Source organism: Myodes glareolus, chromosome 22 (genome assembly GCF_982192425.1).
Source record: "Myodes glareolus chromosome 22, mMyoGla1.1, whole genome shotgun sequence".
Lineage (NCBI taxonomy): Eukaryota > Metazoa > Chordata > Mammalia > Rodentia > Cricetidae > Myodes > Myodes glareolus.
This window is the reverse complement of record NC_142047.1, coordinates 9053070-9197248: the sequence shown is the minus strand read 5'-3', so window position 1 is coordinate 9197248 and position 144179 is coordinate 9053070. Positions and strand designations below refer to the sequence as shown.

The following is a 144179-nucleotide window of genomic DNA, read 5'->3' as shown; positions in this document are numbered from 1 at the left end:
TGATAACAGGAGTATGGATAGGAGGTTGATCACAGGGGTATGGACAGGAGGTTGATCACAGGAGTATGGACGGGAGGTTGATCACAGGGGTATGGACAGGAGGTTGATCACAGGGGTATGGACAGGAGATTGCCCAAGGAGTATGGCTGGGAGGTTGCCCACAGGAGCAGCATGACCTTAAGGAACTTCCTCACAGAGAAACCCATAGCATGGGTGCCAGCTCCCAGAAGCTGCAGCCCTGGATCTCTCTGCCAACAGCTGGAATAGAAGGACAGGTTCCCCCCTGGTCCAATACCTCCATCCCCCAAGAACTCCCAGGAGCCCTTTCCACTTCTCTGCCCTGGAGGGACCTCCTGAATCTTGTTGCTCTCAGCTCTCCCAGTACTTGAGAGATCTGTTTACTTCTTGAGTCTCCTGAGCCTCTCTCCTTCCTCCTTCCTGGAACGAATGACTATCAGAGAGTGCTGCTGTGCGCACTGTCCCATCCAAAGGCCAGGTAGCTGGGTGTTATCGCCAGTTTTCCTCGATGGGTCTTCAGTAGTTGGACAACTATTAGAACAGTCTTGGGGATCAGCCTAAGCGGCTCCACCAGTTTGTCACTGCATTGGGTTTAGCAAATTCTTAATCTTTCCATTACTTTTCATGAGTCTCATCGTCCTCATTTGGGGTTTTGCGGTGTTCATAAAACTTGATTTCAAAATCCACAAAGCTTTATAACAGAATTTTAACCGCTAGGATTCAGCAGTTTAGCACACAAACAGAGGCTCCAAACAGAGTCTAAGTTAGTAATATGTTTCGACTCCATGTGCCACGTGTCACAGATAGTGCCCCGGTCAGCGTGCTGCTGGGCTTTTGACGAGAGTCTATCCCAGCCCTCTAGAACCCCATTGCTGGGGACCTTAATTTACTTTCAGAGAGATCAGAAAGGCATGCCACCCCTCTGTTTCGAATTCAGTCTCACCCTGCCCCCAAGGGGAACCAAAAGAGGAACACACAGCCTTGGTGGGGCGGAGGTGGCCAGTGAGTACACGCACAGCCGTAAACATGACCTCCAGACAGCACTGTGCGCTGCACACACCTCACCTCGGCCTCTGCTCCTGCCTTGGTCATTGCACCGCGAGCAGTTGGCATCCGTCACAGACAAGACGCCTGCCATTTTCCTGACTTACACCAATAGCTGCCATGCATCGATGTCTTCTTGTGTGCCAAGAGCTGAGGTACTGTAAGAGCCCAAGAGAAGTTTCGTCCCTTGCCTAAGGTGCACACAGCTAGGAAGTCCAGCTGGGACTGGACACGACCTCCCTCAAGAACCTAGATGTCCTGTAGCACGATCAATAAAAACCCAGAGACAGAAATTGGGCTTTAACCTGAAGGTCAGAAAAGCAAAACAGCCAACCACTGGCTCTTAACTCTACCTCAGTCTGAAATGACGACGCTGCCTTCAGGAATCTCAGAATGCGGCTGTGTAAGAGAGCTGTCTCCTCCCATCTTATATTCCTCTCTAGTGCTGGGATAAAAGGTGTGCACCACTACTGCCCAGTTTATATGGCAAACTAGTGTGGCTACTGGGATTAAAGGTGTGTGTTACCACTGCCTGGACTGTAAGACTGACCAGTGGGGCTGTTTTACTCTCTGAACTTCAGGCAAGATTCATTTATTAAAATACAAATGAAATATCACTACAATGTCCTAATATTTGTACAGTTCTTTCTGTCTTAATTTCTCTTTGCCTCTGACCCTTTAAAATAAAAGTAATAATAGTACTTTATTTGTAAGGATATTGTGGGGATTAAAAGAAGCAATAAAATGTTTGGCCGAGTATGGTATGTAGTGAAATCCCAGGACTCAGAAGGTGGAGGCAGAAGAATCAGAAGGTCAAAGTCATCTTCAGCTTCACACCTAGTCTGAAGTCAGTCTAGGATCCAAGGAGACTCCACTGCTGTAAATAGCTGATAATTTACAGGAAGTCACTGTAGAAAGTGACCGAACCAGGGCTCCCAACAGGAGACCTGCCCGTTAAATCTTCACCGACACCATTCTCTCTGCCAGGCTGAGCCATGGCAGGCACCGCAGACACCACACAGAATCTCTCTAGCCCAGAATTAACACTCAGAGAACAACCCTTTCAATCCTCTCCATCACTAAGGGACAAAGCCAGGCACAGAAATATCTGTATCTTTAACGTAGTGTCCAACTTGGGAAAGAGAGGCATGACTCAACTCTACCCGTTCTTCCTTTCCCAATCCTACACACAGGATAAAATGTACAGTACGTGAAATTGCAGGCACATTTTTAAAGTAACTTCATATCATTGTCCCCGTCTTCCTTCCTCCTTGCCAGCTTGCTCCATCCCAAAGCCCTCTGGATGAAAGGTGACCCTAGTTAATCACACCACATCATCTGCCTGTGTCAAGCACAGGGTTTCATTTTCACATATAGCCAGACACACTAGGCACATGGCACATTTCCTTGTGCAAAGTCAACATTTGCTGGAAGCTGAGTTGCCCAGTTCCGGTTTTCTAGTTTCAGTTCTGAAGAAAGCTGGCAATCCCCTGTTGTGTCTTGAGACATACTGTTCCTTCTCCTTGATAGCTCTGCCAGTGTACACATCGTAAACGACACCCGACTTTGTCCTCTGCTCTTGGAACCATCCTTACAATCATAAGAAAACCCCTTTGGCCTTAGTTTGGATCACAAACCAAACCTTAGCTATATGTCCTGTCTCAAGATATTTAAATTGATCACACTTGGAAAGCCCTTTAGCTGTGTGAGGTAACACAGTCACAGGTCCTGACACCAAAGACTACAGCATCCATGTGAATCTAATGCTCCACTCCTTGATGGCCATCCTTGATGGTCAACCCCTCTTGTCCTTCCCCTTGCCCATTTCAACAGGCTGATAAGGCATAAACCCACACAAGAGTCTGTTCTTCCTCACTGTGGTTGCTAGCAATGCACACACTTCCCACACAGACATACCTTTCCTCCTGGCTCAAGCATCAGCTGGCTCCTCGGCCCTTTACATTCACCTTTAGAAGTCTGATTTCCAAGTCCCATCTCATAACATACCTGACACTTGCCACATCACCAGAATCCTGTGTTCTTTCTCCTTTAAAATCCCATCATATTCTACTTCTCTTGAAATCAATACTTATATATCATATAGTATGTATATATGGCACATGAATAAACCATATGCTGTATCTGTATTTATGCAGCAAACATGTATGTGTGCTTGATGCCTATACATTACCCATAGTGTTTTGATAGGTCTCTACTGCATTTTGAGTTTTTTCATATAGGGCTAGAGTGTAGATCATTGGTAGAGCATTTGTCTAGCATGTGAGACCCTGGGCTCCATTTCCATCACTGCAAAAAATATGTATGCTCTTTTTATTTACAATGTAAGTTTGGTATTACTGTCCAAGTTTAGATACAAAGAAACAAAATCTGAGTTTAAGCTAACACTCTCAAAATCATAGTCTTGATACAAATATTCATTTTCGATTATGACTCTCTGGTTTCTACCCATTGGTCAGTTGGTTTTAAGCCTCTCTGATGAAACTGACATCACAGGCTGTGTCTTCTCTGTATGCCAATTATGCTCGATGATCAATAAATAGTTCTTGAATTCTAAACCGGAGTTCTCCCTCCATGTTTTTGTGCTGTGACCCACTATGCCTACCTGAACGGAGAATGCACCCATCCTCCTGAGCAGTGGGTATGTCCTCTTTTCTTGCTAAATTCGTTCCAACGTGAATTATCACCTCTTTGAAACAGAATCACAGTGTTAGAAATGGGAGAGATCATAATTAGTGATTTGAAGACGCGGCATTGCTGGAAGAAGTGGTAGGTCTGGAGAGTTTACAGCCTCTCCGTATCCAGTTTGCCCTCTCGGCTGCATGTTTACGTTTTCAGACGTGAGCGCTTAGCCTCTGGCTCCTGCTGCTGGGCCTGCTACCGTGCCTACCCCTATGAAGGACTCTTACCCTTCTGGAACTGTAGGTCCAAATAAATCCTTTCTTCCTTAAGATGCGTGGTGATTGTGTTTGTCTATAACAAATAAAGCTTGCCTGGGGATCAGAGCGTGGAACCAGCCACTAGCTAGCCGTAGAGGCCAGGCAGTGGTGGCGCACACCTTTAATCCCAGCACTTGGAAGGCAGAGGCAGATGGGTCGCTGTGCATTCCAGGCCACCCTGGACTACATGAAATCGATCCAGTCTAAAAAAGAACCAGAGTCAGGCAGTGGTAGCTCACACCTTTAATCCCAGCATGAGGGAGGTGGAGACAGGAGTGATATGGCTGGGCAGAGAGAGGAATATAAGGCGGGAGGAGACAGGAGCTCAGAGTACCAATTCTGAGAATTAGTGGAGACAGGATCTTGCCCACTTTGGTCTGAGGGTTCAGAAGAGGTAAAAGGTCTCTAGTGGCTGCTCCTTTACTTCTCTGATCTTTCAACTTTCACCCAATATCTGACTCTGGGTTTTTATTATTAAGACCAACTGGAATTCATGCTACATCTGACGGTATTTTATCAGGACAGCAGAGAGGTAGCTAACGCATCCCAGTAAAGTTAGCTGTTTTCTGTACCAATCGGAGAAAATGGGAAAATCAGCTGAACAGGCCTACAATGTAACATGAAAGGCTGGCTTGTTTGGGTTTTTGTCCTGCCCAGTACCCCCAGCTGTTTAGTCCCAGAGAAAAATCACACTGAGATCTCTATAAGTTATAATGCTGATTGGCCCTTTAGGTCAGGCTTCTTACTGGCTAACTCTCACATCTTGATTAACCCATTTTTCTGATCTATTTTAGCCATGTGACTCAGTACCTTTTTCAGTGGGGCAGCTCACATCCTGCTGCTTCGGTGATCTGGCCAGGAGAGGGAGGAATCAACTTCCTCCTCCCCAGAATTTTCCTGCTCTCCTTGCATCATTTCCACTTCCTGTCTGGTTTTCCCACCTACAACTCCTGCCTGGCCAATCAGCGTTTACTTAAAACATGATTGACAGAATACAGACAATTCTCCCGCACCACTTCCCCCTCTTTTTTTTTTTTAAAAAAAAAAAAAAAACAAAGGAAAATATTCATAGTCCATTTTTTGGGAATGTGGGCATAGTATTCCAGGCTACTTCCAGCTGGTTGGGGGCACTGATAATCTTATGGGGACCTAAAGAAAATTTAGAGTTATGATCAAGTCCTAATTGAAGTATCCTGTGAGTCTTGATCTTAGGCAGCAGTCTTGAAGCTGTTCTGGATGAAGAACTCAGACATCTGGGCCATCTGTTTCTACCAGAGATTGTTCAGGTGTTCTCCCTTGGCCAAAAATGATTTTTCTTAACTCTGAATAAATCCAGCCTCTCAGTTTCTGTGGAAACAAAAGCAAAATCTCTTCTCCAAAGTAACATACCTTTTGACTTCAATTTTGAAGCCAAGGTATTTTTAAAATACCTATCTTGGATTAATTCTGCAGCATTTATAAGCAAATATCTTTTAGCAGCTGTTGCTCCTTCCTCAGCATTTAAACAATTTAAAGAGAGCATAATAGCAAACAGTATCAAGATTCTCTGTGTATTTTCCATCTTTACGTGGCTTTATTTTAACCTTTATTTCTTTTATTTTTACTTTTAACTTTTGGCTTTTTGAGACAGGTTCTCTGCTTATCTTTGTCCTGGAACTCCCTCTGTAGATCAGGCTATCCTTGAACTCCCAGAGATCCATCTGTCTCTGCCTCCCCAGTGCTGGGATTAAAGGTGTGTACCACCACACCCAACTATTCTCTTTCTTTCTTTTTTATTTTAAGGCTTTAAACATTTTTTTTCAAGCCTGCATATATTTTTAACACACTGTAAGCCATTTAGAGGTTTTTTTACTCTTTAAATCTCTCTTTATTGTATATCTCTCTTTTTCTGACCACATGGGTCTTTAATTTGCTAAGGAATGTGGAGAAGACAACATTCAAAAGCTCCTATGGCGTTTCAAGGTCCTTACCAGGAAGCAAGCTGCAACAATGTTTCCATAGTCAGGAACGCCTGCTTGAAAGAGTCAGAGTTTTCCCTTGCCAGAAGGCCCAGAAAGCCAGCATTTTAAAACAGAGCAGCTTTTTTCCTGCTACGGCTGAAAACTGAAATGCTTTACTCTAGTCTTTCCCAAGCTTTCTCAGGCTTTCTGTGGATGCAGTTATCCACATGGGCGCCATTATGTAACATGAGGGGCCTACTTGTTTGTGTTTTCTGTGCCTCCCAGTACCCCACAGCTGTTTAGTCCCAGACAAAATCAATCACACAGGAGATCTCTATAAGTTATAATGCTGATTGGCCCATTAGATCAGGCTACTTATTAGCTAACTCTCACATCTTGATTAACCCATTTTTCTGATCTATGTTAGCCATGTGGCTCAGTACCTTTTTCAGTGGGGCAGTTCACATCCCACCACTACAAAATAAAGTTGTTAGTTAAATCAACCGAGGCAACTGATAAGAACTGATTTTATAGTTAGAAAGCCACTGAAAGTCAGCATACAGTGTGGCCCCTTTGATGAGCTAATTTAGCTCTGATGATTTAAATACAGAAACAAGAAGTCAGTTTGTCCAAATGCTTTAAGCTATCAGTCAACTCAATGAAAAACACCAGTTGACAGTTACTTATTGGGGACAATTTATTGGTAGAGTGGCAAAAATGAGTTTATCAGTTAAAATTGCTTGTCCATAATAAAATTCTGAAGTTTTTGAGAGTTGGGGAGATGGCTGACTGAGGAAAGTGTTTGTCTCGCAAGCGTGAAGACCCAAGTTCTGATCCCTGGCAGCCAAGTAAAATCTGGGGACATGGCGCATGCCTGCAGCCCAGGCTGAGGAGTTAAGACCCCTTGGGCTCCTGGGCCACCAGTCCAGACAAAGAGCTCCAGGTTCAGTGTGAGGCCGTGTTTTAAAAAAGGGAAAAGGCGGAGAAGAACTGAGGAAGACAACTGGTGCTGACCCCTGGCTTCCACGCGTGTGCACACGCATGCGTGCTACCCACCCCGTGAGCATGCATACATACATACATACCCCCACCACACACACACACACACACACACACACACACACACACACGTATTCACAAAACGTGTTTCAAAGAGACAGCCTCATTAAAAGAAAAGCTGCTAGCATGTTTTGCAGGGAATGTGGGCCACTAGCCCGTACATACTAAGCTTCACCAAAAGGTATGACATTGACTTCGCCTTGTTACAGGACCAGCTTTTGTGAAGTGCCAGCTTGCTCAAAAGAAGTCAGGCTGGAGGGAGCGGAGGCTATGGTTAAGATGTATTGTATAAAAGAAGAAAAAAATTAAAAATGAGAAATTAAAAGAAGCCAGGCTTCCCATTTCAATTACTCCTGGCCTCTGACTGCTCAGACTTCCTTATATTTGCCACCCTAACCCTTGACCTTTGTTGAGTTCATGGCTGATGAATCTTCTTGTTTAATTTTCTTTGTTTCGCTTTCCATTGCTTTGTTTTTTTAAGCACAAAGATCGCGATAGCATGACCTCTGTACTATTCAAATCTGTGGTATATTCTAGAACAAAACTAGATGCAACTGACTTAATTATAGAAGATCTGTCAGAATTGTCAGCATTCTGTCTCATTCTACGATCAAGTATGCCGGGGTGCCAGTTCCCATATTCTCAGAATCTCGTGGGCCCTGAAAACGTCTCACCACATGCAAATAGGCCTCATCAAGAGGCGAAAATCTAACTTACACAACTTGTGTAAGATTTTCAAATTTGCCCAGCTCAAATTCGACATTTAATGTGCTATTTCTGTATGATAGGCACTAATTCATGCTGCGCAATCAGAAGCTTCCCCGTGGAAGACCTCTGAGACATAGCACTCGTATGCACTTGCTGAGTTCCTCTAAACCAGTAGGCCAGGCACACGCTGGGTAGAGGAAAGGCCGTTCTCAGCTTTGTTTACTCAGCTGCGGATGCTCTCATAAAGCGCTGCTTAGTGGGACGCATGCCCCTGAAGCAGAGGCTGCCTGCCCTGCCATAAGGAGTCAGTCTGAGTGCAGGCATGACCTGGAACCTCGAGCTGGGTGTCTCCCCAGGTCTTCCCTGTCAGTCTGCCAGCCAACTAACCCGTGATCTTCAGAAGGACCAGGTTTCCAGAGTCCACGGCCTGCTGCCACAGTCAGCCTAGGTTACACTTGTCTGTTCTCTAGACTCAAAAATGGGCTTTTGGGAAAAAGAGAGGCCTAGTTTTTAGGTCAAAAGGCACCTTTGTGGGGAGCAACTTCCCATTTGTAGCTAGAGTTTGGATTTTTAAGTCTTGTTGGGAATTTGAACTTTGGGTCAAAACAGGAGCGGCTTTGTATGTAAAAACTGCACAGCTCAAATTCAACATCTAATGTGCTGTTTACATATGATGGCATCATCTAGTGTGCTGTTTACATATGATGGCACCAGTTTGTGCTATGCATTCATAAGCTTCCTCAGCCTCTCCTTCCAGACCAGTTTTTCCTGGGAACTACTTTAAGCGATTAAAACATTGTACTGCCTTAGCCCAACTGAGGAGGTTTAGGCAGTCAGTGGCTCCAGGGGTAGAGAGGGGGTTCTTCAGGGATGTGGCCCCTGCTCGGCTGTCCATGTGCCAGTGGGTGGTCTAAAACCATGCACATATAAGTGGCACTAATTAGACTCAGTGAGCTCAAAAGAGAGAGCATGAAATTGAGGGCAAAGTGGAGCCATCTGGGAGGAGTTGGAGGCCAGCCTGCAAGGTGGATATAGACAAAATATATTGTATTTATGTATAAAATTCTCAGCTGATGAATAACATTTATATTTAAACACACACATATAGAACACAGTAATTACAGGAGCATGCTGCAAATCTTTCCACATGTCCACATCCTTAAAAATCGCTGCAGTATACATTTTACTTACAAAACACAACATGGTAGAAATTTTAATTTGCTCCTCCCAGAAACAGACGAAAAGTTTCTGAAATCTGCACTTTGAGAAGAAGACTAAAGAGATTAAAGCCAAGGACACTAAACGCTGGGACGTAGCTCAAGCTCATTTACCAGCTCGGAATCAATTCTCACAGGCAGTCACTCTCTGTCAAGGCCTCCAGCAGAACAGTGCGCTCTCCTGTACCAGAGGCGTCATCTGGATTCTGTTGCACACCCAGCCGAAAAGGTGTAAGTTCCAGGGAGCAGGATGGGTCTCTGCTCCTGTATCCAGCCAAGGCCTGCTTCTAGATACAGGAAAGAATGAGGGAATGAGTGAATGAAGGGGTGGGAGAGTGAGTGAGTGGATGGTGGATAAATGAATGAATGAAGTGAGTGTGTAAGTGGATTGGGATGAATGGATAGGTGGGTGAATGGATGGATGAATGAGCAGGTAGATGAGTAGTAAATGAGTGAGTAATTGGATGTATGAATGAGTGGGTAGCTGTGTGGATGGATGGATGGATGGATGGATGGATGGATGGATGAAGGATGGACAAATGTGTTTACTCAAATCCTGGGGTGAGAATGCTTGGTTTTTCCTCCCTACCCTTTCTCCACTGCTCATATGGAGAAGTCTGCCTCTACTTTTATTTCCAGAAAGCAGCTAACAGTTAAACCGGCAGGCTCTGGCACCCCTAACTCCTAGAGAACAATAGTATGGTATGTAGCGAGTGCACTGGCAGTCTCAGAAGGTACTGCACTTGATGAGATGGACCAGACACATACTGAAAGGACGAGGTGAGACAACCACTGTTTCGGCGAATGCGGGCAATCCACGCATGTGTCAACCTTGCCTTTTTATTGGTCAGCTTTATGTATTTCACAGTTGACGCTCATGAGGAGAAGCCTCGTGCTTTATTTTGTTTTTTATTCATCTGTTTATGTTACATCCCAGGCACAGCCTGCCCCCATCCTCCCCCTTTCTCCCCCCAACCCCCTCCTCCTCAGTCTCCACCCAGGAACGGGCAGGTCTCAGCAAGAGACCTTGAGTATCAACAAGACCGTGGAGGGTCAAGCTGCAGTAAGACTAAGCAACTCCCCATGTACTAAGGCTAGACAAAGTGACCCAGTATGAGAAGCAGGGTCCCGAAAGCCTCTTGTTTTAGAAGTTGTGACCTGTGTCACGTCTAAGGCTTTAGCACACTTTCTATAACCCACCTTCTCTTGAAAGTGTATTTGTGTTCCAGTCTGCCTGACTCAACAGTGAAATGTATAGACACTCATTTTCTGTATAAATGTGTAAGATGAATTCTCAAAAGCAAATACCATGTTTAGATATTGTGTAAGTATTGGCAAATCCCTCATTCCTCCAATACTCAGAGACTCCAGTAAGCATTTAGTTGGTTGAGAGGCCACACCTCTCTACGATGTCACTATCAAAGACCTTTTGCAGACAACCTGCATATGCCTCATGCCACACACCCGAGAGGCATGCTCACCTGACAGAGGAATGATCCCCAATGACAGGTCACCAGAGAAGTCATCTCACTCCTTTCTTACACGGGACCTTGGGGTCCTCTGCTTCTGTTCTGCTGCTGTGGGAATTTGGACTCAACTCTCCAGATGTTTCTTAGTTTCTCCCTGGTCCAAGAGAAGAAAGACTGTGTTTTATTAAGCAGTCCACCAGCAAACATGCCTTTGATAAAACCTCAGAGGAGACCACATATTTAAGAAAAGGCCAGTGTCTTCATCTATATTTGGACCATGCTGGACCTCTTCATAGAAGGCTATCAGACTTTTTCATTATCTTAATACTCAATTTTTCTTACCCGCCAGTACTGATAACACAAAGTCTTTGGTCTTCTGAACACTAAGGACCTTAGCGTGTAAGTGTATATTTTTTCTAACAAAAGAGGAGTCACTGGATAGGTATCAACAGCCTGGATCAGTTCTCACCGATGATACCTAACATTTGAAGCTATTAGTTATTAGTGAATCCAGAGTATAAAGGCATAAGAGGATTTGAATGACACACAGTCTAGTCTCCCCAGCAATTCACAGGACTTTCTGAGATTTTGGTAACATACCGAAGTATTTCTACTCTTGCTAAAATTATCTTTTTAACTTGCTGTTGAATTAACACTTAAGATAAATATCACATGAGATCTCTTTCAGCAGATATGTTTCTGTTAGGTCTCAAACCCAAAAGAAATAGCTAACTTAGCTGCCTGCTTAATACATCGGAGTGGCCTCAGGTTCCCTCAGCAACCCTCAGTTTCTACCTGTTACAGGATATGGCTGCCATACCACGTCCCCCAACCTTGAATTCTCCAGCCCAGGGTCTGGGCTTCCTGATAAAATCTAGCTATTTTGGTTATCCCGCCCCTTTGGTCTGCCTTCTAACCTCCTGACCTCTTGGTTTGGCCCTCCCCTCCCCCCACAGGTGGCCCTACACAGGGTCATGCTCACTCTAGACTCTCCCAGGCATTCCTGCCTCTGCTATGCTCTCCCTTCTCTCTACAATAAACCTTCTCCTCCACCAGCCTAGGAGCAGCCGTGTCCTTCCTTTCTTGTTTCTTCTTTTCATTCAGTTTCTGCAGAAGGAAGCTCCACCCCCGTTGAGTCTGCTTGACAGTTGCAGAGGACAATTCCATAGATTTTGAGAAGAGACTGTAAAGTCCTTTGCATCGTCCCCTGATGTCCTTTTCCGTAGCAGTAAGGTGCCTGGGAGGCTGCCTGGCATTTTTGTTCATTATCATGAGTCTTTTTATGGTCTTACCCATACAAACATAAGAAAGCGGAGCCTAAGCGTGTCTCCCTTCTTCAGAACCCATAGACTCATCCATGCCCAGAACTGCAGTCTTGATCTTTAACTCTCTAGAAAAAGCGCCAGAAGTGTCCTTGGAACCAGATGCTAAGCTGTGCTACCTCAGAATGACAGCTGGCACAAGAAGGAAGCGTCTCTCTTCATCTCTCTCTCTGAAGATGCACAGGCAGCTATTGGGGAGGCTAGTCTTCAAAGTGGCAAGTGTTATCTCCAAGGGTCAATAATTTGTGTGGTATTTTGGGGACATTGCTTTCTCCTATACTTTTCTACCATGTACCCATGTAAACGTATTTTTATAATCTGAAAAATAAAACCAGTCTTAGAAGAAGCGTGATGTCCATCGAAAGTTAGAAAAAAATGTAATAAAAATGCTGAGTCATGTAAGACACTCAGCTCAAAAGACAGAAACACCAGGCTGCAGGGGATTAGGAGCCCAGGGCCTCTGTCTGGAATGGAGAGCATGTGATCTCTCTGGAAAGTCATTTGTCAGTATGAATCAGAAACATTGAAAAGGTGCACTCTGAAAGGCCTAGATGTGTGGTTTTTTGCTGTGCATACAAGAAAAGCAGTAAATATGCAAAGAGCTACATTTTAACATATTCATCTTATCTTTGCCTATAATATTGTAAAGTCATGACAGAGGAGGTAAACAAAAGAAAGTTATCTGGGATATCTAAAGAGAAAAAAAACCCCCCAAGAGGCCTGAATAATTTGAATGAGGTCATTATTAACTGTTGGCGGGGCTGTCCCAACACACTAGTGGGAAGCAGCCTGGACCTCTTGTTGGTTAGAGTTTCTAAGGGCAAGAAAAACCCTCAGCTGGGAGGTGCATAGGAGCGCAGCTCTGGAGGGCTGGGACAAGAAGACTGTGTACCTGTGTGCAGATGTGGGAGACAGCAGTTCACATAGGAACGCAGCACTGGAGGGCTGGGACAAGAAGGCTGTGTACCTGTGTGCAGATGTGGGAGACAGCAGTTCACATAGGAACGCAGCTCTGGAGGGCTGGGACAAGAAGGCTGGGTACCTGTGTGCAGATGTGGGAGACAGCAGTTCACGATCTGGCCGTTAACCTCTATCTCAGGGACCAGCTTCACTCAAGATAGTTTTAGCACTTGAAGTATTCTCAGGAATGCCTTCATTAGATGGCATAACTACACTTCAGCAGCCTGCTACAAAGGTACCGCAACGTCATATGATTAAACAATGTGGAATCAGTATGAACAATGATATGTGCATATGCACATATTTATACTTTAAAGTCTTGGAATATACTCACAAGAGTGCTACAGAATAAAGGTGAATTACAGAATTTTATGTAAAATATTTACTTAATTATTGGACAGGGCACTGTAGCCTAAACTGACCTTGAACATTCAACAACCCTCTGCCTTGGACTCTTGTCATTTCTGTTCGAAAAGAAAAACACCATGCACATTCATGTTTTCAATCTTTTCTTGTAACTTATCTGTATTTTCTAACTTTGTAGAATTAGCATGACTTGTTTGTGTGGTATAAAACTTAACATAAATGAAAACATTAATTAGAGGTGCATACTTTATAAAATAGTTCATGAGATGTACAGAAACACACACACACAACACACACACTCACTTATAATGCTGGGGACTGATTGTTTTGGGTACCAGTAAGATCTACATATGATCTGGAATAGTCTCAAGTGTTTCTAGTGTAGCCTTAAAAAAAAAAAAAACACCTGCTTAGTTGGGCATAGAGGCACATGCACTGGGGAGACAGAGGCAGGCAGATCTCTGGGTTAAAGCCAGCCTGGTCTACAGAGCGAGTTCCAGGCAGTCAGGGCTAGACAGAGAAACTCTGTCTCGAAAACAAAACAAAAAAGCAAGAACCTTTAAAATTCCTTTGTATTACTTAATAAAATGCCGTTTCTAAGAGATTACAGCCCTATCTGACTCCACCACCTCCATCTAGAACTGTGACCCAGAGGAGCATCTGATCCAGTGGAGCATCTGTTCTACTGGAGCATCTGATCCCCTGGAGCATCTGATTTCCTTATTTCCTTTAGTAAGCTTTTTCACTGAGACTTTGGGTGAAAAATCTGAGGGCCACAGTTTGTGGATACTGATTTCCAGGCTCTGTATGTGGCTCCCTCTTCAGTATTCTCTAGATTGAATGAAAAACGGGTGCTGTAAGGAAACGAAAATAACCACTCCGTGGGTGAAAACGGAAAAGTTTATTCCAAACTGCCAAGGCTGTCAGAGAGAAGCAGAGAAAGAGAAAAATCTCCTGGATTATAGGAGAAATGGGTAGCAGGGAGCAAGGCAGCCTGTGAGCTAAGGTGGGGGCCTGTGAGTAGGGACTGAGGAGCCAGAGACATGCTAATAACCCCACAGGCTTATGTTAATGAAGAGTTATGTGTCTCTTTGCCAGAGGTAGGCAGAATGATTCCTTTTAGCAAGTGGGAACTTTCTTCAAGCCCCGGAGGAAGTGCTGACTTTTGTCCAAACACCCAACTTTGGGAAAAGGAATTTTGGGGGGTGCCTGACATAGATAAGTGGGGTCTGCTCTGTATCAGGGGATGAAGAGGAGAATGTGTTTAAAGAAGTCTGATTCGGAGATGGACTGTCACGCTGACCGAGTCACTGGCACTCCAAGTGAACTGAATTTTCACTGAACGAGAAATCAGTGTGACTCCACACATTCCCTTTGTATGGAAAGGTGCGTTTCACGACTGCCAGCGATGAGGCGACCAGCATCCTCCCCCTCCTAGCTGTGGGATGAAAATATCTGTTTAGGTCCACAAGAGACATCTTCCAGGCTGGACATCCTCAAAAGGAAAGAAATACTGTAGGGAGAGTTTAGAGCCGGTGCTCTGAGTCTCAGGACAAACAAAAATGGAGCGGTCTTTGTCTTTGTCTTGCCATAGTCCTGCTAAGGATTGCCCAGCAATCTACCTGCACTCCTGGCCTCGGGGAGTTTCTCCAGCGACTGAGTTACATCTCATGCCTAAAGTTCCTTCAAAGACTTGAGAGCCTCCATTCACAGACCACGTTAGGGTCTGTAATCTTGTTGGAAATCTCTGAAAAGCAAGAAATCAAGAGTTTTGTTTCTTTCTTTTAAAAATGAGGTAGCTGGGAATTACGGGGATATACCAGAAGCAGTGTTTAGTGATTTTGTGTGGGTATTGTTCACTCTTTTTGTTTGTTTTGGTTTAGTTGTTGTTGTTGGGAGTGGGGTTCTTGTTCTTGTTTTGTTTGTATGAACAGGGTCTCACTATGTAGCCCTGGCTATCCTATTAGACCAGGCTGGCCTCCATGTCACTGGGATCCAAAGGCCTCCTGCGCACGGAATTAAGGCTAGCACCACCAGACCTGCTTTTGTTGGTGATTGTTCAGGGTATATTTTTAGTTAGTGTTTACTTGTTGACTTTTTAAAAGTTTATTTTCCTTTTTAGTTAAACATACCATAAAAATATTTGGAAGAGCTGAGATTCAAGAAGAATACAGGAGCTCTGTATTGAGCTTGTTCTTGGTATGATTTTTTTTTACAACATAACCAAGTTATCTCATTCCACAGAGAAAGTTAAACTATCGAATTTCCCCCTGCAAACTTGATTAGGATGTAGGTGGCTATATAAAACTTGTCATCTTCTTTTATAAAAATATATATCTGTGAATTAAAGTATTTTATTTCAAAAATCAATAAAAATAATATTTCTTTTTACAAAATTAGTTTAGGGAACACTAGATATTTTTCTCTCCCCTGAAACAGGGTTTCCAACTCTCCAGGTTGACATTGACTCAAGAGCTACATACCTTCTCCTCAACCTGCCTCAACCTCCCCTAAATCAGTGTGGTTATAGGTATGTGTCAATAGGCCCGGCGGTTCCGGCGGTGGCTTCTTTTTCTTCCATTTCCTCAATTTTTATAGGTATTGATAATTAAACAATGATTGACCGTAATTATCAAAAAGTCAACCCACTAAATATTAGAAGGAAATAAAATAAAATACATTTTTTATGCAGTACCAAAGTGCACTCAAGAGGAGACAGTAGTACTCCGAAGACAATTGCTAGTGGGGGTCGTAGAGATCTCTTATATTAACTCTGATTTACCTTGGTTGTGACGAACCAGTCTGCCTCCATCTTAGACCTAAAGGCCATCTTACAGTAAAGACAAACTAGGCTGTTCCTGTTCATGATTAAACCTCTGTTTCTCAAAGATTTGGGCTATGCCCTACCTGTAACCTTAACTACAAATGGTTCTGTACTGCCTGTTCCAGGAACGGTAATCACATCTTTGTTGCAAAAAGTTATTATAATCATCTTGCAGAACTACCTTTGTTTCAAAAGCTTGTTATGGCCGCCTTGCTGTGACTACCTTGTTACAACCACCTTGCAATCATGTCTTTGTTTCAGGAGGGACTAACTTGTTACCCTTACGTTCTGCTCCTGTAACTCCACCTATTTTGCTCACCGAATCCCCCATTTGGAAAGCCTCTACCCCTGAGCTATAAAAACCTTGTCTTCCTCACATCCAATACTGACCTCTTGAACCCGCCTTTAGGGGGAGACATTCCGTGTACATGAATGGAAAAGCTTGCTTTAATTAATTGCTTGCTTTAATTAATTTGGCCATAACTATGTGGCTCGATGGTGTTGCTCCTCACATCTTTGGGATCCACAGCTGTCCTCCACACACTGACCCAACCGTCTGTCACTATCCTCGCCTGTGACTCAGCTACGATCCGTCTTAGCATCTACACCACAACGACAGGTTAAGGCCATGAAAGTATGGATAGAGGACATACTTGGTTTATAAGAGAAATATGATAGGTAGGGTGTAGCGAAGGGAAAAATTTCAGGCTCTTAATGATTCAAGCTGGTTGTGTTATTTTGGACAGATTCTGGAAACCAGAGAAGCAGGAAGTACATCACAGGTCTTTAGGGACATGTCCTTGACCATGTCCTATCTAGTTCCTTGTGCTTCCTGATCAACCATAAAGTGAACATCAATCCTACACCATAGGCTTCTGCTGCCATGACAGATCCAGGTACATGGAGCCAAGCAACCTTGGACTGAAACCCCAGGCCCAAATAAACCATTTCTCTTCTAAGTCTTTGTGTCCATTATTTTGTAAGGCAAAAGTAGCCAGTAGTACATCAGGTGACCCCGGTTAAATCTCTGCTTTTCAGGGGCCGTAATTTCCTTGTGTATAAAATGAAGAATCCTATGTTGTAGTTTTCTTTCTGCTGCTGTGATAAACTTCCCAAAAGCCACTTGGGGAGGAAAGAGTTTGTTTCGGCTTACGCTTCTAGGAGGCAGTCATTGAGGGAAGGCAGGGCAGAACTCATGTAGGAACACAAACACAAACCATAGCTGCTTCCTGGTTTGGTCTTTGTTCATGCTAGGACAGTTTTCTTGTACAGTGCGGATCTACTGCCTGGGAATGTTCCCGCCCACAGTAAGCTAGGCCTTCCCATATCAGTCATTAACAGAGTCAATCTCTTAGAGATATGACCACAGGCCAGCCTAATCTGGGCAATTCTTCTGTTGAGTTTCCCTCTGTATGTTTTGGTTGATGATAAAAGCTAACCAGGACACTTAGTGTAACAGTAACCAGGGTTTCCTGGAGTCTTTTTCTCTCTAAATCCAGGAAACTAGTTGAATTTTAGAAATCCAATAGTTATGCAAATACATCTTTGTTGGCCATCTACAGACTCACACATGCTAAGTCTGGGAAAGCATTTGCTATCTGCTTTTAGAATACCTGTGGGATAAAGGCATTGCCTTCACACTCTTTCCCAACCATCAATGCTTGCTCTCTCTTTTTTTAAAAAAAAATTATTTATTTATTATGTATACAATATTCTGTATTCTGTATGCCTGCAGGCCAGAAGAGGGCACCAGACCTCATTACAGATGGTTGTGAGCCACCATGTGGTTGCCGGGAATTGGCAATGCTCTTAACCGCTGAGCCATCTCTCCAGCCCCCAATGCTTGCTCTCTTTAGTGATAAATAATTAACAAGAAAATATATCTGTATGGAATATTCCTTTACATTGTGTGAATGTATGTCACTGTGATTGGTTTAATAAAGAAACTGACTAGCCAATAACTGAACAGGATAAGTCTAGGCAGGAGAGCCAAACTGAGAATGCTGGGAAGGAGAAGGAGGAGTCACAAGCAGAAGCAGAGAGAAGCAAGATGGCCATGCCGTACTGCAAAAAAGTACCAAGCCATGTGGAAACAATAAAGGCTAATTTAAGTGTAAGAGTTAGCTAGTAATAAGCCTGAGCTATTGGCTGAGCATTTACAATTGATATTAAGCCTCTGTGTGGTTACTTGGGAGCCGCTCACAGGACAGAAACTTCTGCCTACATCTCTGCTCATTCTGCACTTCACGTGTCCCCTGAAGAAACTTCTTTCCTTCCTTCCATGAATATAGATGTCTCTATTTAAGGTTGTCTGCCCCAAGCGACTGTCATGGAAAGAAGTGATGTTTCATTCATTTTCTAGTTTCCAGGGCATCTCAGAATTCAAAAGCAGAATGAACGAGCAAGCAAATGAATGAATGGATGGATGGATGGATGGATGGACGGTACCACAGTTATACAACAGAGTGAGTTTGACGACTTTCATTCCTCCTTTAACCCTGTCTGTAAGGATGGTCCTGGCTGTAGATCTGTCTGTTCAGCCACTTAAAGCTGGAAGAAAAAAGTGGCTTCTGTGTCATGAATGAGCTGTGTTAATTGCAGAGCTGACACTGTGATGACTGGCCGATCCAGTTTTTCCAGATGCTCTAGCATCTTGGATCCACTGTTAGGAATCCTATATCCAACATCAAAGCCACTACAAAGGCTCAGATCTCCGTCACACTAGTCTTTTCTGTGCCAAGTGGCAACACATCTGGCTCTAGACAGGAGAAATCCCAGGGAGCCTGCGAGAGCTACCATCCTTCCAGGCCGGCAAGGAATAGGGGGCAATTTCAAACACACGGTCCTTAGGAAGGTGTTATCTTCAGTGGACAGCAGCGGGCTTATTCTGGGAGGAAGTAGCCCTTTACTACTGTCCAGTGAATTACCTCTGCTGCAACTGGAACTGAAGTCTTTACTGACCTCACACACTGGGAAGTGGTGGGGATGAAGAGCTAACAAGACTAGTTTCCTACATCCACATTCCCTTTGCCCCTGGGAGACCTCAGCATGAAGGATGAGTATATGATGAACTCATGGGGGATGAACAGGTACAAATAAGATATTGCCTAGGTGTCCATATTTCCAAGAGTGGGAACATCCCAAGAAGATGATGCAAAGAACTTACTGGGAAAAGAGAGGACCAGGAGAAAAATATACTACCATGGATTCCAGGGGTGGGGTAGGAACTGTCAAAGACAAGTTCCTGACCCCCACAAAGTCGCCTGGGTCAAACCTGGTATTGATCAGTAAAGAACTTGGTTATTCAGGGGTCCAGGCCCTAGTGTGTCGGATCTTCCATCTGTGGAGGAGAAGGAAAGTTTAGGGCAGTATAGACAGACATATCTTTGACCCTTATCTAAACATCTGTTGCCTGATAATCTCTGTATGTGAAGTGGAGACATGTTTGGACTTAAAAACATATAGGAAACTAAAGATATTCATTTTTCTCACAGAACCGATAGAAAAGTTAGGGCCTCCAAGGATCATTCCTAATTGAGATATATTTAGTTATTTCTTTGTTATAAAGCCACATTTTAATAAAGGTGCAAATAGCAGAATTATAACCATCCTGGGCAGAATGAAGGTAGTCTAAAGAGACACTTGTGCCCCTCCCCCTTAAATGATATACTTTTGAAATGATGGCTTCCAGGAAATTAGAATTCTCCCCAAAATCTCAAGCTGGAAGGAGCAGACTGAATTCGGTCTGGTACCAGCCAGAAAGGCACTTGTGCCCCAGGAATAGATTTCATACAGTTTAGTACGTAACTGCCTGCTTTCAGGACTCACAAAAGCAGAGAAAGAGATGACCATAAGGACCATGCCCTGACCAGAGACGCTTAGCTATGCATACTTCCTGTCGTTCATCTACACCTAAACCTCATGGCACATCAGGACCCTGAAGATGGACTGGGACATAGGAGGGCAAGCCAACAAACGACTTTGTTCCGGTTCCCAGTGTGGCCACATTGAGAAACCTTTCTCTCTTCATGGCCTCTTGTCTGTTTAATTGACCAACAGAGAATGGATGTCAGGTCTAGCTTGTTAGGGCCACCGAGGCCCAGGCTCTGAAGCTAACAAATCTGTTAAGCGCCTGGTACCAGCGATCACCACAAACTCCTTGTAGCTTCTCCATTTTAGCAAGTGCCCTTCTACTGCAAAGTCTATAAGCTATGCCTTATTTCTCCCAGGAAACTAGAAAGTAGCGTGTGTGTGTGTGTGTGTGTGTGTGTGTGTGTGTGTGTGTGTGTGTATTCATTCTGCTCAGGGTCCAATTTTGTTCTCCAAGCACTTTTTTTTCTTTTGCAAATTTGCTTTATTATTATTATTATTAATAATTTTGTGTTCTAATCTTCACAGAAGCAGAGACTTTTCTGTGCTTTGTCCAGTGTCTGCCCCAGGCCACAGGTGTAGTAGACGAGACATTCTGTTATGTGAATGAGAGGGTGACTGAGTGCGTGTATTGCACAAGAAAACAGTATTTTGCCAAGCGGCTAAAGAAAAGCTAAGCTAAATGTACACTTCGGGGCATGTAAAGGCTCGGTGTCAGGACATGTATTTGATCAAGATAAGGATTCTACAAATGATACCATTAAGGAGCTTTGTAAAGTCTTTGAAAATGTTAGTAACCGGTCAGATGGTGGTGGTGGTGTGTGCCTTTAATCCAAGCACTGGGCAGGGGAGGGGGGAGAAGTAGAGAAAGGCAGATCTCTGAGTTAGAGGCCAGCTTGGTCTACAGCAATTTCCAGGATAGCCAGGGCTACACAGAGAAACCCTGTTTCAAAAGCCAAAAACCAAAAAACCAAAAAAAAAAAAAAAAGAAGAAGAAGAAGAAGAAAAGAAAATGCTAGTTCCAGAAAGTGAAAATATATCTATAGAGTCACTTCAACGTACTGCAAGTCATATAAAAATATAAACACTGTTTGTCAATTTTATGGCTGAAAGTGCCAAATTATTGCCTAATGTTCAGGTCTATAACCCAACACCTTAGTTTCTCTGTAGGATGCAGAAATTGACGGTGGAAAGGACCTTTATTGTGGCTTAGCTATTTAGTTAAATAAGAGAGAAAGTGCAGACTTTCTCTCCACTGTGCCCATAGGAGAGCTTACATTTATAGGAAACCAAGAAACAGAGGACAAAAAATCAGTAGACTTAACTGTGAGACAGTTTAATTCATCTTCTCAGGGTAGAAAGACTTGACCCTATGTTGCCCCCACTGTCTCCATTCTCAGCAGTTATTGTATTTTAAAGATTCTACTTCTACAAAGCAACATATCTGTGTTAAATATGTTACACATCTTCAAAGGCCTGAAGGTCCAGTGTTTCCTAAAGAGACCTGAGGTGAGGAGTCAGGCAGACTGGAATACAGACCAACCAGCACACCCTTTTGTGCTTCCTGAGAGGTTGAACCAAGAGTGTCTGGATTTCAAGGCCATTCTGGATTACACACCAATAGATAGATATGTAAATAAACAAATGAATCAGGAAGAAGATCCATGTGGTTGGGCAAGAGAGCCTTGCATTCCTTTAGTACCCTCAGGGCTGGGAACCAAGACTTACAGGAATGGTTGGCATTGTGCTCACTGGGCTACCTGAAGGAGTCCTCAACACGAAGTCAGAAACATCGAAACCTATTTTAGTTCACCTGTGCTGTCCTAATGAAATACCTGAGCCTGGGCAATTTTAAAGGATGGACATTCATGTCTCCTGATTGTCAAGGCCAGTAAGTCTACAGCCACATGAGCCACACCTGCGGCAGGTTCTAGCCTGCTTCCTCCGAGGTTTGAGCTGATAGGCAGACTAACCCAACCTCTGCATGCTGCTTTCTTTGTAAGCCTCTTAACCCCATCCCTGAGGAGGGAACCTCTAATGGCCGCACAGATTAATGCTATCCCAGTGGCTGAATTTGGGGGTGGAAGGACATATTTAAACCATTACTACCCCAAATGTGTTTGAATGGTTTAGTTATTTGGAAAAAGGGAAGTTCCATGATTGGCCAACGTTAAGGCCCTTGCAGAGTCTGGTAAACTCCCATCATCTGAGAAGGGAAGCCTCTTTTGCTGAAAACATTCTCTGATCTCTTGGGTGAATCCGCTTAGTCGCATCAGGTATGCAAGCAGATGAGCCGAGACCACAAGGGATTCTGTGCATGCAAGGATGAAGGTGTCTGGCCTGTGTGTTTCTGGTTTAATTTCCTTAAAAAAAATCTGTCCATTAAGTTTGAATAAACATCTGAATTCTACCATACTATCTCCCCTCAAAATTCTTAATGCCCGATATAGGAACAGCTGTGGCAAGAATTAGTTGCTCTAAGCTTTTGGTCCGTTTCCAACCTCGATATAGCTCACGCCCTGTAGGTCAAAGAAAGAAGTGATGTAATGCATTTAGCAGGGCCACTTTAATTACAATGGAATGGAAGGGGAGGGGCCACCGGCGGTGACAAGTTTAGCGCGTGACTTGGTCCAAGGATGCAGGAAACAAAAACATTACCAACCATTGGCTGCGTCCACCTCGGACTCGGGTTTCTAGCGCCAGGTCTGGAACCTGGGAGCGCACGTTTCCGGGGCAGGGGTGGCGCTGTCCCGTCGATCGTCAACCTTGAATACACACGCTGCACGCAGGCTCTCGCGGGCGGACAGCGTCCTCCCCGCTGGGATGGGCGTGGGGCTCAGCGCTCCGCAGACGGTCCCCACCGGGCTCGCACGAAGCCACCCGCGGTCACCAGGGCTCGCAGCGAGTGAGTCGCGCTGTCGTCATTCATTCGCAGTGTCCGGAGCGTCCTTCCAGATCTCCGTCCCGACGCGCAGTATCCACGAGCGGTGATCTCGGACTCGGCAGCTGGAGACCACGGCGGCCTGGGGGCTCGGGTCCCCGCACCAGCTCGCCCTTGAACGCCGCCGCCCCCCGCGACCGAGCCCAGCCGCTTGCTCGCGCCGCCGTGGGCCGGGCCCGGCTTCGAGGCTGCGCGCCTGGCGAGTGCGGCGCCGCGGGGAGGATGCTACTTGCTCAATCCCGATCCCCGTCGTCGTCGTTCCCGGCCGCCCCCTGGGTCTTCGTCGCGGGCCGGGCGCCGCGGGCCGCCGCCTGCTGAAGGCCATCGCGGCCGCCGCACCCACGGCCCGGCGGGCGCGCGTGTGCCCGGGAGTGCGCGCCAGTGTGCGGGCCCCTTTGTGCGACTGCCCCCGGTCACCGGGACCATGTGGGTGAATCCGGAGGAGGTGCTGCTAGCCAACGCGCTGTGGATCACCGAGCGGGCCAACCCCTACTTCATTCTGCAACGGAGGAAGGGCCACGGGGGCGACGGGGGCGGCGGCGGCGGATTGGCGGGTAAGGATCGGGCACTGCGGGGAGGCTACGCCCGGGCCCCGGCTGCGGACACCCGGGGCCCCGCCCGATCCCCGGGGCTGGGCTCCCGCCTGCCCAGCCTGGGTGCCCGGAAGGCATATCGAGTGGTGATTTTTTTTTTTTTTCCAAACTAGGAAGAGAAATATCTCTTTCCTGACCCTGTCAGGAGATGGGTCTTTGCGTACTGGTGACTCATAAGTGGGTTAAGATGAGAATAGCAATGAGTGAATGTAGCATTATCATTGAAGAATCTAATGTCGTACTGCACCCCCCTTTAACATATTGCTGAATGTATTGAGAAGAGAGATGGAAGACGGTTCGTTTGGACTCAGCTGTCTTTATGGGCAATCACAGCAATCAGGTGTAAAATACCCTTCTGTTACCAGGGAAGCAATCTGGTAAGAGGCTGATGTGGTCATTTCCTATATTCATATGACCTATGAGGATGAATAAGGAAAATGGAATTCTTTTGTTACCTGAGATTGGACAGAAAACAAAGCAAGTTGTCTGCTTCTGGCCGTATGACTACATTTCAACGAGTTAGTTAGTTACTTCTTAAACTCCTTCAACAAGATGTTATCAAGGTAATTAGCAATCACTCATAGTCCTGGTATTTGCATATTAGAAAGATCTTGCTTTATCAACTAACTGGCTTGCCCGGGAGGTTACAGATAATACTGGACTCCTACTGGGCTAGAGATGCTGGAGCTTCCCTTCTTGTTGCTACAATTTTAGTAAATATTCTACTATCACTAAAAAGTTAGTGAAAGAAATAGGTGGCTGTCTAGGAAGGAGGCCACAGAAATGGGACAGACTGTTAAGACAATACAGTCCCCGAACCCGAGTGTTAGGTAAACTGCTCTTACAATGGCTGGCTGTGACCTAACAGCTCTTGTTAGCGTGTACACACAGCTGTGTGCTTATAAACTGCTTTTCTCCACGTTAAAATCCGTGTTTTCTGGGAGAACGTGCCTATGTCTGAAATATTTGGCTAGAGTGAGCAATGACTTGTAAGTAATCTTATGGTTTTTGCACTTTTTAAAAGCCATGTTAAAGAAAATCTGTAGTGTTTTAGACCATGTTATAAAAATTCTGACAGTGAACTGGACTTGGAATGTCCCAGGTCTTTTTGTAGAAGGTCTTGAACTGTACGTGTTAGTGTGGCACTTGCTTTATGATTTTGGGACGTGCCTAGATCACCTTCCTTTAAACCTAGGACAACGAAATGCTGACAAAGTGCTCCCTGTTGAATTGGACTTTCTGTATCGTGAAGCACTATCCATCTTTCCCAGTCATCTGCACTAGGGTATGGAAAATTAGGGTGGCGGGGGGGGGCTCTTCTTTTTCTATGTAGACTTTGTTATACTCTAGTATTTGGAATTCCAGTGGGAGTCTGGTGGGTATCTTATCTTTGTTTGTTTGCTTTTGTTTTTGAGACAGGGTTTCTCTGTAGCTTTGGAGCCTGTCCTGGAACTAGCTTTTGTAGACCAGGCTGGCCTCGAACTCAGAGATCCGCCTGCCTCTGCCTCCCGAGTGCTGGGATTAAAGGCGTGCACCACCACTGCCCAGCAGGTATCTCCTCTTGTCCACTTGGAATATGCCATTGATGACTTAGTCTACAAAGATAGAATTCTATCTTTTTAAGTTGAGAGCTTGCTGCTTTTGCAGACACTGTTTCTGGAGCAACTGAAATTGTCTTGGAGGGTACAGATATTCCTGCCAACAAAAGCTGGTGTCAACCAGGGGTGGTAGAATATTTGGTCTTACAAATTGGTATTCTCTCAAACGCAGCAGGAGCATCTTTGCAATAGTTGTAGTACGTCTCTAATGTAATAATGTGAGTTCATTCATTAAATTGCTAAATCATTAACACGTGTTTACTGGCAACTGCCGAAGCTCCAGTGTCATGATGCTTGCAGCCTGGTGATGATACATGATCAGACAGTCACATTAATTCATTTAAAGTCACCGGTGTGTAAGGCCCCAGTCTAAACGCGGAGTCCAACTTCGATCAGATGAGGAGGGTTTATTGAGCACGTGTGACGGCAGAGCCTGGGCCGGTTATCTGAGTCAGTAAAGGCAGAGCAAGGGAGGCCTAAATGACACAAGGCAATGATTTGATTAGGGAAATTAATGCTGGAGCCAGGGAGGAGGCAATCCTGGAGGAAGCCTCCTCCTGCCATACAGACCACAGCAAGGAGGGTGGACATGCTCAGGTTCCTCTCTCCCTGCCACCCAGCTTCTATCACTATAAAAATCCAGTGATGCCCAACAGAAGCCAGCGGCGCAGGGAGGCCTGGTGATGTGGTCCCTTGAGATCAGCCTCCCAGGGATGGAATGGGGGGAGGGGAGGGGCAGATTGAAAATGGCCACCATAGGCTTCATAAAGAGAGCCGTGCTATTGGTTAGTCTTGGCCGCCAGGGCTAGGGTGGCATTGGGGTAAAGGAAAAATCCCAAGTAAGCAGCCCTGAAAGACCTGAGAAAAGCTAAGAATCAGTGTGCGAAGACAGGAAGAGAGCCTGTGTTGTCATTTGTGGGAGATTTTCTAGACAGTCTTAGGACTTTTATACAATGAGCATTGAGACAGAAGGGTAACCTGTCCATTTTGAGCTAGCCGGGATGTTCTACAGGTGGTCCTCATGGTGACTGGTAAGAAGTTAGGGCTGGGGATGTAGCTCAGTGCTTGCCCAGTAGGCACCAAGTCCTGAGTTTGATCCCCAGTATCCCCATATAAAGCTGCCAGTGGCAGTGGTGTCTATAAAGAATTCAGAGTCAGGCTGTGCCGTGGCTTGGGAGGGGGAGGATGACAAAGCTCCTTGTTGCCCAGTCCGGAGCCTGGCTTGGCTTCCTAGGACCCACATGGGTGAAGGAGAGAACTGTCTCCTGGAAGTTGTCCTCTGACCTCCACATGGCACCACACACACACACACACACACACACAAACACACGCAAGTACAAATACACACACAAATACACAAGTACATACACACATGTGATGACGCAGGGCGGTCGGTAATGAAAAGTCCCCAGACTATCTTACAAAGGATACAGCTTTAATAAAAACAGAAGGGAAAACTTACACAGAATCTCATCCTTCTGGAACGCTGGATCCAAGCCAGGTCGAGAGGGAGAGAGAGGGCGGGGTCTTTCACCCGCCAGGTTTATAGGTAAACATTTGCCTCAGGGCAACACGCCCCACGAACAGAATGTGATTGGCTGAACTCCCCTATCACACATGAATATACACAGGATCACACACAAAAGTACACCCTGCACAAGTACACACATGTGCATACACGCACGCACACACACACACACACACACACACACACACACAAATGAGCCCAGCAAGTGCCTGCTTTTCCTGAGGACCTGAGGTCAGAATCCACGTTATACAGCTTACAACTGCCTGTAACCGCAGGTCTAGGGGATCCGATGGGTCTGACCTCCTAGGCACTCAAACACATGTGGCATTTATTTACCACAGATACACGTGCGCAAAACTAAAGATTTAAGTCTTTAAAACATAGTTCAGAAATCATCCTTGGTTACATAGGTTCAGTCTAGGCTCTAGAAACGCTTAAGAACAGGAAACAAAACAAAAACCACAGAAAGTTAAATAAATAATGAGCCAGAGAGATGGCTCAGAGGTTAAGAGCACTGCTCTGACTGCTCTTCCAGAGGTCCTGAGTTCAATTCCCAGCACCCGCGGCAGCTCACAACCATCTGTAATGGGACCTGATGCCCTCTTCTGTCCTGCTTCTGTCCAGGAGGACAGAACACTCATATATATATAGCTTTAAAATAAAATGGGCTAAAGTGGGAACATTTGCCAGTTTAAAAGAAAAAAGTTAGCTATTCTCCATTGAAGATACTATGCATAGTCATTGATGAAGATTTCTGTTGTATATAAATTTGAATTATTTATTTTAGCGCTTTCTTTTTTTTCCTTTGGGGTTTTCAAGACAGGGTCTCTGTGTGGCCCTGGCTGTCCTGGAACTCACTCTGTAGACCAGGCTGGCCTAGAACTCACGAGATCCACCTGCCTCTGCCTCTGTCTCCCAGGTGCTGGGAGTAAAGGCGCATACCACCACTGCCTGGCTATTTAAGCACTTTTAACTGAAAAATTTTAAGTAGAAAGAAAATTGAACAAGATGAGGTGCAGAATGCGAGAATTCACTACCAAGTGAGCACTTTGTAAACGAGGCCTCTGCACTCTGCTCTCCCCTCCCTATGCTAAAAACAGTTTCGTGCTAAACATGACCTTGCTTTCTCCTGCTTTCCAACAAAGAACACACCACTAAGCCATGGTATTTTGGTTCTCTGATGCTTTCATTTTTGCTTTTTTGAGAAAGGGATTCTTCTCTGTATTGCTTGGTGATATTCGTAAATACTGTTGATCGTGGCTCTGGCTGTATACTTTTGGTACTGTGCAAAAACCGTTTATGGATGTTCTGTGATTGATTCACCCACCGCTTATCTGTTGTGTCGCTGGTGAAACCTGGTTTTATGGGTGCTGGGTCTACAGCTTGTCGCTGTTTGGTGGTACCGGTGACCTGATGGAGGAGGGTTATCTGTCTATTGTGTTATTTTCATTGGTCAATAAAGAGACTGCCTTGGCCCCTTGATAGGACAGAAAATTAGGTAGGCGGAGTAAACAGAACAGAATGCTGGGAAGAGGGCTATGAGGCAGACGCCATGGAGCCAGCCACCAGGTCAGACATGCTAAATCTTTTCCGGTAAGCCACCACCTCGTGGTGCTACAGATTATTAGAAATGGGTTAATATCAAGATATGAGAGTTAGTCAGTAACTAACTCTCTAAGAGATAATGGGCCAGGCAGTGCTTAAATGAATATAACTTGTGTGTTATTATTTCTGGGACTAAGCTAGCCATGCGGGAGCCGGGTGAGGAGAAAAGCAGGCCTGCCCTGCAGCCCCTCACTACAGATGGCGCCAACGTGGATAACTGAATCCACAGAAAGCTTAAGAAAGTTTGGGAAAGAATAGAGTAAAGCATGTTTTCTTGGTGGCAGCAATTTCTCGGGTCTGTTCTGCTTGCTAGAGGCAAGCAATGCTCTCATTTAAGAGAGGCTTCCTGACTCAGCTTTAGCTGCAAAACTTTGTAGCTCATTAAGAGGTCCTGCTGCGAAACACTTAAATGGTATTGATGAAAAGCTGAACGCATGCTTTTCGGTTTTCAGTCGTAGCAGGAAAAAAGCTGCGCTGTTTTAAAATGCCGTCTTTCTGGGCCGTCCTGCCAGGGCAATTTCTGACTCTTTCAGGCAGGCAGTCCGACTGAGTGTGGTCTGTGAGCAGAATGCTGCAGCTTGCTTGCTAGCAAGGACCTTGAAACACCATAGAGTTGTGGCAGTGAACACAGCTCTGGCTGGTATCTCAGCCGTGAGGCTGGAAAGTTAAAAAATGAGCTGGATCTAGCCGTCAAAGCCACGGCTCTCCATATTGCTTAGTAAATTAAAGGCTTATGTAGTCAGAAAAAGAGAGATATACAGTAAAGAGAGATTCAAAGAGAAAGAAAACCTCTAACTGGTTTACACTGTGTTAAAAATATATGCAGGCTTAAGGTTAAAGTCATTAAAAATAAAAAAGAAAGAAAGGGAGAAATAGGGTGTGGTGGTACACACCTTTAATCCCAATGCCTGGGAGGCAGAGGCATATTGACCTCTGTGACTTCAAGGGGCAGAGGTAGATTGACCTCTGTGACCTCAAGGTGTGGTGGTACACGCCTTTAATCCCAGCACTGGGGAGGCAGAGACAGAAGGATCTCTGTGAGTTCAAGGACAGCCTGGTCTACAGAGTTATTCCAGGACAAAGATATACAGAGAACCTGTCTCAAAAAGTAAAAGTAAAAATAAAAGAAATAGAGGTTGAAATAAAGATGGAAAATAAACAGAGAATCTTGATACTGTATGCTATTATTCTCTCTTTGAATTGTTTGAATGCTGAGGAAGGAGCAACAGCTGCTAAAAGACTTTTGTTTATAAATGCTGCTGAACTAACCCAAGATAGATATGTTGAAAATACCTTGACTTCTGAATTTGGATCTAAGGATATGATACTTTGGAAAGCAGGTTCTTCTTTTGTTTTCACAGAGGATGAGACCCTGTGGATTGCTTCTATCCCAATATGGTATGATAGACCACGCCCTCCTGAAAGGTTTCTGTGAATACCCTCAAAAAATTACTTCAACTATCAACTGAGACAAAGCTAGCAAACAGGTTTACTGTGAAAGACCTGATTAACAGCGCCCCTATTCAGCAGGAAGAAGTTTGGAGAGAAATAACTACGTCCATATTCCCAGATATTGTTTATAAATGTTCTTTTACATTTAAAGGGGGATATGGGATAGATATGAATAATTTGCTTTGTTATGGATTTTAAGGTCAATTTTGTTATATGTGTATATATTTCTGATTTTGATTGTGTAGTTCATTTAAAAATGCAATGTATAATTAAAAATATAGGTTGTTAATGGATAATCATCGATAATAGTCAAGCTTGTAGTAATGTTAGACTGATTTTCTAGAAGTGCATAGATATATTTCAGATAGACATTCATATCTTTCAAAGACTACAGAACATGGCATTTAATGTTTTAATAACTTAGGACTTTTCATGACAATGAGACACGTCTGCTCCTGGCAGCACCAATCTACTTCAAGAGGAAGATGGGCATCAAAGAGGCTCCTTATGGAGTTGGTTAGCCATTTGGGCAAGAAACTGTTCTTGCCTGGACTGTTGTATAAACTGGACACAGAGAACCCACAGAGAGAGGACTGCTGAACTTGCCTAAAGGTGAGATGGTCTTTCGGGGTTCCTGATTCATGAAAGAGTCTGCGAGACATTCTGCAGGACACAGCAGATAGTGACTGAACTGTCTTTAAAAGTTCCTGCTTCATGAAAATATTTGCTGGATATTATGAGCCTGAAGGCCGAAAATGGATGACCCAACGATACAGAGAAACTTTGGGTGACTGTCCAGGCAGCGAGATGTCTCTGTCATTTCTAGAGTTTTGGAAGTTGTTTACTTCTTGTTTACTTATGTAATATTATATCCTTCTGGAGTCTTTGATGGAGTTGAAGAATGGATAGTCATAGTTATAGTTTTCCATTATTATGATAAAGATATAGTTATAAATATTGTGACTGTAATTCTTGCTTGATAACTGTTTTATGTAATTTTACTATGTTAAAATGAAAGCCTTTCTTTTTTGTTTAAACAGAAAAAGGGGAAATGATGGAGGAGGGTTATCTGTCTATTGTGTTATTTTCATTGGTCAATAAAGAGACTGCCTTGGCCCCTTGATAGGACAGAAAATTAGGTAGGCGGAGTAAACAGAACAGAATGCTGGGAAGAGGGCTATGAGGCAGACGCCATGGAGCCAGCCACCAGGTCAGACATGCTAAATCTTTTCCGGTAAGCCACCACCTCGTGGTGCTACAGATTATTAGAAATGGGTTAATATCAAGATATGAGAGTTAGTCAGTAACTAACTCTCTAAGAGATAATGGGCCAGGCAGTGCTTAAATGAATATAACTTGTGTGTTATTATTTCTGGGACTAAGCTAGCCGTGCGGGAGCCGGGTGAGGAGAAAAGCAGGCCTGCCCTGCAGCCCCTCACTACAGTGACCCACGTGCTTCCTCTGGGTTTATAGTAATACCGAGTGCTGGAGTTCACGTCTTTTCTAAGTGATGATGTTCTCACAGACGCATTGGACATTTCAAGATGCTTTGTGACGGGTGTGCATAATTTTTTATTTATGCTCTTTCCAGCTTGCTGTTTTGTCCTTTTCTTACTGACTTGTAGGAGGCTTTAAATTTTCTAGACATAAGGCCATTGCTAAAGTGTGATAGAATCTTCATTTTCTTTTTTGTTATTTTAGTTCCTTGACGAGAGTAGATTTTTCATTTTAACATCCAATTTCTTTGCGCATTAGCTTTTCCCTGTGCTGGGGCTTTAGTGTTGGCAACCTAGTCTTTCCTCCTTGAGGATATAAAGGTAATCATCTCTACTATCTTCCAGAAGACTTCCAACTTTATGCTTCGCTAGAATTTTTGCTTATCATGTCATGTGGAAGTCAAGTTTTACTTAAGAATTTTTTTTCTGGAGCTTGTGGACACGTTTAATTTAGCAGAAATTTCAGTGGGCTCTCACTGCCCCATGATCTGCTTTTATTATAATCAAGAGTCCAACTGTGCCTGGTCTCTCTGAGGCTTGTTGGTTGGTTCCCTGCTAGTATATTTTCCACCAACCCCACCGTACTTCCGTAAGAGTTTGTATTGAGCAGATCAAGTAGAACATGTCTCATATCTTGTTCTTTGTTCTTTAGAAATTTGTTGCCCATTCTTTGACTTTCACATTGATAATATTTTATAGTCAGTTTCTTAAGTTTTACCCAAGAAAACAATAGCAGCAACAAAGACTAAAGCTGATGGGATTTTGAGGAAGCTTCTATTGCATCTACATTTCAAGTCTTCCAAACCATGAAATTGGTATTCTCTATCTATTCAGAGTTGGTGAGATTTCTCGGAGGGTCCTGGAGAGGGCTCCGTGTGTAATTGCTTGCTGTGTAAGCACAAAGACCCGAGTTTGGACTCCCAGCACCCATGTGAAGATCTTGAGTTCTATTCCCCTTTAATCCCAGGACTGAGGAGGATCCCTGAGACCAACCTGTCAGCCAATATAGCCAATAGGTGAGCTCCAGCATCAGTAAGAGACCACGCCTCAAAACACTATGTTAGGAAAGCAATGTTGAAAAACACCTGAGCTTGACCTCTGGCCTGGATAGACATAGCTTTTGTGTAGAAGTTTTAATATCTTATTAGACTTATTCCTAGTTGGGAAATATTTTAATTCTGATGGATATCATGTCTTTAAAAAAATTCATTTTGTCATTTGTTTTGGACGGGGACCTAGAAATACTCAGTAGTTCTGTGACCTTATATCCAGAAGTAGTCAATTTGAAGGAATGGCAATTTATCTGAACAATCTTTTGTGTGTATACACAATCACAGCATCTGATAATGTTGAAAGTTTTGTTTTTTCAGTTTTTGTAATTCCCAGGCAGCTATGAATGGCACAGTGATTGTACACACCTGTATTCCATAGCTATATTTTTATTGACAGTATTCTGGTAGTTCATTCAAAATAGTTTTATTTTCCATTCTTATTTTATAGAATTCTCAAATTTCTTAGATGTGTAGTTCCTAATTTTCAGACATCCTGGACTTCGTTTTCATGAAGTAGGTATTTTAAGAATGGTAGTCCTACAGGATGCAATCCCATTGCTTTCCATATTCTGGGTCCCACATACTGCCCTCCCTGCAGCTGCTGGGAGCGTTCTGTGCATTAGCATGCTAGCTGCTGCTGGGAGCGCTCTGTGCATTAGCATGCTTGCTGCTGCATAGAACACTCCATTCATTAGCATGCTAGCTGGGAGCGCTCTGTGCTTTAGCATGCTATGGCTAGGAAAAACATTTTTTATTTGGTCACATTTAGTATCTTCGGTGATCAAGTATTTCACAACTTAACTCGACTTAAAATTGAGTTCTGGCCTGACAAGTTGGCACGTGCCTTGAATCCCAGAACTCAGGAGGCAGAGGGAGGCAGATCTCTGTTCATTTGAGGCCAGTCTGGTCTACAGAGCAAGTTCCAGGACAGCCAGGACTACACAGGGAAAGCCTGTCTCAAAAACCCAAAATAAATAAATAAATAAACAAACCTAAATTCTGTAATTACAGAGAGCTTGTTTGAGTACCCATCATAGTTACAGTTTTATCTATTCGCCTTCTTCCTCAGCCTTTTATGTTTGTGCCTTGAGGCCGTCTCAGTAGACAGATTTATACAGTCACGACTGGAACGTGTTCCTAGCAAGTTGAGTTCTTTGCTCATTCTGAAGAACTCACCCGTGTCTCCTGACTTGCTTGGCTCTTCATGATTACAGCTACAAGGGTTTCTTTGGTCAGTGGTGATATGTTCTCTTTTGAAACTTTACTTTCCTAAAATGTATTCTCATGTATGGAGGGAGTGGATGTGTGTGCACACGTGTGTGGAGTGTTGCACTTCCGGGGTCTTTCCATCCGGGCTCTGAGGGTTGCGTCAAGTAGATTGCATTGCAGTTCTTGGGCTTACAAAACAAGCATTATCAACCCTCAGAGCCTTCTATTAAAATTTCATTTAATTTTTTGAGATTTTGCTGTGTAACTCTGCTGGCTTGGTGTGGTTTCACCATACAGCGCAGGCTGACCGTGAACGTACGGCAGTCCTTCTGCATCAGCCTGCAGACTCCTGGGGTTGCAGGAATCGGCAGCAAGCACTGAACCTTTGCTTTGGCTTTTGTCATCTTGTGTGCTGAGCTCATCATCTCTCACCAGCAGCACACGCTGCTCCTGTCCAGTTCACTCTGAAGTCCTGGTCCCCAGTGCTTCTCCTGTCTGTGCACACGTGACTCGAGCTTAAGCATATTGTTGTATGTTTAAACTAAATGCTTTCTGGGTTTTTTTTTGATACCTATTCTGTGTTCTTTTTATTTATCTTCCCTGCCTTGAAGTGGGTTGTGAGAGATCTTTTTTTAATGTTATGTTTGCTGAAGGCTCTTTTAGCTAAAAGTTTTGGATGTGCTCCAGTATTCTTTTAGTGGAGAAACAGGGAAATTACAAAAGAATTTTTGACTTAGCAATGTATACTGTCTGTTTGTTTCTAGACAGGGTTTCTCTATGTTGCCTTGGCTGTCCTGGAACTAGCTCTTGTAAAGCAGGCCGGCCTCAAACTCACAGAGATCCGCCTGCCTCCGCCTCCTGAGTGCTGGGATTAAAGGCGTGTGCCACCAATGCCTGGCTTTGTTTTGTAACTTCAATAAAAATTTCCAGATTATCATTATCACCGTGTGTGTGTGTGTGTGTGTGTGTGTGTGTGTGTGTGTGTGTGTGTGTGTGTCTGCGCGCGTGTACGCATGCACACATGCACAGGGGAGGGGTGTGTCAGGATTGAGAGCACAGGCCACAGTGCATGTGTGGAGGTCAGAGGTCAGCTCTCCTTGCACTGTGTGGCATCTGGAGATTGAACTCAGGCTGCCAGGCTTGCATGACAAGTGCTTTTCCGCCCCGAGTGTCTCCATGGCCCTGTTTTTAACTCTTTACCAGGGATTTTGAACTTGAAATCCCCTACTCAGTCCTCAGTGCCAGGATGACGAGTCTGGACCACTGCATCTGACTTAATAGGCACTGTCATTTTTTCTTCTTTTAATCTTTTCATTTTTGATAATAAATATCTTAGAATACTTTAACTCTTTTGCCCCACCCTCAAATTGCTATAACACATTTTAATTTCTTAGTATATTTTCAACCTGAGTATACAATTTCTATCATTGAAAATTTTTTTTAGATTTATTTTATGAGTATAGGTGTTTTGTCTGCGTATGCGTATGTGCACCACACATGTGCCTGGTGCCAATGAGTCAGAAGAGGATTTAGTGTTCTTCTGCCTCTGATCTTTATTCCTGAACCTGAATGGAATGGGTCTTCCATTGCCCAAGAGTGTCCTTTCCTGCCGCTGGGAGCATGCTGCTGGGACAGTCTTAGTTTTCATGTGTGCGGACTTTTCAAGTGTGGTCTCGGTACTGTCCGTTGGCTTCTGAATCGGTTGCTTCTCTGGGAGAGCAGACTGTCCCTGGGAGCTTCTCATTTGTTGTCCTAGGTCATGTCGTCTCCACTTGCTCTTACGGCTTTTTCTTTGATTTTGGTTTTCTGTTTTTTCTTTCTTTGTTTGTTTGCTTTTTGGCTATAATCAAGATTGGTGGCCTCTTTCTTTCTTTCTTCTTCCTTCCTTCCTTCCTTCCTTCCTTCCTTCCTTCCTTCCTTCCTTCCTTTGTTTTAAGCTTCCATCTGGGGAGTGTCTTTAATCCTTACTGGGTTTTATAAATTTTCTATATACTCTCCCCACTCCACCCCCACCACTGCTCTGTGTGTGTGTGTGTGTGTGTCTGTGTGTCTGTGTGTGTGTGTGTGTGTGTGTGTGTGTGTGTGTGTCTTCCATGCTCTCCATCTCTCTTCCTGGCCTTCTTATACCACATACTGATTTCCATAAATTGTATTCATTTCCTTCTGATCTGTTCAGTTCATGTCTTCTCTTGCTGTATTTAATCTCCTCTTAAAGAGATTAGCCTAAGCTTATAACTTTTTTCCCAATTCTGAAAGTTCCGTTCGGCTTGTTTTTATAATTTCCATATACCACATTTCTCAGTCTTGGTTTATAATATTTCAGAGCATTATTCATATGATTCCATGGCGATGTGACACTTGGCTCATAAAAATATCATAATAAGTTAGTACTACTAACAAGGAGCATTTTGTGTCCCAAGCAGACCTCCTCTGTTTGGTCTGCTTTCTCTCACCTTTCTTGTTCTCAGCTTGGTCATTTATGTAAATCTGCCTTGAGACTTTGCTCTCAGAGTCAGCATGAACGAACGTGTGTACTCTGCCGAGGATTTGAATGGATTTTGACACTGCTTAGATTTGTGAACTCACCTAAGAAGTTAGTTAAGAGGCAAACAGCTGGAAGCTTCCCCTCAGACGTGTGAGGAATTTGTGAGGCTGACTGGCTTCCAGCCCCAGAACCCTGCACACCCCATCCAGGCTGGTTGCACAGAGAAGGGCCACTCCAAAGAGGTCAGGGGTCCTATGGATGTCTGTTGGAAGCTGTATGTACGTCGGCATCAGGGATTTGAGTAGTTTATCCTTTCGGCTGTGGTGGGTACCCACCTGAGCTGGAGGCTGAAGGCCAGGCATCGCCACAGCACAGAGCGTGCTGGAGGCAGAGCAGAAAAGTCCCAGGCGGTTCTTTGGCATCTTGTGTTCTCTGCATCTCTGGGCTCTGCCTGTCTTAGGTACTCTGTTCGAGGAACATATCTGAGTCCCTCCTGAAGTAGTTAGGGTCTTGTATCCCGTGGCAAAAAACCAGACCACTGACTCATAATCAGAAATAGAAACAGTTTATTCATAAAAAGAAAGCACTACCAAGAATGGGGATGGACTTTGAGGGAGCCCCAAAAACGCTGACCAGGAGGACTCCAGTCCTGTATAGCGTGTTCACATAGCATCTGCTCCCACATTCCCTTAGCCGGCTTTTCCGGCGCAAGCTTCTAATGTATCAGGAAGCCCAGAGCGGGAAGAGCTTTCTCTGCAGGCTGGTTTGGGCTTGCACCATTGGTTTCCCAGAGCTTTCCAGTCTTCCTCTGCTATGCCTCTCTTCAGATGTTCATCTTGGTGTAACTTTCCCCACTCTTTCTCTACCACGCTTTCAGAGTAGGCAGCTTGCTGCCCCTGCTGTGGCCAGTGTGCCTTGCCAAGTTTCACTTCCTTAGGAGTTTAGATTTTGTTTGTTTGTCTGCCATGCAACTAACCAGCCTTTTAGCAACTGCTTTGAAGAGTCTCGCGAAGATTATAAGGAAACATAGAAGTATCTCTGGCCATGTGGCCCAGCTGTATGTACGCAGCTGGGTGTGCTTGCCAGCGATGAGGTCAGGATGGGGCAGAGAGCCACCCACCTGTGCTTATTGTGAACCTACTCAAAACAGCCAAGAGAATCAGCAGACCAGATAAGAAATCATGGTTCATAGACACAATCGAATATTACTTAGAGAAGAGTGAAGTCCTGTCGTTTGCAGGAGAACAAATCAAGTTGTAGGTCGTTGTGAGGTACAGAAAGGCAGGTACTGCGAGCTTTCTCTCGTCCATCACGTGTGGAAATCGGAAATATAATTAATGACAAAAAGATGACCTGAAAGTAGTAGAGGGACAGCTAGGGACAGTAAGGGGACCAGGCAGCCCGAAGGCGGGGGAAGCATGGGGAGGATGGTGGGAAGATGGGTTCAACCCATGTGCAGCCCAGACGTCTAGGCACGCGTTAGCAGAACACATTGATGTGCACAGTTGATATGAATTAGGCTTAGCAATGCATTTGCAAAGAGAGCCTTTATGGCTGCCAGCCCACTGCCCGCCCCCCCTGGCCTGGGTTCTCAGGTAGATACTGCGGAGGAGCTGCCATAATCACTCATGCTAGTGTGCGACTGAAGAGCTCTCGCCTGGGTGGGGGTGAGGGGCAGAGACAGGGGCGGAGAAAGAAAGAGAGCGCACACACATTCTCAACTCGTCCTGTTCAGGTAAATGGCTTTCTGTGGGACCTAGGCAGCTTCAAGGCTATGTCGGGTGTAGGTTTTGCAGGGAAGATGATTTTGAAGCAACGACTTCATTGTTTTTCATGACCCGCTCCTTTCTCACGTCTCCCCTCCTTTCCTTCCTTCTCTATTCTCACCATCTTCCTTCTGCGCGTGTTTTAACAGCTGTGCCCTAAACAGTCCTCGGCCGTTCCTTCTCTCCGTCCATTCCTCACCTCTCTTCTTTCCTCTCCTGTTCACACCAAAGATTCCCTCTGACATTGATGACTAGGGAGAGGACTGGGAGGTGGACAGGAGCTCAGATATCTTGCAGTCTCCCTCCTCCACCACACGCGCGCGCGCACACACACACACACACACATGCGCACATGCCCTGTATAGTTAGGTTACCAAAACCTGAGATTTTCAAACCTCCCTAGTGTTGACACAGGGGCTCTGGAAAGTCCTTAGCCTGCTTCCCTGGCCTTCTCCTCACCCCCACCCTTGCCCTTCAGGCATGTGTTCTGCAGACAGCTCAGTCACTTTCTACAAAGGCCTGACGTGGCTCCAGCCTCTAGCTTGCTTTACACGGCATTCAGTTTTGCCTTAGGTTATTTACACATCTTTTCAGTAAGCATTCAATTGCTGGGTTTGTGAGCACTTCTGCTAGAGGCCCAGTGGGTTCCTCTGCTTTCTTGATCAGTTGCGTCAGGGCACAGTGCACGGGAACAGGACCCCCTATGATGATAGAGCACAGGGGTGCCAGCTTATAGGAAGGAGAGACTCTCGGGCTGCCTCAAACGAGAGGAATAAGTCAACAGTATCCCAGGGAGGCAGGGCCTGGTTTTCCAATGTCATTACATGTGGATACAGAGTTCCAGTCACCGAGCCTTGTTCCCCTCTGTTATGGTTCTTCATGCATAGCGTGCTGGTACATCCCCTACCTGTGCTGTGATCTTTATATTCCAGTGAGGTCATGGCTAGCCCAGTGTCTTGGTGAACGTCTTTGTGTGTGCACTGTGGAGGGAGGGCTAACCCTGTTTTACAGCAAGCTGAGTTCATGTAATGTCATAGTATATTTGCAGAGAAGCTGACTGACTTCAAAGCCATTGTTAGATTAATCTTCTGCTGAGACCATGACTTGGTCTGTTTTACCCCTTTCTCTTTGCCTTCTTTCGTGTCCTCTCTCCCAGCGGGCTTGGTGACCACATAGCTTTTGAAGAAAGCTTTGGGCTGTTTTATGTTTCTTTGCCTCCGTCCTGTGTGACCCGGTTTCTTTGAAGCCGCAATAATTCTCCGAGCCACAAGGCCCTCCGAAATTCCCACTGCAGACTGTGACGAGAAGCTTCCATCTGGGTGAAATGGACTCTTTTGATTTGGGAGCAAGGAGCACAAAGTCAGGTGGCTAGTGCTTGGAGTGAGGCCAGCCTGGGAAATGTAAACCGGAACATACTTGCTTTCTCGGTCTCATTATTCTGAGACTTGCTGGGCAGGTGTTTGCTTGACTGAAGGTCAAATACGTCGTTAAGGACTGAATCTGTTTACACTTCAGCCCTTAAAGGTGAACCCTGCTTATCTGGTTTTTTTCCCCCCACCCCCACCGCTAGATTCTGTGATGATGAATGACAATCAAACCTAAGTCCAGGCTTGTTCTGAACTCTTTCTTTTTACCTTCATTGCAATTGATAAATGTAACAGATGAGTGTGTGTACATGTGCGGGTGCATGCGTGTGTGTGTGTGCCTGTGTGCCACTGTGCACATGTGGCAATTGGAGACAACTTGAAGGAAGTCTGTTCTCTCCTTCCACCACGTAGAACCTGGGATTGAACTCATGCTGGCAGGCTTGCAGCCAGTGCCTTTTCCCACTGAGCCTCACCGGGTCCTGGGCTCTTGATCTTCCAGCCTCAAGATCCTTCCACCTCCTAGTAAAAGAAAGTGCATGAATTTCAATAATGAGAATGCATTTTTGAACCTCTACTAATTTATTAGCTAAGGTGATCTCTAGTAAAAAAAAAAATCGAGGAGACTTAGACTTACATGGGGGCTCTGTGACTGAAATATAAAGGGAAGAAAATTGTGAGTTCAATGTTAACACATTGACCTGTCAACTGCTGCAACGGAAAATGTAGGCCGATAGTTTCCAGAAGCATCTCTGTAATAAAACGTCACATCTAAACTGTGTAAAGTGACTCTTGGCACACTGCTGTAGCTGTCTTCTGTCGCTAGCACATGATTGTATCGTGATTTTCTGACTGCGTTAGCAGCTGTCACGAGAGAAGCTTAGTGGCAGAGGATGTAACATTTGTAGGAGTGCTGTGATCCAGGCTTTCCATAGATTCACTAATTCTTTGGTTTGGTTTATTTTTGGTTTGGTTTATTTATTTGTTTGGCTGGCTTGGTTTTCTTCAAGACAGGGTTTCTCTGTACTGTAGAACTCTCCAGACCAGACTGACTCCCAGACACAGAGATCCACCTGTCTCTGCCTCCCGAGTGCTGGGATTAGAGGCCTGCGCCACCACCACCCGGCTCACCGATTTCATTTTTGTAACAATCCAGGAGGTTTGATATGCCTTCTTTGATCAGTAAGGAAGCTAAGTGCTTGGAGAAAGCACTCTTCCCTGAGGAAACCCTGCTGGTATCAGGCACTCGTTGGATTTGTGTTTAGTTTTGACTGAGATTAGAAGGAAGAGACTAAACAGGGGAAAAGGAGTGGGGAAGGGAGCCTGGGAACAAAAGTAAGGGACAGCTCAAGCCTCAGAAAGGGAGCCTGGAGTATGCAAATTAGGAGGCAGGGTAAGTGAGACTGTGCTTTCTCCCTTGTTGCTGTCATTGCCCAGCAACTGTCAGGATTAAGTGTCTGAGTTTGGTGGCTAGGTGAGGCAGCCTTTGGTTCAAGCCCACATTCCCCACTTAAACTTTCTGGAGGTCCGTCCTCTGGAGAAAGATGGCAAACCTCTTTTACAAGTCTGAGCTTGGGACCAGACCACCTCCAGCTTCTCAAGTAGGGCCGGGATGTAACCTGTCACCTTAGGAAGACAAGCCACACACTTGCTGACCTTTCCCTTTACAGGGGCCCTTAGCTGGTCGCCTGGGCTCCTTCCCATCTCTGCTCCCCAGCTAAGCCCAGTTTCTCTTCTTTCTTCAGCCAACTGGACACCAAATCCGCGGCATCTCCATTGGGTCCTGCTGTCTTGTTTTTATAAAGTAGTAAATCTACAGAGCATTTCTTTCAGAGTCCTGTGGCCCGGCCATTGTCATCCCGGCTGCAGAGTGACTGCCTGCATGGCTTCTCCATGACACTGTCACAGTTTCAGGACCCTGGTCTGCATGCTTCATGGACATACTTATAGTGGCTTATGAGCTATTCCCTTTGTTAGTGCCAGGAAAAACTTCGACTGAAGGTTCTGGAGAGATGGCTCAGCCGTTAAAATCACTTGCTGTGCTTGTAGACTCAAGTTCAGCTCCTAGCTCCCACATCAGGTGGCTCGAAACCTCCTCTAACTCCACCTCCAAGGGATCCGACATCTCCTTCTGGCCTCCAGGAGCACCTGCACACATGTGCACACATATGCTCACACACATACACACTCACACAATTTAAAACAGATTTAAAAAACAAAGAACCTTTGGTGACCAACACATCTCACACCCTCATTTGTGTGTCATTTCAGGTTGCCACAGGACTGTGTGCAATCCCATGTTTTTAGCTGTAGTACACTTGAGCATGTGTGTAGGACCATATGCAATCCCATGTTTTAGCTTATCATGTGTGTAGGACTGTATGCAATCCTGTGTTTTAACTGCAGTACACTTAAGCATGTGTGCAAGACTACGCATTCCCATGTTTTTGCTGTAGTACACTTGAGCATGTGTGTAGGACCGTATGCAATCCCGTGTTTTAGCTGTGGTACACTTGAACATGTGTATGGGACTGTATGCAGTCCCATGTTTTAGCTGTGGTACACTTGAACATGTGTGCTCGTCAAGGCTCCCTGCAGGTCTTTACTGCTCTTGTGTTCATGGTCCACTTTCATTGCAGTATTGAGGACTGACTTTTACAAGGTCCTTGGGGGCTGCCTTTTTACCCCTTACTCTTTTGAACTAGATCTTTGTTTGAGAGGTGCCACAATGCTTACACCGAGTGGGAGAGGATATTTTCCGCTGACCTCTGGGTGCACACAGGTACATGCATCCACGTACATGCCTGCATCCACGTACATGCTTGCTCATATAGCAGCACTCCGCACACACACAGGAACATGCATTCACATACATGCTTGTCCATACAGCAGCACCCACCCCCACCCCCACAGGCATATGTATCCACATACATGCCTGCCCATACAGCAGTATCACACACAAACACACACACACACACACACACACACACTCACATGCACATGCTTAGGAAAGTAGACAGTCTCTTAGAGGACACTCATCTTTGAAAGGACCCCGGGAGCAAAAGCACCAGTCATGTCGGAGCTGGTGTCGGAATCCCGCGTTCTCACACAAGCTTCTTTCTCATTGTCGCTTCTTCTGTTTCCACATCCCACCTCCTTCCATCTTCTCTCCCCCATATTTCACAAACAGGAAACAGCAGCCATCAGCTCTGTGGCCACGTGGAGCCAGTGTGATCCCTGTGCAAATGAAGTGACCTTGCTTATCAATGCAGATCCTCATTAGGTTCAGAAGGAAGGGAAAGGCCAGGAGAGAGCAGTGGTTATGGTAACATCTGGGATGGTAGATAGCCTGGCCTTTGTTCTTAATCTCCATGAAGCAGAATGATTGTTGTGTCTGTCTCTGTAGAGAGGATAAGGCATGATTTTTATGTTACACGTAGAACTAGACAGCAGGCACGGGCAGTTCCATGCATCTCAACATACCGTGTTCCTTTAGATTCTGAGTACCCTGTCAGGCAGGGAGTGGCGAGAAGGCCATTAGCTGCTCTTAGCTGGAGGCCCTTTTTCTAGCGTGTGTTGAAGTGCTGGGCTTCAGGGAAACGAGTGTGTACACACAGGCAGTAAGAATCTAATGCTGCTTAGTTTCATGGCGTTAGGTAGTTTCTGAAATGAATGGGTATCAATTTAGTTCAGCCTTCCCCAGAAAATATCTCCAGTAGAGATTTTTCTGGAAAGACTTTTTTTTTTTTTTTTTTTTTTTTTGCTGACAGGTTTGGTCTTGACAACAGATAATAAGTAAAGGGAGCATCCGAACCTGGGCGTTATTAACTCCTGGCTTTAAAACGCAAGCCATTGTTTGAAGGAGTACAAGTGGGGAGGGGTGCAATGTGAAGTCAGCTTTCTAGAATGTTAAATGCCTAGGATACTTTCTTCATCGTGCAGACAAACTTCAACCCCCAGGTACCTTGAATGACCGCACGGGCTTTACCTGTCCCACCTTAGGTAAATGTGTAGCTCTGACTGCAGAAGCATGTTTTTCCATCATGAACACTGCTTTTAGTCTAAGGCAATGAGTGAAAGCTGACATGCGACGCCATTGTCGGGGAGCCTGAGGGCTGTGTCCGATGGGGGTGGCTGTCATTCCCACCAGCAAGGGTGCGGTGCCACCACGATGCACGCAATCATCCTTTACAGCGTGCTTCTGGCCTTGAGACCCTAACTGACGGTGCTGCACCAAACCCTGATTTTTATTTCCGCTAATTAAGGACTTAATGAGAACAGAGCAGACTTTATTTAGGGCTGGAGGAGCAGGGCCGACTCGACAGTAGGTGTCCTAATTGGGAAAGGTGTCCTGATTTCTCAAAAGTCTTACAGCAGGCTGAGATACCTCAGTGTCCACTCAGGGACAATGTAGCTTCCAATACAAGCATATCTGCCGTGGTACGAGGATAGTGTCTGTTAGTGTCTGGCTTCCTCTCCCAAGAAAGCCTGTGACAGGCCTTTGATAAGGATGGCATCTGCCCGTGGAGAGTCGCATCCTGGAAGCCAGCTGCAAAGTCTGAGGTCTGCTCTGCCCGTTCTAACCCCATGCCCCTCTAATAACCCAAAGCCCATTACATCACATTCAATATTTATGTACTTGCCAGCAATCTGCCGGAGCTACGTTTTCTGCTGGCATTGCCTCAAGGGACAGCGGTCTGGGGATTATGGCTCTAGAGTCGCAACCTGAGCAAGTCTGGGCTTAGAGAAAGGCATTCTTACTCAACTGTACCACCAGGAAGTACAGACTCCCAAGAGGCCCTGCGGGTAGATTTCACCGCCGCCCGCCTTTAGTCCAGGTAGCATTACGGACGGATGTACACAGTGCTCAGCGCTCTGGCGCTGCTTAGTGCTAGAGGAGGAACCCACTTCTCACTCCCCTGTTGGTACGATCCGAGGCGATTGTTTCCCAGCTCCATCTCGTCTGCGTCTGTAAAATGACAAATAGGGCCTATACCTTGGAGCTACTTAAATTTGCCAATGCAAAATCCTCCAGTCTCCTCACTGTGAGTTAAGGAGAATGAGCAGGGGGAGGGGAAGCAAAGTCCCGGCCCCTCCCAGCTCTCAGATGTTCCTTTGTGGTGTCCCTGTGTTAGCAGATCCCCTGGAGGGTCCTGTTCCCCATGGAAGGACTGTTTCAGGGTGGTATAGGGAAAAGAGGATTTGGGAGAAATCTGGCTTTGAGACCAGACTCCACTAGCTCCAGCTGTTTGCCACAGTAGAGGGTGAAAAAAGTCATTCTCTGTTCTTTGGGGTTTTTATGATGACTGCCCCCCATCAGTCATGAATCCGAGTACTCAGCAGGACTCCAGAGGGATTTCGTATTTGGGGTATATGTGTTCTCTTCACTCTGCAGGCACACCGGATTTTAGCCCGAGTGTTCATTCACAGGAGAGATAGCAGCTTGCAGAACATTTGCCCCTTGTGAGTCAGTCATTTTAGTGGTTTCAGAACGCTTCTATTTTCATAGTAAATAATCAGACGTTTCTGGGTTTTGGCTGAGATTCCCCACAACAGTTTGTAATAGTAATGTCATGTTTTAATGGTATCAGCAACTTGCTGGGGCGTTCTGTGCCTCTCATTTGATCAGCACGGCTATCCCAAGTTTGTAACTGTCCATCCCTGGGTGGTACAGGATGGGCCCAAGCCTGTGCCTCCTCAGTTAGTGCGTGCTGAAGGCGGTGGGTCTACAAGCCTAGGCAGTCTGCCCAGATTCTGCTTTTCCCTGTGGATTTACAGAACCACGAAGGTAGTGTGAAGGGCTCCATGATCACCCAAAGAGACAGGCATCACTTGAGTTCATCAATGACAAGTGAGTACTATTGGAATGGTGGCTTAGACTACAGATTCCAAGCATGGCTTAAGTGGACCCCAGCTTTCCCATTCATAGAAAGGTCCATTGGCACTGGTCGTGTTTGGAGCAGGGGGAGCTGTCACTCAAATCTGTTCCCGATGGTGTTTGGACATCCCCATGCTTGGTTTGTGCACTGTGGCTTTGGTGGATACAGATATATGTCCTTTTCTTGGCGTCTCGCTGTGCATTGCCACCAGACTCATTATTTGTCAGGCTGCCTTTGCAAGTTTGAAATGGTATCTGATTTGTCCTGCTTGAACAGGGATGGCTTTTTCTCGACCAGGTACCGCTGACCTCAAGAGTCCCGTCTACACACATTAGGCTGTGTATGACAGAGGACTCAGTTGTCAGTGTAGACAACTGAGAAACAGCCACTCAGGATGGCTCCGTGGCTTAGTGGAGTGAGTGGTTGTCAGTCAGCCTTCCTGATGCTGTGCCCTTGAGCACAGATCCTCAAGTTGTGGGGACCCCAACCATGAAGTTATTTTCATTGCTACTTCACAACTGTAATCTTGCTACTGTTATGAATCATAATGTAAATATTTTGGAAACAGAGGTTTGCTAACTACTGGTTTAGTATCAAACAAAAGCTTTTCAGTGCCTTGTGTGAGGGGAGGACAGTGTGGGGAGGACAGTGAGGGGAGGACAGCAGGGGAGGACAGTGAGGGGAGGACAGCAGGGGGAGGACAGTGAGGGGAAGAACAGTGAGGATAGTGGGGGGAGGGAGGAGAGCAGGGGGAGGACAGCAGGGGGGAGGACAGTGAGGGGAAGGAAGACAGCGGGGGTGGGGGACAGTGAGGGAAGGACCTGGGCCAAAGCTCTCTGAAATTATGGGGAGACAAAGTAGGTTGAAGGCTTGTCCCTAATTCCCCGAGGTGCTCCCCAAAGGCTCGTGTACAGAAGGCTTCTCTCCCAGCCTGTGGAGCTAAGGAGCTATTTTAGATGCTTTAAAAAAGTGAGACCGACTGTGCTCCCGTGAAAGCCCCTCTTGCTTTCATAAATAATTCAAATTAATATCATTGGTTCACACAGAGGGAGACAGAAAACAAAACCAACAGCAACAAAAGACAGACAGAAAAGTGGAAGGATTGTTTGGGAAGAGGGTCAGCAGGTGAAGGCAAGAGACGTGAGCAAATGGTAAATATGACCCAAGTACACATAATTAATGTGTTGATAAAGACCTTTAGAAAAGAAGTAGGGCCTAGTGGAAGGTCATTGAAGGCACGCCCTTGAAAGGACGTCCTGGGACTTGGTACAAGTGCTCATGCGCTCTCTCTCTCTCTCTCTCTCTCTCTCTCTCTCTCTCTCTCTCGCCTGCCCCCCCCATGCCTTTCTCTCCTCTCCTGCCCATGTGAAGGAAGTGTTTTCCATTCCCCACACATCCTACCTTGATGGGCTATGTCAGCTCAGGTCCAAAGGCAGCCAGGCTGAGCAAACACAGACTGAAGCATCTACAGCTGTGATCCCAAATGAATCTTTCCTCTGTGTGAGCTGATTTTTCCAGATATTTTGTCAGAGATGGAAAACTGACTATCAACCACGTGGGTTAAACCTTTTTACTGCCTAACTAGCTGGACTCCAGATGCTGGTCCGGCACCTCTAACATGTCCTGATACTTTCAGTCTTGGGCCCACGGGGACCACCGCGAAGTGTCTGGCAGACTGGTCATGATGTCCTTCAAAGCAAGAGTGCTTGTCAGACCCAAGGGGAATTCTGCAGAGGGAGACAGTCCCCTTGCATCATTGTTTTTATTCTGTTTTGAAAACCAAGAGGAAGGAGCATCCTGTTGAGGAGATGGACTCTCTAGCACAGCCACGCTAGCTACCACAGCCACGCTAGCTACCACAGCCACGCTAGCTACCACAGCCACGCTAGCTACCACAGCCACGCTAGCTACCACAGCCACGCTAGCTACCACACACTCTTTCCCACACTGTCTTCCTGAGAATGTCCCATTCTCAAGTCCAGTGAGCTGATTTTAGTCTGTTGTTAGGGGGAGTTTTAAGTGGCAATTGTCAGAGAGATTCAACAGTTAATGGCAATTATGTAGCCATGGTGATGAAGTTCACACCCAAGCCGGAAGACTTGAGGATGGGAAAGGAACTGAATCGCTTTCCAGAAGGGTCTCCCATGTGCCCCAGAAACACCAAAAATGTTTTACAATCCATGTAATTTTCGTAAGAAGAAGTACATCTTTTCTCAAATATCTGTTGGAAATGAATTTATTTGTATCACCCCACTCCCATTTAAAGCTTATATAATTCCTGCACAGCCAGAGCGTTGCTCGAACTGGGGAGGATGGTGTTTCTTCATTCTGTTGGACTGTGACCAACATTCTTGTCTGATGTTGAGCCCCGATGTTGAGCCCCGTCTCTAAAGAATGTGTGTGAACTCTGCAGCCGGTGACCTTTACTGCACACACACCCTTGGCCAGAACACTGTTTACAGTGCTGCGTTCCTGCTAACTTCAGGCAAGTGGGCACTCCTTGCTCCAGTTTTTGCCTTGGCGATCGGCCAGGTAATCAGAATAACTTTCTGTGTTATACATCCAAGTGCTTTACAATAAAAAATGCGTAAAACAGCTGTGTGTGGAAGCCACACTTTAGAAAAGCTTGTATTATTTTTAGTTACACACACACACACACACACACACACACGCACACACACACACAGTTTGGGTATGTTCACACGAGGGCAGAGGCATCACTTTCCTGGACTTGGCATTAATCCATGGCTTTGAGTCACCTAATGTGGTGCTGGGAACTGAACTCAGGTCCTCTGCATGAGCAGTCGCTGCTCTTAGTCACTGACTGAGCCATATCCCCAGCCAGAAACTGAATTCTTATTTTCCAAGGAGACTAATGTTTTGCTGTTGCTTTTATCTTTTTTTGCTAATGATTGACACTCCGGGGTTTTTGTGGGCTAGGCGAGTGCTTTGTTACTGATACAAACACTGAACCTGACCCCCTTTTAAGTTGTTTCTCATTTAACTTTTTATTGTGACAAGGTCTAACCTTATGTCCTAGGTTGTCCCTGAGTTCTCCATTTTACCTCTGCAGCCTCCCCACGTGCTGGGACTATAGAGGTGGACCACCATACTTAGCTTAGACAAGGGGCTTTTAAAAATTATTTTCTATGGAGAAAGATTTTAATTAGGAAAAGGTAATCTTGCTTCAGTGCAATTAAAGAGTGGCATTGGAGACAAAGGGGACAAGTCCTCGGATAGAACCGGCCGCCTCAAATTACTTCAATAGGTACTAATGTTTCATTTTGACCAGCTCATCACTCATTCATTTGTTCGGCTGTTCATGTACTCATTCATCCATAGACAGATGTTGGGTGCTTATCACATGTATTCTCTGAGGATCCAAAATTATACGCCTCTTCTGTGCTGGAGAGACTCGGTTCAACACATTTGTGCAGATGTTAGATGCTGGAAGCAGTTTCTTGGGTTTCATTAAGCCTTAGAGAGAAAGGCTTTGACGTGCACATTGAATATATGTGCGCGTGGAAAGATTGTCACTTGTTCCAAATGGGGATGATGTCATCACAGAGTGTCTGCAGACCCTCCCAGTCCTAGGTAGTTTGAGACCGTCTTAGAAAAGGATTTGAGTGAGGAGCAGGCACAGGAATACTGCCTGCCCCCGTCCCCTCCCGCTATGTGCCCTGTGAAGATGAAGGTCAGCTCAGGAGCCCAAGTGTCTGAGTGCTCAGGGTTGAAAATCAGGTCCATGATAAAAGTTTCCTTTGGGGCAGTAAATGGAGGCTCTCATGTGCGTCCTCTTAAACCAGCGTACGGAGGACCATGGTCCTTTGTCACCAGTGGTTTACACACAGGTCAGTCTCAAGGCCTCCCAGTAATTTGTTTCTTCAGGGTATTTGTGTTGTATGTGTGTGTGATGTGTGCATGCGTGTGTGGGTGTGTACACTTGTGGACCTTGGAAACTGACATCAGTGTCTTCCTCTACCACGCTACACCATATATTACTCACATACGTGAATATGTGTGTATATGTGTAAGACTCTGCACTTTCCAATGGATACCCACGCCCAACCCAGGCTGCGTGCTTCCTGAACTCGGGCCCACGAGAAGGGGCGATTGTCCTGAGGGTTGAAAAAAGAGACACACACAAAAGAAACCTTTGCTCATTCACAAGAGTAAATGGCCACTTTATTAAACTCAAGTCAGGTATTTATACCAGTGGGCTAGAAGAATCGAAAATGCAAGGCCTCCTCCCATCCAGGAGCAGGATGAGAAGATTAAAGCTTCCCGGCCCCTTGGGCAGGGTCAGCTAGGGGAGGCAGGCTATCGGCCCACTGCTAAGACCTTGAATACAAGTGGAATCACCATAACAAAGAGAACCAGGTTCTAGCTAGGTTATCCCCTCAAGCCAGAGCTAGTGCAGAGTCTCCAGGAAGCCGGAGGTCACACGGCCCTACGAATCGCCAGGAGAGAAGGGAAGAAACTTTGGTAGCTACATATATGTTTTTAATAGATTTGAATGGGACTGTGTGTGGTGAACATGCATGGGCTGTGCACGTGTCCATGTTCATGTATGCGCACACAGAGTCAAGAGGAGGGCATCTCATTCTGCTCTGTCACTCTCTGGCTTATTCTGTTGAGACAGGGTCTCTAAGTGAAGTTGGAACTGGGCTGGTGGCCCCAGTGACTCTCCCGTGTCTACCCTAGTTGCCCTAAGGCAGCAGTCCCCAACCTGTGGGCTGTGAACCCTTGTGGGGGTCGCATAGCAGATATCCTGCCTATCAAGTATTTACATTACGATTCATAAAAGTAGCAACATTACAGTTATGAAGTAGTAACAAAATACTTTTCTGGTTGGAGGTCACCATTACATGAGGCATTGTATTAATGGGTCACAGCATCAGGAAGGCTGAGAACCACTGCTCTAGAATCATTTAGGAGAAAGCCTCCAGGCATTTCTTAGGGGTTTCTAGGTTTGGTTAGCTGAATAGCGGTGCAAGGTGACCAGCTGCCTCCAGCACTTGCCACCACGCCATCCGACATCTCCTGCAGGTTGCTGATGAGGCCACCACTGGAAGATGGCAGCAGCCTACTCCGCACCTCAGCACTGCGGCCTGGGCATACTGTCCTTGCTTCTGCAGCACAGCATGCGGGGGTGTGGGGTCGGGGGCTAACGCTGGATGAGTGACTTCTTTCTGCTGGTTCCCACACTACCTACAGACCAGCTCTACCCTCAGTCTTAGTTGGTTTCCTTTTCTTGGCTGTCCCGAGGCCAGCGTGCTTTCAGAGAAGGAGGGTAGGAACTACAGACCTTGAATTAGCGCAGCCTGTGTGGTCCCATTTCACTAAGAGATTCTTTGGGTTTTTGCGACTTTAATATGTTGTATTTATTCAGAAAGTTTTACCCTCTCAGCAATGGAGAAAGGGCACTTTGCACTCTAAACTGTACTTTTGTGACCTTGTACACTCAAATTTTCTTATTAAAGTAATTCTAAGAGTCTACCCAGTTTGAAAGGAAGCTGTGACCACGATTGGGAAATGAAAAAAGAAAATATGTCAGTTCTGTTGGGGACGTTGTCTCTTTTTAAACTCTCGGGGACAATGGCAGTTCAGTAATCCATGGCGAGGCCAGGGTGATGAGAGGCTGTGGGTGAGAGAGTGCGCAGTGCTCAGATAATTACTAGGAGTATTGGTGTTTATAAGTCATAACCTGCAGACACAGTGAGATTTTTGTCATCAGGAACCACTCTGGTGATATACCAAAGATGCTATAATTGCATAGCCTGAGAAAAGACTTCCAACAAGTAGGTTGAAAGTCATCAAAGGAAGAGAGATGAGTGAGAAAAATAAGAGGGGGTTATAAAGTACTGCATTGTTATAGTTTATTGTATATAGCTCTGTATTATATATAGCTAATAAACTACTACATTGGTATTATAAACTCTGAAGAATAATGAGATACTGTAGTGGCATTTCAATTGTATTTTAATAAATAAAGCTTGCCTGGGAATCAGGAAAGTAAAACAGCCACACTGGCCAGCCTTACAGACCAGGCAGTGGTAACACACACCTTTATTCCCAGGAGCCACACTAGTTGCCATAGAAACTGGGCAGTGCATGCCTTTAATCCCAGTGGTGCACGCCTTTAATCCCAACCCTAGAGAGGATTATAAAACAGGAGGAAACAGATCTCAGACAATCTCAGGCTGAGATTCCTGGAGGCAGGATCGTCATTTTCAGACTGAGGTCGAGGTAAGAGCCTGTGGCTGGCTGCTTTGCTTCTTGGACCTTCAGGCTGAACCACAATTTCTCTCTCGGAGTTTTTATTAATCTTGCTTCAAGATATTACTCAATGATCACGGAGGACAATTGTGGTAGAAGCCAGTGTCCTGAAGAGGAAAGGAGCAAGGACAGACGGGCTTGTTCTTGAGTGACAGTTCAGAGGAAAAGGTGGTGGAAATCTTTCAGAGGAAAAGGAAGAAAAGCACAGTGCGGAGCAGTGAGGGACACTTTAGTAGCTCCTACAGGGCAGGGAAAAGGAAGAGCCACTTCCGAGGCTCTGTGAAGGTGAGATGCTCATGCTGGTTTCCGGGTGAGCTACTCCTTCCTGGGCCCGAGGACCAGCCAGGCACTGCCAGGCACTGACCCACACCCTTCCAGAATGCTCCTTCCTAGCTTCTCCGTGTCATTTCCCAGAGGTTCCTTGAACATCAGTCATTACTTCCAACGACAGAAAAACAGACTCCTGGCCTTGCAGAAACTCTAGAATATGGGAGGTGGTACGTTCTGGGCTGGGGATAGGAGAATGGACCCAGGAGATAGAAGGGAGGCCTTGGGTCTCATGAGGGTTGGAGACAGAGTCAGGAGACATGGGTTGTTGGGCAGATAGCAGAATAGGCATTCATGCCCTGGACCAGTTCTAGACACAAGTTCTAGACACAGTTCTAGAGCAAGATGATCCTGCTGTAAGACCACTAAAACCATGAGCACTCCTCAGAGAACCCTCACAAAAATGAATCCGTAGCCACATGCCAGAATTTTATACTGTGGGGCTTGGGATGCAAAGGAAGATTGCATCTATTAGATCTTTCCTTATAGCCTGGGTAGCTAAACCAGGGTTCGAGACAGCCTAACCAAAACCCCAGGTAGCTCAGTGTATTTTCTGTTGCATGACAATGGATAATTTATAACGACTATGGGTTCAGAGTTAGGACAAGTGTCCCCGAAATTTCACTTATTGAAGGTTTGGTCCCAGGGTAGCCCTCTTGGGAAATTGTGAAACCTCTACCAAGAGGTGAATCTTGGCGGGTGGTCTTGGGTCAGTGGGATGTACTCTTGCAAGGGACTCTGGGAACTTTTTCTTCTCTGACAATGAGATGAGCAATTTGCTTTGTCATGTGCCTCCTGTGTCTGTCACCTGGCACCCCAACCAGAGGCCAAAAGCAGCGAGTTTGCCCAGTTTTTTTTTTTAATATTTTTTATGGTTTATTTAACTTTATTTTATGTGCATTGGTGTGAAGGTGTCAGATTCCCTGCAACTGGATCTTCAGACAGTTGTGAGCTGCCATGTGGGTGCTGGGAATTGAACCCGGGTCCTCTGGAAGAGCAGTCAGTGCTCTTAACCACTGCGCCATCTCTCCAGTCCCCGAGTCTGCCCAGTTTTGAACTACAATCTCTGCGACCCAAGATACACCTTTTCACGTATGAGCTGGTATCTCATTCGTTTCCAGGTGGATGTGGGAAGCTAACTCTGAGATTTATTACAACTCAGAGGCTGTGGTTTCAGAGGCTGGGAGGTGGAAGAGCATGACCCTCCCACCTGGTGAGGGTTTCTTGCTGCATCATAACAGGGCTGACGATAGTCATGTGGTAAGACAGACCAGGTGAGCTACCTCAGGTCTCTACCTCTTGTATTGACTCAGTAAACGGCCATTGCAGTGGCTGCAGTGTGCACGCGGTGTACACGCGGTGTGCGTGTTTCCTCCATCTTCCCTTCTCATCAGAGACAACAGTGGTGGAACATGTTTTCCATGGCCAGCAATGTATCATCTCCACGGATGTGCTGTTGCATGATGGGGATGGAATCTCGTGCCTCCTGTGTAGAAGCGCCACCCTTCCCCATCTCTTTCTGATGCTGTTAACTGTGATGACCGAGTCCTAGCTTCCAGAACACAACCTTCCAAGGTACTTTCTCATCTCACACCTTGTCCCTGTCATACTTAGCTTCAGCTGTCAGTGTCACACACCTGCCAGGAGGGAACCTTGGTGGAGGACTTGCCTTCAGCAGATTAGCCTGTGGACATGTTCACAGAACATTTTCTTGATTGCTCATTGTCCACTTTTTGGTCAGCCTGTGCAGACCTTGTCTGCTGGACCTGGGATCTGAGGACCTGGAAGCATGGGGCGGACCACAGGCTACTGCGGCTGTCAGCCGTGCTTCAGGTCCAGTGTGCTTCACACAGAGGTGTAACAAAGAAAGCAGTCATCCGCGCGAGGTTATCTGAGTCCAGAAAAATATGATCAGAACATGTAAATAAACGTCAGTGAGCACAGGGTAAATATTAACAGAGCAGCCCTTTTCCAGAACCTTCTTAGGACAGACCGATTTAAACACAGTTGCCTGGCGCATACTATAGATTCTATCTGGGAGAACGCAAAAGCAAGGCGGAAGGCATATCCAGATTCAGGGTACACTGACCCGCTTAGGTTCTGTAGTTATGTTCTGACATCCAATAAGAATTATTAATGTGTCTTATAAATTGAACGTAAATGTTTGTCGCAGGAGGCATGAAATCATGTCTAAGAACAATCCAGGGAACAGAATGCACCTGAGGTAAAGGCCCTCTGCCTCTTCCTGGAGCCTGCCTCATAGGTCCCCACAGCACTGTTCCCATGGTCATTCTTCTGGCCAGGTTCCAACACTCACTAAGGTAGGAGGGCCCAGCCTCCGGTGATATGTCCCTGTGCAGGCGGCCTGGGATGGGAGTGGCCAGATGGGGGGATGGCAGTTGCCAGCCCTGGAAGGAAGCCAGCAATCTGCTCCTCCATGGCCTCTGCTTCAGGTCTTGCCTCAAGGTCCCTGCTTCAGGTTCCCTTGACAGTAGGCTGTAACCTGTAAGTCAAACAAGAGTTGCTTCCAGTCATGGTGTTCATAGCAGCCACAGAAAAGTCACTAGAACCCTTCTTTCTCCTTACTTTAAAATGAAATGCTAGTTTCACCACCAATAAAGATTATCTCCAGCAGTGGTTCTCAGTCTGTTGGCCATGGTCCATGGGGGTCAAGTGAGCCTTTTATAGGCGTCACCTGAGACCACTGGGAAATACAGATACATTGTGGTTCATAATGGTAACAAAATTACAGTTATGAAGTAGCAACGAAAATTTTAATTTTATGGCTGGGGGTCAGCACAACATGAGGAACTGTGTTAGAAGGTTGCAGCATTAGGAAGGTTGAGAACTACTGGTCTACAATTTATGAAACCCTTCCAAGTAGAATGTTAGCTCATCTGCCCACAGCCTGGGAGTTGGGGAGGGAAGATGGATTTCTCTGTCTAGCAACAGAAGCCTAAGGCCCAGGCTATATGACTTTCCAGAGCATCACCAGGAGTGAACAGAAAAATGAGACTTAACATCCTCTGAATTCTCTGCCCCTCTCGGGGCCTTAATAGTTACAGAGTACATTATTTCCCACAAGGAAACACAGTAATATAACCGTGTAAACATCTTTGGGTTGCTGGGTACTCTCCCAAATTTAAGATAAACAAGCTAGTTATTTAGGGCATTTCCCTAGTGATCTTCTTGGGAATTACTTCAATTTGTTTTTTTGGTAATTTTCTAGTTGTTTGGCTTGCTGATTGTGAAAGTGTTCAGTTATGATTGTTGACCCTTATTGTCTGAACCACCCTGAAGAATGCCAAGGAGGCTTGAGACCCCCGGATAGACCATAGGTGGAACTCTGATCCAGTTTCCTTGGGTTCAATAAAGGGGCAAGCAAGAAAGACAAGACAGCCTAAGACTTTTACAAAAAGGGAACTGTCTGCCCTTAGGCAAACTTTCCAGGAACTTGCACCATGTAAAGCAAAGATCAGGCAGGTGTCTTTGAGTCACTGCTTGATGCTCATGCTAAAGGAAGAAACACACTGGACTTAAGCATATACAAGCAAGGCACACATACAGGCTATTGTTGGGAAACCACATACGGCTGATTCTCTAGAGTTTGCCACATGCACCGAAGTTAAAGGTATAGAATAGCTTCTAGCGCAACAGAGACTCAACCGTTTCCATGTGCAGTAGAGTCGGCAACTCCTGCCTCACATTGCAGCACACCTCGGAAGCGAAAGACTTTCCGCACACCCCAAAGCTCCCCGACGCTGCCACGGAGGTTGAAGGGACGGGCATGGTTGTCAGTGTTTCCCAGGACAACAGTGGGCAGCTGTGGCGAAGGGACTTAGAAGATGAAGGGGTGGGTGGGCGTGGAGTACAGTGGCTTGCCTGTCTGGCCAGGGGACTCCTCAGGAGGACAGACACGTCTCTCCCAGTCACGTCATCTATGGCCACCATGAGCTTCCTGGTCTGTCCTCTGGATTTCCGAGGGGGAAGTCTGGAAGTGAGCAAGTGCTGGGGTACCATGCCTAACGTTCTTGCCCATGCTCAGTTGAAGGTGAATGATTATTGTGACCCCTCTATGTTTTAACCTGTTAGACATAGGTGAAATATTGTCACAAGGGCAAGGGATGCTATGTTTAAAGGACCAGGGATGGTAGCTCAGAGGCACTCCATTTGTGTAGTAGCTGAGAAATAAGCAGGCCCACACAGTTTGAAGAAGCACCTTGAATTCGGAACAAACCAAAAGCAACGTGTGGTGACAGGTGCCTGAAATCCCGGTCCCGAGAATGTGGAGAGTCCCAGGTCAGTGTGGGCCGCACAGGGAGACCGCTCTCAAAAAAGCAAAGCAAGACGGCAGCAAAGGAACCCATTTGGTTTGTGCTTCCCCCTTCATTTCTGTCTCTGCCACTCTCCTTTCGATACAAATGATGGGAAGTCGGGCTAGCGCTTCACCTGCACCCTCTGCATTGGGGGACATTTGTTGATCCTCTGGGGACATTTGTTGATCCTCTGCAGAGCCACAGCCTTTATTCAGGGTGCTGTAACCACCCGAGGAAGAACAGGCGCCCTTCTGCTTCTCCAGTGAGGACATTGGTTGAAAAACATTGGCATAGGAGGAACCCTTGCATACAATCGATGATGACGATGATGGTGATGTTTGGTGGGTTGGTTGGTTGGTTGGTTGGTTGGTTTTCTGATTCAGGGTTGTGTGTGTGTGTGTGTGTGTGTGTGTGTGTGTGTGTGTGTGTGTGTGTGTGTATTTGTATCCTTGATTGTCCTGGAACTTGCAACTTGCTTTGTAGATCAGGCTAGCCTTGAACTCACAGAGATTCTCCTGCCTCTTTCTCCTGAGTACTGGGAATAAAGGCGTGCACCGCCATTGCCTGCCATACAATTAAAAATGCTTTATAGTATTCATTTTTCTATGATCCCATCTTTCATTGCATTGCTGTGTTCCATTAAACCCCAGAGTAGATTGAGACCAAGTGTTGAAAGCCCATCCTTGTCTAGACCCAGTATATGTGAAAACTCTTTAGATGAGCAAGGTGTGGTGTACAGCTGGCCCTCGCCGGCCATGGGCTGCGACCAACCACAGATGTCACATGGAAAATGTTGAGGGGAAGATAAACATGTACTAAACATGCCACACATTTCCTCTTAGAAACATTAGAATGTTGTAGGACATGTAGTACTGGACCGCATTCGGTGTTAGAAAATCCGATGTTTTAAAGCACTCTGTGGAAAGACGCTCACGGGTGAGATAGCAACATTGCACCGTGAGCACTGATGGCTTTTGGAATCCTTACTGTGTTCTAGTGTGTGTGTGTGTGTCTGTGTGTGTGTGTGTCTCTGTGTGTGTGTGTCTGTGTGTGTGTGTCTGTGTGTGTGTGTGTGTCTGTGTGTGTGTGTCTGTGTGTGTGTGTCTCTGTGTGTGTCTGTGTGTGTGTGTGTGTCTGTGTGTGTGTGTCTCTGTGTGTGTGTGTGTGTGTCTCTGTGTGTGTGTGTATGTGTGTGTCTGTGTGTCTGTGTGTGTGTCTGTGGACTTCCGTATGCAGTTTTCTCCATGAGATCAGTAAGCTTAGTGTTGAAGATGTAATTTGAGGTTTGCAAACAACTGAACAAGTCGTGCTTTATTACAATTTAAATTCCTCATTACTTCAAAATTCTCCATTCATAAGTAAAATAATAAGCCGGGTGGTGGTGGCATATGCCTTTAATCCCAGCGCTCGGGAGGCAAAGGCAGACGGATCTCTGTGAGTTCGAGGCCAGCCTGGTCTACAAGAGCTCGTTCCAGGACAGGCACCAAAGCTGCAGAGAAACCTTGTCTCAAAAAAACCAAAATAAGTAAATAAAATAATACAAAAAAAATCATTTCTCTCACCCTTCGTTTTCTCTCACCATTCCCCAGCTGGAGATAAATACAGTGGGGACAGCAGCGGCTGTCACAGCATTGCTGACAAATTGTGGTGTGTCCTTGTGGCAGGCTTACAGCAAGGAACACAGGCAGACGCCACTTCCCTGGAATCCAGCCCAGCACATCCCTGTCGCTGTTACCGGTGGCCCTGAGTTCTAGAAACTGTGGGTATCTTTCAGAATTACTTACACAGTGTTTCTAGGCCAAGCCTGGGCAACTTCTTAGGAAATCTCACTTGGGTCCATTGTGTTCCTTAAGGACAGCTACTCGTGGCAGGTTCCTTTCAGATACTGGAAAGTAGTGACTCCTTGTAAGATAGGGGTGCGGGCTGGTCACAGCACTGCACCTCTGCACGCTTTCTCGCTTGGCTTACCACATTTGTTGGTGCCGGGGTCTTCTTCCAGCTCCGTTCTCTGTGTTGAAACTCCACGTGGACCTTAGCGATTGCTGTCACTTAGCCATCACAAGCTGAGGTTTCTCTTTGAAGCTTCCCTTCACGTGGGGCCACCCGGAACTGGAATTTTCCTAGGAGGGAAGGCAGGAGCCGCGTGCTGAGGTCATACAAGACGCCTTCTCATCAAGGCAAGCTGCTGCCGTGTGTCTCCCCTGTAAGTAGCATGCTTAGTTCAACCTCACTTCCGCAGCTGTATTTTTCGTCTCTTTTAGAATGCTAAGCTGGAAGGCATATTATTAAATTGTGGTTAATGCCGAGCACCTTGAGCAACACTTGACCCATGTGAAAGGGGCAAGCACTCAAAAGGTCCAAGAAATCACAGGGGTCACCGGGGGTTTATTTAGTCTCTGGGTAGCACAAACAGAGACTCATTCAAGTTATCTTGAATCCAATTACCTGGGTTTGGTTGCTAGGATACCAGGACTGGAAGCCAGACCTGGAACACCAAAGCAACCAGAGGAGACAGCTGGCGGAAATGGCTATCTATTCTTGCTCTCTGGTTCCCCAGGATGCCATATGATCCCCTGATGGCTGGCATCTCTCCTCACTTCTGCTCCCTCTTACTGATGGCTGTCTTCCTCAGCATCCGCTTTCTGTCTTCAGCATCTGCATCTGTGTGACCTGCCTTGCTTGCTGCATTCCGTGTTCATGCAGAGCTTCCCACATTCACTTCTGGTAGCCGCGTGGCTTTTTCCCTCTGGCTTCTCAGCTCCATCCCTGAGGGGTATGTGATGGGTGCCTTTCCTCTTTACTCTAGGCTACTAGTCCTGTGTTTGTTCCAATGGTGTCCCGGTCTAAGGCAGGCTAAGGCAGCCTATTCTATATAATGTGACACGCTGCCTCTCCAGGTCCGTTCCCATACATTATTCTCAGGGCTTCCAGTCCTTAGGGTAGCCAGTGGCCCACATAGAGAATAGTAGGAGCCGATTTCATTGTCATCATTGATAAACTCTTACAGTGGGTTCTTCATTACAGTGCTTTGGTAGTCTAGATTATTCCTCTATTACCTTGTTAAAATGTACACATTTTATAATCACAAGTAAGAATATTTATGGCAATTCTAACAGTGTAACAATCTTCAAAATATAGCCAGAGAGATAACTTAGTGGGTTACCTCACAAATAAGCCATGAGGACCAAGTTAATCCCCAGCCCCCACATAGAAGTGCAGGTGTGGAAGTGTGTGTGTGTACCCAGCACAAGGAGGACAGGTGTAGAAGTGTACATGCATACCCAGCACGGGGACGAGAGCCCCCACAGGTGTGGAAGTGTGCACATACCCAGCACATGGAGGACAGGTGTGGAAGCGTGTGCACATACCCAGCATGGGGAGGAGAGACAGCAGGATCCTGGGCCTCACTGCACAGCCAGGCTTGTCTAAGTGGTGAACCCCATGCCAGGGAGAGACTCTGTCTCAGAGGAGGGGATAATGTCCTTGAGCATGACATCTGAGGTTGTCATGTCTTCCAGAAATATGCAAGCACATATGTGCATGCACACCCCAAATATTCACAGACATACAGATAAACATGTGCTTTGGGGGTGCAGAGATTACTCAGTTGGCAAAGTGAAGACTTGAGTTCATATCTCTAACACCACATAAAAAGCTGGGCAAATAAGTACATGTCTCTAACCTGTGCTGGGGAGACAGCAGGGGGATCCATGGGGCTCGCCATGCTGTCTAGCGGGAATTATGGACTCCAAACACAGTGGAGGACTCAGTCTCAAATAATGAGGTAGAGAGCGATGGAGGAAGACGCCAACAGCCACCTTCTAGATTCCATGTTTGAATGCATAGGCATGCACACAAGTGCACACACACAGGCACAGACACACATGCACACACGTGTATGCGTGCACACACAAGTGTACACACAGGGCCACACACAGTCACACAGTCATGTGCGTGCACACACAAGTGCACACAGGCACACACAGGCACACAGTCATGCGCGTGCACACACATACACACACATACGCGCACGTGGCTGGAAGACTTGTCTCTTCCGCCTCAGTGAAACACACAGTTTACTGTGCACCCACTAGACTCTTCCTAAGCTGACTAAGCACAGACAGGTCTCTTTTTGCTTATATATAGACGCCCAAAGACTGCACATTGAACGAGTAAACGGTGGTGGAAATGGTGCAATTCGCTTGACTCATTTAACTTTCATAGCTCCTAAGATTAGATGAAGTCACCAGGAAGTGCCAGCCCCTGTAACCGGGAAGCAGCACAGACAGGGCGGTGCAGATGGATATGCACTTTGAGCTGTGCACAACAGGGGAAGAGAAGAGAATTCTAGAATGCAAGGTCAACTCCTTTTCCACACAAGTGTGCTTTTAGGGTTGGTGTTTTCATGTTATGTAGTGCCTTGGGAAGGCTCTGACTGTGTAGCCAAGGATAACCTTGAACTTCCGATCCCCTCCTGCCCTCCCCCCCCCCCAAATGCTAGGATTACGGACAGGTGCTGTATACACTGCTGGATGCCCAGTTTATACGATGCTGGCACTGAATTCAGGGCTCCCTGGATGCTAGGCAAACACTCCACCCTCTGATGTCCATCCCCAGGTTCCTAGAGACGAGACTGCTAATGGGAGTCTACCAGCCAGGCTGTAGCAGTCATTATAAACACGGCAGGCATTTGTTTTCTTAATGGCATGACTGTTCTTTGAGTGACAGTGTAACCTGTATGGTTGGAAAATTTTTTTAATTATTGTTTTCTCATTATAAAGTAGTGAGTGAACATTTAGGAACTTTTTGTATTTATTTAATGTTTAGGTTGTGTGTGTGTGTGTGTGTCTTTGTGTCTCTGTGTGTACATGAGTGCAGTGTGTCTTTGTGTCTCTGTGTGTACATGAGTGCAGTTCCCTGTGGAGGGCAGAAGGAGGAATCGGATCCCCTAGAGTTAGAGTTACAGGCAGTTCTGAGCTGCCCAGTGTGGGTGCTGGGGACAGAACTTGGGTCCTCTGCCATCTCTCCAGCCCCTAAAAAAATCTTTGAAAGTTCAGATTCAAGAAAGCTTTAAAATTTTTATCTCACTCCCTAGTGTTAATATTTATATCACTTTTTGTAATCTTTCACTGATGCTTTTCAACATAAGTGATATTTTTTGACAAATTAGGTCATACAAAACAAATATTAGTTTTAGGCTCTTTTTTCTTTTTTCCATATAATACAGTAGGTTAATTTTCGCCATGCCATTAAACATTAAATGTCTGGAGAGATGATTTTAAATGTCTCAGTATTGATATATAGATATACTATGATGTATTTAGACATTATAGCTATCCTAGATGTGTGATTTCCAGTTCAGCACTATTCTGCTTTATCACATTTCATTATGCCTGTCACATTTCATATGTGGTGGTGCGCACATTTAATCCCAGCACTCAGAAGGCAGAGGCAGGTAGATATCTGAGTTCCAGGACAGCCAGAGCTAACACAGAAACCCTGTCTCCAATAACCAATAATAAGAATCATAATAGTAATAATAATGATAACATTTCATTGTGGAGGTTGCATTCTCTAGCAGATAGTCTCTGTCACATCTTCAGAGATGGACCTTCTATGGAATTAGGAGAAAGTTTGGAACAGTGGCTCTTATAAATGCCACCCCTGAGAGAACTGGGATCTGGGGAGCTTCACACATCCAGGAAGAGTTGGTCTCACCCTGTAAAGGGAGGGTGACCCTCAGCACCAGCACCAGAAGCTCCCCTCCTCCCTGTTTCAAAGCTGACCTTGGCTGGCCCAGGGGACCAGTTTCAGGTTTGTGGACTCCCTGTAAACAGATTAGAATCAGCACGCCTTCCTGCGGTGCAGCAGAAGCCTCTGTAAACTAAGGGAGGGCAGCTGTCCCCTCTTCTGCCAGCTCCTGCCTGTGGTGCCTTTTATCTGACTTCAACCATCAGCCCGTTGGTCTGCATTGGAGCAGAACGGATCGCAGACGAAAGGCAGAGGATGGCTAGTGTGTGGGATGGGAGCACCAGCTGGGGGCGGGGCTGCTCCTGGGTGAGCTGTCTGGCAGAGGCACCTGTAGGTTGTTTCAATGTCCTGATGGCGCCATCTTGAACTGTCTGGCAGAGGCACCTGTAGGTTGTTTCAATGTCCTGATGGCGCCATCTTGAACTGTCTGGGCAGAGGCACATGTAGGTTGTTTTAAAGTCCTTGAAAATTTTTCTAACAGAAGAGATCCACATTCTCCCTCCACCCCAGTTTGTGTCTGTGTGTGTGTGTCTCTGTGTGTCTTGGTGTGGCTCTTTCTGTGTGTGTGTGTTGTGTCTCTATGTGGTTCTCTGTGCATCTGTGTGTGTCTGTTTGTATGTGTCTGCACGTATGTGTGTTTGTGTGTGTGTGTGTGTCTGTGTGTGTGTTGCCAGGAGTTGATTTTCAGCATCTTCCTCCATGGCTCTCCCTCTAGTTTTTGAGACAAGGTCTCTCACTGTATTTGGAACTAGTCGCTTTGACTGGACTGGTCCTCTGGATCATTCCTTCTCTGCTTCCCCCAGCTCTGTCATTCCAGGCACTCGCTGGCTTTTTACACAGGTGCTCAGATCTGGAGGCCAGATACCTTACTGACGGCCATCTCCCTGCTTGCATCACCCACACCTGCTTATGGTTATATGCCGGGCCCCGCAGATGACAACAGCAGTCGGACACACCCAACTGTTTGACCATGTGACATTGTCACCTGTGAAGTTTGTGAAAGTGCAGGTGTGTTACAGCAAAAGAAAAAGAAAAATCAAATTATACTTAGGCAAGCTTAGGGTTTTATGTTGGGCCACTCCCAAAGCTATCCTCAGCTGCATTCAGGATGAGGGTTTGACAGGCCTCTCTAGTCTTGAGAGGGGTCAAACATCAGGTTTTGTACTAAGATGTATTTCCCTGATTCTGAAGAGAGCCACTGCCACAAAGCAAAGGCAAAAAGTCAACCCAGGTGCTCTCCCTTTATGCAAGAGAGTGAAGCGCGTGTGACTTTAAAAGGATGTCTTTCTGGGCAAACTGGGTCTTCAAGGTTCCTGGGAGCCTGGAGCCCAGCACACTAATTGGCTGTCTCCCAAAGGTTCCGCAGATAGATGGCTCTCTCTCAGAGGGCAGCCTCCTGCTCTGTTTGTTTAGTTAGGAGCCAGCCTGTGCTTTCTCTTACGAGGTAGGAGGCAGAAAAGCGTCAGCTGCCTTCTTTCCCACTGAGTGTTCGCTTGCTGTGTTCTTCCGAAAGCCCACATGTCACAGACTCTGAGACGCAGCCACCCAGAGCAGGTCTCCTCCAACTGCCTTGGCTGTGTCTTCTGCCTCTTTAAGCCTGCTTCCCTCTCTGAGAGATGAGGTAAGGGTCCCTGGGGATCACCTGATACACTAGGTCAGGTTCTCATCACTTTGCAAAACGTGCCCCATGGGAACCAATGCCAGTGGAAAAAAAAAATCCTCCTTTCTCCTCCATTCACGTATTCTTGCCTTCAGCTGAGAAATTGTGTTGGTTCTTGTTTTCGCTTGCATTGTGAGAACAGTGTATTTTCTCAAACTGAAGCTGTTACAGAACTGAAGGCGATTTCTGAAAACTATTCGTACGATTCTATTAAGCAGACTCCTGAGGAAATGATTGCCCTAGAATCTTTCTTTCCTCTGTTTAGTGCTATCTGTTTTGCTTATGATTATTGTAACTTTTAAGATCTAGCTCACTATGTGGTACTGCCACACTTGGCTAGGTTAATATTATTTGAAAGATGGGGTTTGAACTGTTTCTTACTGTTTTGCTTCCAGTTATGAATAGAAACTTGAGATTAAGCATCCAGAAATTTAGAGCAATTTCTCTGTTGACTTTTAACGATAAAACATGTTGCTTGTTTTTATGTACTCTTTTTACTGTTGCATTTTGTAAAAGTCTCCAGTAGAGTGGAAACTGTCTTAGGTTCGTTTCTATTACTGTGATAAAACACCATGGCCAAGACAACTTATAGACAACAGAGGCTACTGGGAACTGCCAGTATCAAAGGGTGAGTCTGTGACATCATAGCAAGGGTCATGGCAGTAGGCAGGCAGGCCTGGTCCTAGAACGGTGACTCTCACATCTTGAGATACAACCACAAGGCAGACAGAGCTAACTGGGAATGCTGTGGGCTTTTGAAACCTTAAAGCCTACCCGTAGTGACACACCTCCTCCGCAAGGGCACACCTCCCAATCCTTCCTTAAGAGTTCAACCAACTGGGGACCAAGTATTCAAACTTAAGAACCTGTAGGGCCACCACAGAAACTCAAAGTCACACACACACACACACTGCTCCCTAGCCACAGCCACGTTGGCAAGCGTTGGTATAGCTAACAGAGTCAGTAGTGTGTTTATGATGCCACTCACTAAATTCTGGAATACTTCTCTCCACTAAGAGCAGATTGGTCCGTGTGTGTGTGTGTGTGTGTGTGTGTGTGTGTGTGTGTGTGTGTGTACAACCACCTCTTTTCCTTAAGACCATCGTGTTAGAGCCACAGCTACGGCGATGCCAGGGGAAGCCGCTGTTGAAGTGAGAAGAGCTACAGAAGGCTCTTGTTCATGGACTTGTTGCTTTTCTCAGGAGATCCTGGAGGAGTGGGGCTATAGATGATATCTAAGACAATGAAACTCTTCAGACTTTCCTACACCGAAGGTGGAATCCTAGGCCTGAGGCTGGTTTTACACTTTCCCATAACCTTTGAATTCTTTCTTTATGGCCAGTAACGTCTATACTTGAGAATAACTCATATGCATGTAGGCTAAGGAACAGAGAAAACCACAGTGCCCCCATCTCTTGCCTCATCCACCCTGGTGACAAGCCTTCCTCTGAATCTCTCACCTCCACACAGAGGACAGCCATTGCCTGTGTTGGCCACCTTGGTCTACGGTGCCTTCATGTCACTCGTGGTGACTCTGTGAACCCTGGTGCATGCGTACTTAGGGGCTGTCGATGCTCACTGAGCAAGCCCAGCGCTCCTGGCGGCTGAACACTTCATCTTTGCCCAGGAAGCTGTGCTAGCAGTGTCTGTGTGCTGAGGACAAGCATGCCGACCGGTCAGCTAAAGTCCTCTGGGTACCAGCCGCTCACCACCAGACTAAGCTACAAAATTAGACAAGGAGGCTTGTCTTTTCTCTAAGAGTATCAGCTTTTGATCCAATTAATTATAGATAAATCTCAAATTAATGCTGAAGTTAGAAACATTGATTTCTTCAGATGCGTTTGAATACCCCCTTCTTGAAATGGAGCTTCTGGCCTTCCTGTGTCCCAGTCTTCTCTGACCGTGCAGTCCTTGGCTTTTTGGTTTTTAATTATTTAAGACATATTTGTTAAAGTCCATTCTACTGAACACTGGTGTGAAGATGAAGTTTGGAAGCCGCTCTTGGCTTCTGCTAATGCCCATCAAAAACCTTGATAGTTTTTGTATTTTGGATGCAAACCTGGCAGCCAGCGTCATGTTCTGAATGTGGTTTGGGAATTTCCAGCTGAGTGCTTGACCTTAGAGAGGTCACAACCTCATGGGAGAAAACAATATTCAAAGTTTTTTTTTTCATTTGTAGATAATTCCTGTAGTAGTGTAAGTGAAAGGTAGTTGGCAGAGCTCAGAAAAGAGAGTCATTAGTTACCAGGAGACTTGAGGATGGGTAATCCTGGGTGTGGACCTGGAAATAAAGTGGTACCCATAGCTGGGTAAGCCTTGTAGATAGGGAGAGGTACAGAAATACACCCGGAAGGAGAAAACAGATAAAAGAAAGGATGCTTCAGATCACATGACACGCTGTGCCACGCCTTAAAGACATAGAAACAAACCAGCAACACAGAAACCTTGCTGAAAGCAGAAGAACACTGACCTTGTGAGACATCGTCGGGAGCAGGCAGTCTTGGTTCAGCTTTCTGTGCTGTCCTGTGTCTGCTAAGACGTCCTGGACTGATTGTTTACATCTAGGGAGGGACAGCCAGAGTAAGGTGCAAGCTCCTGACCTCCAGAACCTCCCCTGTGCCCTCCACCTTTGCTAATGATGTAAAGATGTGTTACATCTGTTTGTGCTGTATTTGTTTAATTATGTAAAGATGTTTAGAATTTGTTTACCTTGCCTGCCTAAGGCACCTGATTGATCCAATAAAAAGCTGAATGGCCAGTGGCTAGTCAAGAGAGGGATAGGCAGGGCTGGTGGGCAAAGAGAATAAGTAGGAGGCCAAATCTAGACTTGAGAGAGAAGAGGAACAAAGAGAATGAGGGAGAAAGAGAGACTCCCAACCCAGGGCCAGAAGTCAGGCAGCCATCAGCCAGCCAGTCATAGGAAACAGCATGAAAGTAAGATAGACAGACAGACAGACAGAAAGAAAGAAAGGTAAAAAGCTAGGAGGCAAAAATGTAAATTAAAGTGAAACAGGTTAAGTTATAAAAGCTGGCAAGAAACAAGTCCAAGCTAAGGCTGAGCATTTGTAACTAAGGAGTCTCCGTGTCAAGACTTGGGAGCTGTGGCCCCAAAGAAACAGCTTGGTCCACCTGAGCATTTCAGCAAACATTAGCACAGGAGGGATGGCAGCTTACACGCTGTGGAAGAACAGGCTACCTACTTGGCCGCTGGATAACCAGGGAAATGCAAATTGAAACACACAGCATGAAGATACCATTTTCTTTACCCGTTGGTTTGGTTAAAAATAAATAAGTCTTGTAGAACTAGATGTTGGAGGTGTCTTGGGGAAACAGATGGTATCAGGCTCTTGGGTAGACTGCCCAGCACCTGTCATAGTAGCTCTGCGATGTCTAACGAGGGTTAGGGTTGCAATTACTCCAGTGCCCCACAAATCCATTCTAAAGAAATGTGCTCATGTGCTCGAGGATTTATTATCTAAGGGAGTAAATTTAAATGCCCTTTACTACAAAACTGAATGTAACAGCATGGTTATCTAGTGAAATATTGCATCTTTAAAGGAAATTAACTTTATTAGCAGATTTGCAAATCATTATACAAGTTAACTGTTAGCATTGTCTACCTTCCTTGTTATTGGTGCTTTGGCCTCGAATCACTACACAACCAAGGATGCCCTTGAACTTCTCATCCTTTTGTCTACACCTCCTGAGACCTGGGATTCAGATGTGTGGCACCATCCTGGTTTCTGCAGTTATGAGGAGGGAAGCTGGGGTCTTCTGGATGGCAGGCACACTTAGCAACTGAGCTACATCCCCAGCTTTAGGGTGACTAATTTTTTTTTATCATAGATATAAATTACAAAGCACATCAGAGTTAACACATGTGCCCAAGTACATACCCATGTGCCAAACAAAGTTATATAAGTCTGGAGAGAAAGCTAAGACTCTAGGACCACGAACGTTCCTTGCTGTGTGTGCTCCACCATCTTCTTTTGAAGACACAAACCTGCAGCAAATGGGAAAGAATCCCGAAAGCTCCTGGGATGGTTCACGTAGTTTCCAAGTTCTTAATACTTTGCTTCGGCTCTTCGTGCTCCATTGAACAGTAGTTTGCCACGCCTTCAGCCACTCTCTAAGGTGGGGGCTATTTTTCTTTCTGTGCCTGGAAGTAGTTCCCTAAAGAAAATGCATGGCCAGGACCCGAGCCAAGGTTGAGCCTACTCCCGTTCCCCCTGTCACAAACTCACCTCAGAAGAAAGAGATGAGGAGCTGGGGAAGCACCAGACCCTTTCCAGCTTTGTGTGAGGTCATCTGAGATCATCGACAAAGATGGTTGGATATCGTGACCTTCTTATGACACACACACACTCCCCTGGCACATCCCTGCCCGCTCCCCTGTGGAGGTATCTTCTGCACACTGTAGACCAGCCGCCATGCGCTAGTCCCAGCCATGCTCCAGATGCGGAGGGTGACCATGCGCTGCACCTGCTAGTCACCTCAACCGAGAGAAGGCTTTGGCGCATTGCTTTCCCATTGTTTTCTGAATCTCCTTGAAAACAGAACTTCTGCTTGGTAAGATGCTCCCGAGCTAAAGTAAAAGGAAGATCAGACAATAGTTATTTTGAGGGCCATAATTTGGTTTCCTTATCTTAGGCGATCAAAGATTGTTTAACACCAGAAATAGCTGACTGGGGCAGCTGTTCAAACAGTGCTTTGTGTGGGAGCTGAAGACCGTGCAGTGTTGTGACAGCTCCTCCAGAGTTCTGCAAGAACCCTTCTAAGAAAATCCCGATTCTTGCTTCTTTCCCTCTCTGTTCCTTTCCCGATCCCCTCTCTACCTCTTTCTCTCCACTCCCTGTCTCTTTTGTTCTTTTTATGTTCTGATCATCCATCTTTTAATAATCTCAGTGAACAAAGGGTGCATACAGGAGTCTTGACTTGTGTCAATCAAGATTGGGCAGCACTAGAATAATTTATTTAGACTTGAAAAATATAGCTATCCACCGGGCAGTGGTGGTGCACGCCTTTAATCCCAGCACTCGGGAGGCAGAGGCAGGCAGATCTCTGTGAGTTTGAGGCCAGCCTGGTCTACAAGAGCTAGTTTCAGGACAGGCTCCAAAGCTACAGAGAAACCCTGTCTTGAAAAAAAATATATATCCTATTTCTCTATCAAACACACGCTCAGGACTTACTGGCTTCCAATCAAAGTGCAGAACCTGTGGGCCCTGCAGAATCCATTTTTTCCTGGCTGCCAGGGAACTCACTGTGAGGAGGGAAAGAGGGGTGCAAGGCAAGATGTAGAGATATTTTCCAATAAATGCAGTGCCACGGTGGAACCACCACTGAGTCAAGTTAGAAAGAGGTATCATTAAATAATTAGGTCTGTCGTTCAAGGTGGTGAAGTCAGGAGCAGGCAGCAGTGCTCCAAGTGGGGTGGAAACCTGGTCAGGGTCGCAGCTGGAGAGACCCCTCAGCGGTTAACATAACACACTATGCTTGCAGAGGGCCTGGGTTCAGTCCCCGGCACCACCCACTTCAGTCCCCGGCACCACCCACATCAGGTGGCTCACAACCTCCTGTCACTCCAGCTCCAGGAGAGCTGACACTTTCTTCTGGCCTGTAGACACTTGTAGTCTCGCGCACACGCGCACACACACACACACATAATACAAATAATCTTTTTTAAAAATCTGGTCACTGGGCTGGAGAGATGGCTCAGCCATTAAAGGCTAGGCTCACAACCAAAACATCTGGTCACTGTGACCAGGGTGTGAAAAGGCCTGGGATTCTGGTTGCCACTGAAAGTATGTATTTATTGGCTTGAGTGGCCAATAGCACAGCTCGGTTTGCTATATTTTATTTGAATATATATTGCTTTGAATTTTCATGCAAAAAAGACTTAAACTTCTAACGTAATGTCATATCCGATATTATCCTGCTTATAAATATTTTGACAGGGACCCTATGATAAGAATTTGTACCCATGTATTTTTATGTTAACTATTTATTAGCTTTTGCCTAATTCCTAGTGGAAGCTGTGCAGCTGTGGACGCGGACTCAGATAAAGGAGCTGGTACCTCTGTCTCGAGCCCTCTCTCTCTGGGGTTGTACTTTAGGCAGCTTCATTTTCTGTATCTCTGATTGACACCTGGCCCCGTAACTAAACTTGTGATATTGGAGATGGATTTTGGTTGGTGCCGTTGGAGTGATCAAGATATATGGATTAAAAAAAGAAAAGATATGTGGATCAAGTTGGGCTTTTCCAGAAGCCTTCTTTTTGCATTACAGAGTGCAAAATTTTAGTGGCCCAACAAGGATGGACAAACTGAGTTTGGAAGGCAGAATCTTTGGGTCTGGGAATAAGAACTCCAGACCCAGGGCTGCCAGCGTGCACTGCCTTTGGCTTGCCCACAAGAGGATGTCTGTCTGTAATGATGGTCCGTGGGTATAGATCCTCATTAGGCACAGTGGCCGATCCTGGCCTCCAGCTCCCTAACCTCAGCCTCACGTCTACACGCCTGAGAACAGGCATGCTTGAGTTGCAGGAGGCTGGGCATTATCTCTTCGCTGGACTCAAGAAGGCCTTGTTGGCAGCACCAACAAGGTGTTAGAGATACAGCCAGACTCCCATGGATGTCTCCTTACTGTGTCCGTGACTTCGGGCTAGCCTGGAGGAGAGCCACCCTCAGCCAGCCTTGCTTTCTGTCTCTCCTGTTACTACAGTTTCCCCTCTGTGTGATGAAGATAACTAGAGGTCTTCAGAAAACGTGCATCACGATGACGTGGAAAAAATGCATTTGTCAGTGGTGGTGTGTGGAAACCTAACCCAAACCCTGCAGGGTCCATGGATTTTATTTTTATTTTTAAAGATTTTTATCATATTTTATCTAGTTCACAGAAAACTAATTTCCACTTTAGAAAAAGGTTGTGTTGTCGTTGTTGTTCTATGATATGGTCAGGTCAGCTGATGATCAGTGTGGTCTTACAAGGAGTCTAAACAGACGCTTTGTCCTTGGACGGTGACCAAGCACGAGCATAGGCCTTCCCTGCGGTCTACCTCACTTAGGCTTCTTGATTAATAATTCTAGTTCAGGAAGACAAGTGCTGTAGTTGTTGCTTTATAATTGAGGAAATCAGAGTCGTGTGCGGCGAAATGGCTTGCCCAGCTCCACCGACGTGGCTAGAACCCCTTCAGACCTGGCACTGAGCTTTCCAGAATGAGCCGACTGGCTCTCTCTAGCCCTCAGGCTGCCAGAGCCAAGCAGTGGTGGTCTGTGGGGGATTGTGTGTGCCAAGGTGCTGCTTTGGGATGGTCCGCAACAAAACCCAAGACACCGTGGGAAAGCATCACGTCAAGAGAGCCTAGTGAGTTTTCTGCAGAACACATAAGCTCTACCTTAACAGAACGACCTGGGAGGCTTACTGTGAACTCCCCTAAGCTTGGACCTTTCCAGGAGGCTGCTCAGTGTTGAAGCAAGTCAGAGCCAGACCCTCGTCTCCTCTCCCAGCACCAACCACCACCGTGTTCCCCGGTGCCACTCCCAGTAAACCTCCACTCTTACATAGAAATAGACTGTAAATGGACTCGCGGAATGTTCTAGGCAGGTTCCCATTGAACGCTGGGAAGGTTCTTGCTTGCTCTAAATAGCCTGTCGCCCCTACCTATGTCCTACTACCCGCTCCATCCTTAGAAGTTAACTAGAGATTTGACATTGCCCCCCTTTCCATAACTGAGAAAATAGTTTGAGAGGCAGAGGCAAGAGGGCAGCCTCAAGAGCAAGGCCAGTCTTGTTTTGAGTTTGGGTTTGAGACCAGTTGGGGATGTGTCTGGAGACCTTGTCAGAGACCGCCTTTCCACACACCATAGAAAATAAATAATTTTCTACAAACAAATACAGAATAAAAAGGTGTCATGCCCTAAGGTTATTTAACTGTCCTGCGACCTTAATTGCCCCTTCTGAGTCTAAGCCCTACTGTGTATCGGGTCCTGTGTAACTTTGGGCTAATTAAAGACTTTTAAAAAGTGGGACTTGCCTGAGCCAATGTGAGTCACTGTGGCGAAATAGCTGAGTAATTTAACTTATAGAACAAAAGGTTTATTTAGCCCTGGTTTAAACCCCATTTCTTTTTTGATAGACTGACAGTTCCAAGAGTACACCACAGAGAACTGCTTTCCTTACAGTCAGGGAACAAAGAGGAGGGGCAAGGGTCCCACAATCCTCTAAGAAACCCAACGACCTAGGGACCATCCACCAGGTTCCATCATCTCAAGGTTCCAGGACCCTCCCAGAGTGTTACCCTGGGGACCAAGCTTTTCACACACAGACCTGGGGTGGTGTTCATCCAAACCCTACAGCCTCTGCTCTTGACTAATTACCCATTCTCAGAAAATAGAGTAGCTGAGCACATTGCTAGCCTCTAGCGGATTTATGGCAGACACTTCCTCAAATGACAACAGGAATATTTTAAATTTGCTCAGTCAAGTATAACATCTGATTTATGAAACCTCACAGAATTTGTGGATATGGATCCCCAGCTGCCCATTCTTGTTATTTCAGAATAATATAGGAAATATTTGGTGTGTAATGAAAATGCTTGCTCGGGGTGAATAAAAGGACATTGGATGAAGATAGTTGAAAGGCTCTCACTTTGAAGGAGTCATCCCCACAACGACAGGTGGACTTAGAATTCTGAGAAGGGCCAGGAAGACAGTGTGTCTGTCCAGCACTGACTGGTCTCAAACCAGGTGGCCAGAACAGTGATTCCTTACAGACAACCTCCCAGCTTCTTCTTAAGGGAGCTTGTGTCTGGAAGACATGGCTTTTTGTGCCAATAGATGGCTAAGCCCCCTTATTACATGGCCACGCTTCTCCAGACGTGATCCATGTGAGTGGGTTTCCTGAGGTCCAGGTTGACTCTGTGTTGTTGTGAGATACTTGATTACACTGTGTAATGATATGTCACAATAAAAAGTAAATGACCAATAGCTAGGCAGGAGGTATAGGTGGGACTTGTGGACAGAGAGAACTCTGGGAAGAAGGGCAGGGTCACCGGTCACAAGGAGAGGGAGCAGGATGGGGAGTAGAGCAAAGGTAACCGAGTCATGTAAGAGAATGTAGATTTAAAAATATGGGGTCATTTAAGCTGCAGGAGCTAATCAGAAATAAGCCTAAGCTAAGGCTGAGCTGTCATAATTAATAAGTCTCCATGTGTTTTTCTGTGTGCTGGCAGCCCCAAAAGACAAGTCTGTCTACACTGTGTCAGATCATTGAAGATATATACCCTCAAAGTTAGCTTTGTACTACCACGAATGTATGGCCTGGCCCTCCACCTTACTGATGGATCATTCCAGAGGTCTGAGCGGGCTCCCATGACCTCTAGCTATAGTGACGATGTCACAGATGGCCAAGAACTACTACATGTGAGAATCCACCCAAAACCTGCCCACTCTGAAACCGCAGGTACCCTGGGGATTCTCAGACCCTCGGGTTTTGTCTTGGACATAGTAGAAAATTAGTAGTTTGAGCTGAGTTGTACTAAATTTTTCAACTCAAAAGAAAAGTTTGCAGATTAAAATACAGGTGGAACATCCTGACACACCAAATCAGATACTTATGCCTGGTTCCCCCGGCTTAGTCAGAGGTATCTTAGGCCGAGCTCACGCTGACGACTTGGGATTCTGGCATGGAAATCCTGACTTGTTTCCCCCGCTTCTCCACCTCCAGGTCTCCTGGTGGGTACCCTTGATGTAGTGTTGGACTCCAGCGCCCGGGTCGCACCGTACCGAATCCTGTACCAGACTCCGGATTCTCTCGTCTATTGGACCATCGCCTGTGGTGAGTCCCAGAGTTCTGGGATGCAGTGCTTGCAGCTCGGAAGGAGTGTGCTTGCTGAATGCAATCGCGTGAGTGTAGGGCAGTGAACCTCGGTCGATTCACCACCAAAGTGTTGTTGGCTGACTGTTGTAAAGTTTCTCGCTCTGTCTTGTGGGATCATGCAGCCTCCGTCTCGCGAGGCTCTGTAGAAGGAACCCATAGTCTGAAGGTCAGTTTACAAGGAAGCAGAGAAGAGTACAGCCCAGCTGGGTTTCAATTCCTCAGCCACAAGTTGCACACATCACGTCTACCTACACACCGGCTAGAACTTCTCAGATAGGCCTCGTTAACTGCAAGGGAAGCTGGGAAATGGAGAGGAACATGGGGCTACTAAGAAGGGCTTACCTGGGGATCCTTCACGGAACAGCCCCGGGGCTCCTGCAAGTGAAGTTTTTATCTCCTGCTGTTAGTATCTACAATGTCCTGTGCTTAGAACAGGAGCAAGCAACGCTGCTAGTGTTGACAGTCACAGAATGGTCAAGACATCAGCAGGCGCTGTTTACTTGTGGCCAGTTAAAAAAGCCAGAGTGACAGTTTACTGTTTTGTTTTATGATTTAATTTTGCCCCCTTTTAATTTTTTTCCCGTTAATAGACTCTATTTTTAAAACACATTTATGTCAATAGGCACATCGAACAGGTAGACCTCAAAGACTGTCCACCGCATCCGCCTCCCACCCGCGGTCTCACTGTTAGTAGCGTCTTCCTATCGCCAGTGAACCGGTATTGACAGACTAGGCAAAGGCCACCGCTTCTTCAGAATTCCCTAAGTCCCCCCAGTGTTTTCCTTTGTTTTCCGTTCTGAGGTCCCACCAGTAAGCCGTATTATCTTGTCCTAGCCTCTTAGGTTTGTCTTGGCTGTGGAAGTTTCCCAGGATACCTAGCTGGGGATGGCCTCGACAGGTTTTTTTCCTATTTATATTTTTAAAAGAATTTTTCTCATTTTATATTCCAATCTCTCTCTCTCTCCCCTCCCCACTTCCCCCACCTTTCACCCACCCCACCCCCATCCACTCCTCAGAGAGGGTAAGGCGTCCCATGGGGAGTCAACAAAGTCTGACACATCACCTTGAGGCAGGACCAAGATCCTCCCCCTCTGTATCTAGGCTGAACATGGTATCTCTGCTAAGAGAATGGGCTTCAAAAGTCAGTTCAAACACTAGGGATAAATCCTGGTCTCACTGCCAGTGGCCCCACAGACTGCCTAAGCCACACAACTGTCACCCACATTCAGAGGGCCTAATTTGGTCCTATGCAGGTTCCCCCTCTATCAGTCCAGAGTCAGTGAGCTCCCACTAGCTCAGGTCAGTTGTTTCTGTGGGTGTTCCCATCATGGTCTTGATCCCTTTGCTCGTATTATCGTTCTTCCCTCTCTTTGACTGGACTCTGGAAATTTGGCCCAGTGCTTAGCTGTGGATCTCTGCATCTGCTTCCATTGGTTGTTGGATGAAGGTCCTATGATGATAATTATCCATCTGACTACAGGGAAAGGCCAAAGGCCAGTTCAGGCACCCTCTCCACTATTGTTTAGCTGGGGTCATCCTTGTGGATTCCTGGGAATTTCCCAAGTGCCAGGTATCTTGCTAGCCCCATAATAGCTTCCTCAATCAAGATATCTTTTTCCTTGCTCTTCCTCTCTGTTCTTACCACATTTCAGCCATCCTGTTCCCTCAAGTTCTCCCTGCTTCCCTTCTCTCCTCCCTCACCTTCCCTCCCCACCGTGTTCCCAGTTTTCTCAGGAGGTCTTGTCTATTTCCTCTTTCCAGAGGGATCCATGTATGTCTTTCTTAGGATTCTCCTTGTTACCTAGCTTCTCTGTGGTCATGAATTATAGCCTGGTTATCCTTTGCTTTATGTCTAATATCCACTATGAGTGAGTACATACTGTGTGTGTCTTTCTGGTTCTAGGTTACCTCACTCAGGATGGTTTTTTATAGTTCTATCCATTTGTAGGCTAATTTCAAGATATCATTGTTTTTTGTTATGTTTTGTTTAATCGCTGAGTAGTACTCCATTGTGTAAATGTACCACATTTTCTTTTTATCTATTCTTCGGTTAAGGGCATCTAGGTTGTTTCCAGGTCCTGGCTATAACAAAAATTGCTGCTATGAGCATAGTCCTTGGGTATGATTAGGCATCATTTGGGTATGTGTCCAAGAGTGGTATTGCTGGATCTTGAGGTAGATTGATTCCGATTTTTTTGAGAAATAGTCATAATGATTTCCAAAATGGCTGTACAAGTTTGCACTTCCACCAGCAATGCAGGAGTGTTCCTCTTACTCCGCATTCTCTCCAGCATTACTTATCATTGGTGTTTTTGATCTTAGTCATTCTGACAGGTGTAAAATGGTATCTCAGAGTCATTTTGATTTGCATTTCCCTAATGGCTAAGGATTTGAACATTTCCTCAAGTGTCTTTCAGACATTTGAGATTCTTCTCTTGAGAATTCTGTTTAGATTTGTACTCCATTTTTAATTAGGTTATTTGATATTTTGATATCTAGTTTTTTGAGTTCTTTATATATTTTGGAGATCAGTCCTCTGTCTGATGTAGGGCTTACCATTCATGTTTGGCTACCATTTTGTCTTATTGTCTGTCTCCTTTGCCTTACAAAGGCTTCTCAGTTTCAGGAGGGCCCATTTATTTATTGTTTCCCTCAGTGTCTGTGCTACTGATAGTTGAAAGTGGTCTCCTATGCCCATGTGTTGAAGGCTACTTACCACTTTCTCTTCTATGAGGTTTAGTGTGGCTGGATTTATGTTGATGTCTTTCTTTGATTCATTTGGACTTGAGTTTTGTGCATGGTGATAGATATGGATCTATTTGCATTCTTCTACATGTTGACATCCAGTTTTGCCAGCACCATTGGTTGAAGATGCTTTCTTTTTTCTACTGTGTAATTTTAACTTCTTTGTCAAAAATCAAGCGTTGATAGGTGTATGGATTAATATAAGAGTCTTTGATTCAATCCCATTGGTCCACCTGTCTGTTTTTATGCCAATACCAAGCTGTTTTCAGTACTGTAGCTCTATGATAGAGCTTGATGTCAGGGATGGTGATGTCTCCAGAAGTTCCTTTATTGTACAGGATTATTTTGGTTATCCTGGATTTTTTGTTTTTCCATATGAAATTGAGTATTGTTCTTTTGTGGTCTGTGAAGAATTGTGTTGGAATTTTGATGGGGATTGCATTTAATCTGTAGATTGTTTTTGCTAAGATTGTCATTTTTTTATGTTGATCTTACCTATTTAAGAGCATTGGAGATCGTTCCATTTTCTGATGTCTTCTTCAATGTCTTTCTTCAAAGACTTAAAGGTCTTGTTATGCAGGTCTTCCACTTCTTTGGTTAGTGCTACTCCAAGATATTTTATGTTGTCTGTGGCTACTGTAAAGATTGATGTTTCTCTGATTTCTTTCTCAGCTCTTTTATCGTTTGGATATGGGGGGGGGGAGCTACTGTTTTTTTGGCGTTGATCTTGTATCCTGCCACATTACCGAAGGTGTTTATCAGCTGTAGGAGTTTTCTGGTAGAATACCTGGTATCACTTATCATACTATCATAGTATCAGCAATAGTGAAAGTCTGACTTCTTCCTTTCCGATTTGTATCCCCTTGGCCCACTTCTGTTGTCTTCTTGCTCTAACTAGGCCTTAACAGTTTTGAAGAATTGGGGGATTTCTCCTCTATTGGATTATTTATTTCTTATCTATTGGCTACTGGGGATTAACCCAGGGGCTTAATACCAACACATACTGCCGGAGACAGCAAAGCATAGCCCCCCTCCATGTGCGGTTCCAGAGGTGCAGGAAGCAATTCCCTCCAGGCAGCCCAGTGGTGGCTAAATGACCGTGTTACTTGAGGGCCAAGGAGAAAACACCTACGTGCCCGAGGACCGCTTCTATGGCGTCCGCATACGCATTTGGCAGTGTTACAGATGATTCTGGTTATAGCAATTCTACTAGTGTACTTGTTCTTCATGTTCTTTTTCTCCTTCCACACCAGGGGCTTCTGAAAAGATGGATGTGTTGTATGATAATCTGAGTCTTCCTGCTCTGATAGAGTGGGCAGGCATTGAAGTTGTATGGCAAGTTATGGGGGAAAACCTGACTGATGAAAGAAGTGAGGAAATTTGGGGAAAATGCAGAAATTGTTTTTTTTTAACCTGATTATAAAACTTGGCAAAAAGAATTATACTGAAACAGAAAGGAATTTGGCTATGATGAATAAAGTTTCTGAGGAACCTAGGGCTTTAGGGCTGACTGCCTATGGCCTTACAAAAATTGGAATCACGAGGAACAGCAATGGGAAGGGTAAGACAATGGAGTGAAACCCACTGAACTGTGCTTCCGTAAACTGCAAGTAGTTAGCCTCTGAGGTGAAAGCCTCCGAAGCTGTTTTATGATTAACTCAGCTAAGAATTAAGAATATAGTGACTGGCTTGGGGCTTGGGAACTGGGAAAATGTCATAATGATGATGTTTTGATTTCAAAGAATCTTTATACTTCTTGTAAACTGCTTTGCCCAGATAATGATTAACCTGTGGCAAGAAAAAAAGAATCATTTTCCTTGTGTAAATTTTACAATAGAAGGCTGAGGTTTGAAGCTCAGGGTAGAAGAAGAAGCTGCCCTGCAGCTGATAGCCTGACAGCTTGCATCAGAACCCTGTGTTCAGGTACTCACCTCACCTTCCAGACATCTGCTGAGGCTGGTCCCCGGCAACATAGCAGTCCTCCACCAGGAAGCTAGGGGACGTGTCTTGTGGGTTGTGCTGGTAGCTGGTTGGGAAAGCTGGAAAGCAGTCTAGAATGTTGTTAAAACTGACGCTGAAGCCTGAAGGGTGCACTCACAAACAGAAGGCAGGCCTGAGGAGATTCCTCCGTAGGTGAAAGGCTTATTAGGACCCGAAATTGACCCCCAGAATTCACATAAAAAGCTGGTGTGATGTGCACCCTTGCAGTGTCAGTACTCGGGATGGGAGGCAGGCAGGGCCTTGAGGATCACTTCCTTCTTGGCTGCTCAAGGTCAGTGAGGGACCCTGGTGGACAGTCCCTGAATAACAACACTTGAGGTGGTCCCCTGACTTTCACAGGCATGCACACCTATTTGTACGTGCATGTGTACTTCCATAAACATAAATATGTTCATACGTGTGTGTGCACATGCACATGTATGTGCATGTACACACACACAAAACTAAAACCTACAAAGGACAGTAAAGATCTCAGAGAGCCATTTTTAACCTTTGACTTTGTGAAAATGTGACACCCGGCCTCCTCATTTGCCTGCAGTGGTTCATTTCTTGCGTCCTGGATGCATCAGGGATCCTGTAGGGTCAGGAGTTCTCAGGGCTCTTGGATCTTGTACCATACCTCCTGTACATCATGGGAAGGTTCACCAGTAGGGCGAGGGGCTGGAGATTGAAACACACACACACACACACACACACACACTCACACACTCACAGAGAGAGAGAGAGAGAGAGAGAGAGAGAGAGAGAGAGAGAGAGATACATACAGGTCAACCTTGAAACAAGAATGCCCATCTTATTGTGTTCCAGGGCAGCTTATATAGGGTCTTCTTGACTAATGGCCACGTCCTAGCTCTCGGGATTTTTCAGTTGCAAGCCCACCAGAAACCACTCCCCTGCCATCGGGAACTCATGAGGGTCTCATACCCAGAGCAGCTACAAGCACAGGAAAGCAAATTGTTTACTTCGGCAGGCAAGGGGTCACAGAAAATTCAAGGTCTGAGGGTCTGCAGTCCCCAACAGGATCTCTTTACATCAGACCCAGTCAGGTCTCAGCACTGTGAGAGCCCTGGTCCTCCGACTTTCCTGTTTTCAGTAGCCCCGTTCTTGCTCATTGACTGATTTGAGTGTTCAATGGCTTCTGGGGCGTGGCCATCCCACAAAGTCGCTCTTCAGTAAACACGCATGTGGGGTGGAACTTAGATCCACAAAGCTGGGTTGTTTTTTAATTAACTGCTGAACCAAGATGAAGGAATGGCAGGCCATAGTTGCTGGTGGCATAATTTATACCCCCCAAAAGATGCACCTTCATTTTTCTATTAAGCAGTGCCTGTCACTGCTGCATGACCTCATTGTAGTGAACCCAGGATGCCTTCATATCTTATGTATATTGATTACCCATAGAGACAGCCCAGAATTTCCTTACAGAAGACTCCATGGAAGTGACAGCCATTACAGAGTCCCATCTACCCACTAATCACTCCTTCTAAATGATTTTCTCTATTCTAATTTGTGTTTGAAACCCGACTTCCTAACTGTAAAAACGGAAGCCCCGACCCCACAAGCATTTTCTCTGCTATGCTCACCTTTCTGCTTGTGATTTTAGTGTGGAACCGCAGAGTTGGTAATTGGTAGGAAAATATGTCAAAGGCTTTTAAATTTATGGGGTTTTCACGAATTTTTGTAAAAGAAGCTTCAAGAGAAAATTGGGTTCACTTCCTTGGAAAGTCATAAGCTACCAAAGCTTTGTCCTACACAGTGTTATAAGTTATCCACGAGAGTGAATGAAGAGAGCATTGACCGTCTCTGTCTGCCCTTCATGTCTCGACATGGACCACTATCTGTGGATCAGCAGAACTCTGATCTGTAAATCCTGGCCGTATGATTTGCCTTAGATCTGAGACACCAAAAACTAGGCAAGAGGAATTTTCTGGACCTGTGGATAAGCGTGGCTTCCCGCTAACATGGCAATCATGTGACCTGTAACAGTGTTAGCTGCATTGTTTGACGAACACCTCGCCTGGCACACAGCCCCGGACAGTGCCTTGGTTGGCTGCTCATTGATTCAGTCCAGCATTTCTTTGCCCACCCAGAACCTGATCAGGGTCTTTTCAGCCGTTGGCTTCAGAACTGATAGGCCCATCATCCGTCACCTTGTCAACCATCATATTTTAGGAGGGTAAGGAGGAGGTAGTGTTCCCATTCCCAGTTACAGCTGGTTATGTGGTGCTCAGCACTCTTTCTCACATCCCTGGGCTCTGTTCTGGCACCATGTAAGGGGCACCATGCTGGCCTCATGATTAGGCTTTATTTTAGTCAATAGCGGTGAGACCCAGAGAATAATTAAACATTGTGGATCCTTCTGCTCCTGCTATTTGCTACAGTAGACCAAAAAAAAAAAAAGTCAGCTTAATTTTTCCTTCCACACGAGATAGGCAATGTGGGAGTTGATAGGCATTTTTAGAATCATTGTCTCAGTCTGTGTAGTTCAAAGACTATTCTCATATGTGTGCATGTGCATGTGTGTATGAATTTTCATGTGTGTGCAGGTGCATGTGTGAGAGGATGTGTATACATGTGTAGGCATGAATGTGAGGGCCAGATGACAATGCAAATTGTTGTTGTTGTGGAATATTACTTTAATTATGTAAAGATGTGTTGCTTTTGTTTGCGCTGCATTTGTTTAGTTATGGAAAGATGTGTTGCTGTTTCACCTTGCCTGCCTAAGGCGTCTGATTGATCTAATAAAAAGCTTAATGATTGCTGGGCGGTGGTGGCGCACACCTTTAATCCCAGCACTCGGGAGGCAGAGACCGGTGGATCTCTGTGAGTTCAAGGCCAGCCTGGTCTACAGAGCTAGTTCCAGGACATCTCGAAAGCTACAGAGAAAGCCTGTCTTAAAAAATAAGACAAACAGACAAACAAAAAAGCTTAGTGGTCAGTAGCGAGGCTGTAGAGGGAGAGGTGGGTCTGGCAGTAACAGAATAAGTAGAAGGAGAGAAGAGAGAGAGGGGAGCAAGGGAGAAAGAGGGGGAGACACCCAGGGCCATCCAGTCAGGCGGCCACCAGACAGACAGACATGGAGTAGGACATACAGAATGAAAGAGAGGTAAAGGGCTCTGAGGTAAGATGTAGATGAAGAGAAACAGGATAAAATAAGTTTTAAAAAAAAGCTGGTGGAGGCTGCTCATTCATTTCCCGGCCGCCCAGACCCGAAATAATCACACAAAAACTGTATTATTTTAACACTGCTTGGCCTATTAGGTCATGCTTCTTATTGGTTAGCTCTTATATCATATATCTTATTGGTTAGCTCTTATATCTTAAACTAACCCATTTCTTTTAATCTGTGTATCACCTCGTGGTTTTGGCCTACCAATAAGGTTCCATTCTGCATCTGGCATTTGTCTCTTGCAGCGGCTACATGCCTTCTAACTGTCTTCACCTACTCTCTGCTCCTCTATCTGCTTGGAATTCCTGCCTTGCTCTATTCTGTGCTGCAATAGGCCCAAAGCAGCTCTTTATTAACCAATGACATTCATAACATACAGAGGGGAATCCCACATCAAAGAGCTAGTGGGAGAAGCATAGGATAAGGCCAAGCAGTCACAACTAATAATAAGTCTCCATGTTATGATTTGGGAGCCGGTTGGTGACCCCCCCCCCCGAAAAAAAAGCTACTACAGACCACAGCAACATTCAATTGAGGCTAGCTTACAGTTTCAGAGGTTTAGTCCATTTATCATGGGGGCAAACATGGCAGCATGCAGGCAGACATGGTACTGGAGAAGGAGCTGAAGGTTCTCCTTGATCCGAAGGCAGCAGCAGCAGCAGCAGAAGCAGCAGCAGCAGCAGCAGCAGGAGATTGTGATACTAGCCTTATCTTCAGCATAAGGACGACCCTAAAGCCTGCTTCCACAGTGATACACTTCCTTTAACAAGGTCACACCTCTTGGTAGTGTTGCTCCCTAAGGAGAAGGGTTCAAACATATGAGTCCATGGGGGGGTCATTCAAACCACCACAGGCGTCTTCGCTCTTTTATTTGATTAATTCTGAACATTGTGTATTTGAAGACTAAATCACCTCAGACTCATTCAGCCTGCTCCACGTCTGGAAACAGCACCCCGCTGTTTTTAACCTTTAGAAGATTTAGTGGACTTCGTGGTGCCGTTTGTTTGCTTGGTTTAATTTGCAGACAAACATTCTCTCTCAGTCTTTTCCCCTCCCCCCCCCAAAGAGGGAGAAAATTTCAGGGCAGCGCTGCAGTCTCAGGACCAAAGGCCAACACGGATTATTTGTCAATGCCACACAAGTGCTAACCACCAATCCCCGGGCCTCCCACCTCCGGTCACTCTCTGGATCTGTCTTGATATTCCTGTCTTCTAACTTCAAGCACACCCTATGGATTCGCAGGTGCCGTTTAGACCGGATGAGTTTTCAGACCCCAGTGGTTCAGTGTTTGCTGTCATCATCACACATAGCATTGAAAATTTGCCCAGGCGCATGTGTGAAACCTACAGATGCCAGTCTGTAAACCCTCTAAATGACAAGCTTCTCATTCTTCAGACAGCAGTAACCCAAAGGACATCAAGCTTGGGCCTGGCTGAGCAGAGCCCTCTGCCCTGCCTTTGGTTCCCTTTGTTTTTCCAGCTCAGTCCAGATGGATCCGCTTGTCTTTATGGCTGTTTCAGTACACAGGACCTTTCCAGAAACTCAACAGCCCAGCCCTTTCTTTTGCTTCTGAATTCAAACTCGTTTTTCCCCAAACCGGTCTAGGAATAGGACAGATCCAGTCCGTCATGGTGGTGGCAGAGCTGCCTGTCTGGTCTCTTCAGTGTAGGGCATGAGAGTGTCGTGAGCCTGTGTCAAGGTCTGAGGACAGCCTGTGGGAGTGGGCTCTCTCCTTTCACCTTGTGGATTTTAGGGATTGAATTCAGGTCATCAGGCTTGCCCAGAGTGTCTTTACCCATTAAGCCACCTCACACACTCACCCACATTACATTTTAAGACAGTCTTACTGTGTAGTCCCGACTAGCCTCAAACTCACAATGATCCTCCTGCCTGAGCCTCCTAAGTGTTGGGACTATAGGCATGTGCCGCCATGCTGGTCATCTGGCTTTCACCAGGGTGAGGCAATATGGGGGCATGGGTAGATGCTTGTCACATTAATGTGTGTGCACATACTATTCCTATGGTGGGAGTGGGTGTGGCGGAGACGCACATACATGGCTCTGTAGTTAAAGGCAACATTGAAAGTCATCCAAAGCTGCACAAAGTGAAGATACATCTGTTCTGCCATGAGTCTTAAACCTGATAGGTTTTTCTCAACCCATGATAACAAAGGAATGTAACATGGTGGGGGCTGCTTGTTTGTTGGGGTTTTCTGTCCTGCCCAGTTCCCACAGCTGTTTAGTCACAGAGAAAAATCACACACAGATCTCTGTAAGTTATAATGCTGATTGGCCCATTAGGTCAGGCTTCTTATTAGCTAACGCTCTCATCTTGATTAACCCATTTTTCTGATCTATGTTAGCCATTGTGGCTCAGTACCTTTTTCAGTGGGGCAGCTCACATCCTGCTGCTTCGGTGGCCTGGGCAGGAGTGCAAGGAATCAACTTCCTCCTCCCCAGAATTCTTCTGCTCTCCTTGTATCATTTCCACTTCCTGTCTAGTTTTCCCACCTACACCTCCTGCCTGGCCAATCAGCGTTTATTTAAAACATGATTGACAGAATAGAGACAATTCTCCCGTACCAAAGGAATACTGAGATTGAGTTGAGCCAATGGACTGGATCATGTAAGTGAAACAGGGAATCTAAATGTTGGTCTGAGGAGATAGTCTGGTCAATAAAATTCTTACTGTGCAAGTCTGATGACGTGAATTCAATCCCCAGTGTCCATGTGAAAAACTTAGGTGTAGTAGCATGTTCCTGTAACCCTGTGTCAGGAAGACAGTAGCGAGAGCCCCAGCCTAGCCTCACTGTTGAGTTCCATGATGCGTAGTAGTTACTGTCAGCTCGACAACTTGATGGATGTTAGGAGATGGGCCTCTAGGGAGGCTCATGTGGGACTCTTTTGATTATGCTAAGTGAGGTGGGAGGGCCCACTCACTATGGGTGGCACCATTCACTTGCTGAAATTCTGAACTGTGTAAATAGAGAAAGGGAACTGAGCCACGGACCTATGGCCCTGCATTCCTCTTCTTGTGTTGATGGGATGTAACCAGGTGCTTGAAGCTCCTGTGGCCTTGACCTCTCTGCCATGCTTCGCTGTGCCCTTGAACTGTGGACCACAATAAACCCTGTCTCCTTTAAGTTGTGTTTACCAGAGTACTTTATCACGGCGACAGGAAGAGAAACTAAGAAAGTTTCTTCCAGGCCAACAAGAGACCCTATCTCAAAAATAATGCAGATGACATCAGAGGAATGATGCCCAAGGCTGCCTTCCCACCTGCGCACACACACATGCACACACAGATCATAGTGTGATTTCATGTAATGGGCATAGTGTGCTAAGCCACCATTCAAGAAGCAGACCTCCATTGCCGAGCCACACCCAGCTTCTGGCACACTCCTGATGCAGTAAGACGATGTACATCAAAGACAGAAGCAGGCTGGGGTACGTGCGGGGTGGATAGGCAGAGGCTCGGCAATCCTGTGCATCTCTCCATGAGCCTCTTTTCGAAGGTTCAGTGAATCTGCCCATGCCAACAAGCACAGATGGAACTGCAGGATGATGGGCACTGGGTTGGCGCTCACTCTGCAAGGTGCCCTTGATAGCAGCAGCCTCTCACAGCCCGTAGGGTCAGTGACCTCAACAAAGGAGGGTCTGAGTTTCGGGTGAAAAATTCAGACACTTTGAAGAAATAACCAGAGTACAGAGAGGCCCAGAGTTTTGTTTTGATTTTTTTCATTTCCAATTATTATTTAAATTTTTTACTCTGAGGTGTTAAAAATTCTGTCAAACTCCTCAAATGGATTAGTTTCCTAAATATTCCAGATAATCATTATATTTTGCATTTGAAAGAATTCCATGTAGCACAAGCAATAGAAATATTGGGGTTCTACCTAAAAATTAGAAAAGCAAAGCAACCAGCCACTGGCTCTTATCGCTACCTCAAACTAAAATGGTGATCCTGCCTCCACGAATCCTCAGAATGAGATTGAGTATGAGACCTGTCTCCTCCCATCTTATATTCCTCTGTAGTGCTGGAATTAAAGGCGTGCACCACCAACACTCAGCCTCTATGGCTGACTAATGTGGGTGCTGGGATTAAAGGTATATGCAACCACTGCCTGGCCTATATGGCTGACTAGTGTGGCTGCTTTGCACTGACCTTCAGACAAGCTTTATTTATGAAAAACAGAAATAATATACCACATATTTCCCCTTTTTGTCTAAAATAAAAAAGAAGGCTATAACTAATATAAGAAAACTATATATAATAACTATATACAATATATACAAGCAATAAATACATTAACAATGTCTAGTGCATTTGACAAATTCAGAGAAAAATCCCATTGTCTATTCCATCTTGGTGAGTCCAAAGTCTTGTACCTAATTTACTTCCTATCATAACTTGCTTTCTGCATCTGATAAATAAGGAAAACTATAACTATCTAGTCTTCAACTCCCTCGGAGAACCAAGAAGGAAATAATATTAGCTAATTATTATTAATTAATTAAGCAGTAAGTATAAGCAAGCGACTTCCAAAAATTGTGAGAAATGGCAGAAACAGTTGACTTCCTGGATAGTCACCCAAAGTTTCTCTGCAATGTTGGGGCATCCATCTTCAGCCTATAGGCCTAGAATGTCTGACAGACTTTTCTATGAAGCAGGGTTTTTGAAGGACTGTCCTGCCTTGTCTGGGCAAGGTTTGGTGGTCACTTTCTCTTGTGTCCTGCTTTGCCCCATTAGGACAGCACACTGTCAGCAGGTGAGGCAGGACTAATTTCTTTCCAGCAGTTTACTTTTGCCACAAAGAAAGCAAACTCCATGTGGGGTTTCTTTGATGCCCATTATCTTCTCTGAGGAAGATTGGTGCTGCTAGGAGCCGACGTGTCTCATTGTCATAAAAGAAAAGAAAAAAAAGAAAAAGAGAACCGATGATATTAAGACACCTTAAATGCCATATTCTGTAGATCTCTGAAGTGTTTGAAGATGGCCCGCCTATTTAAAAAATAAATCTCTGTTTGACCTTGAAAACATATCTAATGTGCCTACAAGTTAGATTTTTAATAGTGACTATTTACTAACCTGAATTTTCTTATTATCCTAAATAGTTGGTAATAATAACTTTCAAGGATTAGAAATTTGAATTACAAAGTGAACTATATAGGTACAATACCTTGAACAAGATTAGACATATAAATACACACACACACACATATATATCTTATACCTTATGAAAAGCTATTAAAGAACCAATATAAAACCAAAGAAATATGAGATTAGTAGCAATAAAATAATCTTTAAATATTTGTTTTTCTTCTGTTCCATATCAGGTGGCTCTTCTGATTTTTGGATTTCACTTTAGTAAACATGCTTGGGTTTAGAGAAGGAGAGAGCCACACTCCAACTAAAGCCGGCTTTAATTTTTAATTAGACTGGGACTACAAAAAGACCATTTGCATTATATGTCTGTAGAGAACAGCAGAAACAAACATTTGGGAAGATTTATAAAATTTTATCCTGTTAGAAATGTTATATACCAATAGGCCAATTTACTCTTTTACTTGAGACACTTTTTTTTTTTTCTGGATGGATTTTTGTTGTTGTTCAGATGTCTCATTTGTTCAGTGTTCTTCAGATTCTTTAGCTGGGTACCTTTATTCTCCTGAAAAGACAGAAACAAAACCCTTCCCCAATCCTAATTTTGAGGAGATTCTCTTTTGGCAAGTTATATGTGGTCAAATTAGAAGCATTTGTTAGTTATATAGGTTAGTTTAGATTAAATGGCCATGGTTCTTAATGGACTATCATCTTGTCTAATTAAGAGGTGTCTTTTGCCCGTTTTCCGCTCTCCTTGGTAGAGAAGGTGCTGGACGCTCGTCGGTGTTTCGCAGTTCGTAGTCTTTGGACTCCGAGTGTGTGAGGACTTAAGATGCCGCGTGGAAGTCGAAGCCGCTCTTCCCGGGTGGCCCCTCCGGCCAGCCGGGCCCCTCAGATGAGTCCTGCTCCCCGACAGGCGCCTGCAGCTCATCCTCCAGCAACAGCGACTGCACCATCTGCAGTTGGCTCACCTGCTGCTGCACCCCGGCAGCCAGGCCTGATGGCCCAGATGGCGACCACTGCAGCCGGTGTGGCTGTGGGCTCTGCAGTGGGCCACACCCTGGGCCATGCCGTCACTGGGGCCTTCAGTGGAGGTGGCAATGCTGAGCCCGCGAGGCCTGACATCACTTACCAGGAGCCTCAGGGAGACCAGGTGCTGAACCAGCAGTCTTTTGAACCTTGCTCTCTTGAGATCAAACAGTTCCTTGAGTGTGCCCAGAACCAGAGTGACGTCAAGCTCTGCGAGGGCTTCAACGAGGTGCTGCGGCAGTGCAGAATTGCAAATGGTTTAATTTAATCAAGAAGTTCAAACTGAAGAAATTGAAGTGGGTCCCACATAATAGTGCACGTGTGGACCCTGAGTAAACCTCCTATTTCTAACGGCTCCATTGCTTCAGAGCAGCCACGAAGGAGTTCTAACTGTATAGATATTATTCCCTGAGGCTCATAGTGTTAGGGACTGGGCAAGCAATGGCCTCTTTGAACCAACTGTATTGTTTTTTTGTGAGTTAATGAAAATAAACTGTTTTATTCTGAAAAAAAAAAGAGGTGTCTTTTGTTCAAATAGAATATTTATCAATTTTGATGGTATCCATAGCTTTTCTTCTCCTGTAGAAACATAACATGTCCTGGTTCCCATTCTGAGGAAATGCATCTTTTTTTTCTTGTTTTGGTTTTTCAAGACAGGGTTTCTCTGTAGCTTAAGAGCCTATCCTGGAACTTCCTCTGTAGACCAGGTTGGTCTCGAACTTACAGAGATCCATCTGCCTCTGCCTCCTGAGTGCTGAATTAAAGGCTTGTGCCACCATCACCCAACAGTCAGTAAACCTTTAAAGTATATCAGATGATTTGATTCTGTAGTTTTTCTGCTATCCAATGTCTCTGTACAGCTGTTGTTTCTTTCTCAATAGCATTTAGAAAATACTAAGTTAATAAAGCATTATGCAATCTATTTCTGGGGATCTTTATCATTCCTTTCTGTTTGTTTAACATATCCTTTATAGTTCATTTGATCTTTTTATAACTGCCTGCCCTGTAGGATTATGTGGTATACCTGTAATATGTTTTATATTCTAATAATCAAAAAGCAGTTTCATATTACAAGAGACATATGCTGGACCATTGTCTGTCTTTATTTGTGCAGGTATACCCATGATGGTCATAAATTGTAGCAAATGTGTGATTACTGAATCAGCCTTTTCTGAACTCAAAGCAGTTGCCCATTGAAAACCTGAATAGGTATCAATAGTGTGGTGTACATATTTTAGTTTTCCAAATCCTACAAAATTGAACACATCCATCTTTCAGATTTCATTCCTTGGAGTACACTTTGGGTTGCTTCCTTCAAGTAGTTGTATTTGATTGTATAAAGAATAAGTAGGACATTTTTTATAATTTCCTTGACTTTTCATGTGATGAAAAAGGTTTTTTTCTAAACGTTTGTTTTAACATGATGTTTTTTATGGAATTCTGAGGCCTTCAGTACATTTCCAGTCAATACTTGATGGACTTCTGCCCTGCCTTATGCTAGAGGACCTGGCAGATCTGTACGGAATCGAATGTATTATGTATATGGGATGATGCCTATTCCTGATTATATCTTGTACCTGAATAAATAATGAAGTCAATTTTGTATCATCTGGTATAAATTCACCTATTTCAATATGCAGAAACAACTCTTTCTGCATATTGCGAATCAGTAACTATATTGAGAGGTTCTTTAAAATCCTTTAGTACCATGAGAATAACATATAATTCTGACTTTTGGACAGAATCATAAGGACTTTGATCTGCTTAGATTTTCTGATTTGTAACCTGCCTTTTCTTATTTATTTGCACCAATATAGAATGTAGAGGCTCCACTTATTGATGTGTCCTGTACAATGAGAGGAAGGATCAAGTTAGTTCTCTTTATAAGTTGAATTCTCTTGCTTTGGGGATAGTTGTTTTTAATCTCTCAAAAAAAATTTACTACAGGCTCTTTACCAGGATTCACTTTTACTTTTTTCCCATAATTTGTCAATTTCGTCATTATTAAAAGGTACCGTAGTAAAGGTACAATAGTTCCTGCTGAGACTATTCCTACTAATTGATGAAGTTTTCATTTTCTTCTTAGAATTAACGCAGAGACCTTTTCCACATAAGTTTTTAATTTTTTACTTGGTTTATGTAGATCCATTCTAAGATAATATCTTCCCTCTGCATTAAAATTTCTATAGGGGAATGTTTGGAGGGTAATGTGGCCAGAATGCAGACCACACAATCCACATGTGCTTTCCATAATTTCTCTTCTACCAAAGCCTATTCTCTCTCAGTTTCAGCAATAATTCCCTGGGTCTATTTAAGTCCTTGTCACCATCTGAGGTTTTGTTTAAATTAATCAGGTGCTCAGGACCTGTCCCAATAGTGTGTCACAGATGGGAAATGTCTCCTAGCAATCTTTGAAAGTCATTAAATGTCTGTAATCTATCTCTCCTAATTTGTACCTTTTGGTGTCTAAATTTTGTAAACCTATTTTATAACTTAAATAATTAATAGACTCTCCTCTTTGTGTTTTTTTTCCAGGAGAAATTTGTAATTGTCCAACAAGGCAAAATTTTCTTTGCTTCTTCAAACATTTTTTCTAAAGTATCTATATTGAATCAGATAACAAAATGTCATCCATGGAATGGTAAACTATAGCTTCAAGAAACTGCTTTTATATCATTTCCAATGGCTGACTTACAAAATATTGGCACAGGGTGGAGCTGTTTAACATTTCCTGTGGGAGACTCTTCCATTGATATTGTTTAACAGGCTGAGAATTATTATAAGTAGGGACTGTGAAGGCAAATTTTCTCTGCCTTTTTCTTGTAAACGTATAGTGAAGAAACAATCTTTTAAATCAGTACCTTTAAGAGGCCGTACTTTAGGTAATAAAGAATTCAAAGGAATACCAGACTACAGAGAGTCTATTGGCTGAATCATCTTAATAACAGCTCTGTTACCATTCTCCATTTCCAGATTTCCTTTTAACAACAAATACAGGAGAATTCCAAAGATTAGTTGATTCTTCAACATGGTGAGCATCTAATTGCTCCTGTACCAGCTGTTCTAAACCCTGCAGTTTTTCTATTGCTAAAGGTGATTGTGAAACCCATACAGGGTGGTCTGTCAGGCATTTTAAAGGTAGGGCTATTGGTGACTTTAAAATATCAGCAGCTGTTGGTGCCCTATTCTTATACAACCTGAATGATCAGTGACTGTCCTTTATAATATCTTGCAATATTTTCCCCAGAAACATTTGTTGATTTATGGTTTGTTTGTAAGATTAGGGAAATGTTAATCTGAGTATCCCTTTGTTGTAACAAATTAAGTCCCTAAAAATCTATTGTTATGTTATCCACATACGGTTTTAATATTCCTCTCTGTACTTTTGACCCTATACATTGACCCATTTCGTGCTCTGCTTTACCAAAGATAAAGTTCCAGTCCCTCAAAACAGAAAATTTACATCCTGAAGAGGCCAATTTGGATGCCAAGTTTCTGATGAAATTGTTACATCCACACCTGTGTCTACGAGACCTTCAATGACACTGCCATTTAGTCATTTGGTCTTTGTTCACTTTTAGGAGTTTGCCTACTACTAGTTTATGGTTTCTCCTGATTTTTTTGTTTTCTCTTCTATTGCTGTTCTATTATCCAGAGTAATATGGCTTCTTACTATAGGCGTTAGGTTTTTTAATTGATCTGGGAAGGAGTTTCCTCTATGATGGCAGGAAATGACTGAACTGACTTTGGCATAGGGGCCTATTAGAGGCCCCTCATGGAGTTTCCCAATGGCAAAGGATTACCTTGGATATTCCTCATTGACCTACATTCATTAGTCCATTGCCTGCTTTTGCCATACCTTCTGCATAATCCAGAAGGGAAGGGTGTTGTGAATGGATTATTCTTTGAAAAAACATTGTTTCTAGGAATGCCCTGTCTACAATCACTTTAGTGACCTTGTTTGCTGCAATTATTACAGTTGACATTTTGTCTTTTTTCCAACCTCTGGAAATCTCCTCTACTATCCATGCATCACCATGGTCCTGAGGTTCAATATTAATCGTGTCTCAAATCCATTCCTCCAAAGATGCTGGCCTTGTTTTTAGTGACCTAATTAACCTTTTTCATTAAGAAACAACATTTTCAAAAGCTAGAGATTCAATTATTATTTGTCTAATTTCTGGATTTGGTATCATTCTATTTACTGCTGAAGTCAATCTTTGTAAGAAATTTGTAAAGATTTCCTTTGGGCCCTGTATAACTTTAGTAAATGATTCAATTTTCTTTCATTTTCTCCAGTTCTGTCCCAAGCAATCAAAGCTGCTGTGCAGCATAAATCCAGGGTGCGGTCATCTTATACAGCTTGTCTTTTTATAGTAGCATAGTCTCCTTCTCCGAGAATTTGATCTTGGGAGATTTCCCTACCTCTAGCTTTAGTTTATTGTTCAGTAGTCTTAGCCTCTCTGAACCACATACTTTATTGTAATTTTGGACCTGGCTCTAGAACACCTCTAACCAATTCTAGCCAGGTAGATAGAGGTGGAGCTCCAAGTGCAGCTCCAGCCTGTCAGCCTCTGCCAGTGATATTTTAGTAAATTCATACCCCAAATGTTGGGTGCCAAATGTAACATGAGTAATAAAAACCCAGAGACCAGTAGTGGGGTTCAAACTGAAGATCAGAAAAGCAAAGCAGTCTGCCATTCCCTCTTACCTCTACCTCAAACCAAAGTGGCGATCCTGCTTCCATGAATCCTCAGAATGAGACTGAGAGTGAGACCCGTCTCTTCCCATTTTATATTCCTCTCTAGTGCTGGAATTAAAGGTGTGCACCACCGCTGCCCAGCTTTTAACTAACTAGTGTGTCTGCTGGGATTAAAGGTGTGTGTAACCACTGCCTGGCCTGTATGACTGACTAGTGTGGCTGCTTTGCACTGACCTTCAGACCAGCTTAATTTATCAAAAACACCAATAATAAATCACTGTAATTCTCCACTTTCTAAACTGTGTCTATAGACACTCTCCCTTGTACTATCCACAGGACTAGTCTGAGGGGGAGGAGGAGCCATTGTTCATGTGTTCATTTCTTTTAGAGATGGCTATTAAAAACTGTCTAAAGATAGCCAGCTCACTCATGCTAGCCAGATGGAGGGGCCAAGCTAACTTGAGTTCCAGGTATTGCCATAGCATTGTGTGGTACTGGCATCATGTTGCTCTTTCACATGCTTGCCCTGGCCCAGAGCCATGGAGAGTGTCTATTATGCAGATCTCTTCAGGGGCTCACACGACTGCTCTGATGAGAACCTATTTATTAACATTTGCAAGAGCATCCTTTTTGCAGTTTTATCTTTTTATTGACATCCTTGGGATTGAACCCAGGGCCATGCACGTGTTCACTGAGCACCCAAACCAGCCTCACTTAAGTATCCATTATCAGACATTTTAGTGTCTAGTCCACACGTGAGAGAACGTGAACTTGGGTTTCCTTTTTCTTTCTGTCTTCCCTCCAAGAGTGGTCCAGAGGTGCCAGGAGTGTGCCTGTCAATCTTAAAGATACTTTAGTTCAGAGACCAGAGATCTGAGTATTAATTGCAGGTAACACCCGTGTCTCTCACCCTTCTTCCTTTGTTGGGAGTCAGCTTGCGATAGCCAGACTTTCTAGTGACCAAGAAGGTAGAAAATGGGCATTCTTGAGATCTCAGTTAAAAGATGACTTGGGGATCTTAGGCAGCATCCAAAGAACCAATGGCACCAGAAGCTCGCTCCTCACCTCCGTGTGGAGACAGGAAGCTCTTGCAATTGTGATGGGTAACTGAGGGTAGTTTATCTCTACAACCTTCACCCTGTGGGATCATGATAAAGGGAGCTTATTCTAGCATTGCCTGACTTCATCTCAATGGTCATTCCGTTATACCCTGCGGGGTAGTTACATTACATATAATTACAGGGCTAGGATGGTTTAATTTGGAGGTTTCCAAGTGAGGTGACATGTGTTTCTTAGCAACTGGCAGAAATTGGTGACTTGGTTGGAAGCTGCATGGATGAGCTCATCTCTGCACTGCAAGGCAGCTGCACTGGGGAGGGGGCTACTGTCCTGTAGCTGCAGCTGCACTGGGGAGGGGGCTACTGTCCTCTAGCTGCAGCCGCACTGGGGAGGGGGCTGCTGTCCTGTAGCTGCAGCCGCACTGGGGAGGGGGCTACTGTCCTGTAGCTGCAGCCGCACTGAGGAGGGTGGCTGCTGTCCTAGCGAGGCTCTGCTCTCATCTCTTACTCCTAATGGAACAAGGCTCACATTTTCCCCATTATACTATCCCCATGGGCAGACCGCTGCTCACCCCTGCTGTAGCTTAGCACAGAAAGCTCACATCTTGACAAGATCTATGTCGCCCTGTAAACTGCACATTCGGGAAGGGGGAAGAGCAGAACTAAATTCCCAGCTCATACACCTTTGTGGTGTATGTGGCTTCGCCAACGGAACCATCTGGGTTTCTGGGATGACTCGTTCGCATAATCCTAGAACACAGTACTTGCTCTGGAGGGGGTCCTTGTGTTTGTTGTCTTGTGTGTCTCTTCTCTGGGGGGGGGGGGTGTTGAAGTCAGAACTCCAGGATGAACCTCTGCTTGGTTCTTAATATGTCACATCTGTCGCTGTCCCCTCTGCTTCCGTGCAGGTGGCTCCAGGAAGGAGGTGACCGAGCACTGGGAATGGCTTGAGCAGAATCTGTTGCAGACGCTCTCCATCTTCGAGAACGAGAATGACATCACCACGTTTGTAAGAGGAAAAATACAGGTAGTGGTAGCTTTTTCATTTTGCTTTCGCTGAATATTGTTGAAATATGTAGTATGTGTTATAAAATTCTCAAAGGATAAAAAAAATACTTTTAAACATACCAAAGCTCTTCAACTGTAAAAAATTCTAAACTTTACAGAAATATTGCAAAAATACGAGCTCTATGTGCCCCACCTGTGTGCCCTTTGCTCAGACTTGTCTCAACTTTCTCCTCCACTTAGTATTCTTAAGGCTAACTAACCTTTAGGAGGGACTTCTTCCTAAATCCTTCCGTGTGTGCTTTCCAATAGTGATATCTGGTGAAAACAAATGGCACCATTTACCAACGTGTATAAATGTATCATTTTTGCAGCACTTTAATACTTAGTGTATATTCTAATTTTTAAAAATTAGATTTATTTATGTGTACAAGTGTTTTGTGTACATGTATGTATGTGCACCGCGTATGTATTTAGTGCCCTCCAACATCAGAAAAGGGCATCAGAGCCCCTGGATTTACTGATGCTTGGGAGTTCTCGTGCGGGTGCCAAGAACCAAACCCAGTCCTCTGCGAGAGCAGTCAGTGCCCTTAGCTGCCGAGCATCTCCGCAGTCCCGTGTGTTCTAATCTGAACAAGGTTGGTTGTACCCTCGATGGCTGTGTGCTTCAGCCTCCAAGGGAACTGAATTCAGTTTGCATCTCTTCTGTCCCCTTTAGTCTGGAACATTTCCACAGCTGTTCCTTATGTCTTATGACATTAATGTTGTTCAATTGTGGTACTTCTGGTTTTTAGAAAAGGATATTTCACGTGCGGTCCTGTCAGATGTCTCTCCGTGATTGAATTCAATTCTGCCTTCCTGGAACAGCGTGCTACCTAAGCAATCTTGTGTCCTCCTTGGGCTGCCGTGTCCTGAGGCACATGATACTTATCTGCCACCTGCTGGTGTCATGAACCCATTCAAAGTGGTGTCCATTTTCCACTGTAGAATTCATACTTTTATGTTTACATATTTCTATAGGAAGATATTTTAAACCATAAATAACCCATTTTTTTTGTCAAAATTTCCCTGTTGGTGTAGTATCCACTAATGTTTTTTAAAAATCTGAATAGTTCTTCAGTGTAAAAATTTGCAAATGATGGTTTTATTAAATATGAAATTGGCACTGACAGACTATTATTAACTATAGGCGTTCTTTCAATATTATCATTTTCAAAGTTCTTTTTTTATTTCACAGTCCGATCTAGATCATAGACTTCCTTTTAGTCTCTTTGTTTGGAGTGTGTTATAATTAGTTCGGTCACTACCTGTGCTTTGATAGTTAGGTGCCGTCCAACATTTTGCAACTATAAATTCTGTTGCATTTAGAATTTCATGCATTTGTGCTTGCGTATGGTTGGGGCTGTCTGTACCTTTAGAGTGAACTTGCAGAAGTGGGATTGCCAGATTGAAGAGCAAATGTGTGTGCTGTTTTTGCAAAGTATTCTCAGTTCTCTCCAGGATGCCGTACCATTTTATATTCCCACTAGCACGTGTGCAAACACCTCCTTCCCCACAGTTTCTCCAACAGCGTGAATTCTTCAACTTTCCAACTTCTGCCAACTTTAAGGCAACTTTATACAACAGCTTGTCTTTGAACAAGCTTGGGTAGCGTTTCCTATGCTAAGGGCCACAGTCTGTGTCTATTTATACATGACTGCATGTATCTTTTGTTAATCTTTTACAGGATTTGGGGGTCTTATTTTCTTGAATGTTTTGTGTATGTGTATATGTATGTGTATGTGTATGTGTATGTGTATTGTATGTGTGTGTGTATGTATGTGTGTATGTATGTGTATTGTATATATATGTGTGTGTGTGTATGTATGTGTGTGTGTGAAGACCAGAGGATAGTCTGGGGTGTCTTTCCTCAAGTGCTACCCAGCTCTTCTTTTGTCTTTTAAACACAGACTCCCTCTCTGGCCTGGGACTTGCAAGGACACTGCTGTCTGGCTTGTGAACCCTAGGGACCCACCTGTCTGTCTCTGTCTCCACAGTGCTGGGATGCTCCACCATGCCCAGCTTTGGTTTACTGGAGTCTAGGTATTGATTTTAGGCTCTCATTCCTGCAAAGCAAGGACTTTATGCTGGGCTATGCTCCCAGCACTCTCCCTTTTTTAATTTCAGAAAGTCATTTTTCTGGAAAGGTCACTTGCCTTTTGTTGGTGATACACGTGTTGTAGCTTTGTCTCCTGCTTGTCATTTGTTGTCAGACTTTGCTCGTAACAATTTTTGCCACACAAAGTTGTAAGGTGACTTTTTGTGTATGAAGGATGCTCAAAATGATTAATTCATTCTGTTTTAGTATCTGGGTTTTCAGACATAGTTTAAAAACTTTTTTTTAGAGCCAAAATAAGGGGAATTCTAGTAAGTGGTCTGGCAGAATGCTGCTGTAAAATCCCATAGGAACAGTCAGTGCTCTCTTTCCTCTTTCTACATGACTTTTTCATGAGCACATAACAATTGAAACAGGAACGTTGGTGACAAATGGAACTCCATTGCCCTCTAGGATCTGATGTGTTTGAAGTGAGGAGCTGAATTCACAGTGGCTCATACTCAACTCTATAGAAAAAGTGCTTCTCATGCCCGGCCTTCCCTCAGAATGGAGGGACAATCTCCATTTAGAATTCCCTAACAGAGACTAAGAAAGGGGCGGGACTAACACATTGGGGAGGGCCAGATACCGAAAACTTAAGAGTGTGTGTGTGTGTGTGTGTGTGTGTGTGAAATAATTGAGAGTTATGTGGTGAAACTCAGACTCTATGCATAATGCATGTATGTGAGTATAGAAATCAGGAGAGCTTTTTAATTGTTTCACGTGTGAGGGGCTGGAGGAAAGAGAGGGAAGACACACAGACATCTGACAACATAGGTCACCAGGGCCCCTGTCACAATCCCGCCTCTGATGCTGCCATCTCTGTATAATGTAAAGTAAGATATTGAGGAAGAAGCAAGCTTCTGAGGGAAGGACAAATCATGTCAAGTAGCTTTTCTTCTCGTTACATTAAGTATGTCAGGTTTGCTTCCCCTGAAACCATTCCTGAGGAGGGAGGTCCCACCAATGCAGTCATGTGTGAGATAACTCATGCATGTACAAATGAGTGGCTTGCTGGCTCACAGACTGCCCAGTACTTAAGGGGACCAGCAGGTCTATTTGTCATGGGCTCTGACTAACTTTTGTAAATTGTAAATGCAATAGTTACCTAGACAGGCAACAAGAATTCAAGTGCCATGCATGGCATTTTGCGTGCTTACTTCTAGATGCTTCAACATGTTGATCACAGTGGTCATATTCTGTGTTGCTATGTTGCCTTGACTAGTATCTACTCTAGTCATTTAATTATAGTTGTTGGGGGTTTTTGGAATTTTTGTTTGTTTTTTGTTTTGTTTTCATTTTAGTTTTTTGAGACAGGGTTTTCCTGTGTGGCTGTCCTGGAACTCACTCTATAGACCAGGCTGGCTTCAAATTCAGAGAGATCCGCCTGCCTCTGCCTCCCAAGTGCTGGGATTAAAGACGTGTGCCACCACTGCCTAGCTAATTTTAGTTGTTTTAACCGAAAATAACTCTCCATAATTAACTTCACTTTGTCTTTCTAGAAGTTACTTTTGCTTCTAAATTAGCAGGGGATAAGAAGACAAATAAAGACACAGTCACTAGTTTACCTGACTATTGCCACAGATTCTATTTCTCCCACCTCCTTTAGGATAGAGGTTAACAGATAAAGTGATTAAAACATTGTAATAAACCAAAACTCTTTAATGGACTTTAAGTATAAGTTGTTGTGCCAGAATCCCCTGGGCTTGGCTTTCACTCTTACAACCTTTAAAGGCTTATTTTATTATTTTAATTATACGTGTGTACCTGTGTCTATGAGGGATCTGCACACAATAGCACAGGTGACTGCAGAGTTGGAGTTACAGCCATGGTGAGCCACCTAAGGTGTGTCCTGGGAACCAAACGTGGGTCCTCTAGAAGATCAAGCAGTACGTGCTCTTAACTGAGCCGTCTCTCCTGCCTATTGTTAAAATGGTTTTGAAATTTAATGTCCTCATGCTGCCCTCAATTGTAAAGCTAAACATTTTCTCATGTTTGCCAAGTTTGGGGTGGAGGGTTTCTGTTTGTTTGTTTGTTTGGTTTTTGTTTTTTGTTTTGTTTTTTCATGTGTTTGTTTTTTGTTTTGTTTTGTTTTGTTTGGGGACGGGGTCTCATTATGCAGTCCTGGTCTGTCTAGAACTTACTGTGTAGACCAGGCTGGTCTTGAACTCACCAAGCTCTCTCTGCCTCTGCCTCCCAAGTACTGAGATTAAAGCATACACCACAATGGCTAGCATCTGGTTTGCCAAGTTAATGTTACTCTTCAAGTACACCTTTACACAGTTAAATTTACATGAGGCATCCAGTGCGTTAGATACATTGAACTTCTGAGTTTATGCGCAGCTGTTGCCTAGAACCAGAGTGATTTCTTTTGGAATAAGTAGAACCCATAGAACTTAGAAGAAGAGACATTCCATCCTGCAGTCCATCAACCTGACCTTCTGGCTGAACATTCCCAGAAAAGCCATAAGGAGGGCTTGGGCATTCTGGACTCTGTCTTTTCTTAAAGGTGGGAAAGTTGGAGGAGGGGGCTATTGATTGATCTATTGATTGATCAATTGATGAATTACATTAGGCTCCAGAGTGTCTTGAGCTATCACTCCTGGGTTTTATACTTTCATCAATCTATTCATCCTTAAAAACATGTTTAAGTTTAAATGAGCATTGTAATTGGTATTTAGCAGTGTTTTTGTACCAAGACATACAGGGCCTTTCCTGTGGTCTGCTGTGTATCACTTAGTAGTAATCTTCTCCCTGTTCTGATTTCAGTAAGAGATCCGCCACAGAGCGGCAAATAGAAGCCCACTTGAGGTTTCCAGGCTGACTCTAGGCCGCTGCGGTTGCCTAGGAAATGCTGATGTTGCTTCCTGTTACTGGGTTCTCCTCCTCTTAGTTGTGTGTGCCTTCTTATTCACTTCTTCTTCCTTTCCTTCGTTCTTCCTTCCTTCCTCCTTTCTTTTTTATTTATTTCTTTGTTTCTTTCTTTCTTTCTTCTTTTTTTCTTTTTGCTTGGAAACAGTCTCACTCTGTAGCCCAGGTTGACCCAGAAGTTACTATGTAGCCCAGGCTGGCCTCGAAGTCATCAAGATCCTTTTGCTCTCTTCCCACACGGTGATCCAATGCCCTCACACCACCTCTGGTTGTCGGACGTTCCTCATGTAACTCTGTTGATGCCTGTTCATGCCTAGAATAACCTAGGTCCAACTCCTCGGCCTCCCTGGACCTCAGCACTCCTGTTCTCTCCGAGGGTTTGTAGCAGAACTAATTAGAGGAAAACAGTCTTATCTTAGATACTCTCCCAGGACAGGACGTTGCTATTTCGGATGCCAGCCGTATTGCTGCCCTGGGTGATGATGGGCGAGCCCACAACTGGAAACTTAGTTTCCTAAACATCTACACTGCGAAACAGTGTAGATTCCTCAATCCACAACTGAGATCGTACAGTAAACACAAAATACGGCTCCTAAAGATGTATTCTCACTTGGGAGCCCAACATATTCTCTTAAGACTATTGAACTGGATACCTTTTGATGTTAGGTAATGTAATGTTCAAGAGACTTTTGTTAGTGTTACAACTCATATTTAATGGCTGAGGAAAATATAAACAGAATCCAATGTAAATTGAAAGAGCATAGAACTGAGAATATTTAGAAGGAATTACATGTTGCTTAGTCTCCCAGCGGGGAGAGGGTGATGGGTGGGGGATAGTCTGGGAGCGAGCTTATGTTGCGGTTTCAGTTCAGGCTTTGGTAGGACTATTGCTGGTAAGTCTCTGTTTCAGAACATGGCTGTAAAAAAGCTTAGTGGGCTGAGAATCTTAATGGGAAGCCACTGTGATAATTCTGCCTTGTGCTGGGGGTCTAGGGGTGACTCTGAAGGTAGAATAGATTGAAGATGAGCCATGAAGTTGTGCTCATGTAGGGATTCTACTGTTTGCTCTTAGCTGTGTGTCCAAGACTTTCAGTCACATGAAAGGTGATGAGGATTTTTGGAAGACTGAGGCCTTCCCTTCTGCCCCCATGGCAGGCCACAAGGAAAAAGGTGTGGCAATGGACATGAAATTCAGGAAACCATTTCAGTGGAATCGCCAGTGCTTTGTGTGAGGGGAAAGAATCATAGCAAGAAGATTCACAGGGAGGTGGGAATTAATGAAAGCAGCCTTTGAGGGTTGGTGATGTGCCTGAAACAGTTACAGGGGACTCGGAGTGACAGAATCAGAGCTGAGAAGGTCAGAGTTATAGGGGACCTTGGGCCGGCTGGGGTGGAGCTCTCCCGGGGAACTATACAGACCCTGAACAACGAAGGAAAAGCTGGTGTTAATTGGATTCAACATGTACATGACCTAGTGTCTCTGGTGTGACAGAAGTGGTGAGCTACTTAGGTCATTGGTTATAAAAATTATGTAGTCAGAGTTGTTTTTTTTAATTAGTCTTCCTTATATTTTGCATGTGCAAGTATGTCCCATGCATCATATATGTGCCTGGTGCCTGTAGAGACCAGAAGAGGGAGCTGGATGCCCTGGAGCTTGAGTTAGCGACAGTTGTGAACCACCATGAAGGTGCTGGGAATTGGACCCCAGTCCTCTGAAATACAAATGCTCTTAACTGCTGAACCCTTGCTCCATTTTCTAAAAGTCAGCTTGTGTGTGTGTGCACATTTTTGAGTGCATGTGCACGGATGTACACATGTAGAGGTCAGAGGGCCATGTTAGGGTGTTCTTCTCAATTGTTCTCCACCTTATTTTATGGAACAATATCTTTCACAGACTCTGGAAGTCTCTGATTCAGCCAGACAGACTAACCCCAAAGTACCCAGGTCTCCCTGTGTTCCATCATCAGAGCTAGCATTAGAGAGACGGGCCTCCACAGCTGGTTTCCATGTAGGTTGCAGGCAGTCAAATTCAGGTCCTCATGCTTAAATGGCAACCACTTTACTAGCTGATCCAGGCAGCAATCCAGTCCCTCAAAATTTGTTTTAAGAGGATGTTTGTGGGGAATATCAAGGTTATACTAGAAGAATGAGAGCCCAATAGATAGCCTGAAGGCCAGGAGCTGTAGCTGCAACGATCTTATTGTAAGTGTTTACCCTGAAGGACTTGGCCATATCTGGGGAAATCCCAGGGTTTTCACAAGTTCACACAGATCCAGGTGACACTCTGGGCCCTGAATCCATGGCTGTTATCATTTGAAGTCCAGACTGTTTCAATGAGAGTGAGATCAGAGAAAATGAAGATAAAGTATGGACCAATTTTATGATTACAGTCAATCATGGAATCCAAGGGAGCCTTCTCTTCTAAAAAAATATTTTATTTTGTGTGTGTATATGTATATGCACGCTCACACACGTGTGTTGCCGTGTGTGCCGCAGTGCCCATGTGGCAGTTAAGAGGACAACTTTCAGGAGTGCCTCTCCTTCCGCCGTGTGGGTCTTGGGGATTGAACTCGGGTCATCGGATTTGATCAGCGCCTTTAGCCACTGAGCCCAAGGTAGCTTTCTTCTCTAAAGAGATGCACAGAAACAGTCTTCAGGGAGTTGCAGAGGATTCGGCTGGCAGCTAAACGACCTCTCAGGCGACCAGAATGATTCGGTAGCAGATTTAGATTAGCCCAATCGCTTGCTATGCAGACATTCTATCTCCTGCCCAGCCGTCAAAGAATCTTGTGTCTGACTTCCCTTCTTGTATTCATTTGTTTCCAGCCCTGATGACTCCTGAGGTGTGAGGTTTCCAGTCAGATGTCCATTAGTGATGCACAGTCAGTCCTTTCTCCCTTGGCCAAACAAATGGTGATTGCTTTTTATATAAAGGCAGATCTGACCTTTATGATAACCCTGTCATGATGCACTTAATAAAATTAAGCAGACAAGGCCTTTATATTTCCTTATTTTAAGATAAACAGCTTCATTCCTAGTGAACATAGGAAACAATGAGCACCAATGGATGGGTAGTAAGATCCTTGGAGAATCTTTTAGCTGCTTGTTAATTGGCTAAGTACGAAGACTCTTGAGAAGCTGAAACAGGAGGACCACAGTGACTGACTCCAAGGCCAGGCTGGACTGCATAATGAGTTCCAGACCAACCTGGAGCTAACAGGAAGCTTAGAATTCGATGGTTGCCTTGGAGGAGAGTTAATCTTTAAAACAAATCTGTTTTTAAACATGTTCTGCTCCCATCTCTTCAGCAGCCGTCATAATTCCACCCGTATGCTTTGTCCCCAACTAGGGCATCATTGCGGAATATAACAGAATCAACGATGTGAAGGAAGATGACGACACCGAGAAGTTTAAGGAGGCCATCGTGAAGTTCCACAGGCTGTTTGGGATGCCCGAAGAAGAGAAACTTGTCAACTACTACTCTTGCAGCTACTGGAAGGGGAAGGTCCCCCGGCAGGGCTGGATGTACCTCAGCATTAACCACCTGTGCTTCTCCTCCTTCCTCATGGGCAGGGAAGGTGAGTGGGTGCGCTTCAGTGGGAGCCTTTGGGAAGTCAGTCCACGGAGGCTTTCCCAGAACTCATAAACCAAGTCAGAATATCAAAAGCATGTATGTAGAGGTGAGTCAAGATCTTTTCCTGGCTACTTAATGAGCGAATTCAGTTATTTTCAATTCAACAACTGCAAACAAATTGCTTATTGAGCACTCGAGGGTCACCAAAGGTAGCGTTGGCATGACTTCAGTCTGTAATAATTCTGATCACAGAGTTTATGTGATACGCGTTATAACTAACAAATGAGGCTACAAACACAGGGCCGGGAGCTCAGAAGAGTTTGTAGGGAAGGTTGGGAGCAGGGCTGGGAGGTTACCCGATCTGGAAAGGCACTAAAGTAGTGTTGCCTGTGCTCAGCCAAGCTGGTGATCCGGTGGGTGGACATCACTCAGCTGGAGAAGAACGCCACGCTGCTTCTGCCAGACGGGATCAAAGTGAGCACGCGATCCAGTGAGCATTTCTTCTCCGTGTTCCTCAACATCAGCGAGACATTCAAGCTGATGGAGCAGCTTGCCAACATCGCCATGAGGCAGCTCTTGGACAATGAAGGATTTGAACAAGACCGGTCCCTGCCAAAACTCAAGAAGAAATCTCCCAAAAAAGTGTCCGCTCTGAAACGGTGGGTGAGAGGAACTGTAGAACTCAGGGATGGATGGAAAACCTTTCCATTCACGCAGGTTCTGAGTTCTGACCAGCTTCCAGCTTGTGAGCCCTTTCCTGAGCATAGGTACAATGGGGAAAGATGGCCTGAGCCACCCCTGGTCAGGGAAAGACTGCCTGAGCCACCCTGTGTCGGTGAGCTAGACAGGCAGGATGCGTTCCTCCAGCACGCAGTGGGATCTCTGCTGGCCTTAAGTACAGCGGGCCCAGGATGACCTCAAGTGACCTTTCATGGGGCTGCTCTTTGCTGGGTTCATGGGTTATAGACAGGTGCACATTTTGTGCAGAAGGATGGACACAAGGGGGCAGCCCAAGAGAGAAACACTAAAAGCAGCTGGTCAGAGGCCAGTACACAGGCAGAGAGGCTGCAGGGAAGCCTGTAAGGTTGTATGCAGAAGTTGAAAGTATCGGCTCTGGACACCCCAAGACCAAGTTCTCGGCACAAAGGGATTTTATTTTCTCCAGATGGACAGAGGACAGAGAATAAGAGACAAACACAGAAGCTAGAGGGTGAGGGAGAAGGGGAACGGAACTAGGGAGAAGGAGCAGGGTGTTTGTCTAAGGCAGGGGTCAGGATGGGTGGGAACAAAGGATTGGCTCAGGATAGAGAGGAAACAGACCTGGCACAGAGGGGAAAGGCAGTTTATAAAGGAACAAGGGAAACCCCGTCTTAAGATGAGGTGTTTAATTTTGATTGGGCATGTTAATTAGGCTTTTGACAGCTGGACCTTGGTAGTCAGCCTCAGGAATAAGAAAGTGTCCACAGAAGGGAGTAGACCTTGGTGGCTAGCTTTAGGAATATAATCTAATACTGTTATTGTTGTTGTTGTTTTAGCAAGGCAGAGGGAGTAGGAGAGAAGGGCAAGGCCTGTCAGAGACATGCTTGCTGTACTCGGGTCGACTAGAGTCCCTTAGAAGGAGTCAGGGAAGAGTGTGTCCAGGGCATAAGGAAGGGCAGTTTTGATTACGTTGCGTGGAGTTGCCTCCAGGACATCAGGATGGAGGTCATTCCTGTTAAGGTCCATGCAGGTAGAAAGAGTGGGAGCCTGAAAGGAGGTGGTTAAGATGTCTTCCACGTGGAGTTTGACATCCTAGTGCACAACAGATTTATTAATTATCTTAATGAATTATATAGATGGCAAAAGTCAAAGGCAATTAACAGAGGAAACATCAAAGGCCATTGACGGAGAAGGGATGGATTTTTTTTTTTTCAAGTTTGGAAAATCTTTGATGCCGTGTGACTTTTTCTACAGAGACAGGAACTAGTGCCCATTCATCCCAGATATGACATCAGTGACCGATAAGAGAAATGATTCACCCACATCTAGCTTAGGGGCCAGTGAGTTTATTGAGGTTGCCTCCAGGAGCCTAAGTTTGTCACTGAGAAGCCCACCTTGGCATGGCATCTACTCCTGGGGACACCTGTGTCACCTTCACTGTGGTGTGGCCGCTCAGCCTGATGGAGGGCCTTCTCCCAGCAGTTGGTAACACTCCTAAAGCCCTGGAAGGCCTGGTGGATGGTGTGTGTCTCTGCCGATCCTAGGCCTGGGAAGATCATGTCTTAGGAGTCCCCCTCCTCCCTCCAGGAGTGGGTGTTGCCAGGCAGGGGGTAGTGGCTGTACAACAGAACAGGCTGGATGCAGGGATCTGATGGGAATACTTCCTTGGTGAGAGTGGCTACCCTAGTTAAGCCCAAGGATACAGCTTAAGAAAACAGTCTTCAGTGAGATCTCTAGGAGGGAAGAGGATGCCGATGTGTGCCGCTCCAGAGCTGATGAGGACCGAGGTGATTTTACAGACAGCAGAGGGAGGTGGGGGACCCTTCTGCATTCCCCCCTCTTCGCTGTGGGAAGCCAGGTGCAAAACTAGGCCGTCTATAGGCACGGTGGGCTGGAAGCCTGAGGGGAGAGTTCTCAACAGGGGAAAGGGTGTCAGCAGAGGCCTCAGGTGAGATCTAGAACTTATTCCCAGGTCTCTTCTCACTGTCCTGTAGTTCAGGGTGGAGACTGACAGCCAGCAGACTCGCTTCGCTGTTCGTGATGTCACTAAGTCTGACGTCATTAGGTCTTTCAGGGCTATGCAGACAAACCCTGTCTCAAAAAAACAAAACAAAATCTTCAAAAATGACTCTGGATATAAAAAAAAGTCCAAAAACCTCTTTAGAAATTCTTGAGTTATTTAGAAAGAGAATGGGCTTCCTTGTTCTTACTTTGTCCAAGAATTTTTTTTTTTTTTGCCATTTACCTATGTTAACTGTAAAATGGCTGGCTGTAGTAAAATGAAGCTGTACTCTGAGATCGCCAGGTTGGAGTCCCACTAAGGTGCAGCTACGGATGGGACCAACAGGGCCATAGTGGGGAAGCACTGGTGCCTCTCTTTGTGACCAGAGCTGTAGTTATTGGTTTGCAGTGATCTGGATGCCAGGGCAAAGAGCGAGCGGTACCGTGCCCTTTTCCGGCTGCCCAAAGATGAAAAACTGGATGGCCACACCGACTGCACCCTCTGGACTCCCTTTAACAAGATGCACATTTTGGGTCAGATGTTTGTCTCCACAAACTACATCTGCTTCACCAGCAAGGAGGAAAACCTCTGCAGCCTCATCATTCCACTCCGTGAAGTAAGTGTCAAGTGGAAATCCGTATTTTAGGACGTCCATTTATAAGGTTGTTATCGGTTGTCTTCATCGTCTCTGTCTCCTTTGAGCAGAAGCTCACCCAGTCAGCTAAGCTGACTGCCAGTGATTGCGCTTGTCCCCAGCCCTGGTGCTGAGGCTAGCCAGGTGCAGCCATGTAGGCTGGTGTCATTCAAACTCCTCTCCTTACAGCGTATACATCGAGTGTTCTTATCCACACCATGCCATTGCTCCAGGGCCGCCGCCGCCTTCTTCTTCTTTTCTTCTTCTTCTTCTTCTTCTTCTTCTTCTTCTTCTTCTTCTTCTTCTTCTTCTTCTTCTTCTTCTTCTTCTTCTTCTTCTTCTTCTCCTTCTCCTTCTCCTTCTCCTTCTCCTTCTCCTTCTCCTTCTCCTTCTCCTTCTCCTTCTCCTTCTCCTTCTCCTCCTCCTCCTCCTCCTCCTCCTCCTCCTCCTCCCCCTCTTCCTTCCTCCTCCTCCTCCTCCTTCCTCCTCCCCCTTCTCCTCCTCCTCCTCCTTCTTCTTCCTCCTCCTCCTCCTTCTTCTTCTTCTTATTCCTCCTCCTCCTCCTTCCTCCTCCTCCTTCTTCTTATTCCTCCTCCTCCTACCTCCTCCTCCTCCTTCTTCTTCCTCCTCCTCCTCCTTCCTCCTCCCCCTTCTCCTCCTCCTCCTCCTTCTTCTTCCTCCTCCTCCTCCTCCTCCTTCTTCTTATTCCTCCTCCTCCTCCTTCCTCCTCCTCCTTCTTCTTATTCCTCCTCCTCCTTCCTCCTCCTCCTTTTTCTTCTTCTTCTTCCTCCTCCTCCTTCTTCTTCCTCCTCTTTCTCCTCCTCCTCCTTCTTCTTCCTCCTTCCTCCTCCTCCTCCTCCTCCTCCTCCTCCTTCTTCTTCTTCTCCTCCTCCTCCTCCTCCTCCTCCTCCTCCTCCTCCTCCTCTTCTTCTTCTCCTTCTCCTTCTCCTTCTCCTTCTCCTTTTCCTTCTCTTCTTCCTCCTCCTCCTCCTCCTTCTTCTTCTTCAAGATGTTGTTCAGTGCTTGCCCTCAGTGAGTGCTGACGATGCCTGTGATGGGCAGTGCAGAGCTGCCAGCCCTGTGTTTCCCAGTCAGTCACATTCTGGTCCTTCTCAGAAGCTAAGGTGAGCAGAGTTTTTAGATCCCCTGTGTGAAGAGTCCATGGTTCTCTTCCACTCTGATGTTCTTCTCTCTCTTTTTAAAGTGTTAGCTGAGTAATCAAATTTTCTTTTTTTCCTGTATTTTAAGAGTAATGCATTATTGTCATAGCAAATTTGCAAAAGTCAGATAATAAGAAGACAAAAATTCCCTCCTAGCACAGCTTTTCCTGTGCATTATTGTGTATATGTCAATAATTTAGACTTAAATGTGGGGGTTGTTTTTAGTTTTACTCATCTAACAGTGAGTATCCTTAAATTATTTCCCAAAGTCATTAAATAACTTTCTACAATGTAACTTTAATGACTATATATTATTGCATTAAATGTATGTACGTATTGTATTCACCTATTTATCTAGGGTTGTGCCCTTTCCCTTCTGCTGTTTTTCCCATCAAGTGTATAAATTTCCTTATGCTATAGATTACAAATTCCCTGAAGCCGGATTGGTCAATCACAAAGAACACAAACTACCAAACAGTTGACATATTCAGTTCACTTTGTCATAGGTTTAGCTAATCAATATTCAAACATATGTGGAGGCCAGGATAATTTACTGGGATCAACTACATTTACACTTAGTGATTCATATTTTTTCTTGCAAATTCACCTTGATTGGTAATTTTTTCACTTAGTTCTAAGCATAGTTTTCAATTATGTATGTGTGTGTGTTTGTGTGTGTATGTGTGTGGGATGTGTGTGTTTGTGTGTATGTGTGTGTGAGAGACGTGTATATATGTGTGTATGTGTGTGTGATGTGTGCGTATATATGTGTGTGTGATGTGTGCGTATATGTGTGTGTATATGTGTGTGATGTGTGTGTATATATGTGTGTATGTGTGTGTGATGTGTGTATATATGTGTGTGTGTTTGTGTGTATGTGTATGATATGTGTATATGTGTGTATGTACGTGTGTGTGTGAGAGACGTGTGTGTATATATGTGTGTATGTGTGTGTGATGTGTGCGTATATATGTGTGTATGTGTGTGTGATGTGTGCGTATATATGTGTGTATGTGTGTGTGATGTGTGTGTATATGTGTGTGTACGTGTGTATATGTGTGTGATGTGTGTGTATATATATGTGTATGTGTGTGATGTGTGTATATATGTGTGTATGTGTGTGCATTTGTGTATATGTGTGTATGTACATGTGTGTGTGTGTGTGTGTATGTGATGTGTGTACATGAAAGCCACAGCACAAGCGTGGAGCTCAGCAGACAATGCCGTGGCTCTGACTGTCTTCTAACTTTACATTGGCTCCGGGGTGGAACACGGGTCTCTAGGCTTGCAGCACAAATCCTTTATCTGTTGCGCCACCTTGCTGGCTCTTAGCATGATTTCCTTCATCAGATTCTGCCTGGACAAGGTATAGCAGTTACCCAGAGCGACAAGGGAAATGCACTTTGGAATCAAGAATGGGCGTCATTATCCAACGTGCAGATGAAGTTTAACTCTGCCCAGACTGCAGACCTCTGAATAGAGAAAATGCTAGCTTTAGATAGAAAGTTGGAGCTATGATGGACATGCTACTTCATGTTTGCCTTAAGATTTTTTTCCTTAATATGCTAAAAAAAATTTATTTTAGTACATTTGTGTTTGTTTGGGGTTGATGAAAACCCTGTTAAAAAACCATCAGCATTGGGCTTCGGAGACAGCTGTCAGTAAAGTGCTTGATGTTCAACCATAAAGATCTGAGTTTGCATCCTCAGGACCCATGTTTAAATTTAAGCATGGTGGTGTGCTCCTGTTGGTGGCAAAGGCTGAAGGATTCCTGGCGCTCTCTGGCCAGTCAACCTAGACGAATTGGTGAACTCCCAGATCAGTGAGCAACCCTGTCTCAAAAAGTAAGGTAGAAAAGTGATTGAGGGAGACATTCAGAGTTTTCTCAGTGCTCACAGAAAGCATGCAGAGACATGTGTCTTCGTTTCAAAGACAGATTTTTCTCTTTCCTCTTCTTCTGCTCTGTAGTAGACTTGAGTGAACACACAAGCACACACACACACAAACACACACACACACACACACACACACACAGAGTCTGCAGGTGTATGGGGCTTCAGTTGAGCTGTATATATAGTGTCTGCTCCAGAACAAGTCCTTGAAAGCGTTAGCTGCCAGGCCTTGGTATCTATGTGACGTACCCAGTGGACTGGTAGTGTTTTGAAAGCCATCCTAGCCTTTGCTTAATGAAAGGAGCCTGCATTGGAACCGCTTCCTCCCTCACTTATGAGGCCACAACTGTCTGTCTCCTTCGGCTCCATGAAATTTTAATGAAAAACGGGAATTTCTTTTCAGTTCTCAGCACCCTTGGCATCTGGGGCCAGTTATTGCTGCAGACTTGCAGCCCACAGGGTATCTGGCAGCGTCCCTGCCTGGGCAGCTGTCATTTCTCCAGCTGTGACAATCAAATACGCCTCTGGTCGCTGAAAAACAACCCCAAGTTTGGAGAAACCCAGAAAGATAGTTCTAGTTTCTGGTAGCGACTCCAGCTTGATTTGTACAAGGCATTGTGTTTCATTGGAGCAGAGTTGGAAGGATCGCCATTTGTCTAATGGTGGCACAAATGGCTCCTGCAGGGAGTTAGGACTTGGGCTCCTTTCCAGTTCTTCCCATGCAGTGACCCCCCCTTCCTGTTTCCTTAGGTAACCATTGTGGAGAAGGCTGACAGCTGCAGTGTGCTCCCCAGCCCCCTGTCCATCAGCACCAGGAACAGAATGACCTTCCTGTTCGCCAACTTGAAAGACAGGGACTTCCTGGTACAGAGGATCTCAGATTTCCTGCAGCAGACGACTTCTCGAATCTACTCCGACAGAGAGTTCTCGGGAAGCTGCAACAGTTCAGATGACGAGGTTGGTGGGAGCCACCCGAGCGTCCTGGGGTGCTCTTGTGCTCGGGCCTGGAGTGTGCACCTCCTTGTCAACTTGTTTGACTGTGAAATGTAACGGCTGTGCCAAGCCGCCAGCCCCAGTGCCCAGTGCAATATCTTAGCAAGATTGTTTTGGTATAAGGAATTAGTTTTCAGTCATAGATCTAACCCCCCCTTTATTTTTTGGTAATCAAGATTGAGCTGATGGCTTCACACATGCTAGGCGAGTATTCTGCTACAGAGCTATAACCCCAGCCTTCACCAAGTTCTCCAGGCTGGCCTTGACCATGCCATCCTCTAGCCTCAGCCTCAGCTGGGATTGCAGGCTTACACCTGCGGGCCCAGTTTAAGCCTCTTTGAGTTGGAGTTATCATGAAGTGATTTGACCTGGTTACAAGGAAAGTGACTCTTTTCTGTTTGGTAACTTCAGTGGGAAGGATACAGACGTCTCTAAGAAAAGTCAGACCTGAAATACAGCGTTGTTATGGTGCTGGTTCTGCGATGACATGCATGTTAGACTACCATCCAGGGAAGCAGTAGGAAGTTTTTGTTAGCTAACCCATGTTTAAAGATGGAAAGGTTGCATGTATCCTCCCTGTCCCTGCTGCCTGGCCACTTCTGTAGCATTTTTGAGATGCCAGAGAGTTTTCAGGGCTCTTGCTTCTTCTTCTTCTGTATCATGCTTCACAAAGAGACAAATCAAAGGAACAGATAACCAGTCACTTTTGTTGAAATAATACAAAGAGAATTCTTTGTTGTATTAGTTTGTTACTTGACAATAGTACTTGATTTCTCTGTAGATAATATAAATCTTGGAACATTTTTTTCCTTTTGTTTCTCTTATTGAGACAACATCTCACGTAGGTCAGGCTGTCTGCAACTTGCTGTGTAGCCGAAGATGACCTTTGATCCTGACTCCACCTCACACACACACACACACACACACACACACACGTGCCACCACACCCAGTTCATGCGTTACTGGGAGCAAATCCAGAGCACTGTGTACAGTGAGCACTCTCCCGCTGAGCTACATGCCCGGCCCTGGGAAGCCTATCTGAGCATTGAAATCCTGTTGTTTATAACTTTTGCCCAGTATAACTCCTTAAAACATATTGACATGTTGGCAACACCCCTGTCTCTTCACATAGCAAGAAGCATGCAGGAAAACGAATCCTGGCTTTTAATATCTGCACAGAACACAAAAGAAGTAAATTGTGCTTCCAGGCCCATCCACGAGTGCCCTTCTCCATTGACAGGTGTACTCTCGGCCCAGCAGCCTCGTTTCCTCCAGTCCCCAGAGAAGCACCAGCTCCGATGCCGATGGAGAGCGCACCTTTAACCTCAACGGCAACAGTGTCCCCACAGCCACACAGACCCTCATGACCATGTACCGGCGGCGATCTCCAGAAGAGTTCAACCCGAAACTGGTAGGTGCCTCTTGCTTTCTGCCAAAACTTGTTATATTAGAACAAAACCATAAAAACCTATTGCAAGGTTCATCTTAGGTAATTGTGCACATTTGCACATGCATGCATGCAGTGTACATGCATGTACACAGACCTCTGAAGCAGGAACTGTAGACAATTTCAAGACTGCTGGCTTTTGTGAATGCTGGGATCTGCATTCTGATTGCATACTCTTGACCACTGAGCCATCTCTCCAGCCCCCATGTAGATATCTTTAAAGTAATTAAACAAATTAATATCCATAGAAATGGCAAGAAATGTCTGTAGGAATATCTAACTTTTTTTTCATAAGCAGGTAAAACAATATTTATATAAATATGTCACCAGATAACAGAGTGCTTTACAGAAGCCTTGAACATTACAATACTGACATGACTACTTTTCTGTGTGTAAGCCAAACAACAAATAAGCACCTGCTTTCTCAACCCACACTTAAGAGTCACCAATTCACATGCACATAAAACCACAGGTACGATTAGCATTCTACTGGCCCGTTAAGTAGGACCCTGAGACTGAATGGAAAGCTTGGTGACAGAACAGGCTATGATCGATGGATAAAATAGTTCTACATTCTTGGGGTTCTGCTCAGAGTTGACTGTCCATTTCACAGAGATCTGTCCTTCCACGCTCTGATCTGTCATTTCGGTCGGTCCTCAGTTCTTCCCCTAAGAGCCTTCTGGGGCCTCAATCATACTCCATTATGTCTTTCAGGCCAAAGAGTTTTTGAAAGAACAAGCCTGGAAGATTCACTTTGCTGAGTATGGGCAGGGGATCTGCATGTACCGCACAGAGAAGACTCGGGAGCTGGTGCTGAAGGGGATCCCAGAGAGCATGCGCGGGGAGCTCTGGCTGCTACTCTCAGGTAAGGGAAGGCTTAGGGGCAGCGCTGCAGGGCACCTGTGGGGTTTCCTCCCAAGCTCCATCAGGCATCAAGTCCTTTGCGAAAAGAGCCTGTAGGCAGTTTTTACCTAGGGACGGCTGGTCAGCTCTGTCCTGCCAGCCAGCTCCCAGATAAGCACACAGAGACTTATTATTAATTATAAATATTTGGTCAATAGCTTGGGCTTGTTTTTAGCTAGCTCCTATAACTTCAATTAGCCCATTTCCATCCATCCATGTGCTGCCCGAGGCTCAGCTACATACTTCCCATCCTGCTCCTTCTGTGAGTCTCCTGAACGCCAAGACTCCGCCCTCCTTCTCGCTAGAAGCCATCTGCCCACCATCTCTTTATTAACCGATGAAACTAATACATATTTACGGTATATAAAAAGGGTGTTCCACAGCAAGAGCCCCAAATCAAAGCTGGACCTGGTTTCCTCCCCAGGTACTGAAGTCAGTTGTAGTAACTCTTCCTTCACAGGGTATCCAAGGCCAGCAGTTCCCCTTCTCCAATCCCGCCATTTCTCCTGTTTCTCCAGTGAGGCTGTTTAGCAGGAGGGAACAGAATCTGAAGTAGGAGTATAATGCTTTGTGAGTTGAAATGCCCCTCCCTCCTGGAGGTGTTACATCATTGAGAATATTCTAGGGGACTGTGTTGTGTGGGCTTTTCCTGGGGAGGTGTGGACATATGTCTGCTTACCCCAGCCAGGGCACCCATGGCTGACTAAAGAGTTCACTGAGGTCTAGTTAGTGAGCCAATGGGCTTAAACAGGCTTGTTTACCAGACACAGTGAGAGGGTAGCTACAGGAGCCTGGACCACTTCCTGTCATCTAAACCACTGAGAAGGTCTCCCAGAGATGATGACTGTCACTGATGCTATGCTTTGTCCTCAGAGCATGCTTTCCAAGACCCCCAGTCACTGTCAGCAAACACAGCAACATCCGAGCCTGTTTATACTACACATTTTCCTATACACACACATGCATGTTTATAATAAAGGCTAACTTATTAACTAGGCAAAGTAAGATATTAATATACAATAAGAAAGCAAAGCCATTGTAACAATAACATCCCACACTGAAAGTCATCTAAAATGGTGAACTAATTCCTGTGATTTTTTTTCTACTCAATATTTTTTTATTTTAATATTTTAGTCTTTTAGGATAAGCCACCACTATTTTCTGCCATCTGGAAACATCCAGTGAACCCCAGGAATCTTTGTACCCCAACACCAGAACATACCTTTGGTCATCACCCGTCTTTACTTCAATCATATATCAGTTGCCTTAGGTGATGAAGACAGGAAACGTCACACTCTATTGAGGTCCATGAAAACGTTTTTATTTGAACCTGGAGATGGCCTCATCCAATGATCATTTTTCAATCCTTTTACTTAAAAAAAAAATCATATTGAAACTTAAAGTTACTGGGCTTACAAGGAAACTTACAAACACTCGTGGGTCTTCCTAAAAGTAGATATAAATGATAAAATTGCCCCTCACGGGATATATCTCAGAAATAAGAGGATCAAATTCTAAAAATAAAATAAAATAAAGGTAAGATAGTTTTATCTATTTTGTGTAAACTTGGTTTGTTTGGTTCCCCCCCCCCCCCCCGCCATTTCCTTAAGTAGGCTAGACATAGGCTCTCATTTAGAAGCTAAACGTGAACTGGTCATGGTGGTAGATAGTTGTAGTCCTAAGACTAGGGAGGCTGAGGCAAGACAATCTCTTCAAGTCTGAGGCAGCCTGTGCTATCTAGCTAGTCCATCACCAACCTGGATTACTTGAAATTCCTGGTATTATTTCAGGAAAAGCAAAAGGAAGCTCAGGTTTGAGCACAGGGGGCTCTGATTACACATCAGAGAAGATCATTGTCGCGTCGAGTTCTCTTATCCAGCCTCTTCCTCCTCCGGTGTTTGGTGAACTGGTCACCTTGACAACCAAACTCAAAGCACTGACAGAGTACAGGGAAGGTTCGTTTCTCTCCTTCTCCTCAAAGTAGAACTTATTTTTAGCTACACTTTAGATTCAAATGAATTCACTATGACAGCAGTACACAGCAGCAGCACCTAGCCCACTGACAGAGACAGACATGAGTAGAGAGTTCTAGTTAGTGTTTTGATCAACGGGGGTGGGGGGCGGGGGTTGGGGTATATGTGACCAAAAGGTAGGATGTCTGCAGGTTACCCTTTGTTGAGTATATGTCCACACACTCATGAGTAGAGTTCGTGTGTGGAAGCCAGCATGCCCATAAGGGTCTTCCAGCTCCTGGCTGGGAAGCCCACATTGAGATCTATTGCCTGGCATGTCCCCAGGTTGTTGCATGAGGTCTGGGCTCTGGACCTACTGAACCCAAGCTCAGTCTGTCCCCAGGGAGAGCAGAGCCAATGTCAGGATGCTGCCAACCAGTCGGTCATTGTCAGGCACTAGGACAGGGCCGACCATTGGGACTCATGGTCAGCACAGACATTGTCACCATTCTCAAAAAATATCCCATGCCTTTGGTCAGTCATCCTTCATTTCCTTCAGCCAGAGGAAAGTGGTGGCTTCCTTCTCCGTCGCTGTAGATTGTCTTCTCTGGACATCTCAAGGGGATGAAGTCAGTGTTCGGTGAAGGCTGACTTCTACCTGGGACAGCATTTGCAGGGTTCCGGCATGACGCAGCCCACATCAACATCCCAGTCCTTGTTAAAGCCTGTGCTCGCGTCACACATTTATCATGTGGCAGACAGCTTAGGCTCTCCCTTGCGTTCCCTGAATGTCATTGCTGGGAGCGCTAACATGACTTTGGGATCCTTTTGTGTGCCCATGGGAGCAGAACTTCTGGCCCTCCTGAGGACAACCCTGGGAGGTTGGCCCGAGCAGCTGCATCTTCCCACATCCCCTCTGGTGATGCTGGAGGTTCAGCTTCTCCGCATCCCACTACACTACTGCCTTCTGTTAGCGCTCTCCTGGTGGCTGTGGAGTGCTTTCTAATTTGGGGCTTGGGTTTAAGGAAGGTTGGGCATTTATTTGTTTGTTTTTCTGTGTAGCTCGGCTGTCCTGGAACCCAAAGAGATCCACTTGCCTCTGCTTCCCGAGTGCTGGTATTAAAGACGTGTGCCACTACTACCCAGCTTGGGGAGGTTGTTTTTGTTGCTTTAGTTGTTTTTTAATTGAATATAATATTTTAATTCACTATTTTAATTCACTCTGAGTATTTCATACATGTAGATAATGTATTTTGGTCTTTTCACCCTTATTCTCCTCCAGCTCTTTCTGGACCTGCCGCTACTGGCTTTCTCCCAACTCCCAAATTCCTGTGTTCTTTCTCCTTCCTTTCTTCCTTCCTTCCTTCAGTCCTTCCTTCCTCCCTCCCTTCCTTCCTTCCTTTGTAAAACCAACTGAATCCCATTAATGTTGCCCGTGTGCATATGGGTGTATGGCCGTACACTGTGTGTAGTCAGCCTACCAGCTGCCACTCCCCTGAAGAAAGCTGACTCTTCCGTCCACAGCGGCCATCAGTTGTCAGCAGCACCTCAGCTAGGGGTGCAGCTTCAGGAGCTTCTGCCCCTTCCAGTCCAATAGACACCGGCTGACGGCAGTCTTTACCAATCTAAGGGTCTATCCACCCCCTGTTCTGTGTTGTCCCCTGAGCCTTGGGGACAGTTCCCATACCCCATTCAGAGCTGTGGTTTTGATGAATTTCCTCAATCAGTTATTGGCTGTTTATATGGTTTTTCTGTAAACATATCTACTGAGGTCCCTTGCCCAATTTTAATTTTGTAATATTTCAATTATTAAGTTATGAGAGTCTTTGAATTGGTTTTGGATACAAGCATCCGTTCCATCCCTGTCGCCTGTGTTTTTGCTGTCTGCATGCTTTGAAGCGCTGTTTCTCAGATTCCGAGGGAGTATGACCTTTCTTTTGTCACTGCACTTCGAAAGCATAAAACCTTAGACCAGTGGTTCTCAACCTGTGGGTCCCGACCCCTGGGGGGGTTGAACAACCCTTTCACGGGGATCACCCAAGACCATCCAAAACACAGAGATTTATATCACAATTCATAACAGTAGCAAAATTGCAGTTATGAGGTAGCAAAGAAAATAATTTTGTGGTTGGGGTCACCTCAGCGTGAGGAGCTGTACTAAAGGGTCACAGTGCGGGGAAGACTGAGAACCACGGGCTTGGACCTGTATTTCTAGTGAGACATGAGATTTAACTCACTGGTGCGTGTGAGTTGCCTTCTGTGTGGCAGAAGGAGTGACCTAACTCCCCTCCTCTCCATAGGAACCTTGTATTGTCCTGGTGTGATTTCTTAACAAGGCTCTGCTTCCCCGAATTGAGTTGTCCTAACTCCTCAGAAAGGGCAGCAAATATGGGGGTTTATGTCTAGATCGCAAGTTTTAAGCCATTGATTTATATATCTGCCTATGCCAGGATCGCACAGCCTCGATTCCCATAACTTTGTAGTAAGCTGTGAGGCAAAGGAATGTGAACCTCCAAAAACTGTTTTTCCTCTCAAGATCGTTTTGGCCAATAGGGTCACTTGCATTTCCAGAGAGTCTGGGGTCAGCTAATCAGTCTCCACAGCAAGGCCTCCTGTGGTTTGGATGGGTGCTGTGTTGGGTTGCAGGTGAGTGTGGTGTGGGCTCCCATCGTGGCAGCTCCAGTCTATGGCAGAGGGTCTCCTTCTGTTCAGATCTCTGTTCGTTTCTTTGAGCTGCTTGCATCTTGCAAAGTGTTAAGTCTGGCAGTTATTTCATTGCGCTTCTAAATATGTCCACCTTTGATCCTATCAGAAATGGAATCGCTTTCTTTCATTTGACAGTGAGTCATTGCTAGCATATATACATGGAGTTTATTTTTGTATATTTATCTTGAATCTTTAATATATTCATTTTCCCTACTTTGGTTTTTAATTCCATTAGCTAGTAACTAGTAATGGGCAGGTACTTCTCACATACTTGTTGCCTAATGATTAGTAATGGGTGGTTCCTTCTCACGTACTTGTTGCCTAGTGATTAGTAATGGGCGGTACCTTCTCACTTACTTATTACCCAGTGCTATGTCTCTTTTTGAATAGTGTCTGTCTGTTTGTCTGCTTTTGATGGGGCTTTTGTTGATTTGTTCATACTTTTTGCTTTTTTTGGCTATTGTTATATATGAATTTCCTGTATATTTAAAAAATTATTAATATCGGTATTATTTATGTTTTAGTATGCATCTGTGTGTATATTTGCCATTCGTGTAGATGTTCTGGAGACCAGTACAAGGCATTAAATCCCCTGGAGCAGGAGGTACAGGTACCTGTGAGGTGCCTGGCGTGGCTGTCAGGAACTGAACTCGGGTCCTCTTCGAGAGCAGCAGATGTTCTTAACTGCTGAGTTATCTCTCCAGCCCGCTTTGTTTATATTCTTTTGTTAGTATGTGTATTTGATGTGTGTGTGTGTGTGTGTGTGTCTGTGTGTGTGTGTGTGTGTGTGTGTGTGTGTGTATACCACAGCATACGTGTGGCAGTCAGAGAACAATGTATTTTGTGTTAATTCTCTTTCTGCTCTGGCTTCCAGAGATCAAACAACTCAGGAACCAGGCCTTACTGAGACACCCAAATTTCTTGTATAATTTTGTATTTTGGATAATTGCTCTTTATTGGATGCATGCTTTATTTGTGTTTTCTTCTGTCTTGTCTGTCTCCTTTGCACTCGGCCGATTGCTCTCTGATGAGCCAAGCTTTTGAGCTTACGTGGTCTCACCTGTTTCTACTTTTACTGCCTGTGGATATGGTTGATGTCATATCCAAAACCTGCTCTGTCAAGAAATGTCCTCCCTGTCTTCCTCTGGTGGCTTTTTGGCTTATGATCTGTGTGTGTTGATTGGGACCGTAGTGTGAGGCGAGGGTGCAGTCCATTCTTCTGCGTGTGGGAGCTCAGTTTGCCTGATGGTTATGTGAATCCACACTGATATTGTGCATACCCGGGGATTTTCTGTCTTCAAGAATGTTAACATGAATATCTCAAACCAGCAACTTTTGCCCCATTCTGCAACCCCCTGCCTACCATCCAAGGGTCCCCCTTCAGTAGTAGGGACCCATCGTTACTAGGAGGACCCTCAACCTTGCCCCTGCCTGCTGCCTTAGAAAGCCCTTACCTCTTCTGTGGCTTCCTTCTACACGACTGTCACCACTGCTGCGTGCTTTGCTAAGAAACAGGCCGGACAGGCGCTCCTGAGAGGCATTCCTCCTTCCCAGGTGAAATTTTAACAAATCTTCTCCTAAATTAAAAGCAAAGAGAGCAACTAAGAGTAAGAACTCAGCCTGGCTTTCCGTGTCAGCCCTCAGCATTCTGTGTGAGCTTGGAGTGCAGTGTTGTGGCCCTCTAGCTCCTGTGGGAAGGTGGAGTAGCCATGTTGCTGAGGGACTGAGAGGGAAGGAGGCACAGGCAAACGGCCAGTCTAGACGTCAGTGAGAACACCCTGCAAGGTGATTTTCTTTCTTTCGATGTCCTTTGATGGTTGGGAAAACAGAGTTTCAGCCAGCCCATGCTGTCTGTAGAGGGAAGAGTGGGATTTCAGCTTTTTTGATGTCCTGTTTGTTGTGTGCTTCCCAGGGGCCATCAACGAAAAGGCCACGCACCCCGGGTACTATGAGGACCTAGTGGAGAAGTCTATGGGAAAATACAATCTCGCCACCGAGGAGATTGAGAGAGACTTACACCGCTCCCTCCCAGAACACCCAGCCTTCCAGAACGAAATGGGCATCGCCGCTCTGAGGAGAGTGCTCACGGCTTATGCTTTCCGCAATCCCAACATAGGGTATTGCCAGGTAATTGCCATGAGCTTATGTCTGGGGAGGATTCGAGGTGTCCTCCAATCTTGATCCAACCTCAGTTCCTATGATCCTGACAGCAGAGCATTCAGATGAGACCTTGAGCCAGATCAACCAGCCAGGAGTTTAGAGTAAGCAAGGAAGCCAGAGCTGGCCCAGCCTTGCAGCAATGGCCCGGACCCCAGCAGGCAGAGGGCTTGCAATCCGCTTCTCCGGGTTCTCCCGCCATCTTTCCTCCCTCAGCGTGATCACTCTTAGCAAAGGGGCTGCTTTTTCTCAAAATACTGCTCCACACAGATTCCAGTCTGCTGTAAGGAGACATGTGGGGAGCCAAGGTACGCATATCGGGGACCCCAAAGCTGAAAAGCTTACGTGGGGAAACAGCAACAGCACTCTATACCTCGTCCCCTGGAGGCCTCTGAGCCGGCTGGGCTGCCCCACTATCAGCTGTTGGTCCTTCCCTCTGTCTGGGAGACTGCAAGCTGACCCACCCGCCATTCATCACGTCCAGTCCGTAGGGCCTCGTTGGTTAGTCCTCTGCAGAGCTAACCTCCTGCCTAACATTTGTTCCAACAAAGGAGACATTTCTTTTGTTTTGTTTGCCAGCAGATAATGGGCAGGAAGGCCCCCTCTGTGCTGATGGAGTCACTACAGCAGGGTGCCTCACCCTTGATGCTTTCGACATTGTGGGTGAGAGAGATGTAGGATAAACTCAAAGTGGTAGAATGGATATTTTAAAGTTTTTTGTTAATAATCTGCTTGGATGTAGGAGACATTCAATCACACAAAGTAGAATTTACTAAGGGGGTGCTGTTCCCTAATACCCCGAAGATAAACAGTATGCTAACCAGACCTTTAGAGATAAGCAAAATTCATGATGACACCAATATCTGTTCACCAGAGCTGGTCAGCCTTCAGGCCCTTCCACAAAGAACACGCCTCCAGCAGGCAGCTAGCTTGAGAGGGCAGCTCAGGGTCACAGCCACTGTTGAGTCCTGCCAGAAGGGCAGATGATCCTGGGCGAGCACTATTTTAAAAGAACGACCCTGGTGTACTTAAAAAAATAACAGTGACACTGGCTTTGCTGAGCCTCCATCTGCCCAATGGCCAGACTCGCAAGCCCCGCCTCTGTTTCAGTTGTTCCCAGTGTGACGGGAGCTGGGACCTGAAGGAGATTTAAGGTCAGAGTCTGTGTGAAATACATAGCCCTAAGGGGCATAGAAGTTAGTAAACTCCCATGGGGGCCAAGGCCATCTTGAGTGTTAACTCCAGTCCACCGTGCACATACGAGCTAGCGAAGTGCTTTTCCATCTTCTCCAAGTGCGCGGAGTGGTTTCTCAATGGGAACGCATTGTTTCTACAGCGAGGGAATCCTTGGTCCTGGGAGCTGCCCGGTGCTGTGCTGCCTGTTCGGCAACATCTCCGACTCCCATCCACCAGGCCACGGTATAAACCCCTGCTCTGAAGATTAACCACCTCCCCCGCCCCCCGGATGTTGGCAAGGTCTCCTGAGGAGCACCTCCACCATGATAGATAACCACTGCCTGAGAAGGGAGCCAATGGCAGCGCTGCAGTTCTGGTCCTTAGCTGAGGGACTGACTAGTGAGGGTCTGCTGATGACCTCTGACCTGCCTACCGTGGCATCCTGGGGGCACATACTCAGCTGCACACCATGCTTGTTAGGAGTGCCCTACTGCTTCTTCTTAAGCCGTGACCACTTACGCCACTGAACCTACGGCTTTTCACACAGTAGAGCTATGCTTTAACACAGGTTGAAGTGAATATTTAACGCAGTCTAACAAAAAGAATGTCGCCCACACAAAATGAAAATAATGTCTTATACTGGTACCTCTAGCATGAGTGACTGTCGGGAAACTACAAGACAGTTGATTCAGACGCAAAGACCACATTATTGGTGGATTTTCCTGGACCATCCATGGAAAAGCTGAAGGAGACGTAACTGTTAGACACACTCATCTTTCTCCTACATGTACACGTGTACACACATTTCTTCTTCTTCTTCTTCTTCTTCTTCTTCTTCTTCTTCTTCTTCTTCTTCTTCTTCTTCTTCTTCTTCTTCTTCTTCTTCTTCTTCCTCCTCCTCCTCCTCCTCCTCCTCCTCCTCCTCCTCTTCTTCTTCTTCTTCTTCTTCTTCTTCTTCTTCTTCTTCTTCTCTTCTTCTCTCTCTCTCTCTCACACACACACACACCTGTTTCCCTATGGTACATTATCTTTTTTAATAGTAGTTAATTTAAATGTATCTCCAGATCCATTCATTAACTTTATAGTGTTGATTTTTCTCTCTGATGGCAGCATTCAAGGCTGGTGAGCTTGTCTCGTCTCTCCCCCGACTCTCACTTCTCATACAGAACCCATGAGAAAGTAGAGCCATGGACCTCTGTCTTGCCTGAATGGCTGAGGAACTGACCTTGGTTGTGAACTAGAACCCACAGGCTAATTCTCGTGTGGAATTTTAATAACCACTTTCCTTAGAACAACAAGGTTTGCAAGAAAGAACCTTTTCAGTTAAACACCTTTTAGGGGATTTATATTGCACAATCCTGATGAGTGGGTATTTGATCTGGAAGATCAAAGGAAACTCAGGAGCTACTTGGCTTCTGAAAAAATAGAATTTATTTTTATCTTTTGATCTTCATTTTTTAATTAAGGGACAGTTACCGTTGAGCCGCTTAGTGGTTATGGGCTCTCTGATAATATCTTTTAATAAAATCTGGTTACTTTAGAATTTAATCACCTTTGTTCATCTGAGCATCTTTTCATAGATGGAAATAAGGGAGGAGGGCTCCAGTTCTGAAAGGTCGCCTTGTTCTCTGCGGACAGCCTGGAGCCCTGTGTACTTGGTTATAGGAACTGTTTATGGGAGGTGAAAGGGAAATATTTACCTCCCCAGAGTTAAGGATTAAGAATATTGAAAGGATTTAGCAGGCTAAGAGCTTTGTTAACCAGGCTTGGGGCAGAGGCTCTGGGGTCAGGGCTTGCCTGCACATGCCTGACTCAGGTAAACTGTGAAGACCCTGAGCAGTCGCTGAGAGGACTAACAGCCTTCCATCCTGAAGGACCTAAGCAAACAGAATGCAGAATACTCAGCAAGCTTTTGTGGCGTGGAAATCCTAAGCTTATTTGTCTGGCTTTTCTTGGGAGTTTATTGGCACCTGCAAGAAAGACTAATTTTCCTTCCTTCCTTCCTTCCTTCCTTCCTTCCTTCCTTCCTTCCTCCCTCCCTCCCTCCCTCCCTCCCTTCCCTCCTCCCTCCCTCCCTCCCTCCCTTCCCTCCTCCCTCCCTCTCTTCCCTCCTCCCTCCCTCCCTCCCTCCCTCCCTTCCTTCCTTCCTTCCTTTTCTGGGCAATGTTGCGAGTGAACTGTATCAAAGACATAGACAAACACATGGGTATCTTTCCATAATTACAGAATTAATGGTAGCAATTTTCCAGCTACTTCCACCTTCATGGCAGTCTGGCCCAGCTTAACACAAAGTTTTTTTGTGTTAAGATTTATTTATTAATTATGTATACAGGGTTCTTCCTGCATGTATCCCTTTAGGCCAGAAGAGGGCGCCAGATCTCATTACAGATGGTTGTGAGCCACCATGTGGTTGCTGGGAATTGAACTCAGGACCTCTGGAAGAGCAGACAGTACTCTTAACCTCTGAGCCACCTCTCCAGCCCTTAATACAAGGTTTTAATTCCAACCTTGATTACTTCTATTAACTTTCATGTGAAACATCATAGAGTCTATCAGTCTGTCTGGGTTGTGAAATGGTTAAAGAGAGTTAAAGAGGCAGTCAAGAGTCTCTGTTTTCAGTGTCACAGACTGACGTGAATGTAAATAGAGCCTCTATTGATAAGGGACCCAGTTCTGCTACCAGGAGGAAGCTGCTGTGGTAGCGTCAGGAGCTGAGGGTCACAGGTTCGACAGAGCTGTAGAGGAAAACAGGCAAGCCTGCATGGGAGCAAGAAACCCAGAGCTGGGTGGGTGGGTGGAGGAGCAGACCAGGCGGCCTTGTCAACAGGGGGCTAACCCTGGGGCGACCCAGAGCTCTCTGCCTGCTTGTCCTGCGTGCACTCACTGGATATCAGAAAACAGGGTGGCAGCTGCTCCATTGCATCCTCAAGTCTGAGGGTGCACGCGGGTGCGCAATCACCCTGCATTCTCAAAACGGAGTCAGAAGCTGCTTGCCAAACATCATACCCTGAAGTCCTGCTGGCTTCCAGGTCTGAGTGACTCAGAGTGGGCACAACCCCTCGACAGTTACCAAGATGGCGTCTGAAAATCCACCGCTGTTAGTGGACTGTGGCTGACAGCTTCCTCTCTCCTCCCTTAGGCCATGAACATCGTCACCTCGGTGCTGCTTCTCTACGCCAAGGAGGAGGAGGCGTTCTGGCTCCTCGTGGCCTTGTGTGAGCGGATGCTCCCCGACTACTACAACACCAGAGTTGTAGGTGTGTGTGGCTGTGGTTAAACACCTTAGCCTGACTCGATCGGAAAAGAACTATAGCATCATGTTAGTTCATCTCCTCAGAGCCAAAGCCCAGCTTAAAGGGAGGAAGGGTTTGTTGTGGCTCTGAGCTTCCCCTACAGTCCACCATTCGGGGAGGTCACAGCAGAGGGAACACAAGGCAACTGTCACACTGGGTCCCACTCGGCAAACAGACGTAAATGTCAGTACTCAGTCTGATGCCCCCTTTTGTGTTTAGTCCAGGACCACGCCCTTAGGACAGTGATGCCCACATTCAGGGTGCCCCCTCACATCCTAGTTAAACTTCTCAGTAGCAACTTCCTGGGTGTGCCGAACCATGTGTCTCCTAGGTGATTCTAAATCCGGGAAAACTACCCATGTGGCACCAGCTTAAAACATAAGCAAGCCAGCGGTAAATGTGGACAGCTAGAATCTCTTTAAAAAAAATAAATAAATAAAGCTTTGAGGTCTGGATGGCTCAGAGGCTAAGAGCATTGACTGCTCTTCCAGAGGTCCTGAGTTCAATTCCCACCAACCACATGTTGGCTCACAACCGTCTATAATGAGATCTGGTGCCCTCTTCTGGCCTGCAGGCAAAAATTCAGACAGACCGCTGTATTATAATAATAATAATAAATAGACTGCTCTTAAGTCTAGAGAGGGAGGGGAAGGTGGGGAGGGAGAGGGAAGCGGGGAGGAGGTGGAAATTTTTAATAAATAATAATAATAATAATAAATAAACATAATAAATATTAAAAATAAAGTTTTGAAAGGCAGTTCATGCCCTGGGACCCCACAGCTAACAATATTTGCATAAATAAGGGCTTAGCAGTGCGATGGGCAGTTCTTACTGTCACTTTGTCATAACCCAGACTCACGGGGGAAGAGAATCTCAGTGAGGCATTGTCCAGCTCAGGTGAGCCTGTGGGGATATCTGAGGAGGATTGTCCTAACTACCTTAATTGATGGAAGAAGCCCCAGCCTGAGCGGACAGCACCATTCCATTTTGGGGGCCTGGGCTGCGTGGGCACAGAGAAGGCTAGCTGAGCACTAAGCATGAAGGTTCTCATTTTTCTCCGCTCGCCTGTGGGTGTGAAGAGCTGCAGGTTCATGCTGCCTTGAGCGCCCTGTGGTGATGGGTGATGGACTGTATCCTGGACCTGCGAGCTCAGTTCAGCCCCCGCCCCCCCCCAAGCTGCTTTCCTCAGGGCGTTCTGTCATAGCAACAGAAGCGAAAGTTGAACACAGCCCGTCCGTCCGTTTGATCTGGATCTCCAGGAAGGTGCAGGGCTAACAGTCCTTTCGTGTCGCCCACTCAGGGGCCCTGGTGGACCAGGGCGTCTTCGAGGAACTGGCGCGAGACTATGTCCCGCAGCTGTACGACTGTATGCAGGACCTGGGCGTGATTTCCACCATCTCCCTGTCGTGGTTCCTTACGCTGTTTCTCAGCGTGATGCCGTTTGAGAGTGCGGTGGTGGTCGTGGACTGTTTCTTCTATGAAGGAATCAAGGTGATATTCCAGCTGGCCCTCGCTGTGCTGGACGCCAACGTGGACAAGCTGCTCAACTGCAAGGATGACGGGGAGGCCATGACGGTTCTGGGAAGGTATGTCTTTGTCTGACCTTGACGCCACCTCAGGAGCATGACTTCATTGATCAAAAGACCTACTATTCCCTGTGACCAAGGACATATGATTTTCCATTTTTAAAATAATATCTATTCGGGTAGCTACCCCTGTGAGCGTATGCAGAGGGCACTGGGCATCTCTTTGTCCATCACTCACCACTAAACCTTTTGAGGCAGGGTCCCTCCCTAAAGCTGGGACTCATGTTTCCTTGGCGAGGTTGGAAGTCAGCAAACCCCAGAAATCCTCCTGGCTTCTGTCTTTGCCTCCCTTAGAGCTGGAGTTGCAGTGTGCAGGGCATCTGGCTTGTGACTTGAGTGCTAGGACCCAAACTCCAGCCCTCAGGACCACACAGCGAGTGCTCTTAGCCCCCAGCCCTCTCTCGAGCCCAATATTCTTTTTCTTTAAAGGGAAAGGGTGTTTGTTTCTGCTGTTAAGAAAATCTTAGTAAGGCCTGGTGTTGCTCAGTGTAATCCCAGCTGCTCAGAAGGCTGAGGCAGGGGGATCATATGTTCAAAACCATCCTTGCCAACTTAGTGAGAACCAGTCTCAAAATAAAAAGTAGAAAGGGAACTGGGGCCGTAGAGTTGCTTAGCATGCCGAAGGCGCTAGATCCGATCCCCAGGACTTCAATGAGAAAGAGAAAAACAAACAACAGAAACAAGGAAATCTCGGGTTTTTGATTTAATATGTACAGTCTGAGATGGGTAACTGAGGCATTCCAGTTCCTTTCCAGTGATAGCCGGTTCATGTCTTAACCAAGGTACCTAGACAGTGTGACCAACAAAGACAGCACCCTGCCTCCCATCCCTCATCTCCACTCGCTGCTCAGTGACGACGTGGGGCCCTACCCTGCGGTGGACATCTTCAGACTCATAGGAACATCCTACGAGGTAGGTGTGCTTCCCAGCCGTGGATAACAGTGCCCAGTGTTTCTACCCAGCTCAGCTGGGCACCCATGCCTCTCCTACCGCGTCTCAGTCCAGCTTGCACTGTCGTCATAGATACAACAGTCCAACTGCTTCAGAAAGACTAAGGATGGATTTCTCTTGGTTCTAGAGCCTTGGAAGCCCAAGGTCAGGTGCTTGAATATTACAACCTCATCTTTCTGTTTCCTTGGACACCATCTGTGTCCTGCTAGTAGGAGGAACCATGTCCTCATGGGGCCGAAGTTCGGGAGAAAGAACCTGCTTCTGCAAGCCCTTTCCTTAGCTTCCTTTCTAACCTAAACACCTGCAGATAAGGCCCTTCCTGTCAGTGCTGCAGCAACTGGGGATTAAGTTTAGACTTGAGTCTGGGAACAGACAGAAACCCCATCCGCTTTTACATTGTGAGAATTGGTTGTCGGAGGCAGACAACTGCCTATGAGCTAACAGTTTTGCTCTCAGAGATGGACGCTGAGTGGATTCCGGGATTTCTCATGAGCCTTAACTTGTTGTAAGTGGTATGACAAGCTCTGGCCCTTTGACATATGATCTAAAAGCATGTCAGATTCACACTCAGTGGACTGAGGAGCCATTATGGGAAAGCTTCGTGGATGACTCATTCCTTATTCCCACACTAAGTAGTTAGAAATCCCCTGAAGTATGTAGTTCCAGATATGACGGTTGTTTACTTATGTATTTTTAATTTAATTTATTTTTACTGAGGAAAAAGTCTTGTCACGTCTCTTGGGCTATCCTTTAATCGTTACCAGTATCTCACTAGAGAGGACCACTCAGTCACGGTTTATAGTCAATTGAAAAATCCTGATTTCAGTCAACTGGGACCACACCCAGGTATTCAAGGAGCTAGGTGTGGCCTCGAATGTCCAGACCACTGGGCTTTTAAAGGTGGAAACCACGTCCTGGTACCTCGGTTGGCAGTTTCACAGACGCAGAATAGAGCTGGATACTTTTCCATGGGATTCTCCATCAAGGTTTCCAAATTCTAGTCAATCCTGCAAAGGCCTCAACAAGAATACAAGATGGAGGAAACTCTGCAACGCCTTACCCTGTCCCAGAAGTGGTTAATCCTCCTAGCTCAGCCTCTTGAATCCTAGAAAATCTTAGCAAGGCTGTGCTACTGAATTTGGCCTTTGATGGCTACGTGTGTGTGTGTGTGTGTGTGTGTGTGTGTGTGTGTGTGCGCGCGCGCGCGCACGCGGCACACATGCATGTGGTGGTCAGAGGTTAATGTCAGTTTTTTCCACCAATCGCTTTCCACCTTACTTTTTTGAGACAAGATCTTCTTGCTAAAAATGGAGCCCCCCAGTCTGTCTACCTTTCCAGAAGGCTCCATAAATCTCTCTGTCTCTATCTTCCAAGTACTGGTTTGTTTGTTTTTTTTTTGTGAGGCTTTTGGGGATTAGAACTTAGGTCCTCAACCCTGAGCTGCAAGCCCTTTCCTGAGTGAACCATTGCGCACCCCCACAGTCACTGTAGAGGCTCACTGAGCTGCTGTTGGGACCTGAAGACTTCCCTCCCCTGGGAGCTTCTCTCTCTCAGGCACCGTTAAATGAATCCCTTCGTCATTAATGACAATCCTTACCAACCTCTGAACTGAGCTGTTTAGTAGAAATAAATGTGATGTCTTCCTTTCTTCTCTAAGACGGAAGGACATGCAGGCAGTGCTAGGCAGGCTAGCCTTGAAGAGATGGCCAGCTCACTGAATGCCCCTGTGGATTTCTGGCCCGCAGAGGCTGTTGAAGGAGCATGGAGATCGACAAGCACTCCTCCCAGGCTCTACATCCCTCAGCCTTGGGGCAGACACCCCCTTTGCCCATCAGACACACATGTCATCACACACAGCCTCACATCCAAGCTTCCTTCCGGATAGGCTGTCGACGCAAGGAAAACACATGTGACTGAAATTTCGTTCTGCCTCTGATATGTGAGGAGAATCTCTGGATTAGTAACTCATAGTCCCTAAGTGGCTTTCCCACATAAAATCTAGTCTAGGTCACTGTCGTGGAGAGAGCCTTTTATCCTGTCGTGAACGTTTCCACCAATCTGCAGGTGTCCCCGTGTACCTTAGCACGTATTTGCAGAACCATCAATATTGTTCCTTTTCAGAAATTTGGAACAATCCGGGCAGATTTGATTGAACAAATGAGATTCAAGCAGAGGTTAAAAGTCATCCAGACCCTGGAGGACACCACCAAACGCAACGTGGTAAGTCCTCTGAAGGGCAGGGGGCAGGGGGATACCTCACTTTCCCTCTCCTGGCGCACATTCCTGCTGGCTCCTCAGTTCGAGCTTCTCAGAACCTGAAAGAAGAGCTTAGGGGCTCTCTGGGCATGGCACGGCGTGTTGTGAGTGTGCAGGGGTCACTGTGCTTGCGCTTTCTAGGTACGGACCATCGTGACCGAGACCTCATTTACCATCGACGAGCTGGAAGAACTGTACGCTCTTTTCAAGGTGAGTTTCAAAGTTAAGTTCAAGTCCACACAAAGAGGTGAAAGAACCTTCTCTAACTGTTCTAGGACCTCTGAATCTTTCTGTTAGGTGGTCTAGGGGTTCCATAGGTCCCCAACATGCACAACAAAGAAGGCAGAGCCAGGAGAACAAAGCTGTCTTCCTTAATAGGAAAAACAAATCAATTACTAGCACTAATTTAAGTTGAGGTTTTAGCTCATTTCCTCGCCAGGTGGGTTGTTTTCTTGGACCTCAGAACACAGAACCTGGATTTCTAAAGCTCCATAGAACAGTGGTGATCACGTTCAAATTCTACCTGGAATTTTTAATGTCTCCTTCTGAGCCCCAAGTCACCCTTAAAGAAAAATACAATTTAGCTAGAAGAAGCAGTTTGCTAAGTTAGGAGACCTGGTTAGTTTGAATTTGCTGTCTCAGAAGTCTGCTGGGCTGTGGTTGGCCCTTCGGCCCTGGGCTGTGGTGATGCCGAGATTTGGGGTAAACGGGCCTGGAGGACAGAAATCACTGCATCATGGCAGCCAGGGGACAGAAATGCACCACCAGAGAGGCCAAGACAAGACTTGACACACTTCCTTCAACAAGCCTCCACTTCCAGAAGTTTCTGTTGTGGCTCAGTAAGGCCAATTATCCACAGTTGAAGGCCAGGCTCTCACGATTCAGTCACCTCTTGATGATGGGCTCCATCTTCTGGGAACCAAGTTTCTTTGTTCGATTTTTGAGACAGGGTTTCTCTGTGGCTTTGGAGCCTGTCCTGGAACTCGCTCTTGTAGACCAGGCTGACCTCGAATTTACAGAGATCTGCCTGCTTCTGCCTCCCCAGTGTTGGGATTAAAGGCGTGTGCAACCACTGCCCGGCTGGGACTAAGTTTTTAACATAGAGTTGTGCTGTGGGGATGGTTCACACCAAATCCTAACGAGAACTGTCTCTATGTCTAGGGAAGAGCATTATGGGTTTCATTCTGTGTTTCACATTAAGCTACTATTAGTACTAGAAAAATAACAATCTAATCATTTTTAATATAATTCTGTTCTACAAAACAATTTTTGTCACTGTTATTGTCAATGTCTCATCTTAGAATGTGGCATTTGACAGGGAAAAGGTTTATCAGGCTTTATCACACAAGAAACAATCTGTCACAATCTCTAATTTACTCTCTGGACTAAATCTGCAGCTAGATGTGGTTTACGCCTCTCAGCCCGATGCCTGGGAGTTTGAGGCAGGAACTTCAGGAGATCAAGGACATCCTTGACTACAGAGCAAATTTGAGACCAACCGAGCTTGCATGAAATATTGTCTCAAAAACAAAAGCCACCAATAAATCAAAATGTGACTCTTTGGTGCAGTTCCAAAAGAGTCCAAGGACAAGCATAAAGGACAACACCAACATCCTGTGGGCAGCTCCTAGGGGAGCAGAGTTTGGGACTTAGGGGTCTCCCCAATGTGCTCACTTATCTCTTAGTCACTAGAGGGCGCCACTATCTCTCTATTTGGTGGGTAGGCCAACTGTGTATTGACTTGATGGATAATTGATCAGTGTAGTATGGTCCTGCATTCTTGGAATGAGACACTGATTTCTGGGCAGAGCATCAGGAAGCTACTGCTGGCCTAGCTCTGCATTCTCTCCCCAACATCTCTTAGACATCCGGGTTCTCAAGTTAGCGTACCTGCGTATGACAGGAAGGACACACGCCTGCAGACCTAACGCCGTGCCTGGGGGTGGGGGTGGGGGGTAACACTATGTGATTTGGGGCTCGATGACCGGGAGTGACCACTCTGTGTTGTTTTTAGGCTGAACACCTAACCAGCTGCTACTGGGGCGGGAGCAGCAATGCCCTGGACAGGCACGACCCCAGCCTGCCGTACCTGGAGCAGTATCGCATTGACTTTGAGCAGTTCAAGGGCATGTTCGTTCTTCTCTTTCCCTGGGCCTGCGGCACTCACTCCGACGTGCTGGCCTCTCGCCTGTTCCAGCTGTTAGATGAGAACGGGGACTCCTTAATTAACTTCCGAGAGTTCGTCTCTGGCCTGAGTAAGATATTCTTGCATGAGTTGGATGGGGTTGTAACCTGGGGTTCCTCTCTGCTTCCCTCGGAGTCCCTACACTGGGTCTAGAGGAAGGAGGAGCACCGACAAGGATTACATGCTGGTTGTAAGATCGTGTTTAGTTAACAGCTGTATTCTATGGACAATCTCCAGCCTTCTACATGAGACAGACGTCAGCTGAGTTCAAAATATATCATCAGAGTGCGTGTAAGGTGGCCCAACAGGTGAAGGCACCTGCTGCCAAGCCTGATGATCTGAGTTCAATCCCCAGAGTCCCCAGAATGCAGAAAAAGGGCCGACCCCCACGAGTGTCCTCTGACCTTCATACAAGAGCTACGGCACACACACATGCACACACATACACACACAACCGTAGACATACGTAATTAACATGATGTAGGCTTTTTTTTTAAAAGATACATTAATGGAGAATACATGCAGCAGTGAAATCCTAATGTAATCGTCCAACACTGATAGGTTTCCCAGAGAAAAGGGAGGAGCTAGGTCAGTGGTTCTCAACCTGTGGGTCGCAACTCCTTTGAAGGTCAAACGGCTCTCTCCCAGGGGTCACCTAAGAGCATTGGAAAGCACGGATATTTACACTATGATTCGCAACGGCAGCAAAGTCACAGCTGAGTAGCAGCAAAAATATTTTTATAGCTGAGGAACTGTATTTAAAAAGGTCACAACATCAGGAAGGTCGAGAACCCATAATCTAGATTCTTAGACTGTATGCCTCTGTTTTACAAAACAAATATAATAATTAAAAATATGTTCTATATAAAAATAATTGCCTATAGGTAAACCTTTCTAATATGTAATTTTACGCTATTTTGAAGTAACATTAAATTTATTTTAATAAAAGACTGGAAAATTATAGTCTCTCACTGTCTAAGTGGAAGTCTTTCCTGTCTGTTTCCTGGCTAAAGGACTACCCACAGCTAGGACAAGCGAGTGCATGCACACACACACACATGCACACACACCATCCACCCGACAAACAGGGCACGGGCTGCCCCCTATCCACCTTGCTCATGTCCCTGTATTGTTGCTGGCCTCTTGTTCCATTTATAATTGGATGAGGAGAATGTGTGGTAAAAGAGCTTGGCCCACTTGATGTGAGGCTGGGGTGTAACAACTTTTGTGTCTGGCTGTCAGAATGAATTTCAGAGGTGTGCCCATGTGGTGCCTTTGCATCCATTCCTTTTCTCGCCCCTGTGACAAAATGTCTAACAACTGACTTAAGGCTGACGGACTTGCCTTGGCCCACAGTTTGGGGCTCATCACAGTGGGGAAAGCATTGGCAGCAGGAGCGTGAAGCATCTACAGGTCGCACTGTGCCTGCAGTCAGGAGCTCAGTCTGGGACTCCAACCCTGTGGGTCCCCCTGACCCCAATCAGCCAGGATGCAGGGGAGCTGGGGAGCTGGGGAGTTTTGAGTACAGCCCCAGAGATTATGTCCCAGGTCAGCTGTTTTCTGAAGCAAGGGGAGGGAGGACAGACAAATAAGGGGGAAATGCACCTAATTCTCACGTCTGTGTCCCTGATTAATCTCATAAGTTGCCTATGTGGCTTTTAATGCCCTGATTGAGGAGCCTGTGGGAGGCAGTGTAGGGAGGAAGCGGCGGGGAGGCGGGAGCTTTCCGAGCACATCAGTTAGGTTAGCAGACTGCTGGCCACATGATTTCTGACGAGCCGGTTCTCTGGCAGGGAAACAGAAGCATAATTGATTCTAACTTGACGTGGCCTTTGTCTGTTTGGAGCTGAGTGGGTTCAGGTCTGATTAGTGCAGGGAGACGCTGTCTGGGAGATGTCTGGCACGTGGCCAATGGATGCTCCTCTGTCCCACATCTGGTCTGGGAGCCCGTGCACCCCACGTCATGTTAACACTGATATCTAGGATGTGTTTTCCAACACCAGTGAACTCGATCTAGAAACTCCCTCTTAGATGCCCAGGTGAACCTAGGTGCTATTAAACTGACAGCCAGCAGTAACCAGTTGTGCCTTGCACCATATGCTTTAAATGGTGAAGCCAGGCCAAGATGAACGACCAGCATAGAGCCAGTGATGGCTCCAGAAAACACCCCCTGCCCCTGCAGAAAGAATGGCCAGAGGAAGCTGGAAGTGTATTACTCGGGGAGAGTCCTCTTGGGTTAAGTAAGTCTCTCACTGTAATTAGGTATAGCCTTGTGCACATACTTGGGGCAGGCTTATGTGGAGAAGCTTGAAGTGTGTGTGTGTGTGTGTGTGTGTGTGTGTGTGTGTGTGTGTGTGTGTGTGTATAAAACACAGACTCCTTTAAACTGACAAAGGCTAACACTCCTGCAGTATTGTCATGCTAAGCACTGAGCCAGTGCTTTCTAGGTATGTTTTTACTTTGCCCTGAGGCACAGGCTGCAAAGTGCAGGTTAGAATTCCGGCCGCCCGTGGACACAGTTTGTGCGTTGCTGTCACACCGAGTAAAGCCACTGTCACCTGCCTCAGTCTGTTCCAGCTACTAGAACAAAGTGCTTCTTAGACTGAGTGATTTTTACACAGGGGAAATGAATGGCTCACAGTCCTGGAGGGTGAGAACTGCAAGATCAAGGGAACATCCCAGTCAGTTTATACGGTGGATCCCAGTCAGTTTATACGGTGGATCCCAGTCAGTTTATACGGTGGATCCCAGTCAGTTTATACGGTAGACAGTTCCTTCTCTGTGTTGACCGTGATGCAAATGCAAGCGCCTCCCCTGGAGTCCCTTTGGTCAGGACACCAATCACATTGTCAGCACCTTCCTGACCTACTCACCCCTCAAAACCAATGGCTCCATCCACACTGGAGGTCAAGGTTCAACTTAGGACTTGTAGATGACACCAACCTTTTGGGTCTACCTGCCTACTGTTAACGTTGCTGTTGACCGTGGAAGAAACAAAAGCTAGGTGAAGTCAGGTGACTTACAGAGACCAGATAACCATAATGTCCCTTCCCACCTGGATTCCGAGTCCTCGCTCCCTCTTCCGAACTGTCTCATCCTCGGGGACTTAAATATATATTTCCAAAAGATTTCCTGATTTCAGGAGTAACTCAGAGGAAAGTAGCAGGATTTTTTTTATTGTTGTTGAACCTTATAAAGTCAGAATAAATTAAAATGCAGGTTAGAGCAAAATTAAAACATTTCAGGAAACTAAAAAAAAAAAACATTGAGTAATTTGGAGTTAATCTTAAATGTGTTCTTCTTTTATTACTGAATTCATAGTTGTTTAGGATATTAAGGCCCAGTTTTTTAATCTTTCCCATTAATAAATCACTTAGAATACATATAACTATTAATCTACCTGATACATTTAAAATCACTGTGTGTATTAATATATATAGTTTTATTGTCATGGGATCCCAGTGTCAGGGTCATTGGTAGACTTTTCTGTTGTCGTCTAGTGTCACGAAGGGGAAACTGAGGACAAGGAGAGGCCAACTCTTCTGTAGTGCACTGTTGAGAACAAAGCATTTGAAACTAAGCCTCCTGGTGTGAGAGTCTTAAAACCCAAGTAGGTCCCAAGCAGAGCTGTTGCCTCACAATGCCTTGGTTCACTATATAAAAAGTCGACTTTTACAAGAGCTCTCTAGATCTGGTGACATCACCAACTCACAGGACCCATTTCACACTGGTTCTTCCATGATCCCTAGGTGCTGCGTGCCATGGGGACCTCACAGAGAAACTCAAACTCCTGTATAAAATGCACGTCTTGCCAGGTAAGTGGCCACACAGGGCAGCGTGCATCTGGTGCCCTGGACCTGACTCTGCGTCTCTTCCTTTGCTGGTACCTGTCTGCCTGCCATTCTTTCGCAAAGGCCAGGCCGAGTTGCTACTTTTCACCTGCGTTCCTGAAGGAGGGTGTCCTTGATTTGTCGTTTGCCTGTCTCAGAAATGAGCTGAGCTCCTAGAAGACCTCACACCTCTCTTTAAGAGAAAGGGTACGGAGGCTTTGATGGCAAGTAGGACACAAACATTCCAATGGGGAAAATGAGATGCTGAAGGTTTATATTTTGAGGAGCAGTTTTAACATTGGTGGGCCTGCTGCTGAGGCCTGGGGCTCAGTTCTAAACCAGTCTATCAAATACTAAAAAATAATAATAATAATAATAATAATAAAAGTTAAGGCATTTGCACTCATCCCAGATGGGAGTAAATGTGGGTGTGTGTAGCAAACAGTGTCCTACAATTGACCCATAAAATATTATTTCAGTGTCTTTGGGAAATCTCCCTGACAGAGAAGAAAATGCAGAGGGAGTTAAAATGGAGTTAAAGACAAAGTCACTCCCACAGAGACCTCCATCCCTCTTGGATAACTTGATTTTTGGTCCTACCCCCGCCCCCCATCATTTGCCTGAGTGAAGCCGCAGGGCGATTGGTAATGAAAAGTCCCCAGACTATCCTAATACAAAATATACAGCTTTAATAAACAGAAGGAAGACTTTACACCAGCTTACACCAAAATCCAAACGATCCGTCTGGACGCAGGAGCCAGGCGAGAGAGTTAGCGGGAACATGCTTGCAGGTTTATAGGCAAGCTTTAGCCTAAGGGCGACACGCCCCACAAACAGAAAGTGATTGGCTGAACTCCCCTATCAGCCTGAGTGAGGAAACTTACTGTTGAGTCACGGCCCACCACTCTCCCACAGAGCCATCCTCCGATCAAGACGAGCCCGACTCTGCCTTTGAAGCCACTCAGTACTTCTTTGAAGACATCACCCCAGAATGCACACACGGTAGGTGACGTTTCTCCCTTGGGGACTGCAGTTCAATCCCCAAACTCACATTTTAAAACAAGTGAGGTGTGCATAGCATACATTTGGAACTGTTCTGAGGAGGCGAAGACCCCTGGACAAGTAGCCTGACGTAATGGACAAGCACCAGGCCAAAACCAAGGTAATGGTATTCCCAAACACATCCAAGTTTGTTCTCTGACTTTTGTGCACATGCACACAGCCATGCACATGCACACACTTGATGGGGGAGTTTAAGACAATTGAAAGACAACGTTGTCATAATTTGTCAATGCCCTATATAACAGCTGCAAAGCGAAGGGCACCTCATAGGCTAGACCCAAGCGACTGCCTGTTTGGAACCCGTGAACTTAGAAAACTGTTCACATTTTAAATTTAAAATTTTTTTTAAACTCAAATGTCATGTATTTCTTTCCGTGTAAAAAAAAAATGTGTAAAATGTGAACTCTAGTACTGATAATAAAGTTGAAGGAGCACACTCCGTGTTACATTTAACTGTACACTGGAAACAGTACCAAGCGGTTAAAACAAAAACTAAGGCTAAAAGACAGGCAGGACTCTGTATCCACAGGCACAGATTCAGCCAATTGTTTACTGAAGAATATTCCATCAGAAACAGCGCCTCTAGATTGAACATGTGCAGCCCCTTTCTTTCCTTGTTTTTATATCCTAAACACTGGGGCGTTCCAACTGTTTACATAGCATTTACATCTCATTAGTTGCAATCCCGAGACAGTTTAAAATCCGTGGGAGGTTGTGTATAGACTGCACACAAGTGCACAGCAGATCGGAGTGCCTGTGGATGCTGGTGTCCACAAGATGGTCCTGGAACCAATCCTCCATGGAGTTCCATCTGGCCCATTTCAGAAGTTTGCCAACCCCTCATCTGTGTGATTGTTTGGTCTACGGGGGTGCAGTTTGGCCTAAATATGCACTGTGGCTCACTGCATCTCGTTACTTCCGTGTTACTCGTGTGGCTTCTGTCTTGGGGTCCAGCACTCCACGCTGCTGCCTCTGGGCGTGGTTGTTTGCTTTGGCTTCTTAATTCTTGCTGTATCTGAACAAGTGCAGTGTAGGCCTGGCTTTAAAACCTGGTTTTAAAACCTCTGCGGATAGTGGAGATGATAGTTGCCAGATCTGGGGTGCTGGAGACCTAATGAGATCATACAGTCTGTAGTTACAGCCGCTCACGCAGTCCCGAGCATACCCACTGTTCTTCATACGGCCAGCTGTGTCTCTGCCACACATTTTCCTTACTTTGTTAGGGATGTCCATTTCAGAGAGGATCCTCTTCTTATGTAAAGGAATCTGAGATGGTCACATGCCACTCTGTGGAATGTCCTTAAACAATGCTTTTCAGAGTGTTTTTCTAACTCCAGAAGCGCTACTGCTTCATGTTGGATGTTTTGAAATACATACATATATACATATTTATACACACACACACACACACACACACACACACACACACAAGATAGGCTGGGAGATGGTGGTGTACACCTTTAATGCCAGTACTTGAGAGGCAAACACAGGTGGAGCTTTGTGAGCTCAAGGCCAGCCTGGTCTACAGAGCAAGTTCTAGGACAGTGAAACAAACAAGAAACAGAGAAACAAACAAGCAAAAAAGTGTGTGTGTGTGTGTGTGTGTGTGTGTGTGCGCGCGCGCGTGTGTGTGCCCCACAGACCATGTGTGGATGACAACCAGCCAGCGTCAGTTCTCTCCTTGCTATGCAGGTCCCAGGAACTGAGGTCAGGCCAGTAGGCTTGGGAGCAGATGTGTTCCCTGCTGAGCTCAACTTGCTGGCCCCCATTTTTATTGTTATTTTTAATGCAGTCTGTCTCTGAACTTCTTTATGTATGTGCTTAGTTAATTATGTTTTCTGTAAAGTCCAATGAGGATGTTGATGCCATTAGAATTTTTCTGAAAACAGTCTTCCTTTCCTCTGATGCCCACCAAAAATCCTCTTGTCCCAATGGGTCACCACCCCCACCGCCACACACACTGTGTTACAGTGTTATGAGAATAAGCCATACCCAAAGTCTTCCTCCTTCCAAAGTATCTCTGATGTCAAAATCTGGATCTTTGCCTTGGGATTGAAGAAGGCAAAAGTTGATGGGAGTCCCACTCTGTGACCACACAGTGTCAGGTAAAGATGAGCAACTCTCCCCCAGGCCCTGGAGGCCACTGGTGTCTGTCAACAAGTAATTATAAAGAGCTGTGACAAGGATGGCTTTCATACTCAAGTAAGGCTCCACCCTTTCCAGTCATACATCAAGGAGATTTCCTGTGCTGCGGTTGACAGGGCTCCAAACAGCAGGCAGAAGCTCCATGGCACAGTGGCCAGAGTTCACAGAGGTCACTGTAACATGATGGGGGCTGGCTTGTTGGGGTTTCTGTCCTGCCCTGCCACCCAGCTGTTTAGTCCTAGAAAAAAATCACACAAGAGATCTCTGTAAGTTATAATGCTGATTGGCCCATTATCTCTAGCCTCTTACTGGCTAACTCTCACATCTTAATTAACCCATTTTTCTGATCTATGTTAGCCATGTGGCTCAGTACCTTTTTCAGTTGGGCAGCTCACATCCTGCTGCTTCAGTGATCCGGGCAGGAATGGGAGGAATCAACTTCCTCCTCCCTAGAATTCTCCTACTCTCCTTGCATCATTTCCACTTCCTGTCTGGTTTTCCCACCTACACCTCCTGCCTGGCCAATCAGCATTTATTTAAAACATGATTGACAGATTACAGACAATTCTCCCGCACCAAGCTGTGACAATGATGGCTTTCATACTCAAGCGAGGCTCCACCCTTTCCAATCATACATCAAGGAGATTTCCTGTGCTGTGCTTGACAGGGCTCCAGACAGCAGGCAGAAGCTCCATGGCACAGTGGCCAGAGTTCACAGAGGTCACTGTTATGGTAAAAGTAAAATGTTGCAGGTCCCCGGGTGGCTACAGTGGGCAGTGGGTCCTGAGACCACGCCGCAGGTCCCCCAAAGTGGCAGAAGGCAGTGGGCTGCAGGCCCAGAGAGCAGCCAGTCCCAGGCAGGGAGCCACATGGTGGATGAGAGACCTCAACAGGGCAGCCAGTCCCATGATGAGAGTCAGACAGAGGGGCATGCCACGAGACCATGCTGCAGGTCACCAAAGGCAGCTGGCCCTGGACAGGGAGCCACACAGCAGGCGAGAGGCAGATAGATAGGCACACCATGCAGAGTGAGGTTAGATGTTTATTTAGTGGGTTATGGGGGGGGGGGGGGAGAAGAGCAGAGAGAGAGAAACCGAGTGGGGGGAGAGGAGGAGTCACAACAGCAGCTACCTCTCTGGGAAAGAGACAGAAAAGGGAGGGACTCAGACTGGAAGCTGAAAATCAGCTTGTCTCAGTGGAGGGGGGGAGGAGTGGGTGTGAACTGTCTCTTAAAGGGACAGGACAGATCATTACAGTCACCATGTCCATCTGCACCAAACTGCAGAATTAGGAATGTAAGGGGAAAACCACCCTAGATCCTGGCTCAAGTACCCTGGCCACCAGAAGAGCCACATCCCAGAAGAGCATGGGTTCACCAAACTTAAGGCAAATGAATCTGAAGATGTGGTAGCTGAGAGCTGGTCCATTCCTAGTAGCTATGGTAGCTATGGGGTCAAATATATCACCGGTTGTGACCCCCTGGACAAGGGCAGGCCCTGAACTCCTAAGTGCTTCCACTATGCTGAATCCTATATCCATCAAATCGTGCTCAGTAATAAAACTCACACCCCTTCTGGGAGAAAAAAAATAAAACCTCCTAACTTTCTAAGCATAGTTTTCAGATGGTTGCGTAATAACCACAGCTTGGGTTCACCATGTATTAAATATTATGAGTGTCTATTTGTCTCCTGAAGATTTTTCATGAATCAGGGAAGAGTTCCTTAGTCACATGGAGTCTGTCCCTCCGGCAAAAAACTGTCAAGGCAACTTTATTTTTATTTTTTCTGGTTTTCCAATACAGGGTTTCTCTGCAGCTTTGGAGCCTGCCCTAGGACTCGCTCTGTAGACGAGGCTGGCCTCAAACTCACAGAGATCAGCCTGTCTCTACCTCTCAAATACTGGGATTTAAAGGCATGTACCACCACTGCCTGGCTTAAAGATTTAGAAAGTGTGTGTGTGTGTGTGTGTGTGTGTGTGTGTGTGTGTGTGTGATGAGTGTGGAGTAACAGGCAGTTTTAAGCCACCTGTGTGGGTGCTGAGACTCAAACTCTAGACCCTGCAAGAGCATCATAGCTCGAACAGCTGAACTGTCTCCCTAGCTAAAATTTAAATTTTTGTTTGCTAAAACATGCCAGTGTGCCTGTAGGATATTCGTGTTCTCCTGATAAGCCTGTGTTTATTACTCTGTAACACCCTTCTTTCTTCTGAATATGTCTGGTAGTCGTTGGGTTGGACAGCAGGAGCAAACAGAGCGCAGAAGATGGCTTCGTCACAGTGAGTCTGAAACAGGACAAAGGTACGGCCATCTTCCTTTTTAGTTACCTGATTGCCGCCTGAGTTCCTGTTTCCTGGCCTACAAACACTCACCTCTTGGCATTTGCATTGTAGGGAAGAGGGCAAATTCTCAAGAAAACCGTAATTATCTGAAACTCTGGACTGCAGAAAATAAGTCTAAGTCAAAAAATGCAAAGGATTTGCCCAAGTTGAATCAGGTAAGAGACTATACAATAAAGTAAATATCCCCAACAACAGCGGGAGCTTGGCTCCTTAACTCTTATCTGCTTGGGTTTTGGGTATTGGGGTTTTTTGGTTGCTGTTGTTGTTGTTGTTGTAAGACAGGATGTCGTGTGGTCCAGGCTGACCTCCAACTCACTGTGTAGCTGAGGATGACCTGAATTTCTGACCTCCAGCCTCCACTTCCCAAGCACTAAGGTTACAGGCCTGTGTCCACCACACCCAGTTTCTGCAGGACCAAGCGCTGAAGCCAGGGTCTCAAGCCTGCAGGCAAACGCTCAGTAGTTGAGCTTTGTCTCCGGTCCTGTTTGCATTTATTTCTTTTGCATCAAAATTATGCTCAGCCTTGAGAAAACATTCTCCTGAAAGAAACTTTGAACAAGGAAGCACTCAGCTTTGAGAGTCCATCCATCCACCCCTACCATAAAATTACCTTTGGATGCTCAAGTTCAGGCTGTTTCCGCTTCACTGTGTTCAGCAATAGAAATGTTGAACACATGTCCCTATTAGAGGATATAACAGTTATAATCATGAAATGGTGGGTTTCCAGCTCAGGAACTGACAGGGCACCAGGTTAGAAGTGAAGGCAGTGCTTCCTTACAGGGAAGTGGGCAGCTGCGTCCCTGTCAAGGCTGTGATAGCTAACCCTTGCAAAAACCTTCAAAACTTCAGCGATGGAAGACGAGATGAATCTGCTGCCTCTTTAACGTTCTTCAGCAAGGAGAAAAAGAGAATAAAGGAAAGAAAAAGTAGCCGGGTGGTGGTGGCACACACCTTTAATCCCAGCACACGGGAGGCAGAGGCAGGCAGGTCCCTGTGAGTTCGAGGCCAGCCTGGTCTACAAGAGCTAGTTCCAGGACAGGCACCAAAAACTATGGAGAAACCCTGTCTTGAAAATAAAAAAAAAAGAAAAGAAAAGAAAAAGTAAACAGGGTGTGATGCCTAACATGGTGGTCTATGCCAGTCGTCCTGGTTCTGAGGAGGCAGAGAAAACAGGATAATGAATTTGAATGCAGCCTGTATATAGTAAAACTCTGTCTCAAAACAACCAAAGTGGAGGAGGCAGCAGCAAAAGAAGAAAGAATTAAGCAAAAATGTAGTCTAGTTATTGTGTGTGACGGGTGTGCTTTCATGTGCACAGGTTCACAAATGTGGTGTATGTGTGCATACACAAACGGAGGCCAGAGGACAGCCTCAGCTAAGCTACCATCCCTCAGGAGCAAGCCATTGTATGTCTGAGACAGTCTTACTGGCCTGTAGCTCACCAGTGAGCCGCAAGGGCTTCTCTATTTCTGTTTCCCCCTGTTCTGGGCTAGCGAGTACATGCCACCACACCTCCCTACCCTTTAAAATGTGGGTGCTTGGGAGACTGAGCCATCTTCCCCACCTCTGCTGTAGTCAGACTCTGGGTGATGAGTCTATGAAGGCTTTTATCTTTTCATCTTGCTAGTTTCATGGATATTTCAGATTTTTTTTAATTAAAAAAGAAATAGACTAATAAAGAGACCATAACAGTAGGTTCATCCCTTCTCCAAAGAACATTTTCCTGGGATCTTTAAGAGTCATAGTTGAGGGGCTAGGGAGATGGCTCAATGGTTAAGAGCACTGACTCTTCTTCCAGAGGTCCTGAGTTCAATTCCCAGCAACCACATGGTGGCTCACAGCCATCTATAATGAGATCTGGTGCCCTCTTCTGGGGTGCAAGTACACATGCAGGTAGTATACTGCCTACATACATACATACATACATACATACATACATACATACATAAAAAGAGTCGTGGTTTAGTACTTGCTTAGTCCTTGCTCTTAACTCCTCGCCTCCCCCACTCCTCCTCCAGGGCCAGTTCATCGAGCTCTGTAAGACCATGTACAACATGTTCAGCGAAGATCCCAACGAGCAGGAGCTGTACCATGCCACAGCTGCAGTGACCAGCCTCCTGCTGGAAATCGGAGAGGTGGGCAAGTTCTTCATTACCCAGCCTGCCAAAGAGGATGGCGTCACCGGACCACCCTGCAGCCAGGCCCTCCCGGGCATGCTCTTCCCCAAGAAGGGGCCCAGCCAGCCCTACACGGTGGAATCCGCAGAACCACTCCCAGCCGGCCTGGCAGCTGACAGTGAGGAACACTCCCTGGGAGGGCAGATGGAAGATATTAAACTGGAGGATTCCTCGCCCAGGGACAACGGGGCCTGCTCGTCCATGCTCATCTCCGATGATGACACCAAGGACGACAGCTCCATGTCGTCCTACTCGGTGCTGAGCGCCGGCTCCCACGAGGAGGACAAACTGCACTGTGAGGACATTGGGGAGGACACAGTCCTGGTGCGCAGCAGCCAGGGCACAGCCGCCCTGCCCAGGAGCAGCAGCCTAGACCGGGACTGGGCCATCACCTTCGAGCAGTTTCTGGCCTCACTCTTGACCGAGCCTGCTCTGGTGAGGTACTTTGACAAGCCAGTGTGCATGATGGCCAGGGTTACCAGTGCAAAGAACATTCGTATGATGGGCAAGCCCCTCACCTCGGCCAGTGACTACGAAATCTCTGCCCTGTCCGGCTGATACGGGACGGGAGGCGAAGGAGTTTTTATGTTCGTCTGTGTTGGGGAAGGGGGGGTTCTTTTCTTTTAAATTAAATATTTATTAGTATGTGGCTTGAAGCCTAGTGTTTTCATAATGTAATACAATTTAACCTGGTGAGAAATAGATAAACACCCCCAAAGTAAGGCACAAGCATTCTGCCTGTGGGGTATGGTGACCAGAATCTAGTTTATTCAGTGAATCCCCCCTTAAAAAAAACCAAGCTGTCAGTGATATGTGTATTATAACTTAGTACTCTTGCTGTCCAGCTGTATCCATGGTGTAAAACCAGTGCTGTCTGCGGCTAACAGACGGCCATGCTCTGTGTATCCGGGCTCCGAAATAAAGTTAGGTCTGGGAGGAAAATGGAGCATTGCACACACAAGGCTGTTTTCAGAAGGAAAGGGCATTGCCAGCTGGGTAAATCTTGAACTACTTTAGTAAGTCTTAAAAATGTTTTTTAAGATTTGAAATATATTTCATAAAAAAATCCTCTATCCAAAAATCCTATTCTACACTGGTCCCCCTTCAAGGAGGACACGTTTGGTTCCAAGCAGTTATGAAAATGTAAACAATGTTTACACGAGGCTGGAATGACAGATTTGATCTGTTTGGACATCGCCAACTTGCTCTGATTATTTCTGTCAGCCGGCCAGAAAACAGCGGGATCATCTGAGAATCCGCGCGTGAAGGCAGCAGGACCCAGACACAGAATCAGCTTCTTGTTTCGGTTTTTGTCTCTGAAGGACTAGAAGCCCTGACGCCTCTCCTCTGGGTCTTTAGATTCTCGTTACTCGTTGAAAATACGGCAAAAAAAAAAAAAAAGTAACAAAAAATAAAGCAATGCCCTTCGCCATTTCCATACTTTCTGTAGAGTCAAGAAACTATATCATGTATCACGTATGGCCAACTTTCCATAAGTCGGTGTAGATGTTATGTATGCAGTGAAGGGATTCTGCAAGATAACGTAACTAGATGTTTAAAACAGAACCTGTCACTTTATAGAACAGAATAGAATGCTCTGTCTGCTGAAGGGATGTGGAAATCAATGCTGGCACGCCTGCACTTTGAATTCATGCTCGTTTCGTACCGTTACGTCTTTGTTCGTCACAGAGGCCGGGAAACGCCCCCTTACTCTGGCCTCACAATCACGCTCATGGTTCCTTTGCTTGTTCTGACATACTTTCCCACTCACTCCCTTCTTTTATTACACACACGTCCTTCATTTAGCTGTTGCAGCTGTGATTTTTTTTATCTTGTTTACAGAATGATTTTTAAATTGTCAAATGAAGTAGTATGAACCTCAACTAGGGTGAATGTGAACAATAAATCGCTTCAGAAGTGACCGCGTCTCTGTGCCTGAGTTTCCGCATGAGGCCCACGCTGTCTCTCTGACAATTTTATAGGGAAGCTATCAGTAGACAATTATTTAACGGGTGACTATTTTGAGATAGAAGCTGTGTAGTGCTAAGAAGATGGCTCGGTGGTTAAACGCTTGGTGCACTTGGGTACAGACTGGTGCTTGGATCCCCAGGACCCCTCTAAAGCACGCTGTAGTGGTGGCATCTGTAATTTTAGTGCCCTAAGGTGAGAAGGGACGTCGGGATAGGAGACTCTCCAGACGTTCGTGGGTCATCTAGCCGTGGGCTCAACACAAGAACACACCCCAAAATGCCTACATATAAAAATAATACACAGAGATTTTTTTTAAAAGAGAATACAATGCAGAATTCCAAGAA

The 144179-nt window shown here is 45.6% G+C and overlaps 1 protein-coding gene and 1 pseudogene across 1 annotated transcript; both read left to right on the top strand.

The window, feature by feature from the left end:
- Positions 1–23117: 23117 nt before the first annotated feature.
- Tbc1d9 (TBC1 domain family member 9) lies at positions 23118–143785 on the top strand. Its single transcript, XM_085682135.2, has 21 exons — positions 23118–23249; positions 72778–72888; positions 93646–93764; positions 102097–102325; positions 102719–102980; positions 105431–105638; positions 109459–109665; positions 110942–111112; positions 111863–112013; positions 118622–118836; positions 123182–123299; positions 124636–124921; positions 125704–125833; positions 127994–128092; positions 128270–128338; positions 130143–130383; positions 134063–134128; positions 135059–135145; positions 139572–139646; positions 139739–139842; positions 141706–143785. The coding sequence occupies exons 1-21, from the start codon at positions 23120–23122 to the stop codon at positions 142420–142422; spliced, it is 3795 nt and encodes a 1264-aa protein (XP_085538261.1). The 5' UTR covers positions 23118–23119; the 3' UTR covers positions 142423–143785.
- LOC148118408 (coiled-coil-helix-coiled-coil-helix domain-containing protein 2 pseudogene) lies at positions 86680–87493 on the top strand (annotated as a pseudogene).
- Positions 143786–144179: the final 394 nt, after the last annotated feature.

Coding starts and splice junctions, on each gene's coding strand:
- Tbc1d9 (XM_085682135.2), top strand. CDS start 23,120: ATGTGGGTGAATCCGGAGGAGGTGCTGCTAGCCAACGCGCTGTGGATC. Junction 130,384..134,062: donor AGAGTTCGTCTCTGGCCTGA/GTAAGATATTCT, acceptor CATGATCCCTAG/GTGCTGCGTGCCATGGGGAC. Junction 139,647..139,738: donor GAGTCTGAAACAGGACAAAG/GTACGGCCATCT, acceptor TTTGCATTGTAG/GGAAGAGGGCAAATTCTCAA.